General features: G+C 48.8%; 2 protein-coding genes across 4 annotated transcripts; both read left to right on the top strand.

Moving 5' to 3' along the window:
- Positions 1-172: 172 nt before the first annotated feature.
- Positions 173-27445, top strand: ETF1 (eukaryotic translation termination factor 1). Its single transcript, XM_027711292.2, has 10 exons — positions 173-432; positions 15169-15344; positions 16098-16237; positions 19552-19690; positions 20536-20726; positions 21240-21369; positions 21724-21879; positions 22436-22500; positions 23670-23817; positions 25414-27445. Exons 1-10 carry the CDS (start codon positions 347-349, stop codon positions 25494-25496), a joined length of 1314 nt encoding a protein of 437 aa, XP_027567093.1. The 5' UTR covers positions 173-346; the 3' UTR covers positions 25497-27445.
- A 14551-nt stretch (positions 27446-41996) lies between these two features.
- Positions 41997-119967, top strand: FBXW11 (F-box and WD repeat domain containing 11). Of its 3 annotated transcripts, XM_027711291.2 has the most exons (14): positions 41997-42079; positions 49833-49912; positions 81904-81966; positions 83004-83229; positions 95007-95193; positions 95966-96056; positions 107426-107563; positions 108123-108241; positions 109209-109458; positions 110910-111028; positions 111583-111693; positions 112593-112671; positions 114097-114285; positions 117560-119967. In XM_027711291.2, the coding sequence occupies exons 3-13, from the start codon at positions 81916-81918 to the stop codon at positions 114256-114258; spliced, it is 1533 nt and encodes a 510-aa protein (XP_027567092.1). In that variant the 5' UTR covers positions 41997-42079; positions 49833-49912; positions 81904-81915; the 3' UTR covers positions 114259-114285; positions 117560-119967. The 3 variants fall into 3 exon arrangements, with proteins under 3 accessions (XP_027567092.1, XP_027567091.1, XP_027567089.2); XM_027711290.2 differs by lacking the exon at positions 49833-49912 and having other exon boundaries at positions 42004-42079; XM_027711288.2 differs by lacking the exons at positions 41997-42079; positions 49833-49912 and adding an exon at positions 57404-57505.
- The last annotated feature ends 20751 nt before the right edge of the window (positions 119968-140718 follow it).

The following is a 140718-nucleotide window of genomic DNA, read 5'->3' as shown; positions in this document are numbered from 1 at the left end:
TGCCGCTCAGCTCTCGCGAGACCAGCCGCCCCTCCCCGGGACTACGCTGCCCAGGGTGCCCCGCGCGCGCGCGGAGGGGCGGTGGCCAATGGCGCTGCGCCCCGCCGGCGGCGGCCCCCCCCTCCCCGGAAGTGACGCGAGGGGCCCCATGTGAGGCGATTGCAACACATGGTGCGCGGCGCGGGGGAGCGCGAGCACCGCGTGCGACGTCAGCGCCGCGCGCCGGGGGGAGCGGGCACCGACCGCGCCCGGAGCCGCCGGGCCCGCACGGCAGCGCCCGGCACCCGCCCCGGCCCGCCCCGCCGCACCGCGCCCCGGCCCCGCCGGACCCGCCGCCGCACAGAAGATGGCGGACGACCCCAGCGCCGCCGACCGCAACGTGGAGATCTGGAAGATCAAGAAGCTCATCAAGAGCCTGGAGGCGGCGCGCGGGTGAGCGCCGGGCCCGGGGCCGCCGCCCCCGCAGCGCTGGGGGGGGCCCGGCCCGAGAGCGGGGCCGCGGCCGGGGCGCTGCCCGGGCCCGAGCGGGGACGCGGCGGGGCAGCGCCGGGCCGGGCCCTTTGTGCGGCCCTTGGGGGGGCCGTGCGGGGCCGGGGGGAGCGGGACCGCGCTCCCCGCACGGGAGGGGCCGCGGCTGCCCCGGGCGGGGCGGCCCCGCACCCGCTCCCCCGCTTCTGCCCCCGCACTCCGGTTGGGCGAGGCCCCTCCGCCCCGCGGGCCGGTCCGGTGCGTGTCCCGACCGGGACCCTGGGCCCGGTGCGGCCCCCATTCCCGGCCCGGCCGGCCGGCCGTGCCAGCTGGCACCGCGGGCGGGCGGATTCCAGCCGGAGGAGACGCTCCCGTGCCCCCCGTGCAGCCTTGGGCTGTTCCCAAGGGACCAGCTGGGCCAGGGAAGGAGCGGGGCGAGGGCAGGGAGCGGGGGCTGAGGCAGCGCTGACTCGAGTGCTTCTCTTACTGACACTCACTTGATCTGTCTCACCCCTTCCAGGGAAGGGCTCGGCTCCATTCCCCTGAAAGCAACCTTTTCCAGAGTTTGGGTAGTGTTAAATTTCAGGTCTCTAATCCCTCTTATATCCTCCTGGCACTTTGATTTCTTTTTTTCCCACCAGACGTAAAATTGCTGGTTGTTCCTGCAGCTGCCTCATGCCAAAAGTGCCTGTTTGGGTGGGTAATTCGACAGTGGTTGGTTACATTGGTCGAGGACCCACTTGGGCTCGAGGAATTGTGAGATCTCAAGGTTCTGGGGCTGTAAAATAGCAAAGAAAGTGTGTCTCGGGATATACTTTCATAAAATAAAAATGAAAGGTTACTCCTTGGCCAGCCCAGTGGCTCCAGTTTCCACAGGCTCACCTGAGCAGGTGTCTCTGTACCTGGGGCACCACTGGCAGTGCTCTGTGCCCCGCAGAAGCCTTGGACAGGCTTCTTCACAGAGGCCCAGCTGCCCTTCTGCCATTTCCTCAGTGCCGGGGCTTGTTCTGTGTGGAGCAGGGTGGGGAATCATTGACTGAAAACTAACCCAGGCAGGAGGGGAACTTGAGCCATAGGTCTCCCTAAATATATTTTACTCTGATATATGATGCAGCTGTGCAGGGCTGGGGCTGTGGGAGAAGGGAGTGGGGAGCCTGGGCTGCCCTTCCCTGTGGCAGAGTGGACTTTGGCTGCCAGAGCTGATCACTGGGCTGTGCCTTTGAACAGCACAGGTTGTGCCCACAGGGGTCCCAGCAAACACAGAGCTGCTACCTGGAAGTACAAAGGGCTTGAGAAGCCACGGGCACCCACTGCAGCCTGTGAAATAGGTGTCTGTAACAGCACTGGGGGAGGCTGGGGGGGAGTTGGGAAGTGTAGACTTGGCATTTTGGGTCTCCCTGATTAGGAATGTGCCTGCCTCTAGTATTGTTGGGGATAGGAGAAGGTTAAGGTATTGGAGAGCTCCTGGCAGAGGGGAGGCTGAAGGGCAGTGGCTGTTGGGGGTATCAGCTTCCTGGGGCCACAGCCCAGGTGCCTTCCCTAGTCCCCATCAGTGACCCCTGGCACACCTGCTTTGTGGTAAAGGTGCCATGGGCACCGTCAGATCCGTGTGGGAGGCTTAGCTGAGCCCCCTGGATCCAGCACCTCTCTTAGGTGTTGTGATCCTGCTGTTCCTTGGTTAAATATGTGCCAAACCACCACCTGAGGAAGGCGCTGATGGCAGCAGTTCTTAGGCTGCTTGTGTGGGAACGCGTGTCGTGCTTCCAGGGAGCCCTGGCTAAAATTAGTCTAGTTTGGGTCCAGTAAGGAGAAGAGATGCTGCAAGTTGTGCCAGCTGCCCTGCACAGGAGGTGTGAGCAGTGGAACAGGCTTTTCCGGCCTTTGGGAGAGTCGCTTCCTCTTCCTGTGGAGTAGGAAGACCTGTTCTGGGGTGGGTTAGGGGGCACAGCCTTTGAACAGGGTGATGTGGAGGGCCAAGGACTCCTTGGCGTCTCCACCTTCCCTTACTCATGTCCTCCTAATAGTGACCCAGCAGAGTGTCCCAGTTTCATGTGCTGGTTGTTCCTGCAGTGGATCAAAGGGACAGGAAATGGAGGAAGCTGGAGTTAGACATTCCGTTGGCATGTGGTGGTTGGGGCACCTCTGCTCTTATCCAGCTGTTTTGGGAAAATCCCAGTGAAGTCTGCAGGATGTTAACAAAATGTGAAGTGGGCAGGAGAGCAAGGAAGTGCTTTTATGGAGTGTGGGATAGATGAGGGAAGGGGCAGTGCTTGGTCAGAGCACTGAGGGGGAAGATTGGAGCTTCAGCTTTACCAGCTGGTCAGCTGGAGGCCAGCGAGGGTGGGACTGCCTCAGACTTTGAGGTAACACTCTGGCAGGAATGCCCTGGATTGTTTTCCCAGCCCTGCTAAGGGAAGCAGGCTCTTTCAGTGATGTCTATAGAAAGAATCTGTCAAGTCAAAATAATGAGAAACAATTTTTAACCCCCCAACCCCTGCTCAAAGCCCTGTCTCTTCTGGCAGGACTAGAAGGAGCTGGTATCTGTGACTTGCTTCCTAAACCAGAAGTGTGTCTTATCTGCTCCCAGCTCTTTCAAAGTTGACTTGCAAATTGTCTGACCCTGTACAAAGTTAATGAGTTGATGTTTGTGATTTGGGGAGGTGGGAGGGAAGTAGCTGGGTCCCTGCAGAGATGTGTGAGGGACAGCACTGAGATCCAAGTTCAGCACTGCAGGCAATTAACCTTCCTGGCCAGAAGAAGATGAGGTGAAAGGCTGGTCATGAGCCAGTTATGGCCTTGACAGAAGTCCAGTCCATTCATCTCTATACTTCTCCCCTACACAGGGATTCATTCTGCTTTCAGTCCATAGGCAGGTTTTGTGGAACAGATTTGGTGAAAACACTGTGCCCCCAGAAGTTGCAGCTGTGTCTTCCCAGGTGGAGGTTGCAGCAGCCCAAGTAGAAGCAGTATTAGCCACTGTTTTCCCCTTATCCTCTCTCAGGGCTTTTCTGCTGTTGCTTCATGCAGTTTTCCAGTGTCAGTGCTAAACTGACAATCCCTCTTTGTTCCTTTGGTCTCTGCAGTTCTGAATAGTTAGCTGGGCTATGGGCAGGGTTTTTTGCTAATCTAAGCTGTAAATGCTTGGCAAAATCAAGTATCAGCAACAACAAGCAGTCTCTTTGCTAGGAGAGGACCTGGGGTGTCACATCTGAATTGTGTTTGGAAAACTTCAGGTCTTAGAAACAGGGGCTTTCTTTGTGGAATCAGAAATGGTACTGACACCTTCAGAACAGGTGGGCATCCTGACCCCAGATGAGCGTGCAGGAGGTGCTGGTGCAGCGTGTGGATCTCCCTTACAGTGGTAAAACCTTCAGGAACCCGTTCCCTGGAGACATCTCCCGCACCTGAACTTGCTCAGAGCAGTAGCCCTTGATTACTTCACTGAAACCAGGAAAGAGGAGGCAAAAAGCAGGGTGTCTCTGAAGGCTCTGCCTGCAAACACAACTGAGGCTGACAAACTGTGTGTGGAAGAGTATTTTTTCCAAATTAGGTGTTTTGGAAGGTGGGGGAACAGGGCAAATGCAGAAACTAAGTCTGAACAAGTAACTTATTCTGGTTGTAACTGGAAGAAATGTTTCCAAGCAGGAGAATGGTGAAATGGCAAGAGAAAGAGAAGTTTTGGTGTCTCCAAAGCTGTGGGAAAGCAAAGTAATGCTGTTTCCTGCCTGGGTTTGGATTCTGCCAGGTTGAGACTTGCATCTACTATGTGGGAGAAACCAAATGTGAGAGATATAAAAAGTCCCCAGGAAGGACAGAGGGCTGAAAATACATGGGAATTCCTGCAAAGTGAAATGTAGTTCTGCTTGAGGGTGGACAAGCTTGTGTGTTTTTTGGACATAAAAGATTTGCCCAACTTGCTTTGCCCAGAAAGCATCATTTGCAGGTGGGTTCTCCTGCAGTCCATCTGGAGTCTTGCTGGTCCTGATGGAAAGGGCCCAACCTTGAAATTAGCCACACAGTGCTGCTGTTTCCCAGCCTTGTGCAACAGGGACAGGAGGCTGTGCTTCTGCACACCCTCCTCTGGGGTGTCCTGGGACGGTGTCGTTTTGTGACCAGGCAAGCTGGCAAGACTGAGACCTGTCTGGTGATTCTGGAGGACAAACAGGATAGTCTTGACCTGTTCCACCGATGGGCCTTTCCAAAAGCGGCCCGAGAGCCCACCTTCCTGTGAGTTAACACCACAGCACCAGCTGCTGGGCTGCATCTGGGGGGTAACTGGGGCCAGTGACAGCCATGTCCTGTGCTGGTTTGCCTTGTTCCCAGTTTCTTTTGAACAAAAGCCTGGGAAACTGCTGGTGCTGGGGTTCTCTTGTGCTGCACTGGTGAGCTGGATTTCCCCCCTGGATTAGGCAAAGCAAATTCTCAGTCACTCCTGGGAGCACCTGCAGCACTTACCTGTGGATGGATTGTCCTGCTGGTGGCAAGTGCTGTGCAGCTTCATGGTGCTGAAGGTGCAGCTGTGCTGGAATGACTTGGACTGCAGAGTAGTTGATGTTCAACTCTGATGTGGATTCTCCTCCTGCTCCATCCCAGGCACAGCACCCTGGGTGCAGGGATGTACTCTTGGTTCAGTGTAACACCACCACCGGGCCCAGGCAGGTATCAGTGCAGCTGTCTTGGCTTAAAGGGATGTCATGTACCAGGAGGAGCATTTGGTGTGGGATTTCATCCCTATGACTGGCTTCTGGCTGCACTGCCAGAGATGTGTTGATCCAGATGCTCCCTCCCCTGCTCCCAGGCTGCCAGCAGATATTTTCTTTATCAGGATGTGCTTGTTGTTGTGGCTGTGCCTCAGGTCTGGGCTCTCTTGATATAGGATCTGTTTCTGCAGAGCTGGAGATTTCACCTTAGGACAGGGAGTGTGATGGAGACCTTGCTGGGTGAGCTGGTCCATCTGGGAAGGTGCTACTTGGCTTTCCAAGTGGTGCTGTGTGGTGGTATGTTAAGCTAGTGCCAGTCATGGCATAGCCTTGAGGGTCTCTCCACTGCAAACTGGTGTCTCCAGTGGACCTCTCTTTTAGGAAAGTCTTGCTTCAGCTGGAATTTGGACTGGGCCAGTGCTGGGGTAACCTGCTGTTTGTCACACTGCTGGGAATGTGGGACAGATGTGGGGCAAGGACTGGAAGAGGAGGGTCTGCAGAGTGGCACGTGGAATTTATCTTTACTGACAGTGAGTTTTCTGCTTTGACTTTATGATCTGCCATTACAGTGTGGAATGTTTAGGGAAGAGGTTGTGATTTAAGGTCTTACCTAAGCCAGATTGCTTCCTCAAGGTGGTGCTTTCTCAGCCTGCTACTGTCAAGGGAGTTCCTGAAGGAGGTAAAGGTTATCATTAATACTGTGCCTTTTGCTTCTGGTAGTGTGAGGAGAGGGAGATGTTTGCAGAGAGGGTGGAATAGAAATAGTCCCAGGCAGAAGGGACAGCTGAGGGCTGTGGCAGCTGAGCAGGCAGGATGTGCAGCAGCTGCTTCCATGCTGTTTCCCTGCTCTGACTGGTGGAGTCTCTCCAGGCTGCCAGTCTCCATAGTGCTGGGTTGGAAGCTGAATACGCATTTCATGTGAGCAGGGCTGGTCACACCTCTCAGGACCACGGCAGTGTCTCTTGTGTTTCAGTGGTGCTGAGGGTGGGTGGTCTGAGAAAGCCACCCCGTTCCTGTGCCAGGTGAGAAGGCAGCTGGAGCCAGGGAGAGTGGCCAAGGGGTTGGTGACGTCCTGCTGGTTGCCTGTGTCTAATTGTTGTAAAACATTTCCTGGGCTCTCACCTGCCTGCTCTACCTGTTCCTTTTGAATTACAGCAGCAATTAGGAAGTGCTGTTTGGAGAGAACTTGCCAGTGAGTGGCTGAAAAGAACCCGAGCTGGGAGAGCAGCTCCACGTCAGAACTCAGGGAGTGTTTGACAGCCCTGGGTCCTTCAGCAGCCTGGTACCTCTTTACAACTGTGTGAATCATTAGTGAGCAGTGTGATTCATGCACAGATCATCATTCACATCGAGCTAATGAATGAGCCCCTGAGGAATGACGTGGTAGGAGATGGGAGCGAGCACCTCAAAAGAGGACAGACTTTTTTGGCTTGGTGGCAATGATTTCTTTTCCCCCCTGTTAGCCACCTATTCCCATGTAGATCTGAGGCATTAACATCTTAACAAGCAAATCTGGATTTGTTGTTTCAGTCCCTCAGTGTACAGCTTGTACCCAAATGGCCCATTAGCATAATGCAACAAGTCTTTTAAACTTGGAGCATTAATAATTGGAGAGGGAGGAGGGAGAGCAGGGGAGCAGTGGCAAAACTGAGCCTCCCAGTGAGTCACAAATGTCTGAAGCGCAGAAATGTCTGTTCCACTTACCAGTAATTGGGTATCCGGGCTTTCCACATGAGGTCAGACGCAGCCAATAGGGCCTATTCCAAACATGGCCCTGCAATTGTGTTTCGTGGTGTGTTTTCCTTAAATCCAAGGATTTCGGGGTGGCATTGATTCACCTTGTCAGTGGGGTGTGCAGGATCTGCTTGTGCTGATTCAGTGCTCCTCAGCAGTAGGGGATGAGGTTGGGCTCTGCTCCTGGAGCTGCACGAGTGATTTTGGGATCTGGGTGCTGGTGGTGGCCTGAGCAGCAGCCACAGTGTTGGAGCTGCTCCAGTTGGGGATGGGGGGACTGGGAACATGGAGCTGCCTCTGTTGACCTCTGGGCAGGTGGTGCATGGTGGACCAGTGGGCAAGGGCTCACTGTTACCTGCTCCTGTGCACCCTCAGACACATGATAGCTGGCCAGGCTGTGCTGTGGAGCAGTAGAAGTCCGTGACCTGATTCTTCCCTCACCTCCATGCTGTCCCCGGGGAGGGAGGCCAGTGGAGCTCAGGAGGCAGGTCCTGGCAGCAGGCCAGGCTGGGGGGAAGCACTGCCTCACCTGACCCTTGGTGAGCACCAGCCAGGCCTGCCTCTGCTCCTGCTGGAGCAGCCATTTGCTGCCTCCCTGTGGGAAGCTTTCCCTGGCTGCTGGAGCAGAGCACTGAGGGAATCAGACTTGCTTCTCTCTTGGGTTCTGGCTTGGTGCTTCTCTTCCTAGCTGGCACTCAGTAAGCTTGGTGGCATCTAGGGGTTTTTCCTCTCTGAGAAGATCAATGGGTTAGGGTACAAGGCCAGGATACCTTTCCAGGACAGTCTTAATGTTTGTCTTCAAGCTCCTCTGGCTCTTTCTATCCAGTCTGCCAGCATTAGCAGAAAATGGTGTACAAGATTTCTGTCTTGGGCTCTGCAGGGACTACAGCAGGAGAGCTTGGCATTGTATGAGCCATGGGGGAGCAGCTGCATGGTCTCATGCTGTGCAGCTAAATGGTTTTCCTTTGTCCAGGGTAGAGGTGGCATTTACAGACTGATGAAGGAATTTGGTATCTGGGGTGTTTCCTCAGTTCAGAGGAGGGGGGCTCAATTTCTCCAGTTAATGCTTGTGCTGAAAAGGATTCCTGAGGAAAGAATGGCTTGGTCTCCTGACTCTGCAGTCCCCTCCTCATACCCACCCTGCCCCCATCTTGTGCTCTTTCTTTGCTTGGGAGGCGTCACTCGATCCAGAGGGGTGAACTCTTAATTCTGCTTGGGAACTGGACTCTTCGTTATCTTCATACCCTCCCCCAAGGAGGACTTGGAAACCTTTGAGGAACAACTTGTGTTGGTGTTGCCTTTTAGTAGATGATCCAGAGTCCTGTGCAAGCTGTGGTGAAATGCAGAGCACCACTGAGGTGCGGGTTGTGAGGTTCTTGCTGAAATTGTGCTGTAGGAAGTTCTGCCAACAGTGTGGCTTTTGGCCTAACTCCACATTAAACTTGAGTGGAGCTCTGGTAGGTCCCACTCTGAGCTCACCAGTGCTGTGTGTTCTGTCTGGGTGTCTGTGCATCACTTGTCTCCTGCTGAGCTGTGCTCTGAGCCCGTTGCCTGAGCAGGGATGGGAGTTCGTGTTTCTGATGGAGACATCACAAAGCTGTTGCCTCCAAGCAGCAGTTAGGTTGAGGCATGTTGGCTGTGTTTGTTGCAGAGCAGTCAGCTGATATTTTCACAAGCAATGCATCCTTTGGCTTCCAGGTGACATTGCCTCTGAAGCACTGGGAGGGATCTCAGACTCCTGAGAGTCCCTGCTCTTTCCTAGCAGGCTGACAGGATTTCCAGGAAAAGTTGTGCAGCTTTTGCATCTGCTGTCGTCTCTCTGGATTTGGCATCTCAAGTGGACTTGAGCCACTTTCTATTTGATGAAGGCTTTGTCTTATTAAAAGACATTAAGTTTTAAAGGGCACAGCTGTGACCTGTTTATGTCTTCACAGCCATAATTCATAAGTTGTGAGAGCATGTGCTTCCCTATGGCAAGGTCAGAGCTGTTGCCTACAGGGCAGGGATGGATTGGGAGTGTCCGATGGCCTGTGTGTTGTAAGAGAACCCAAACCAGCAATTTTGTATTCTCCTATACCAAAGGACACTTACTTTTTATAGCACTCCATTCAACATCTCTGCTCAGATACAGGATCAAAAAATATTTTTTACTTACATCACTGATTCTGTGGACTGTGCCCTCGACTTTGGTGAAGCATCACGTGCCTGCAGCGCTGGGGATGTTTGTTCAGAAGCAGTTCTGCCCTTGGACCTGTGGCATGTGCCTGATGGAGTTCTGCCTTGGATTACATGGATATTGCTGGCAGCTGTCTTGCAGCTGGCTGTGGATGTGTCAGTGATGGAAGTGGTTTAGCCATCGTCTGACTTGGGTGGTCTTGGCTGTCCAGGCAGCTTGGGCTTCTGGGAATATATTGTGCCTGCCCAGTAACTCAGTCCCCTCTGGATGGAGACCAGCAGAGGTTACCTGGGGAAGGTAACATTGCTTGGAGCACCGTGTGGCAACAGTTGTTTCATGGAAAGCTTCCTAGCTGTGGAATGTGGTTAGGATCATGGTATCTGAAAGCTGTTTGCTCTGTGCTCCTGCCAGGCCTCACGCTGCCCTTGGTTCCTGGGGAAAGCAAGATGCTCATGAAGCTGTGCCCTGTAAAAATAGGCTCATTTTGAGTCCTAGAGAATGACTGGCCTCCCATGCCTCTGTATCCCCACATTACACAGTGTGCTATCACACAGTGTAAAATGTTTCATTGTGGAACAGCTACAGCTCAGCTGCTGTTTGTCAGGTCTCTGATACCACAGGGCAGGCCAGTCACTGCTATTTATATAGCATGTCTGTGAAATTACTGCTCTCCTGTGCCAGCAAATATCCCAAATTGCAGGAGACAGGTTGACTGTTCCTTCTCACACTTCTGGCTGTGGCTGCTCTTGTCTGCCAGGTTGAGGGGAGCTGTGGCTGGTGCTGCTGGTTTGGTTTGTGTGGCATGTTCAGGTCACCATTTCACTGACACAACACTGTGTAAGGTAGTGGGAGCCTATTACAATACCATTTCTAGTTTCAGCTGAAAGCCTAAGGGTCTGCTCAGCTGTTCCTTCTGATGGGCATGGGAGTAGAAACCAAACCTCTGCAGGTGAGGATGGACACCCAGAGCAGGAGGCTCCTGTGCCAGCTGTAATGGAGCACTCGTGGCAGCTCATCTCTAACATGGGGCACTGCCCACTTTGGGCACTTGCCATCTGCTGACAGAAACACAGAATATGCTGAGTTGGAAGGGACCCACAATAATCATCCAGTCCAACCCCTGGCCCTGCACAGGCCCATCCCCAAGAGTCACCCCCTGTGCCCCAGAGGATCAGCCAAACCCTCCTGGAGCTCTGGCAGCCTTGGGGCTGTGCCCACTGCCCTGGGGAGCCTGGGCAGTGCCCAACCAGCCTCTGGGGGAAGAACCTTTGCCTGAGATCCAACCTGAGCCTGCCCTGACACAGCTCCAGCCATTCCCTGGCTGCTGTCCCTGGTCCCCCCAGAGCAGAGCTCAGTCCCTGCCCCTCCTCTGCCCCTGCCCAGGCAGTTGAACTGCACTGAGGTCTCCCCTCAGTCTCCTCTGCTCCAGCTGAACACATCAAGTGCCCTCAGTGTCCTCCCACGGCTTCAAATCAAGGCCCTTCCCCATCTCCATGTCCCTCCTTTGGACACTCTCCAATGGCTCAATATCTTCCTTATATTGTGGTGCCCCAAACTGCCCTAGCATTGCGGGTGGGGCTGCCCCAGTGCAGTGGATGATCCTCTGGGGTAAGGAGGTGACTCCTGGGGATGGGCCTGTGCAGGGCCAGGAGTTGGACTGGATGATCCTTGTGGGTCCCTTCCAGCTCAGCATGTTCTGTGATTCTGTGGTTTCTCTTAGGCAGTGCAGGAGGACCTTGCAGGGAGAACAAGCTCCTTGGATGCTGTAGTACCTGCTTGCAGGCGGAGTGGCAAGACTTTTCCCTTCAGCTTTTTGGGCCTATGTCAGCAGGGATTCAGCGCTGCCCACGCTGCCACTCGCTGTGATAACTTGTTAACACTTGTCTCTCTGTCTGGGAAAGCTGTTTGTTTTGTGATACAGTTGCCTGAAATTCCTTTATTAACGTCAAAGTTTTAATGATAAGAACAGACTGTCCTATACACAAAAGAACTTACTGTCTTGGGAGAGCAAAATATGCTTGTTCTTACTTCCCCTTTTTTCCCCAAACAACTCTCTGCCAGGCTGTAGGAGAAAGTTGGAGCCTACCTGCAGTGCTTTAGGAAAAGTTGGAGGCTGGATCCTCATGTTCTATCCCAGAGATACCTAGTGCTGCTCATTCCAGGCAGTGATAAATCTGAGCTAATTGCCAGTTCCTGGCAGGGCTGGCACAGTGAGCAGTACCCACAGTGCCAGGCAGCACAGGGCTTCTGCCTTCCCAGAGCTGGCACTTAACTGCCCCCGTGGTTCTTACAGTGTGTGGGCTGGTGCCCTTGGTGCCCCTGATTGTTTTCCCCTCCCAGTCCCACGTGCAGTGGCACACGTTGTGCTGGCCTGTGTCTGGGATGCCCTTTCCTGCAGAGCAAACATCCCGGAGCATCACGTCCTTGGATTACAATGGCAGCTCTTTGGCTGCTGTGCAGGCACTCCTTAGCCCAGAATAGGGACAGCAACTGTCTGGAGCTGCTGCCATCTCCCTGGCTCAGTTCTGTCGGAAAGCATTAGCTTCCAGCTGCTCTGGCAGAGCTTGGCTGGCTGTCCTAAACCAGGGGGAAACCTTAGCGGTGCTGTGAAACTGGGATTGTGCTGAGCAGGATATAATCTGGAACTGGGTCTGTCCTCCCTTCAGGAGCACTGGGGGTGATCCAGGGAAGAAGCAGCTCATTCCATGCTGGATCCCAGGTGCCAGTGTGAGCACTGCCCTTAATCTGGATTGGATACTCAATTCACCACCGTACCGGGTGTGTGGGGCCAGGCTGGGAACATCCCCTGTGCCTCACACTCAGCAGAGCCCCCTGGGTTCGGGTCTGCTCTCTGGAAAGACCCATTTTGGGAGGCCTGAGGATGATTCAGGGGAAATACCTGACTCATTCCCAGGTAAATGCACTGCTGAACCTGGTGGCAGCTCATCTCCCAGCTGCCAGGGGGGCAGGATGGGATTTGCAGAAATACCTGTTGTCTTGTTGAGGCTGCAAAGACCCAGAGGAGACCTGGAAATTGTCTTCCTCTGCAGAATAACCTACTTTTTTCTGAATGTTTTTGAACAACAGCTTTCTTAGAAACTCGTTGCTGCGTTTTGTCTCACTGTGGTGAGTTCAGCAGATGCAACCACAGGGTTTTTTAGACCTTGCCATCCTGCAGGAAGGTCAGAAGGCACAAGCTTGCTTGGAGAGGGGAAAAATGCCCTTCCATGGTAGGATAGCAAGGTGTTAGTGGTGTGTGAGGGAGTTCTGCAGCCATCCTGATTCCTGTTGCCCATCTGCTTCAGCTGGTGTCTTGCTGGTTTCAACCATTCTGGGATGTTTAGTGTTTAGTCCTGACCTTGTGCTTGTTGGAGCAAGAGGGAGACAAGCAGGGGGTGCTGGCTGTTACCTGGCTGCCTAATGAGCCGCTGGGCTGGGTGGCTGGGCTGTGCCCAGCGGGCAGTGGCAGCAGCAGCACGTGGCAGGGGCTCCCCCCTTGGGTGTCCAGGGACACTGGTGACATGCTGGCTGGTTCCTGGTGCTCCAGGCTTCCAGCAGCCTGGGATGCCACGGTGTGCTCGGGCTGCTGCTGCTCCCGTGGCAAGCTGCACAGCAGCTGTGTCACTGGATTCTGCAGGAATTGGTTAGAGCCAAAAATAGCTTTGGCTCTGTAGTGGTGAAAGCATGCCAAAGCCGAGAAGTGCACTTGATGTTGGTAGTGGAAGGTGCTTTTGGATATAAATCCAGGCTGGAATTTGCTGAAGGGTTAGACCAAGCACAGTGCTGTGCTGTGTTGAACTAGTTTGAGATTTAAGTGAGGGGGAGGGAATGCAGCATCTGAGAGACCCTTCTGGTTTGTCTGTTTGCAGTAATAAATCACGAGGGCTTGTGAAGGTCACTGTGTCACCTTGGGCAGGGTGTTCCCAAGGGCCAGGGATGTGTCTCTGCTCTGTAGTTGAGGTGCTGTGTGTGGTACAAATAACCCCCAGTCTGATCCCACGGGTGCTCAGTGCTCAGTTCTGGGGCAGTGGAACACAGCACGGGGCTAGGGCTGGGATCTGAGGGCTACCTTGCATTTAAAAACTGAAGGTAGCTTTACAAGGCTTTTTTACTGAAGGATTGATCTTGGGAGGGCACACCCAGCCTTCCTTCTTGCTGTTCACAAAGCTGGAGAAGGGGCTGGAGCACCAGGAGCAGCTGAGGGGTCTCAGCCTGGAGAAAATGAGGTTCTGGGGGGACCTTCTGGCTCTGCAGCTCCCTGACAGGAAATGTAGGTGTGGGGGCTCTTCTCCCAGGCAGCCAGTGACATGACTCTGTCTGCTCTTTCCCCTCTGTCCTCAGTTCAGGAAAAATTGTATGAACTCTCTTCCTAGCAGGAGAGCCAGGGAGCACCCACCTGCCACACTGAGATGCCCTAAGTTAATGCAGGAGGTTGTGATAGTCTAATCTCTGGGAAGTCTGAGACTTTCTTTGTTCAGAGGAAGAGATGAGTGCTACTTTCAGGGAAGTTAGGAAGAGTTGCTTTCATTCTGATCAACCTCTTCCTCAAAGGAGCCTGCTGGGGATGATAGGCCATTATCTCTCCCCTAAGGCTGGTGCCATTCTCTGGGGTAGCCAACTGCTTTAATTGAGCAGGATCTGGAGTGTTCTTGGCTGGTGTGACCTGGAAGCCTGAGAGCTGTCAGCATGGCTCAAAGCTCCTTCTGGGAATAACACGGGCAAATGTCTCTGTGACTTTCTTGATTAGTGTGTATGGGGATCTTGGATATTAAAACCAATTAGTTGTCTTTAAGGTCGGGGACTTATTTGACCTACCAGCATCTGTTTCAACTTGGCCTGGATTGAAGATCTTTGGGAGAGGGCTGTCCAACTTCTGTAAAGAGGCTAATGAAGTGATGCTTTTTAAAGCACTTCCCTGCTGCCTCTGTAGCCCAAACACTTCAGGCAGGACATTAGTGTGTGACAGTCTGCAACAGCAGCAGGCAGGGGCTGTGTTAGTCTTCTCCTCCCCTAAGAAATGTAAAAGAGCAAAACCCCATTTTTTTCATGTCTGAAAAGCACTTTGTTGGTTCTCTGACTCAGAATCCTGAGAAGAGGTTTTTTCACAGAGCTTAGCTGGTTTGCCCTTGAGAGAGGGCTGGAGGATATGATGAGGTATTTGATTTTTTTGCCATTACTCTAATGGGAAGCATGAGGTCTGGGTTAAATATGAGACAATGCAGAAGCAGCACTTCAGACATCTGAGATACTTCAATGGCAAATGGGAGGTACCTGCTGGAAGGCAGATGGGAACTTCCCCAATTTTCCTTCTGGCTTTGGATGGATTTGAACCATGAGGCGGCTTTGGGGATTAAGACCTCTGCAGGATCCATCCCAAAGCCGTAGGAGAAATCAATATCAAACTTACTTATTTTCATGTAATTTAAGCCTTTTCTGTGATTTGTGGGGCCTTATCTCCTGACTCCATGCCTGGGGTTGGTGCTTGTGAACCAGCAGTCATGTACTTAAGCACAGTTTAGTTAAAGCAGCTGCCAGAGCTGGGGAGATGCTCTGGAGAGCAGAGTGCTAGTGGGGAGATACAAAAGGCTGACTGAGGCAAAGGGATCTTTCCAGTTTTGTTTTCTGTATTAATCTGAGGAGAACAAAGTGTTAAAACAGCACTTGGGCTGCTGGGTGCTCCAGCTGTCTGAGAACAAATGGAATGGTCCTTAAAGTATGTGGCTGCACTGTTTGAAATAATCTCTGCTGGGAGCTGCTTCCCTGCCTCCAGCTCCCAGCCCTTAGCCTGCACGGGTGTTCTTTTTTTCCCACAGTAGCATCCCAGGTTTAACAAGCAGTTTTTGGAGGACGTGCTTGGTAGTGGCAAACCTGAACACTGGGTTATGGAGTCAAATCCTCTGAAGAGCCTGTTTTATTTTCTTTACTGTCCCATTACTGTCCAGCAGAAGGGGAATTACACTGGTAGCAGTGAAGAAGCATCCTTGGCGGGGCAGGAGGGATGGGAGACAATGGCCTGTATGGAATATCGTGTGGGTACACTTGTTGCTTTGGTGGCTGGCTGCTCACAACCCCTCTCTTTTCCCTTCTCAGCAATGGTACCAGCATGATATCACTGATCATTCCCCCCAAAGACCAGATCTCGCGAGTGGCGAAAATGCTGGCGGACGAGTTTGGCACTGCCTCCAACATTAAGTCTCGAGTGAATCGCCTTTCAGTACTGGGAGCCATTACATCTGTACAGCAAAGACTGAAACTCTATAACAAAGGTAACTTCTAGCTTGTATGGATGCTGGCACACTTCCCTTTCTTGGAAGCAGCCTTAAGTTCCTGCACTATGCAGTTTTCTGCTAATCAAATCTGTTGGCCTGTGCTGCTGTTTTGCACTGATATTCCAGGTATGTTGCCCTTGGATGGCTACTACAGGGGTGGACTTTGGGACTAGAATAGTGTGGTGGTCCTTGTCTTTAATAAGCAGGCTCATGATTCTGTCCTTAGCAGTGCTGATTCTGCTAAACTTGGCCAGATTTAGGAGCTATTTATTCCACAATAGTTCATTTGCATTAAAGTGATTTTGCATCAAGCAGAAACTTCTGTGTGCCTTATGCACTGTGCAGCTGCCATCATTTGAGAGGGAACAGACCCAGACCATCTAAAATGAGCACTGAAAGAGTTCATCATTATTGCCTTTACACTGGCATGTGGCCTTCCTTGGGATGGTCAGTCTGTAAATCACTGTATGAGCACTAGGAGAGCTTCATGGGGCTCTTCAGCCTTTCTCTGGGTCCTGTGAGTTTGCAAGCTCCTGGGGTTAACAGATCATTGTAGGCATAGGTGCACTAAATGAGTTTGTTTTCCATTGTAGAGCTCTGGGAGGGAATGAGGTAGGGAAAGGGAAACTTAAAGATTTGGGAACTTTAATTTCAACTTTGCCATAAGTCTCAAGGTCTGGCAGTTAGTTTGTGATGGGTGCAACTTGCCATGTTTCTTAGTGAACTAAAACTGCATTGTGTCGTTTATAGTACCTCCAAATGGTCTGGTTGTTTACTGTGGAACAATTGTGACAGAAGAAGGAAAAGAGAAGAAGGTCAACATTGACTTTGAACCTTTCAAACCAATCAATACGTCGTTGTATTTGTGTGACAACAAATTCCACACAGAGGTAAGAATTCTCCTGTTGCAGCAGCCAAAGTCAGCCTGCTTTGCTGGGCTGCCTGGGCCCACCTGGGTGTGCTGAGCCTGTGGAACAGCAGGCTTCTGGGAGCACATGCTCTGGGGAGGGCTTGTGACTGGCCACAAATGTGTGATGTTTGCTGAAGGGAGTTGAGACACTGCCAGCTCCTGCCACACTGATGTCATGGCCCAGCCCGTGACTGCTGAGTTGGTGTCACCCACAAACATAAGCTCCTCTCTGTAACTGGAGGCAGAGAGCTTTCTTCTTAACTGTAGAGGCCCATAGATCTTATTCCAAGCCAGGCCTTAAAGTACTGCCAAGATAATTATCAGTGTTGCCAGTCTTGATATCAGATGTGTTAACTGAGACCCTTGATGGAGAACTGGCATGTGCCTCATCTGTCTGGGATAAAGTGAGATTATTTTTATCCAGCATCTAATTAAGTTAAATGAATGGTTTGAGGCATATTTAAAGTAATGTGGATTATAGCAGTCAGTTTGTTGCCTCTGTTTTGGCTCTGGCAGGTGCAGAGGTCTCAGTGTTTGCAGTACACCATTCCCCCCACGTCCAGGCTGTTCACCACAGTAGATGTGTGGGCTGAGACTTAATTGCCTGTTGTCAAACCCATGTGACATGGGCTTGAGAGACCCTTCAGTGAGGTAGTTCTGCTTGTTTGCTTGGGTTTTTGGAGATCCAATCCATTACTGGCTTTCAAAGGGTAGGATTACAGGAAGGAACAGGTGAGGTACATCCCTGATATTCTGTGTCCCCACAAAGGATGAAATCCCAACACATCTTTGGCCTACCAGCAATACAAACCTCTGCACAGGTCCAGGTTAAGAGTTCTGCTGAGTCCATGTGTCCACAGGCAAGTGAAAGCAAGAGGTAGATAAGAGAATTCAGGAGAGAGCCAGGGAGGTGTTTGTCCCTGCCATTGTTGGCAGTGGGACAGGGGTGGGTTTCCTTCTGCCTTGTCGGGAGAGGGATTAATTTGGTGTCCTCTGCTGAGTATATTGCCTCAGGGCACTGACTCAATCCAAAAGTGTCCAGCAGGCTGTTCCCAGGAGGCAGCTCCAAGTACACTGGTGCTGGTGTGTGGCAGTGACTGAGAGGACTCTGGTCGTTGCTGCTCCGGATGGTGTGATTGCTGACAGGCCCTCCCTCTGGGGCTGTGTGCTCTCCCCTTGGGAGTAGGGGATTATTTTACTTCTGCAGAATCAGATGGAGCTGTAAAGCCTGCTGTGTGATGTGAGCACCGAATTCTGGGCTTTGTCCATCTCTTTGGTTGTAGAGCAATGCCTTTAACCCCATGGTTCCCCCAGCATGTACCCTGAGCTAACAGACAGGGCAGCTGGCTCTGTGCACTCACAGATTTCCTAGGAAATCTGGAGAAGGGGATGTGAAGGAGCAGGGAAGGGAGGTGATCTTCACCTTCAGGCTAAAGCTGCAAAGAGGAAACTCAGTCCAGGCTGCAGGAACAGAACAAAAGCAATAGTCTCTTTTTGGTGCTTGATAGGTCAAACAGTGGAATTGCTGACAGAGGGGAGACTGAGGGAATCACTGAGCACTGGATACTGTATTGAAATAAGAGGGAATCAAGACCATCAGAGCCGCAGTCATCTGCTGCCTGGCAAGAGTTATCTGATAAGAATTCCTCTGGATGTTTTATTGCCTGTGTGAAACCAAAGCACCTCCCCGAGGGGATCGGAGCCCGATGGGTCTGAGGGGCAGAGCTTACAATGACTTATTTTGATACCTTGGCTGGAGCATTCATTCCAGTCACACGATTTGCTTGGCTCTGTCCCAGTTGCAATGTAATATGCCACTTCCTCCTCTCATTCATCCCACTGCTGGGGAATTAATACAGAATATTTATTTTGGCCAGGAGATTCCATTAAACCTTAGTGCCTGTTTCTTTGAAGCTCGAAAGCTGTAGCTTGGTTTGTGGATTTTGGAAGAGGATGACTGATGGTTTTTATCCTTTCAGTTCAGCCCAGTAATCAGGCAGGCAGGCTAAAGGGCCTGTGCAGTAAACCAGCACCATCACTTTCAGTATTAAACTGGGGACTTAAAGCAATCTGGAGTTTGACAAGTTCTCCATCCTGCTGATGTGGGTTTGCCAGTTAGAAAGAGGATTCTGGCTATTAGTTTTTTGGGGCATGTATAAATGAGAAGGAGTGTGTGTGCTGGATGTTTCCACCTGCTCAGGTGGCCCTTGAGGGAGCAGTTGCTGACAGATTCCCTTGAAATGGGAGTTTAGGGTGGGGTGCTTGGGATGTCCCACACCACCAGAAGCGAGGCTGGGCAGGAAGGTGGGCAAAAGTAACTCAAACCCCTTGATGCTGTGCAGTGCTTTAGTTGTTGGTCAGCTTAAATGACCTTATGGGATGAATTCAGCTGCCTCCTTTACAGGGAAGAAAATGGAAGGATAACTTCATTTTGCAGCAAATGTTATGGCTGTCTTCTCCATAAGCAGTTATGCACAGAACAACTATTGCTGCTGTGACTTGTGTTCTGTAAGGCTGAATCTGCCACAGACACTATAGATTTAATCATTCTGCCTGTGGGGCTTGAAGTCAGCAAGTGCAGCAGCCCAGTAGTTGTGGTAGAGGTGAGTTGAGAGGCTGTGTCAGTGCTTTGGAGTGCAAAAATGAACTGACAGTCAACTGAACAAGTTCTGCTTTCCTGGCTGGAGTGCTGGGAAAATGACTCTTCCAGCTGTGCCAGCCAGGGAGGTGCTGCAGCCTTGTAGGTGTGATCATTTCCCTTCTCACCTCCCTGAGCCCATCTCTGGGGCTGTGCTGTCACACCTGCCCGTGACCTCAGGTGAGGAACTGGCAAGGCTGTGAAATAGTGATCAAAATTAAACTCGAGTTTCCTTTATGCTCTTGACAGTGTTGCATGAGATTGGATTGTATATGGAAGGAATCCTTCCCTGTGAGGGTGGGGAGGCCCTGGCCCAGGTTGCCCAGAGAAGCTGTGGCTGCCCCTGGATCCCTGGAAGTGTCCAAGGCCAGGTTGGAAGGGGCTTGGAGCAGCTTGGGCTAGTGGAAGGTGTGCCTGCCCATGGCAGGGGGTGGAATGAGATGATCTTTAAAGTCCCTTCCAACCCAAACCATTTTGCAGTGGGCTGGAATAGTCACAGCTCCTGAATCTGCTGCTCTTCCTGTAGTTTATTTGTAAAACAAACAGCAATGACCACCTACAGAACTCAAACTGGTTGAGCTGTGCTGTCTGTGGTGGCCTGTCTGAGCCAGGGTCCCTCACCCCCTGTGCTCAGTGACACCTCTGCTCTGTTCCAGGCCCTCACGGCGCTGCTCTCCGACGACAGCAAGTTTGGCTTTATTGTAATAGATGGGAGTGGGGCACTCTTTGGAACCCTGCAAGGAAACACACGAGAAGTCCTGCACAAATTCACTGTGGATCTTCCAAAGAAGCATGGTAACACACTAGTCTGCCTCTAGACTGTCTGCAGCAGCATGTCCTGGGGTGGGATGTGGGAGTGGAAGCAGGGAACTTGGCCTGTAGGGGTTTAGCTCTATTCAAGTCTTTGCTTCCTTGGAATCTGACAGCAAAGCCTCTAGTCTGAACCTTCTGTCAGAATTAATGAATCATGGTACTATGCAGCTGATCCTAAAAGTGGCACTTTTTATTTCTTGGTGCATTTGACCCTTTACTTGGTTTTGGGACAGTTTTAATGAAATGTTAGTAGCACAGGTAGTAATCCCACTTGGTTTAAAGTTTGCATCCCGTGGTGTTGTGTGCAAACATCAGTGAAGAGCAGGAAGTTGTTCCCTGCAAGAAGCACAGAAGCCTCATGGAGCAAGGAGAATTTGAGTTCCACTCTATAATGCTCTGTGGTAGTCAGGCACTGACTGTTAGGTATTCCTGGCCTACTGTCCTGTGGAGAGTGGGATGAGACAAAACGAAACAGAAATGTGTCCCGCAGTAAGGTGGTGCAGCAGGGGCTGCTGGGCTCACTGCAGCAGTGCACCAAAGGAAATGCAGAATGTGCACAGATGTTCAGTTTCTATAGAGAGTTGTGAGTCTGTATAGAAAGAAAAGAAAATCACCATATTTTCCTCTATGGGATATGTGGAGAAAAATCTCTTGCTGTGAATGGACTCTCTTTGTTCACTGCCTGTGCCACGAGTGTCACGACTTGGCTTGTGGCAGACTGCCGCAGCTGCCCTTGGCTTTGGTTCTTGAGGGCCTGGTTGGGCCCGTGTTCTGACAGCCCTCCTGGAGTGCAGTGGTGCCCAGGCTGGCTCAGCCCTCTCATGCAGGTCGGGGAGGTCAGTCCGCCCTGCGCTTCGCTCGCCTGCGGATGGAGAAGCGGCACAACTACGTGCGCAAGGTGGCCGAGACGGCCGTGCAGCTCTTCATCTCCGGGGACAAGGTCAACGTGGCCGGGCTCGTCCTGGCTGGGTCAGCTGATTTCAAAACTGAACTCAGTCAGTCTGACATGTTTGATCAGGTGAGTGGCCTTTCCTGAGCAGAGCTCCCCTGTTGAAGCTGTTGGTGGTAACGTGGTGATATCGACAGTAGCCCTGAGATGCTTCTCGGGAGGGGTGTAACTTGTGTCTGAAGTGACTGGATCAGAACTAAAAGTGTGGAGTATCCAAAGAGCTAATCCTAATCCCTCCTTGCAGGAGATCTCCTTTTCTTAAAACAGTACCAGTAAGAAATCTGTCCTCCCTGGTTTGGAAATAGCATCCATGTTCTTTGTCTCCCTAAATCTAAAGTAGAAGCTTTATAGGAATTAAACTCCAATAAACCAAATCTTAGTGTTCCTGTTGCCTGAAAATTGTGGTTCAATATCGTGCATTCAGAGGTCCCTCTGACTCAGAGCTTGTGCTTGCAAGTGAAGCCCAGCAGATGAATGCAGTGACTCTTGCCAGGCCTGTACTCTTGTGGTGGGATGAAGGAATCTGATGGCCCTGCTCTGGAATAGATTTCATTTTTCCTGTCTCCTCTTTCCCATGTTTAGCGGTTGCAATCCAAAGTGCTCAAACTAGTTGACATTTCATATGGAGGAGAAAATGGGTTCAATCAAGCGATTGAATTGTCAACTGAGGTCCTCTCCAATGTGAAATTCATCCAAGAGAAAAAACTAATAGGTAAGTGCTGCACGTGCAGCCTCCTCCTGAGCCAGGCACGTGTGACTGAATATGCTGGTCATGCTTCCAACCTCCTGGAAGTGCCTTTGGGCTGCCCCAGCCCTGCCATGGTGGCTGAGAGTGTGACTTGTGATCCTTTCTGCTACCTGGGCACCTCAAATACTGGGGGGGATGTTTGTTTAATTTTTTCTCCCCATCTTCTTTAGCCTTCTCCAGCCTTTCACCAGAGATTGCCTTAGTTCCAGGCCTTCTGGTGACAGTTTCTTCTTCTTGCATTCAAATGAAGCTTGTTTCAAGCTGTGTGTGGTGGGATGAGTGCTGGTGACAGTCTCTTTCTTTGTGCCCTGGCTGCAGGACGATACTTCGATGAGATCAGTCAGGACACGGGGAAGTACTGCTTTGGTGTGGAAGATACACTAAAAGCTTTGGAAATGGGAGCAGTAGAGATACTGATAGTCTATGAAAACCTGGATATAATGAGATATGTCCTGCACTGCCAAGGCACGGAGGGTAGGTGGCGCTTTGGGAGACCGGGTCCTTGAGGGTTTGACACCTGAACTGTGTCACGGGGAGAGGTCACTCTGGAGGAGCTCCCTGAGGAGATCTGATCACAGGGAGGTTGTGTGGGCAGGTCACTGACCTGCAGCTTCCCAGCTCCGGGGGAAAATCCTGTAACAAGCAGGATTCCCCTGCAGAGAGGGAATTGCAGTGCCAGGGTGGCAGTTTGTCACAGGGCCAGCCTGGAACCTGCCTTCCAGCTGTGAAAGTGTGATGCCAGAGGGGAGGCTGATGTGACCCTTAGGGCCAGAAACAGCATTCTCATTGACTGCAGACAAACTCTGTGCCCACAGCAGGGCCTCTCCCTATTCTGGTGTTGGCACTACAGCTGTTCCCTGCTGCTGTGCCCTCCTTGGTTGCTGGGAGAGCTTCAGCTGGAAAGGGAGGCAGTGGCAGTGAGCAGACCCTCTGAGCTGTAATTGCTGGCTGTGCTCAGTCTCTTGCTGCCTTTAACCTGCATCTGGTACTTTTATGCAACCTAATACTATTTTTTTTTCTTGCTTCTCAGAGGAGAAGATCCTGTATTTGACACCAGAACAAGAGAAGGATAAATCCCACTTCACAGATAAGGAGGTATTCCAGCTTTGGGGCTTGTGGGTTTATTCTCAGTTACTGGTGCAGGGCTCTGGACATCTGGGCTTAGTTTGGCACAAGCACATGAGCGTGGTGACCTCCTGGCACTCATGTGAGACTTCAAGACCTGTGGCTCTTCTGTTCACCTCCAGTGTAACCCCTGGACTTGCTTTTCTCCAGTGTTCCCTGCTGCCAGTTCCAAGGCTGTGTAAATGGGCTGAGGCGACAGGCAGTACAGGGGCTTTGGCCACCTTCAGACCATCTGCTACAGGAGTTTGGTGGCCACCATGCAGGCCAAGGTCCCAAACCATTGCTCCCTGCTCACTGTGCACTGATTTGGTCCGTGCAGAACCACTGTGAGGTTACAGAGCATGACACAGACTGAGGTGCAGGGCAGTGTTTGCTGTGGGATGTGTTGGATGTGTGGAGCTGTCATTTGCTGCCCGTGCAGGTCAGAAAGCCCTGATGGGGTGTGGGGGGGTCTGTGTTACTTTGCAGAGTAAACTGGGCAAAAAAGTGTGTCCCTTGCCCAAAGGGTAGGCATCCCTGAGTCATCAGAGTTGTGCCAGGGAGGCCATTTCCAGCTGCTTTCCCTGCTGGAGGGAATTGCTGATTCCTTCTGTGCATGGAAGGTCTACAGTGTTACCTGCAGTGATGTGTGTCTATGTCAATAATCACTTGACCTTCTAGTTACAAAACTGTGCTTTTGGCCTCTGTATCTGCATGGATCAGTGCTCCTGACGGGAAGCAGTGCCTGTTTGAGTGGGCTGGAATCTTTGCAGGGTGTAGAACAAGTCTAAAGGAACAATGAAAACTGAGAGTGTAGCATGAGGTGACACTTGAGCAGAAGAACAAACAAGGCATTTTCTCTCTGGCTTTTGCCCCAAGTTCCAGATTAGAGAGGCCCAAAACAAGGCCTGTCAGTGTTTCATTTTATAGCACCAGGAGCCTTCTGCTTGAGCCAGCACTGCCTGACACAGTTGTGTCAGGAATGCCTTCCACCACGAAGCTTCCTGTGGAGCATTAAGGCTGCTGTCCTTCTTGGGAATGACAGAACCGTGGTGATTTTTAAGCCAAAGCCAACTTTTGGTGTGAATTTTCTCAATACCAAACAGACAGTGACCAGGACAGTTTTTATTATTCATTTCTCCCTTCCAATGTCTCCACAGACTGGGCAGGAACACGAACTGATAGAAAGTATGCCCCTCCTGGAGTGGTTTGCAAACAACTACAAGAAATTTGGAGCAACATTGGAAATTGTTACAGACAAATCACAAGAAGGATCCCAATTTGTGAAAGGATTTGGAGGAATTGGAGGTAAATTGCAAGAGAAAAATGTGGGGGTGGGGGTTTAGTGGTTGATTTGATAGTCTGGTACCAATAGTGGGATTAGTCTTAGTCCTGTCAGTCACGAAACTGGTTCAAGAAGAAATGGTGTTCACCAGGGATGTCCAGGTGAACTCATTCCATGTGCAGCAGGATGATGATGCCTGGTGGGCAGCTGTCACTGTCCAGCTGTGTTCCTCAGTCCCTCTGTCCTCCAGAGTGCTCAGAGGGGGATCTGCCCTCCTTTCCAGCTGGGCATGTCAGGAGGGCCCTGAGCTGCCTCACTGTGTCTCTGCAGTGCCCTGTGTGCTGGGGGGTGTGACAAACCCCAGCCCAGCTCCTGGGGCAGTTGGATCCCTTACTCAGACCTTCCCTGTACTTGGCTCCCTGGTCTTGTGCTTCTTGTCAAAGTAAAAGTGTTTTTAGCCCAACTTCATGGAGCAATGAGGCCCTGGAAGGCTTTAGTCCTTCTCCTGAGCTCAGTGACCAGGATCAGCAGAGGTGCAGGTGGATCCTGTGCTTCAGGCTGACAAAAATCATTGGTGGGGTAGGGCACAACCACCTGCCACGCTCCATGTTCTGCCCAGGCCAGGGATTCCAGGACAGAGCTGGGACTGCTTTGCTGCTAAGCCAGCTCTGCCTCTGGTTGTGCTTGGCTTGATGGATGTGAGCCAGGGATGAATGTGTTGGAAACAGGAATTTCTAGGCCCAGAGAACCAATCAGAAGGAAACAAGCTTGGATTCTCTGGCTACATAAGGAGCAACAGGTTTCCAAGTGTTCAGGTTTGTAATTCCAGGAGTCCTTAATTTCCTGCCAGATCCAGCCTCTTCACATGGTGGGATCCTCTTTGCTCCCAGGCCTGGTAGACTGGAAGGGAAATACTCCTTGAAAATAGCCTTCACCTCAGTAAATGGGATAAGGCTTCCCAGAACCCTGGATTGGTGTTTAGGGTGGGAAGAGTCCAGGAATACAGCCACTAAATCCTGCTTTTCCTGCACTGTAAAAGTAACCTCAGTGCCAGCTGCCCTCTGGATTTAACTGACAGGCCTCTGTCGGAGCAGTTACATTGGAACAAGTGATCTGCTACTGGTATTTTTTGGAAATACAACCCTAAAAGAAATGTTGGGAAGAAAATCCTTCCCTGTGAGGGTGGTGAGGCCCTGGCCCAGGTTGCCCAGAGAAGCTGTGGCTGCCCCTGGATCCCTGGAAGTGTCCAAGGCCAGGTTGGATGGGGCTTGGAGCAACCTGGGCTAGTGGAAGGTGCCCCTGCCCATGGCAGGGGGGGGATGAGATGAGTTTTAAGGTCCCTTCCAACCCGAACCATTTCATAATTCTGTGATACGATTCTAGAATGGGCTCAGCTCTTCCAGGAGGAATCTGGCCTGGCTGGGCAGGTGGGCATTCCTTCCTTTTGGCCGTGAGTTCCCTGTGGATTTGTCACTCCAGCTGCATGTCTGCTGGCAGGGCTCAGCAGGAGCCTGAGCTGGCTGCTGAGCGTTAATTGGGAAGCTCTGGATGTGCAGCCAGGGCTCAGGAAACTGCTCAGGTGGAATTTTGAAGAAGCTAAAGCGTGTTGTCTTTGCCAGGTATCTTGCGGTACCGAGTGGACTTCCAGGGCATGGAATACCAAGGAGGAGACGATGAATTTTTTGACCTTGATGACTACTAGGTAGTCGACCTGGGTCCGGCAAAACGTGCCTCGCCCCTCCAGCATCCAACCCAAGGAGCAAACTCATGGTGGAAAACACAACAGATCCCTGCCTTAGAATTGGAACATTTCCAGAACTTGATCCACAAGCATTGGATTTAAGAAAGCAAAACCCTACACTTTGATTTGTCATAGTGTCAGTACAGCAGCAAACTACTAAGTTCCTATATGCCACTTTGGACTAATTTAAAAAAGAATCCCAGTTTTTACTTTTACTCAATGGTGAAATTGGTTGCTCTTGTATTTTATGGAAATGATTTTTTTAACCTTCATGATACATTAACTGCTGTAAACCTCTTCCTTCAAAAATTAATAGAAGTAAGATCCTACTGGTTTGTTTCTTTATACTTTGATTGGAGAAATCAATTGCTGCATTTGGCAGCGCCGTGACCCATTTACATGGCATTCTCAGCTTAGACTGCAGAAGAAATGTAACGAGGTTGGAGCCATTCTCTTCAAAAGCTTGAAGAGGCACTGACCTGAGTGCTAGTTCATAACGTGTGGCTTGCAAATTCCAATGGTTTGGGGAGGCTCACCAGCCAAACGTGCTTTAATCTGTTTGCAGAAACACTGCTCTTGTAAACTAGGAAATGCACTTCATGGATTGCAATGGAAATGCTGCTGAAGTCTCGGGCTTAATTTGGATTTGAGCAGTGCAGCCTTCAGGAATTCTATTTTTTTTTTTTCAGTCTTGACAAAAATAAACATGAGATTTCAGTGAAGTAAGGTACACTTGGCTTTTTGTTCCTCAGTAAGTTTTTCTTTTTGCTTTAGGACTGCGTAAGGTTTCCTTGATTATGTGAATTTGAACCCACAGTTCTTTAAGGGAAGTGGGTATTTTACAGGAATACTGAGTCAGTGAAGGCTGAAACTTTAGTGCTGGGGGTGTGGAACGTTGGATACCAGCCCTTGGAGCGCTGGCACAGGCCCTGGGGACACCATCTCCCAGCACTAAGGCAGTGTCTGTCCGGGAGGGGATGTGCCCTTCATGGGTTAAAGCCCCTGGGTGCCCCAGACCCCCAAGGCTCTGTGTCCTGCCCGTTCCACAGAGCACAGCCCGACCTGCTCCGGGTGTTGGGGGGTCCTGCAGGCCAGGGGAGCACTGGCACAGATCATGCACATGCACATGCACATGTCCTGCTTCTTCCCAGGGCTCTGGTCCTGCCTCTTCCCGGGGTGTGAGTTCCTGGCACTCCCGGGGGAGCCGGGCCTGTCCTGCCCTCCTGGTGCGTCGCCGGCTGCAAACCTGCCTCTTGTCCCATGATCCTGGTTCACTTGAACGGAGGGGGAGCTTGTCTTAAAATCTCTGCCACGCTGTTCTTTGAGGTCCAAAATTCCTGTGAGCAATACAATTTGTAACCCTGGTCTCTAACCTGGCAGGTGGCTTTGCTGTCGCTCTCACATCCAAGCTGGAATTCTCACGGAAGGTGGGACTGGGTGTGCCGTGGCTGTGCCCAGAGCCAGGTCTGAGCACCCCCGGGGCCCTCACAGCGGTATGTTCTGGATTCTGCCATTGTAAATGGGTCTAATGTGACATGACAAGACCACAAAAATTGGATGTAAATTTACATTTTTGAATATACTGCTTGTTGTTTCACATGATACATTAGGGTATGCAGCTCCTTTTTGTAGTTTTTATTTTTACTATTTAAGTTTGGAAATGATGCCAAATTTTTGTATTTCTTTAATCAATGTGTTCTCTTCAGTGATATATATTGCATTATATATTGATGTGTATATCAATATATACTGATATGTATTACACTTACACATGCAAACACGTTCAACAGGGGTGGAAATTCCTAGCCTTCGCTACTATATAGCCTCTGCAGAGAGATCCCAAGCAGTGATATCTTGGTGTTGTGATGTACAGAAATGGAGAAGAGTATTAAACCATATTTAAGAATATAGTATGGACTCCTGATTTATTTTCTTCAGGAAACTCCTGCTTTTTACTCTCAGCTTGGTCCCAGCTTCAGGTCAGTGCTGGAGTGTGGAGGCAGCTCTTTCAGCTGGGCTTATGTTTCTCTCTGGACCAGTTTTTTCCCCTGTGCTGGCCCTGCTGAGGCCCCTCCAGGGCTGTGTCCGGTTCTGGGCCCTCATGGAAGAGAGACACTGAGGGGCTGGAGCGTGTGCAGGGAAGGGAACGGAGCTGGGGAAGGGGCTGGAGCAGCAGGAGCAGCTGAGGGAGCTGGGGGGGCTCAGCCTGGAGAAAAGGAGGCTCAGGGGGGACCTTCTGGCTCTGCAACCCCCTGACAGGAGGGGGGAGCCGGGGGGGGTCGGGCTCTGCTCCCAGGGAACAAGGGACAGGAGGAGAGGGAACGGCCTCCAGCTGTGCCAGGGGAGGGTCAGGTTGGACATGAGGAGGAATTTCTCCCTGGAAAGCGTGTTCAGGCACTGGCAGGGGCTGCCCAGGGAGGTGTTGGAGTCCCCATCCCTGGAGGTGTCCAAGGAAGGCCTGGCCGTGGCACTGAGTGCTCTGGGCTGGGGGACAAGGTGGGGATGGGGCACAGGGTGGGCTCGATGATCCTGGAGGGCTTTTCCAGCCTCAGGGATCCTGTGTTTCTCCAGCACATTCACTTGCTTGTTTAAGCTGTAGCTTAAAACCTCGACTTCAGAATCACAGAATCAATGAGGTTGGAAAAGACCTCTGAGGCCAAGTCCAGCCCATGAGTGATCACCACCCTGTCAACTAGACCAGAGCACTGAGTGCCACGTCCAGTCTTCATTTAAGGATGGGAGGAAGAAATCCAACACCCCAAGTCCAAAGGCTGTTGTGCCATGAGTGTTACCTGTGGTGATCTCCTGAACACCTGAGGCAGGTGAAGGGCAGCCTGCAGGTGCAGAAACCTGCCCTTAACCTTCCAGTCACAGAACACCTGAGCATTTTTTTTCAGGGGCCTTTCCTGCCCTCGCTCCTGGCGCCGGACCCGCTCAGGCTCCGTGGGCCTGAACTGCCACCTCTGGTCTCTGCAGCCAAGCTCAGTGTAACCAGGGCTGTCCAGAGAGCACCTGCCTCCTGCCCCAGCTGGGAAGGCAATACGGGAAAGACATCATTAGTATCAGGAATTTTAAGGGATGTGTGAAATCATCTCCTGGCTGGTGTTGCTCAGCTGAGATGCTCTGGCTGAGGCTGAGCATCCACCTTCACAGCAGAGCAGCAGGATCTGGGTGGGAGGCTCTTTGCCTGTTGCTGTCACATGCAGGTTGGTGCAGCAAGAGTTGTTCTTGAGGCCTGAGGCTTCCTGTTTTGTAGTCCCTGCCTCCCCCAGTGTTTGATCTGCAGCTGGAGCAGACGGGAGGGTCTGGGCTTGCTGTCCTTGGGTCTCCGGATACCAGAGTTTCGGAGATGTGCCATTTCTGCTGGAGCAGAAATAACAATGATGCGCAAATCTTACGCTGTCTGTGACCTAAGTACAGAAAAGGGATCACCATTCATCTTGTGGTACAGGTCAAAGCATTGAGCTGAGGTCAGCACCAAATAAAAAATATAAAAATGATCCCCTCAGTCAGAGCAGGCACAGGAGAAGCTGCTGCTTGCAGAAAACTGCCCACCCGTCTCCCCACTTGGTGTAACCAGGCATGTGGATGTGTATTGTTAAAAAACCCCAAATATTTCTCATTTCACCCTTTATGGCAGCACCAGCAAGCCTGGTTTCTGCTTTCCAGTTTTGCATTCCCGGGGAAAGGAGGAGCAGCGAGGCCTGGCTGCTGTGGAGGGTTGCCCAGAGCTGTCTCCTCCAGTGTCACAGCTGCTCCACGCCAGACCTGCTTGGAAGCTGCTGTTTCCTCACTGATCTTGGCTGGTTCTCCTGTCTCTCCCCCTTCACGTTTCAGTGAGAAAACACAAGTGGGTCTCATTGGCCACGTGCACTGGGCTGCCCTGAGGCATGTCTGGGACCCTCCAGCTGCCCCTGGAACACTTCCAAAGGCACCTCACCCTGACAGAAGGATGAGGCCACTGGAGAGAGAGGTGGTGAAACTCTTTTCTTCCTTCCAGCTGCCGAGATCCAGTCGCTGGGTCCCTTTCACCCTTCAGAAAGCAGTTCTGTTGCAGCCTGGCTTTTGTTCCAGTTGCACTCAGGTTGTTTCCTGGCTAAAAGTGCTGATTTCCAGCCTTTTTTCACACCAAATATTGCAGCGGATCAGGTGGGTTTTCCTGCTGTGTAAAGGTGAGCATCACCCTTGCAGTGCTCCCATCCAGGAGCCTCGACTACCTTCAGCACATGGAATTGATACAGCTTGGACCTGGGAAGGGGGTTTGGGAGGGGGCAAGTGTGGCCACTTCCAGCCACAAGCGGTCGAGGGCTGCAGGTTTGGGTTTGGGAGCCAGGCAGGATGGCTGGATTGGATGGAAGGATGGATGGATTGGATGGATGGAGGGATAGCTGGATTGGATGGAAGGATGGATGGATTGGATGGATGGAGGGATAGCTGGATTGGATGGAAGGATGGATGGAGGGATGGATGGATTGGATGGATGGAGGGATGGATTGGATGGATGGAGGGATAGCTGGATTGGATGGAAGGATGGATGGATGGATTGGATGGATGGAGGGATAGCTGGATTGGATGGAAGGATGGATGGAGGGATGGATGGAGATGGATGGATGGATTGGATGGATGGAGGGATAGCGGATGGATGGAGGATGGATGGATGGATGGATGGATGGAGGGATGGATGGATGGATGGAGGGATAGCTGGATTGGATGGAAGGATGGATGGAGGGATGGATGGATGGATGGATTGGATGGATGGAGGGATAGCTGGATTGGATGGAAGGATGGATGGAGGGATGGAAGGATGGATGGATGGATGGATGGATTGGATGGATGGAGGGATAGCTGGATTGGATGGAAGGATGGATGGAGGGATGGATGGATTGGATGGATGGAGGGATGGATTGGATGGATGGAGGGATAGCTGGATTGGATGGAAGGATGGATGGATGGATTGGATGGATGGAGGGATAGCTGGATTGGATGGAAGGATGGATGGAGGGATGGATGGATTGGATGGATGGAGGGATAGCTGGATTGGATGGAAGGATGGATGGAGGGATGGATGGATGGAGGGAGGGAGGGATGGATTGGATGGATGGAGGGATAGCTGGATTGGATGGAGGGATGGATGGATGGATGGATGGAGGGATGGATGGAGGGATGGATGGATGGATGGATGGATGGATGGATTTCCACCCACCTGCCTGCTGGACCATGGGCTGGGAAATCCCTGGAAGGGATCTGGCCTTGATCAGCTGGAATTGAGAGAATAAATGAAGTGCCACTTCCAGGCTGTCCCGTGGAGCTGGTGCTGGGCATCTCAGAGTGGCTCAGAGCACACCCAGGGTCCCATCCCCGTGTCCAGCCGAGCTTGGCCGGGCACTGCCAGGGAGGGCTGGGGGGAGGCTCTGCTGCAGCGCCTGCAGAGGATCATCAGCTCCTGCTGCCTGCCTGCTTCTGTTTCCTCACACTGAAGGGCTTCAGCTCTTCCAAACGTTCCAGCTGCCCATGCCCCAACCCTCAGTGTTACCTGCTCCTTTTCATGTCATGGGTAGTGAGCCCGCCCTGCCCTCCCTGCCTGCCCTGTTTGCTGTGAAGCTGCTCAGATATTCTGATAATGCACTTTTTAAACACCATTTTTTTGTCTTGCCGTAATTAAAGCCAGAATTTGCCCTTTCTAAGCTGTTATTTCGGGAGCTGGAGCCCGGCCTGTGCTGTTGTTGCTCACGGGCTGCAAATGCCATTGTCCTGGGCAGCCGAGCCCGGCCCGCGGCGCTGGGAGGCAGCTCTGGAATTCCACTCGGCTATTTTTAGTCGGTGGTGAAAAACTGCACTTCCAACACTTCTGAGTCGTTGTCAGGGCTTAAATAAATCAAAGAGCAAATCCTGGCTTCTTGCTAATGAGTGAGACAAGGGGGTGACCTCGAGCTGCTGCGGAGGCTGAGCTGGGGAAAGGGTGGAATTGGGGGTGGGGAGAGTCTGGCTGGGAAGGGGCTGGGACATCCCAGCTCTGCCACAGCCACTGCTCTGTCCTGCTCGGTGCAGGTATTCCATGGCCACTGCTGGGGGCTGACTCCTGGCTCCTTGCTCTTCTCCCAGTGCCCCTCTCAGGGCTGGTCCCAATCCCCTCTGCCTCCCCGGGTTCCCCCTTGGCTCTGTCGTGGCTGTGGCTCCCTGGCTGTGCTGTGTGTGCAGGTCTGCTCCCCCCAGAGCCACCTCAGTGCCCACCCTGGATGTGGCAGCTCTTGGACAGCCAGGACTGGGAGGCAGGAGCTCCTGAAGGAATCTGTGTGTAAGTCCAGCTGTCTGAATGTCCAAGTGTTGGACTCTTCCCTACAACCCCAACCACTTCTAGAGCTCTTAAGGCACAGCCAGTTTCTAACCCAGGTTCTTCTTTTTAATGCCAGGGCAGGACTTTCCTGAGGAGCAGCTTCACCTGTTTGGCCACCAAGCTTCCACGCTGGCACAAACCCCTCCTCTGGCAATGCTCTCTCATGAGCACCACCTGTGAGGTGCAGCCATGCTGTGTCTCCTCTCCAGCTTTTCTTCTCCAGACTAAACAAACCAGCTCCTTGGTGCTTCCCCAGGGATCAGGGTTGTGGCCACACTCCTGCAGCCCCTGCCAAGGCACAGCTCGTGCTGCTCAGCCATGGGGGGGTTGGGATGGTTTGGGGGGCACAGGAGGGCACTGACTGGGTGTGCAGGAAGGATGTCAGAGGACAGACCTTACCCCCAGTGGGGAGGTTCTGCACTGTCATGTCTCAATTTACCCCAGATGGCAGAGAGGTTTGTATTATCTGAGGACAGAGGGGATGGAGGCGGGAGACTTGCCTGGAAGGTAAAAGTGAACGAAAAAGCCGTTTTCCAGTGAGGAAAATGGAAACTGTAGAGGAACTGGGAGGCAGAAGAGAAGAGGGAGGGCTTCCTGGTCTCCCCTGGGCACTGCTGGAGCTGGATGCCATCCTTCAGGAACACTTTGCCTGGCCACAGATGTCCCCAGTGTGGGGACACTCCTGCTGCTGGGCCTGGCTGAGGTGGAGGTGTCTCCCCTTGCTTTGTCCTGCTGCCGTGGTGCCTCCCCCCAGGTGTGGGGGTGGGACACCCCAGTCCCTGTCACTGGGTATTTTGGGGGTCTCAGCCTTCCAGCACAGCACGTGGCTCCCACAGCTCCCAGGATCTCCCTCTGGGCCGAGTCTGGGTGGTTCTCAGAGAGATTGGAGCTGTTCAGAGGCCTGGAAACATCCGTGGGTGTGAAGGTCACCCCCATCGGGGTCCTGATTGTGGCCTTCCAGTGCCTGAAGGAGCAACCAAAAGGATGGAGAGAGACTATTTCCAAGGGCCTGGAGTGACAGAAAAAGAGGGAATGGCTTCAACTGCCAGAGGGCAGGGTTAGATGGGATATTGGGATGGAATTCCTGGCTGTGGGGTGGGGAGGCCCTGGCACAGGTTGCCCAGAGAAGCTGTGGCTGCCCCTGGATCCCTGGAAGTGTCCAAGGCCAGGTTGGACAGGGCTTGGAGCAACCTGGGCTGGTGGAAGGTGTCCCTGCCCATGGCAGGGCGGGGAGGGGTTGGAATGAGATGACCTTTTAGGTCCCTCCCAGTCCAGGCCATTCTTGCTGGGCTGGACATCCCCCCCCATGGGCACAGACCCCGGGTGCTGTTTGGGAGGTGCCCCTGTGCCACATCACCCACTGTCTCACCTCCTGGGGTTCAGGCTACCAGAGGAATCAAAGAGCTGCTGTAAATATGTCAAAATATCAGAATACACCTGAGGCTCAGGAAGAACTGCTGTTCCTAAGCCTCTCTCCTCAAAAAACTGCCTTTCCTTTGGTGTCTGGCCAGACAGGAGGTGTTGGGAGCTCCTGCAGCTCAGGCTGCACTGCACAGGACAGGAAACCTGGGGCTGCTGGGGGCCAGCAGGGATGGCAGGACCCAGGGGGACCCTCAGGGCATTAATCCTTCCCAAAGTCCACACAGCTGCAATTTGTGGTAAAAAAATAACCTGGAAGTAAATTCCAATGAAGACCAACAAAAGGGCTGGTGCTTTTCCCTTTCACTTGCAAACCCAGCAGGAGGTTTCATCCCTTACTGCCCAGTGCTGGGATAAAGCCCCTGTGTGAGACTTGCTTTTGTTCTCAGTTCTTATGATGGGATAAGTGGGCTGTTCTCGGTCCTCCTGTTTGTTGGGATAGATGGATGTGCCCGAAGGGCTCTGCAGAGTGAAGCAAGTCTTTTGTAGCTTTATTGTCATCCTCCAATCAATTACTGGCTTCAGGAGGTTGTCTTACCACTGGCAGGACACCAGCTGCCCCAATGTCACCTCCTGGAGCAGGCTGGAGAGCCAGCACTGCCCTCTGCCACACGTAGGAGCTCCTGTGCTGCTCCTGCAGCCAGTGCCGTGTCCTGGGTGGATCTGCCCCGAGCAGTCCCTGGGGGCTCTTCTGTCTTCTGGTCTGTACATCTAATTCAATGCTGAGGGCTGAGCTTTGCAGCATTTTCACCACATTTGATCCAATTCTTGAGGGCACCCACTGTAATTGCAGCAACCAAAGCAAAGCTCAGTGAGTTGCTGTCACTCGACAGGGACAATCCCTGGCTGTGGTGGGAACATGGTCCAGTTCCAGCTGAGGTCAAGTGGAGTCCTTGGGGCTTGTGGTTGGCTCAGAGCGATGGCAGCACCACATCCTCTGCACTGGGGCACCTGCAACATTGGGGCAGTTTGGGGGGACACAATGTAGGGAAGGTATTGAGCCATTGGAGAGTGTCCAAAGGAGGGACACGGAGATGGGGAAGGGCCTTGATTTGAAGGCGTGTGAGGACACTGAGGGCACTTGGTGTGTTCAGCTGGAGCAGAGGAGACTGAGGGGAGAGCTCAGTGCAGTTCCAATTCCTGGGCAGGGGCAGAGGAGGGGCAGGGACTGAGCTCTGCTCTGGGGGGACCAGGGACAGCAGCCAGGGAATGGCTGGAGCTGTGTCAGGGCAGGCTCAGGTTGGATCTCAGCCAAAGGTTCTTCCCCCAGAGGCTGGTTGGGCACTGCCCAGGCTCCCCAGGGCAGTGGGCACAGCCCCAAGGCTGCCAGAGCTCCAGGAGGGTTTGGCTGATCCTCTGGGGCACAGGGGGTGACTCTTGGGGATGGGCCTGTGCAGGGCCAGGGGTTGGACTGGATGACCCTTGTGGGTCCCTTCCAACTCAGCACATTCTGTGATTCTGTGATTCCATGATTTACTTTGCTCCAACCCTTTTAGGAGCGACACCCCCAGCCTCAGCTTCAGGGAAGAAGGTTTGGATCTGGTTTCGACTCCTGCAGCAAAAGGGATGCTGAAGTTCCAGGCAAGGGATGCAGAAATCCTTTTTGTTATTGTCCCTCCTTAAAATCCAGGTGAGAGCCCTGGAAAAGCTGCAGAGCAAGGCTGGCTCCGAGGATAAAACAGGGATTTTGTGACTCTTTTTTGTTCTCTTCATCCAGTACAAGGTGAAAAAATTTTTTAATTTCTTAAGTGTCCAAAACATGCTGAAGGCATCCAGAGAAAATAAAGACATTGCTGGAATAACCTGACTGTGTGTCTACAGAGAGCATTTGCCAGGGACAAATCAACAGGACAAGAGGACACAGCTTCAAGCTGTGCCAGGGGAGGGTCAGGTTGGACATGAGGAGGAATTTCTCCCTGGAAAGGGTGTTCAGGCACTGGCAGGGGCTGCCCAGGGAGGTGTTGGAGTCCCCACCCCTGGAGGTGTCCAAGGAAGGCCTGGCCGTGGCACTGAGTGCTCTGGGCTGGGGACAAGGTGGGGATGGGGCACAGGGGGGACTCCATGGTCTGGGAGGCCTTTTCCAGCCTCAGTGATTCTGGGATTCTGTGAGTACAGAATCAATGCAGTGTAAACATGAAATAAATAAACAGAAAGGTGCATGGGGTCTGGGTTGGGGCTGGCTTTGGTTTTGATGTTGGGGTACCAGTGCTGTGAAACAGCATTTCAGTGCCCCCAGCGTTTGAACATTGTGGGTGATGTGGGGAGGAGCTGGCCCGGGGCTGGGGGTGGCTCAGGGCTGTGTCTGTGCAGAGGTGCCCCCCCGGCAGGGCAGGGGGTGTGGGGGGGCTGGGCATGCCAAGCCAGGCTCAGGTGGGGCTGGGGATGCTGAGTCAGGCTCAGGGGAGAGGCTGCATGTGACTCCAGCCCCAGAGGTGCCATCCAGGACAGAGCAGTTCCCACCCCAAAAGTCCCCACAATCATTTTGCACCAAGTGGAACGGTGTCCAACAGCTCAGTGTGAGGGGTGTGAGGGCTGGGCAGCTCTGGGGACTCAGCCAGTTTCAAATATGGTTTATTACAAACTGAAGGGTTTTTTCATAGTACTCTAAAGCTGACACTGTATGAACTCTTCCCACCTTGTAAACACCTTTCTGAATTGTATGAGCTGATGGGTTTTTGTAGTTTTCATATGACTGGCAGTTTGAGTCCATATTCAAGACCAAATCTCATCATACCAGGGAGTATTTTTTTACTGACTTCACCTGCCTGTGTGAAGTGCAAAGAGCAACTACTGCTGTTTTCCTACACCTGGGAGAGGGTTTCTGGGCCTGGGGGAGATTTGAGGAGCAGTGGGCTGTGAGCAGAGGACAAGAGGCTTAATCCATACTTTGGAACGTGATTTTCTGCCTCTCTCATCTTTGGACCACAAGCCCATGTCCTGCTCATCCCGTGGGCTGTGTGAGCTGTGTGAGAGCTGCACCCCTGAGTCACCAACACAGGTACTGCAGCTGCAGCCTCCTGCTGCCCACACTTGCCTCTCCCCCCCTTCCTTATATCCCAATCTTTATCCAGGGAACAAAGCCACAGGAAAGAAGAATTGCTGGACCCCATGCCTGGGAGTGTGGGTGAAGATCAGTGGGTGCCCTGTGCCCCAACACCCAAGGCAGCAGTGCCAGCAGCCCTGTGCCCACACCCTCATGAGAAGCAGCCCTGGTACCACCCTGGGACTCCACGAATCTGCTCATGAATCTTTTCCAGATCTTTAAAAAACCCATTGAACCCAGTATCAGCTCATTTTGGCTACAAATACTTCTTTGAAGGAAGAATAAATGTTTTCACGCTCCAAGTGCAGCCATCCCTGCCCTCACAAGAATGTTTATTTATATCTCACTCCTACCAGCTGGAAGTTCAATAATTATTCTTCCAGCAGGAGAATTTGGAATGGTTCTGCCCCTGCTTTTCTAGTGCTCTCACTGTTACTGGCCATTGAGTAACCCTTGATCCCTATCCAAACAGCCAAATAAACACTGCAAGATCCAAGATGAGGGTTTTAGTGAGTAGACTCTGTTAGGCTGGGGATTTCAGGAAGGCATCTGAAATTTGGAAACGGATACCCACAGAGCTGCTGGAGGATTTGAGCAGCTGCCTCCCACCAGCCCCAGAGCAAATCCCAGAGATTGTGTCATTTTGTCACTGCCTGGCTCTTACTTTAACTTTTTTCCCTGCCTCAGTCTGGATCAGCAGTGGCACTGGGGGCAGTGGGTGGGTTCAGAGCAGCCTGTGTCCAGTTGCTCTTATGCTCATCTTGTGGGTGTTTAACACCCAAAGGCAGCCTTGGAATAAAGGTCCAAGCTGCCAGGATGATTCCCATCTGCCTGGGTTATCCAAGGCCTAAAAAAAATGCAGGAAATGGGCACAGGCTTAGAAATAGTTCACTTTATTATCCAGAAAAATGTGGTGAGACAAACTCAAGTGGTGTCTCTTCCAGTACCCCAGCCCAGGTGTGCTGTGGGGCTGGTCCATGGCAGTGTGAGCCACAGCCAGACCATCCTGCGTGGGAATAGAGGTTGGGGTGGATCAGGGAGCAAATCCTCCTGTGACAAATGAAGGTATCAAAAACAGGGACTCGAAATGATGGCCAAGGCTCAGCAGGGTCAGCCCAAGGTGGTGGTTTGGGCCGGGGCCGTGTCCTGGTGCACGCCCAGACAGGGTGACCTGGAGCTCTCAGGGCAGTGCTGGGCCTGAGACCGCAACACAAGTTGTCCAGGGTTTTTTTAAACACCTGATTCCTTTTGCTTTGATGCAGTGAGGGTGACATCACCCTCAGTGGATTCTGTTGCACAATGTGGAGATATCTCCGGGTTCCTTGGCACCGGGACTTTCCCTCTTCCACTTCCCCTCATCCTCATCCTCACAGGAGAACAGGCAGAGCGAGTTCTCTTGGGCTGAAACTGCCCCACCGTCCGGGTGTGCTTCCACCAGAGCAAGGTCCTCATTAGCACTAATTACCAGCCCTGTCCCTGCGTGGCTGCTGTGCTGATGTGACACAGATCTGTCACACACCGGGGAGGAGCTCCTGATACGGCCTTGTCTCAGCAGAGCACACGCCCAGAGACTGCTCCCCAAATTGCTGCAGCCTGGGGGTCAGGTACTCATGGGAATATCGTGCTTCAATCATAGACTGATGGAATCACTGGGGTTGAAAAAGCCCTCCAAGAGCATCAAGCCCACCCTGTGCCCCATCCCCACCTTGTCCCCAGCCCAGAGCACTCAGTGCCACGGCCAGGCCTTCCTTGGACACCTCCAGGGGTGGAGACTCCAACACCTCCCTGGGCAGCCCCTGCCAGTGCCTGAACACCCTTTCCAGGCAGAAATTCCTCCTCATGTCCAACCTGACCCTCCCCTGGCACAGCTGGAGGCCGTTCCCTCTCCTCCTGTCCCTTGTTCCCTGGGAGCAGAGCCCGACCCCCCCCGGCTCCCCCCTCCTGTCAGGGGGTTGCAGAGCCAGAAGGTCCCCCCTGAACCTCCTTTTCTCCAGGCTGAGCCCCCCTGGCTCCCTCGCATGACTGACTCTCTCTCAGTGAGTTCGTATCTCAGAAAAAATTTATCAAAAACCTGGTTTTTCATCCATCTTATTAGGTCTTGGACATGTTACTCACGAGGTCTTACTTTGGGAGCTGCTCAGAAACAATTTGAATTTACAGATGCAGGGATCAATATCCCCTCTCTTGCTTTTCCTGGTGTTCCCTGCTAAAGTCGAAATGTTTGATTTTTTTTATAATGCTTTCCTTAATTAATTTCAACGTTTTTCTCTTTCTCTCATATCATAGGAATTGTTTTTGTACTATTACAAGCAGATTACAGGAACTCGAGTTCCAGCTGACATCTCCTGCCACAGAGTGGAGTGAGACCCACGGCCACTGCTGCACCATCCATTGGTGCAATGCATCAACTGCCAGAATGAGACATGGATTTACTCTTTCTACAAATAAATGGAAGGTTTTTCCCCCCCTTTTTTATCCTTTTTTTCTTTTTTTTTCATGTTTTCCTCATTTCCTGTGTCCTGGCTATGTCCTTTCCACAGTCAGGACACCAGCCTGGCTGTACAGCAGTACTTTGGAAAGCCCCAAGAGCATTGTGCTGGTCAGCAAATCTCTATTCTGTGTATATTTAGACTGAGACGTGCTGATTTTTTACTTTGGTGTCACAAACAAATCTCTGCTGCCTTGGGTGATGTCCAGAGCAAACGTCTGATTACAGGGAGAGCAGAAGAGGCTGGATTTTGTCCCATCTCAGTCTCGGTGACACCTCTGTGAGCTGGCTGAGGGGGAGTTACACAACGGGTGTGATTTGACCTGCAAGTCCTTTGTTACAGGTCATGATGTGAAGGTGGAAGGAATTCAGCTCAGGTGCCCAGGGCTGACAGGAAAAGCCCTCGGATGTTTTTTCACCTGGAAATGGAGTGTTGTCCGTTGAGGGTCAGCAGTGCTCACACAGCCCAGGCTGACATGGGCACGTGTGTGACTTTGGGCCTTATGGCCCCACTTAGAGGGACTTTGGGGCAATGGCGTGTTTGGTGTTGGCTTTGTCCAGAAGAATGTAAATGGGGCAGCTTTTGAGGTACATCAAAGTTTCACCCCCAGACTTGGAGCAGTAGCAGTTGTTTGCTGGGGAGGGAGACTTGCAGCTCCTGCTTTACCTTTTAAGTGCTACAAAAAGGGTTTAGAGCTCACGACAAGCATTGTCCTAAGCAATTTTGAATGGATTAAAGACATTTCTGCTGACACCAATGTCCTGGGAGGCAGGTGTGCTGTCAATAAGAAAGGACTTTGCACCATTCCCATTTGTCCATACTCCATCTCTCTACCATTTGGCGGAAATTCAAACAGGTAACGGAAAAAAATGCTTAGCAGGAAGCTCTGGGTCCGTCTCCATGGCAAGCCCCAGTGCTGTGCTGTCACACCATGCTGCTGTTAGGACAGTTTGGATTTCGAATTCCAATGCCTGCTGCTGCATTTGGTCCCTGCTGTGTCATCTGCTGGCAGCCTGTGTGTCCTTGGTCCCCGAAGCACCTGAGTGTCTCCCATCCTGCCCTGGCTCCTGGGTGCTCCTGCCCCTCTGCAATGGGGGCACTGCAGTTTGCCTGTGGAGTACAGACCCTGAAGGCTGAAAAAGCTGCTCCTTGCCAAAGGCTGAGGTTAAGTAGATGGAAATGCCATCACCTGAGCCAGGTGTTTCCACGTCCCCTTGCAAATACGGCACATCTCCTTTACAGGCTTTTGTATCCCACCCTGTCTCCCTCTCACCTGCACGAGAGGTTTCTCTGGCAAGGCCCACTGGTTATTTCTGGATGCTGTGCCTGCTGTCAGTGGGATTGTGGTAAATAATCCCATGTCAGTGCATCCATGACAGGGATCCCTCTCCTCCAAGGCTGGCCCTCTGAGCAGCTGGAGGAGCAAAGCTGGCAGGAACAGGCACCCTGCTCGAAGGGACAGACAGGACAACCTGAGCCAGCAATGCCAGCAAGGTCAGGCCCGAGGCTGGGGCTTCTTAAATAAAACTGGTTATTAAATAAACAGCACAGTGTGCAGAACCAGCTCGTGATTCGGGGTATCACAGAATCCCAGACTGGTCTGGATTGGAAGGGACCTCAAAGCTCATCTTGTTCCACCCCCTGCCATGGGCAGGGACACCTTCCACCAGCCCAGGTTGCTCCAAGCCCCGTCCAACCTGGCCTTGGACACTCGCAAGGACAGCCACAGCTTCTCTGGGCAACCTGTGCCAGGGCCTCCCCACCCTCACAGGGAAGAATTCCTTCTCCATATTTTCACCCCTGAGTCCCAGGTGGTGGCACCTCCTCCCGTGACACTGTGGGCCGTGCAGGAGCTCGGAGGGGCAGGTGTCTCCTTTCCCAAGGTACCATCCTGTGTTGCAGCTCTTGGGTTTGTAACAGGCATTCTGGGCCGAGCGAGTCACTCCCAGCTCTGCTGAAAGCAGAACTGGGTCAGAGCTGCTGGGACACCTTACAGGGACAGCTACAACCCTGCCCAAGGTCTCATTCTTCATGAAAACACGACCCGTCACACAGCCCGGTACCGGTACCCGGTGACGCTGACGAGGCTCCCTCACCCCCTGAAGCTCCGTTCTCCTCCCCCCCAGGGCTTTCTCAGCGTTATTCAGGTGGATAGAGCCCTCAGGTTGGCATCAAGAGGGCGATTCCCTCTCTGGGTGAGCCAGAAGGATCCCAGAGCCACTTCCCTGGGCACAGTCCAGAGCGAGGGAGGGATTCTCCCAGGACTGGCTGCTGGAAGATTTCAGTCTTCCTGTGTTGGTCTGGGTGCAGAGCAGGAAAAAGAAATTCAGCCAAGTCTGCTTCAGTAGTGGGATATTCAAACTGCCTGGGATAGAATTAATTTATTGAGAACAGGAAAGCGTCATCTATTTAAATCTGTTAATTTGCCACGGCAGGTGGGAGGGCAGTGGAGCAGGACAGGGTGGAGCAGAGGGAGAATTACGGAATCCCAGATTGGTTTGGGTTGGAAGGGACCTTACATCCATTCCCACCCCCTGCCATGGGCAGGGACACCTTCCACTAGCCCAGGTTGCTCCAAGCCCTGTCCAACCTGGCCCTGGACACTTCCAGGGATGGGAAAGCCACAGCTTCTCTGGCAGCCTGTGCCAAGAGCTCGCGGCGAGCACACGCGGGTTCCCAAAGGCGTTTTTCCAGCCCTTTCGATTCCCCGTTTCCAGCACAAACCGCAGCGCGGCCCCTCCCACACACATACACGGACCGGCCCCACAGCGCCGCAGGGCCGCCCGTCCGCGGGAGCGGGGACACGGCAGGGGGGCTGCGGGCGCTCCCAGGGAGCCGGGACAGCCCCGCCTGTGTCGGTCCCCCCGCTTCCCGAGGGCTCCGAGGGAGCGGGACAGCACCGCCGCCGTCGGTCCCTGCGCCCCCTGAGGGAGCCGGGACGGCCCCTCGGCTGTCGCTCCCTGAGGGCTCTGCGGGGCCCTTCCCGTCACCCCCCGCGCGCGCGCGCCCCGCCCTCCTCCCCGCTCCGCGCGCGCCGTGACGTCACGGCTCGCCCCGGCGCGCGTGCGCGATCGCGTGCGCGTGCGCGCGGCGGGGGCGGGCGGGCCGAGCGGGGCCTGGCGGGCGCGGGGCGGCGGCGGCGGCGGGGCCGGGCCGGGCTGGGCCGAGCGGGGCTGGGCTGGGCTGGGCAGGGCTGGGCAGCGCCGCCGCCGCGATGGAGCCCGACTCGGTCATCGAGGACAAGACCATCGAGCTCATGGTGAGTCACCCCCCCCGCGCCCCGCTCGCCCCAGGCCCCGCGGGTCCCGCCCCGCCGCTCTGAGGGGGCCGAGCCGGGGCCGCGCCCCCCGCGAGGCCCCGCCGGGGCTCCCCGCGGGTAAATCACTAACAACAATTAACCCCGCGGGGGCCGCGCCGGGCCGGGGGCGCCGCACGGCCCCGCAGCGGAACGCCCCGGGGAGGGGGGTCCGGTCGCGCCTCCCCCGCACCCCCGGGCCGGGCCGGAGCTCCCGCCGAGCGGGGCCGGGGCCGCGCCGGGCCGGCACACACGGAATCACCTAACTGTGTATTGGTTGTACTCCTAATTAACGCTCACGCCGCTAAATTCACCGTAGCGGAGAGGCGGTCTGATGGGAGCAGTAGGAAGAGATGTTTTTTCTTTAATATAAGGAAATTAGGTCTCTTCAGTCAAATATGAGGGGCCCTTCGTTTTGCTGCCTTTAGGCATGAATTAAATTCAGTTAGGAGCTGGGAGAGAATAATAATCAGTAAATATCTTCTAATTTATTTGTCGTGAGCGTAACTGCTTTTTGTGCTAGGCATAATTTGGTCTCACATACGAGTTTTCATGCAGTTCTTCAGAATTGAGGGGCAGAATGCAAATAATTTGCTGTTAAGGCACTCTGAAGGTGAGCTGGGTTCAGTGGAGACATTAAATGGGTTTTTTGGCCAGTGGAGTTCTTGCTAAATTACCTGATCTGGAAAATATGAACTTTCTTTAAATGTATCACCTGGCCTCAAAAAGCAGAAATAAAATAGAAAAAGGGGAAACCTAAAAACCCTTTATGTTTCTTTCATTATTTTTACTGGTCGCTGAGGCCAAGGGCTTAAAAGCTGTTCCTGGGGAGCCCCCTACCCTGGCCCCTGTGGATCCCTGGGGGACATCAAAGCCATCAGTGCCCTGCAGCAGCGAGGGGAAGGCTGGGGCCGCTCTGTGGGGTCCCTCACAGGGTCCCTCTGGCTCCTCCAGAAAGATGCCTGTGAAATTCCCGAGGGGAAAAGTGAGTTCTGGTGGCTTTTTCCCTCCCTGGAGCTGTGGTTCACTGACACCCCTCTGCTGGGGGTTGTGTGAGGTGCTCAAATAGCGTTTGGGGCTGCAAGGTTTGGCTCCCTCAACTTTCTTTCTTGTTGTTTTCTAAGTGCTCTCCTGTTTTAGTCTCTCCTATTTGGGGCCAGGCTGTAGCAGGAGGAAGCAAATGGAACTTTTGCTGGTAATTGTTGTACCCTCCATTTACAGCTGGAGCTGGGAAATATGCTGATCCATGCAAATATCTGTGGGGTTAGTAAGAGTTTCATTATGTAGGAGGAGGTTTAAGAAACAAATTTTTCTCTCTTTCACAAGAAATGAATATTTGTAAAAATTTTAATAAGATGAACAGTTCTGTAGTTTCTAGCAGAAAATGTTACTCTGCAAAATGTAGATGGTAGCTGAATTTAATGTTAACCTAAGTGAGGGCTTGCACAGAAACACTTGTGTTTGAGTGGAAATGTTTCACTAAAATCGTTGAAAATCATTCCTAAATGAAGACGTGGAGGTTTTGCCTTCTTGTGTGGTGTGGAAGGTGAGATTCTCCAGGAGATTTGTTTAAATCCACAGAGCAGAATCTGTTTGGGCTGAGTTTCCCATCAGGGATTTCTGTGTGAAATGAAAACTCGGGTGTTAGTGCTGGTGGGAAACATCCCAAAGCCTGGGGCTTAGGGCTCATCCCAGCCTGGCAGACTTAGGGGGGTGCTGTTCCTTTTGAGGGTGCTCTTGGTTACTAAAAGCAGGATGTTTTATGCCTCTCTGATACAGGAGATGCCATTGGTGCTCTCTGGGTGCTCCATTACTTCCCTGCAGTGCCAGGATGAATCTGTAGTAAGTAGAGGAGCAAATGTGTGATGTGAAAGTTCTGAGGAGCAAACACAACCGGGTTCTGAGGGGCTGATAAACAAGAGATGATGTGTCAACACAGTAATTGCACGGAAGTTTCAGAACACGCTGTTCTAGCCCTCGACTTCCCTGGATAAATCATTTGCATTTATTTAAAGGAAAATCAGTCATGGAAATAACACTCTTCTATTTTTAAAGCTGGAATCTAAGAGAAATATTTTAAGGTTTCAAAGTGACAACTTTGATTTGCCGTATGAAGTTTTAGTGAGTGTTCCCAAGTCACTGTATCTCTTAGGACAGCTGAGGGCTTCCCGTACCTGGTGCCAGTTCTGTATCCTGTCATCAGTCATTCCCAGGGATGAGCAGTGATTGAGTGATGCCATTCCATGGCTTCATTTGCCTGTGCAGCTGAGCTCCTGGTGCCTGCAGAGGTGGCTGTGGGAGGCTCGAGGCCTCACGGGTTTCCTGGGGCTGACTGGGGTGTGCAGAGTCAGGCTCACGGTGTGTGCAGGGGGACAGGCTCAGGGAAGGGCTGTGTGAGAGTGGGTGGGAAGTGAGGGGTGAGGAAGTAATCCAGAACAGATGGGGGGCCAGCTACAGTGATTGAAAGGGCTCTTTCTTCCTGGGCTTGGTTTTCTCAGTGAAATTAGATAACTGTGACCTTTCTGCTCTTTTAAAGAACCAACCTTTTTTCTTTCTTAAGGTGAAGTACTAACAATGCTTTGTGAAATAGGTTTTGTTACCTCCGGAGTCTGAGTTGTGTATAAAATCTATGGTGTTCAGTCACATCAACCCTGTGACTTGCCTTTGACACCTGCTAAAAGCCTTGTGTTCTTCATTTTCTCAGGAAGCTTCCCTGCACCATACTTCAGTTTTACCAGCAGCTTTCAAAGCAGGGGGTAGTTAGCTGCTTAGTTTATATTAAAGTGGTCGTAAAAGAGTACATAAATATGACAAAGAAGGTTTTTTTAATACAGGTTAAAAAGTTAAGCGTTTATGGGGTAAACTGTGTCCAGCATAAGATGTCGATAGTACAAGAAAATAAATCTGTTGCTCCCAGGCTGTGGTACCCACCAGACCCCTCCGGGCCGTGGCTCCTGTGTGTAAATTCTCACATCTGTGTTTCACTGTGCCCCTGGTGCCTGTGCTGTTCTCCAGACACAGATCCCCGTGCTGGCAGTTCAAATCCAGCAAGGCACTGCTCCGTGGCAGGAGCAGGAAAGGGTTATGGAAAGGCCATGCCTAGGAATAAAAGGGACAAGCACTTGTTCACACTGTGTTATCATTTGCATCTTGAAGTTCCATATGTGGAAAATAATCTTCCTAACACACTGCCTTCAGTGTCTAGAATGTCTCTGGCTCTCCTAAAAGCGTCCAGTGTTTAAGTACCTCTGTAAATAATAAATGAAGAACTCTGATTGAGTATCTTGCCAGAAATCTTTCCGGTTCTCATGGCAGGGCTTTGATGGGAGTTGAAGGTCTTCAAATCCGAAGGTACCAATTTCAGAAGGATGTGTTTCACACAGGCCTACCTTGCCAGCAGCAGCTCCTGCTGTAAATCAGTTCCTTGGGTTACTGCAACTGGAGATGGTTGTGCCCCCAAACTATTTAAAGCTTTACAGTGCAAAATAAATCTCAGCATTCTGTTTGGAAACTAAAATACAGCTGCTGTGTGTATCTCAGGAGGGCTATAGTAGTCTGGCTTTTTTCTTCCTTGTCTCAGTCTTTGCAAGCCAAACAGGCAAAGCTGTATTTGTGGGAATTTTTTTCCACATATTCTTGGAGGAATCCTTCAAAGAGCGGACTTCTGTAGTGATGGAGATACAGGCAATGATCATCTTTGCAGCTGAAACAAAGGAGGTGCTGTTCTGGCTGAAACGTCACTGGTTCTTAATCGAAGCCTGGGAGTAGATTGAGAGTTAGTAAGGCTTTTGTAAACCTGTGTGTAACCTAGTTGTGCTTTCTTCAGCAGGGTAACAATCTCTTGGCTCTGCAGTTATCATTTTTTTGATCTTCAGTAGCCAAACGAACAGAGCTGGGAGCTGTGTGTTGGACATTAAAGCACGCAGGGGTTCATACATGGAGTAAAGGCAGTGGCTGGAGCAGACAGCTGAAGAGGTGGTGCTTGGATGGGTGTTAGGAAGGCCCAGCCTTAGGATGAGCCTGCGGGGCAGGGGATGTGAGGTCTGTGCTGCTGCCAGGCTCCAAGTGACAGTCCCATTTCAGAGAGTGCCTCCGAGAGGAAGGATGCAAAGCTAAAGAGAAGAAATTGCTGTGACTTTGGCAGCCATGCAGAAAATGGGAAGGAAGAGCTTAAGAACATGAATTAGAGCACAGCAGAGTGGGGAGGAAATGAGGGAAGTAGACAAAGAAGTGTGGAAAGCTGCACCTTTTGGGAAGGGTTAGGTGAAGGAATGGTCTGACTGGGGAAATGGGATGGCAGAGGGAAGAAGGAGACTACAAAGATGCAGAAGTGTGAGGTTTGTGATGAGGGTGGCAGCAGCCGTCAGTTTATTCAGGTGAAGGAAAGCTGCAGATGTGCCAGTTGTAGGGAAAATTCTGAAAGTAAATTGCTTTTGGTTCTTAATAGAAAAGTTACAGTATCTTGAGGAGAGTCTGGTGTTTGACCAAAGTTTCACTTTTTCAGTCTCTTTCGAGGTTTGGAGGCTTTTTACCTCCCAGTGCAGTTCCATTTTGTACCATCAGTGCATTTTCCAGCTCTGCCCCACGTGAGCAGGGGAGGTGCAGCAGAGAGAGTTCCCTTGAGCTGGAACGCTGCTCGGCTTCCTGTGCGAGAGCAGAGCAGGTCCGGGGCTGCTGCCCGAGCCCTGCCCCGCGCCTGGGGATCCACATCCCGGTGTCCATGAGGAACGAGATCCCCTCCCCGCGGGCAGGCTGGGCTGTGCACAGCTGCCCTCTCTGAAGTGCTCTTGGGTTGCTCCTTTCCAAAGCACGTGGAGCATGTGGAGCACGTGTCTGCCGTGGCTGTGTCACACGGTGCTCGCTGTATCCCTTGGGATACGGGGCTCGGAGCGCTGTGGAAAATTTGGGTTGCTGAGGAGCGTCGTGAGCAGCATGTCAGCAAAACAACCTGCCTTGTTACGAGCTGTGCCCTCAGAGAGGCTGGGAACGTGCTTTGAAGGACGGCTGTACCTTTTCATTTCCCCTGTGTTTTCTCAACCACCTTCTCTCCTTACACCACCGTGCTGTGTGTCTCTGCTGGGGGGTGTTGCTGTGCACTTGGAGGTCTCGTTTCTTTGGCATTTCCACATCCCTGTCCCTGGGCAGCTGCGGTGCTTGTGCAGCAGCATGTGAAGGGAGATTGCTGATGGCCCTACAATGAAATGGATGTTGCAGCAAACGTGCCAATGTGAGAGGGATGATGTGTGGGAGAGAGTAAGAGGCCATGGTTATGAGAGGGCTGCTCCGTGACAAGGGGTTTTTTTGTTGCAAGGGAGAAAATAAATTGAAGGGAAATGAGAATATTTACTGAGTTGTTTAAACTAATGCTGATTAGTAACAATCCTTTCCTTCCAGCTTTTTTCTTGGGTGATGTCTTCTTTATACGAGTGCCACTGTTTATGTTGTTACATAATCTGATTTCTTGGTTTGATTTTTATGGCATCATTATTCACAGAAAATCCATTTTTTCTGGAAAATCCCTTCCTTCCCACCTTTATTGATGTATTTATGAGCTCAGTGGTGTGACATCTGACAGCCTACTCTGCTTTCCTGTACCACTTCCACACATTTTCCAATATGAGCAATGCATGACCGAGACCAGATAATGCAAAAGTAACATAATGCTGTTTGTGTTTTGATAACCAAAAAGCACTGACTCTTTTTGAAAACTTAATTTGCTTCTCATGCAGGCTAAATTAACAACGGGAACGTTTGAAGGCATGTTGTTTCTTCGGTGCTTTGTTAATCCAGGTCCCCGCAGGACTTGCATCCTTGTATTTGCACCCCAGGAAATTACCAGTTTTATTTGGGATCAAAGAGTAGTTCAGCTTCCCGGGCCTGTTTCTCATATGAATACAGCTGGAAATTTGTAAGATGTAGTAGGGACCTGCTTGATAGGAATAGGGACTGATGTGGTTTCTGAGAAAAACAGTGAAAAAAAAGCTTTTGTGGGTCAACTTCTGGCTGTGGCAACACTACAATATTTTGTTTTGCTCATTGACTTGGAGGAGAATCACAGCTATATATATGTGTATGTTCAGTGTACAAGTTGCAGGGCTGCACTCTGAGTTTCGTTCTGTTGAGGAGTTTGTGAATGTGGAGTTCTGGTACAGAAGTTGTGACACGTGCACTGTTTGCCTTTTTGAGAGGTGTGTGGTTGTATTTCAGGGTGGTTTGCAGGATGGGACTGTGTTCAAATCTCCCAGCCTTTTCAGTGAAGCCAATTTCAAGTTTTCAGGCAAAAATACCTACAGCTGTTTGAAAATCTACACTTAGAATTTGCAAAATTTAGTAATCTGCAACTTGGATTTGATAGAGAATCTCTTGGGGCATGGAAGGACTGGCCAGGGAAACTTGTTATTCAGGCTGTCTCCATCACACCAGTCCTTCTCCAGACCAAAATCAGACCTGTGCTGTGACAATTGCAAATAATTTTGAGGTTTGCCTTCATGGAGGAATGCCTCTCCTTCCAACACCCTGCTGGCTCTGCAATGACTTAGCAAATCAGTACATTTATGTAATTTTGATAGATGACTTCTTGCTGAGCTGTATTGTACTCTTAAAATTCTGACTCATATGCCTTAACATCTTAGTACTTTTCTTGGCAGCCTTAAAAAATCATACATTGGACATGGTACTGGGCCTACAGTGCTGCTTTGTCCTTGAAATGCTGCCCTGTAATTACTATGGCCTTACCAGTGGTAGAAAAGCAAGAAATTGGCCCAGGATAAAGATGCTCCTTTCTTTGGGAAGCTGTGGGCAATCAAGGGCACTCATGTCCTCATGGAGCAGTTTCTTGACACAGCTGGGAACAGTGGCAGTTTCTCCTACCCTTCTGAGTTGCTGGTGCCTGGAGATGTGGAGCACAGGCTGAGGAACAGTCGATTCAGCTCCCTGGAGGGGCTGGAGAGCAGGGCAGAGGGTGAGAGACGACTGTACCGTGTTCATCTGGGGATGTGGCAGCATTTGGTTCTAGAAAACCTTGCTCTTGCTTCTGGCTGCTGGCAGGGGAAGTTTTATAGGCCACGGCCCAGGCTTTTTGAAGATCTTTTTGAAAGGCTCACAGTTTGTTCTCTGTCGGATGTGCTTTCTGTGACACGTGTAGTGTGAGTTTTCTGCAGACTCCATCTTCTTTTAGGGGTTACTGTTCCAGCTGCTTTAAATGAGTCACCTAAAGTGTGCTGCTGACAGTACTGGCTGGAGGCCTTTTATCTCTTTGCTTAGCAGGAGGTGACATTTTCTCGTTTCAGGAGTAGCGGACTGTGTCTTCCTCTCTCCTGGTTCTGGATCAGGAGAAGCACGTGGGGCTGTTTGCCCTGTGCATGGCCCTTGGGGCAGCTCCTGGAGCGGCCCTGCGAGGTGTGAGCTGGTGCTTGGAGCTTTAGTATTTGTTTTGTTGTTTGCACTGTAGTTTCTTCTCATCTTCTTTAATCTTTGCAAAGTGAGCTGTAGCCCCAAAACACTTGTTCCTTGGGTGATTCAGGGTAGGGGAAGGAGCAATTGTTGTCAGTAAATCCGTTTCTCTGTCTTAGATCCACCAATCCGCCGCCCCACTAACGCAGTCGGTGCCGGGCTGGTCAGTGCCTTGTCTCTAACAGCTTTAGCAGTAATTGGGCTTTCGTTCAAGAAAGAAGTAGATACACCAAGCTGAAGATGATTGGCTGCTCTCTTTTAACAGACAAGTCTGAGAAGGAAAACCCATTCGAATCCCCTTTCATTCTGGATTGGTGGATCTGAAGCCCAGAAACAAAGTTTCAGGTAAGATGTCACCCTGTACTATATCTTGCTGCTTCTGCTTAGATGAGTTTGTCCGCACATTCAGTCTCTTGCTTTAACTGCTTCATGTCCCCGAAGTGTTTGGACACAGGGAGTCAGCTGCTGAGCTCGCAGTCAGAAAGGGCATATCCAGGAGTTACAGTAGTTCTGTAGGGAATTGCTGGTCTGCTGTGAAGGACAGGCCTAGGAACATGAGGCAAACTTCTGTGGAGCTGGCAAGCCGTGTGTGCAGGGGCACGGAGTGAGTGGCTGCCACATCCTGCCTCTGGAAGGGCAGAGCAGCCTTGCCAGGGACTGCATTGAGCTTCTCGGCGGAGTTCAGGGAGCTCCCAGAGCTCACCTGCTCTGAGTTCTGATGGCTTCAGCAGAAATGGAGAGTTTCTCTAGCTGTTCCTAGTACAAACTCCTGTAGCTTTTCCTGCCGAAATGCCATTTGAAATTCTGTTGTGGGCAGTGTCCTAAACCCTTTGTGGGATTTCAGCGGGAAGATCTGTCCCCAGCTGCTTTTGGAGGTATCTAAGCCAGGTGTAAGGCAGGGCCTTAGGGAGGAGCCTTGAAGTGATAACGGGTTTATTTCAGAGCAGGGGAGAGTGGCTGTATTTTGAGATTTTGAGATGACTGTAAAAGGCTACAAGATGTTGTCTCAGAGATGGGTTTGGAGGGTACTTTTGTGCCTCAGGAAGGAAAGCTGTGTCCCTAACTGGTAGGAAAATAAAGTTCTGCCAGTTCAGTATATATGGTGTGAACAGGAGAGCTGCAGCTCTCCGAGTGCCCAGCTCTATTGTCAGTTAGTGCTTTGATGAACTTGGCAGCTTATTTCCAAAGTCACTCCAAAGCAATGCCCCTCAATTCCTTTGGACAGTAGTAGCAATAACACTAAGCCACTCGTGTGTTCTCTCTGGCAGGGAGTTGCTACAGCAGTTGGTAAGGCCTCAGTATTTAACCTCCTGTACCAGAGACTCTCGTAGGTGCCATTGGTTGTTTTAGCTCTGCGTTTGTCTTGCTGGCGTGGTATTTTGTGCAAAAGTTATATTTGAATTTAATTGATAAATACATGTGTAATGAATTATTTGTGCACAGGGTGCTGTTGGTTTTTGATTTGGTTTTTTGAGTAGTAGAATTTTATTTGGTTAGGGTGGAGAGGTGTTGGACATGCTGTTTTAGTGTAATTCTTTAAAATAAACCTGGGGGAAAATCTAAGGGAAGTACTTACTAACCTTAGTCTGGCACATTTCTTGCAGTCTTGTCTAATATCAAATTGAATTTGTCCCATGCACCTATCAGACTCACTTTGGAGTTAAAACTGTAAAATAACATCTTCCTGTGGAATATTTACTGTTCAGGGTGTGCCTTTTTCTAAAAAGAGAAAATAAGGAGGCAGAAGTGAACTTGGCATCTTTTATGATGAAACCTGAAAAGAGGAAATAATTCAAAATACACTGAGGGGGGAAAAAAGAGGAAGCATAAATGTGTGCTCCTGCTGATCAAGATCCCCAGTGTTATGATATTTAATATTGCTTAACTTTTGGAAACATGAAACAGCCCTACAAAGGCAGCAGTAGAGCTGAGCAGGTTGATGGCTTTGTTCTTGCCCGTGTTTTGAATCTTACATTTCAGAAAGTACAACATAAGGCAGCTCTCAGAGCTGTGTCAGTATTTCTGCACAGCCTCTGGTGTACAAACCCTGCCTGTGAATCCCAAATTTTGTTATGTGAGAGCCCAGGCTTGGACCTCAGGAGTGTGTGTAGTCGGGGGTTAATATTATTGTTAGTTATGTTAGGCCTCACCCTTAAAAACTTAATACAGAAGAGAGTCTGAGACAACTTTTAACATGTTAGACAAGTTTCAGCCACATTTTTGTACGTGTTTAACTCACTCAAAGTGTCTCCTGTCCGAGTTGGCAGCGCTGGGTCTCTTTTCCCCAGCTGTTATGTGCTCAGAGCAGGGGTGCTGCTGTCTGGGGGTGTCTGACCCCTCTGTTCCTGCTGCAGGAGAACCCTTTGCTGTGGAAATGGCCTTTTGAATGTAACACAGGGTGTGTTAATGCAGAAGGGAGTTTTGGAACTGGGGGAGTTGGGGTGTATGTGCATGAAGGAAGGAGGGTTAATCTAAATACTGTGTATTTTGGAAAATTTAGATGATTTCAGTTCATGTTCAGAGTGATTTACACAAACGAATTAGGATTTTCTCCCTAGTCCTTTGTGTCTTCCTGAAAATGAGCTGCTGCATCTGACGAGTCTTATCCTGATGAATAAATTATAATGGAGTAAGATGGTTATTATATTCAAGGAAAGCATTTTATCTTCTCTCCACTGAACCCATATTCCTTTTGTAGCATTCATTTGGTGTAGCACACGTGTACTTTGATCTCCAGGAGCAGAGTGGGACAGCGTTATCCATCACCCTCCTGTGAATTCAGTGTCCTATCTAGAGCAACGGTGTGGTAATGAGGAGAATTTATCTGATCAATTATTTTCCCTTTGTCTTGCTTTAAATTTCCTGATTCCTCACTTAGTGCTTTTCCCCAAATGCAAGAGCTCACGTGCAGATCTTGAATGGCTGTTGGAAAGTTGTTGCATTGAGCCACTTTTATTGGGAATGGCAAATCATTTGTCTAAATTGGTTTTCCTAATGGCACCATGACTCAGTTATTGATTACCTATTTTTTTAGAATGATCTGATAATAAAGGAATAACCAAAAACATTTCACAAGTTAAAAAGAGTTTGCTACTGTGTGGATAATTATTTTTGAGAAAATCACTTTTGCATTTGTAGTTCATCAAAGGACAGAAATGCAAGAGTAAATTATATCTAAGACAGTTTTCTTGACCTGAAAATATAGTCCTGCTTAGATTGAAGCAGGTCACTGGAACACGTGTAAAACTCCCTGGAGTTTGGAAACACCTTGTAGGGATGGTGCTCCAACAGCCTTCGGTCCGGACACTGTGAGGCTGCGTTTGGCCCTGGGAAAGGCAGTGCTGGATGGCACCAACTCCAGCAGACTGGTGCAGAGCATGTGGACACCCTGCACCTCCAGGGGGCTGGGAGGAGCACGGAGTGCTGCCCTGGGCTGGGGGCAGCGTGTCACTGTCCCAGTCCCTCTGCAGCCCTGCCCTGCCGGAGCAGAGGTGCAGAGCAGGGCTGGGCTGTCACTGGGGACACTGTGGGTGCTCCCTGCATGTCCCACACGAGTATTCACACACACCACACTGACATTCCTGCTTTCCCACCCCTCACATCCTCAGAGCACTCCTTCCTGTGCCCAGTGATTCACCACTGCTCTGCCTGGCACTCTGAATAAATCACTTACAGTAAAAGCTCCAGGTAAGATCTGGATGATATCCCAGCCTGCAAACCAGGATGGACTTCCAGCTGGCAACTGTGCCCTGCCGAGTGTAAAATAATACTGAAGGCCTTGAAACAGTGCTACTGCTTTATGGTTTTCATGTCTTATGGTGGTTAATGCTGATTTTTGAGAAACTGAGATCTGAGCTTGATATTAAATTTGAGTTGGGAGCATAAGGCTTTCCCAGGTGGTCAGACTGCCCTCAAATCCAAGTTTGCTTTTCATAAACACCCCTTTGTGCAGCACTAAACTGAGCCCCCAGCTGTGGAGAGGGGATTAAGTAGCAGCAGTTACCCTATAAATTTATCAATATTAATTGTTAGTAATTGGAAATAAAGAAGTGTCAGTTCTATTGGTCCAGGCCTAAATCAAAGTAAACTAAGCAGTAAATCACCAACGGTGAGTAGCATGTGAGTTTCTTACAGCTAAAAACCTGTACCTTTTTTTGCCAGTTCAAATATCAATTTATAGCCCTATGGACATCCAGAGCACAACCTAACCTTGCTGAGGAACTGATCTGCTGTCCCAGGAAAGCTGGGAAAAGCATGCCAGACTTTAGGATTTATAAACTGAGAAGATTTGCTGGGTTCTGATGTTCAATTTCTGTGTAAGAAAAAAGTTACTGCAGGAGGAGTGAATTAATATAGTTAGCCATGCTTCCTGGAAAAAAATGAAGTAAATTAGCTCCTTCATTTGTTTTACTGCATTTTCCTTTGGAATTCCAAAATACCTCCCCTTGTCAATCTTTTTTGGATTCTGTCTAGAAACTGTTTGTAAAAAAACAAGGATATTTTTGCCTTATGACCCGAATTTCCCAAGCTGTAAATTTGGATTCCAGTAAATTTGGTTCCAGTAAGTGTGGGTTCCTTAAATTATCTTGTATAAATAAAATGAATGCATGAAAACTTGCGAGGTCATAATTCTAATACTTTCTAAGAGCTGCAGCACAAGGCTTGGTTATGGAAATGCTGTAATTCTTGATTCTAACACTGCAGTGTTGCCATCCCTGGGCAGCAAAGGGATGCTGGTTCCATCAGGAATACCCACTGTAGTCCAGAGGCATTTCTTGAGCAATTTAATGGGCTTTATAGGATAAATGAGGGATTTTTCTTTTTAAGGGATACAAAAGTGTGAGGATTTCTGTGGGACATCACTCTTTAATGATGCACTGAACCAAATGGTTTCTGGACATTTTACAGTGCTTTAATAAGACAGCAGTGCTGTAACCTGGAAGAAGTCCAGGAGGAATGAAAACTTTGGATGGTTCAGGGCCTGAGATGTTCAGGGCCTTTTTTGATACCTTCATCCTAAAATGTTGGTTTGTTGGGTGAACACTGCTTTGTACTTTGCTATTAATATAAGAAGTTCTTAGCATCTAAGATTTAAAGGCATTGAAGCATGTTCCTTTTTTACTGACACTACTGAGAATTTCCAGGTTTGAATGCAAACGCAGCATTTGCATAGGCTGCTTAAATTTGGGATTTAAGGTTGAAACCTAAATCTTGCAATGTAATTCCTGGAGCTTTGTGTATAGAAGTAAAATCAATCATCTAATAATAAAATTAGGGTATGAATTCCTTCCAAGTGTAAGGCATGGCAAAGGTCAGTGGGAGTTGCTGTGTTCTTGCCCTAGAGCTCAGAGCCCCTCTGTGCCCTGCAGACAGGGCCTTCAGGTGATCCCACAGCTCTCCAAACCTCCTGAAATCGTGCTGCATCTCCCTGGGATCCTGAGGAAAGACAAGTGGAGAGTGAAGGCACGAGTTCAGGCTTCTGCTGGGCAAGGTTAAGTCTGTAGTAACCATTAAACTTCTATTCCTGACAGTCCCTACGCAAGCAGGTCAAGCAATGACATGTCGGTGAACACACAAATATTTGCACGTTCCTGTTTGGTGTGAAGTGGGAGGCAATATTTAATTTGTAGTGTTGTGCAATATGGTTTTATAAATCCTTTCAGTCAGGGTTTCGTAATCCTGTGAAAAGGCTTTTGTGGGGCTTCAACTTGGCGTGGAAACAGCCTCGCTGTCTAATGTATTTTAAATTAAATTTAGAAAAATGTTCTTGAGCGACCCATCTTTCTTTTAAGTATTTAAAATTCAGCTTATTTAGGTATAAAGTAGTTCATAAAAGAAAAAGCAGTCTAACAACCTAAACTAGTGAAAAATAGTAAAACTATTTAGTTTATAATTTATGGGCACCTACAGGTTTAGATTCATTAAAAACATTATACTCGGCTTTGTGCACCTGATCTGAACATCTTAGGAGACAAGTTTGCTGTGTTTTTTGATCAGTGATTTTTATTAAGTCATGTGAGCAGAATGAAATTTTTTTTACCGGACCTATAGGTTTAAAAATGCAACATTTTCATTGGGCTTTAATAAATACCTGCAATGATTCCCTGAATTTTAATGGTTCAGTGTTGCAGAAACACCATGCAGGAGAGAATTCCAGTGATGTTGGGAGTGGCATTCTTGTCCTGTTCTTGCTTTAATTTCTCTCCTTAGCATGGAGATGAAAATATTACACTTTCTTTTGTTTTATTCATAAGACATGAAATGAAAACAATTAGTTTTTAACCCCTTCAGGTGCTCTGAGCTCTCTCCCCCTCCTCACTCCTGGCACAAACTGCTCTCCCGGAGGCTTCACCTCCCGTTATTCCACTGTCAGCTTTGGCCTGTGTGGGGTTTCTCTTTTAAAGATCTGGTCTTTGTTATAACTAAATTGAAAGCCAGTGTGAAAAATACTGGAAGCTCAGTCTGTGCCAAGGGCTCGAGCTGGGTTTGTGCACTGCTTGATGCTGAGGAATTGAAGCCTTTTCCCCAACTTTATCTGGTGTATGAGCTACTCTGCCCTTAAAAGGAGCTGTGAAATAATACCCTGGAGCTATAAAAGGTTTGGGGAGTCTCTGCAGAACACTTCTTCAGCTTCAGAAAAAACCCAGAAAGGATTTCCAAACTTTTCCTGACTTCTCCTGTCAGCAATGGGGAGTCTGGTAGTTAGGCTTGGTTCTTTATGGCTTGGGCGGTGCTGTGAGTAATAACTGTAGTCAGGGTATAATTTGGCTTTAGGATATCTTCAACTGATAATTCCAAAGTTTTCCCCCAGTTTCTCAGGATACCATGTATCTTGACTAACCAGAACTTGGTCATGCAGTTTGAACTTAGAAGTTGTTCCTGTCTAAAATATACCCCAATTTTTTGGTTGTCAGTGTCCCAGAAGAGAGACTGGAACCTCAGACACTAACGTTGGTTTTGCTGTTGGAATAAAGCACCACAAATAGTTTGGGAAAGCTGAGACAGTGGGGAGGACCAAACCTTAGTTCCCAAAGCTCCTCCACTTCCACTCAAGATTTGCCACCCTAATGGGAACCTCCTGCCCTCGTGTCTCGGGGGGGACTATGAAGGGAACACGTGGTGCTGTTCCCTTTTTGGGGTGCACTCTGGGGACAGGATCCTTAAAAAATCCAGAGAGAGGAAAATAAGGCAGCAGCAACACTGTATTAAGATAGAGAACGACACATGTTTTTATGAAATAACAGTAAAGAACCAAAAAACCTGAGGATTTTTTACATGTGATGGTGTTTGTGGTTCTCTTGTCTAGTTGCTGCATTCTCTGCAAAGAGCATTTGGCAATGGGTATATAGCTTTGATCCAGAGCTATTAATCTGGGTTAAGCAACAAAGATGCTCAGTAACCTAAAAAAAAGCAGCTGAAGTTGCTGTTGCTGAAGGACAGATCCCCAGTTGCTCCACTGAGTGTCCCAGCGTTTCCCTCTGCTGAGTGAGGCCCCAGAACCTCTGTCAGCAGCAATGTGGGACCCAAACTGTGACAACTCCCAGACTACTGGTACTACGTTAAAACCTTGAGCTGGGCACTAAACCCAAGAGGTTACAAATGAGGCAGATGAGCTCAGGACAGAGGGGTGGCTTGTCCTGGACGGGACAGAGGGATGACTCCTTTGCTGCACAGGATCTTCAGTGGTTATTTTACCCTTGGCCGCCAACCTGGTGACTGATGTAGAAATAACATAGATAAGTACCCACGTTATCTTACTAATGAGTTGCCTGCCTTGAGTGATTTGTTGTGGCATCTAACTGCTTCTTCTCTTCCTTCCTTTTTGTCACCCTGCAGTGTTCTGTGCCAAGGTCTTTGTGGCTAGGCTGCTCCAACCTGGTAGAGAGCATGTGCGCACTGAGATGCCTGCAGAGCATGCCCAGTGTCAGATGTCTCCAGGTGCCTTTCTTCTTTCTTGTTGTAAATGTTATGCCTATGCTTTGAACTTGTGTTAAACTCGCAGGACTCTGTTTAATCCAATTGTTAAGTCTGCTAAATGTTTGTTGTGCATCCTTTTCTGAAATCTTCTACTTAACTGCATTGGAGGAGTGACTCTTAAAGGGCTGTCTGTGCCGGAGGTGCTGGGGGGTGGTGAGGTTGTGTTTGATTGCCTGTTTACTGAAGTTGTGATATAAGTAGCACATAGTTCTGCATGTTGCCTGCTACGTTTTGCTTTCTCGTTTAATTTAAAAAAATAACATAATGAGCTTTGCCATTTCTCTTAAATTGCAATGAACTGACTAGCCTGTGATATTTGTGTGATTTCATTTAGAAAGGATAAGCTTTTTGTTTGCTGCTGAGCGCGGTCCTGGGTGTAGCCTTACATTGGTCTTTGCACGTGTTTGAATGCAGAACAGTGAGCATGGAGTCCTGGGGTCTTTGGGTTGCCCTGTTCACTTAGTGTTTTAATTTAAAGAAGTGAAGGGATGGGGGGTTATTCTGCATAGAAAACCACTAAACCTTAAGTTCTCTGTTGTTTTTTTCTAGTAAACTGTTGGAGCTGAGCCTGCATAATTTATAGATGGGGAATTGCTGCTGTTTCTTCACTGGTTTGGGAGGGATTGAAAATGATAAAAAATGAGCTTTTGGTACCAGTTAACAATATTAAACTCCCAGGGGATTTACCTTGGAAAGAAAATACCCAATTTGTGTAGTAACTGTGTGCCACTTCCTCAGGTGTTTCTGAATGTATCATTTTTTAGCAGAGCACAGTGATTATTTAACATTTGTATATTTTATAACATAATAACATTATTCAGTGGTTCAGTCTTTCATGTGTACAAAGTGAGTACTTAAAAGAAATTGCTTTTGTGAATGAAAACGAACAATTGAGTTTTGTTTGTCACTCCATTTGAGTTCAGCCACAGTCTTACCTTAGAGAGCAACCAGTTATTTCAAAGCCTCTCCTCCCACTTGCAAAATGTGGCCACTTGAGTTCCAGCAAATTTCAGTTTCAGAATTAGAAATTCCTTCAAAATTTCTGTTAAAATAGAAATGTTTTTCTGTTTCAATGCTTTATATTTCCCATTTTGAAATAGTATTCAAAGCAAGGAAAAAACACCCTGAGATAAACACATAGAAGGATAATTCAAATGTATAGAAATTGTCACTGTCTCATGGCCAAATAATGGTTATAGAAGGTGCCTATAGTTGGCCAGGGCAGTCACTGAGGTTTGGTGTCTGTCTTGGAAATATTTTGCAAGCTTGTTCTTATGTAAAATCTTCCTACTCCCTTTTCCTGATCCTCAGCATTGACGCCCTCTTGGAAAAGTAAAATAAAACTTTGTTTCACTGGGAATTCTGAATTTCTTTTTCTCCCTAGATCTTATCTGTGAGTGGCCAAAGGATGTCTCAGAATATTTTAGCAAGTGATCATGGTTGGTTTGAAGCTGGACAGTTGGGAGTGTGGTGGGATGGGCAGGGATGGTTCCTGAGCCCTGCTGAGGGCTGCTGCTGCTCTGCTGCCACAGCAGACCCAGGGCTTAATGGAAGTTGTGGCTTCAGCCTAACTGTGTTCACCAGCTTGAGAACTGTTTCAGGACTTCTTAGTGCTGAGTCTGAGAACTCTGACTGTCCCTAGTTCCTTATAAATCAACTCCACTGGGTACATAAACTGTAAATTAAACAGGGGCAAAGCTGTACTCAGGCTGGGAGTTGATTAACTGGTGCAGAATGTGTTGTATTACAAACTTCTGTTGATAATATTGATTACAGGGTAAAATACAATCCAGTTTGTTCATGAACGTGCCGCTTTATACACGAGGTTTTTGGAAACTTGTTATCACACAGATGTGGTGCCATATAATTAAAACCCAGAGCTAAGGCAGGTGTTTTGTCAGAATGTGTCACTTGGAAAGATTTCTCAAACCTGTCTTGTTTTCAGGAATTATTACAGATCTGTCAGCTTTTATGAGAACCATGTCGAAGTGCCAGTTCATTTGTGTAAGGCTTTCCTGCTCCATATGCCTGTGGGAATTGCACAATCCCAGAACATTTTTAGCCATATAATAGCAACAGTTATTAGGGTGAAGGAATTTCAGTGATTAAGTACATGCTGCAAGGGCAGCTCCTCTGTTCAGGCAGGTGGGGTTGCTCTGGGGCTGTGGGAGCTCAGTGTGTGCAGAGAAACAACTGTGTGTGTCCAGCCTATTGTACTGGTTAGATATTAGAAAGGAATTCTTTACAGAGAGGGTGCTCAGCCATTGGAATGGGCTGCCCAGGGAAGTGGTGGATTCTCCGTCCCTGGAGGTTTTCAAGATGAGGCTGGACGTGGCATCAGTGCCATGGTCTAGCAGCTGTGGTGGTGGTGGATCAAGGGCTGGACTTGATGATCTCGGATCTGACTTGATGATCTCCCGTCTGATTCTATGATTCTATGAGGAGGGACTGAGGAGGATTTCACCGGGATTTTGTTCCCCCTGCCTGTTGCAGGGCTCGTGCTTTGTTCTGGCTGCAGCCTCCTGATGGGTTGTCCAGGCAATAAGAGGGATGAATGTCCTAAGCAGGCAGATCCCTGGGGGATTTGCCACTCAGTGGGGTGTGCAGGGTGCTTGGCTGGTTTGAGTCCAGTGGCTGAGGGCGCTTGGTGTGTTCAGCTGGAGAGGAGGAGGCTGAGGTCAGACCTCACTGGGATCTGCAGCTCCTCCTGAGGGGCAGCTCCATCTCTGCTCTGTGTGAGCAGGGACAGGATCCAGGGAATGGCTGGAGCTGTGTCAGGGAGGGTCAGGTTGGATCTCAGCCAAAGGTTCTTCCCCCAGAGGCTGGTTGGGCACTGACCAGGCTCCCCAGGGCAGTGGGCACAGCCCCAAGGCTGCCAGAGCTCCAGGAGGGTTTGGCTGATCCTCTGGGGCACAGGGGGTGACTCTTGGGGCTGGGCCTGTGCAGGGCCAGGGGTTGGACTGGATGATCCTTGTAGGTCCCTTCCAACTTGGGATATTCCATGAGTCTATGAAGTATTGCTCCAAAATGAAGGCTTTTTTCTTTTCATTAAGGTCTAATTTATTTTGTAGAACTGCAACCAGAAGAGGTTTTGAATCTTTTGGAAGTATCTGTGGAGATTCTTTTTTTAAAGTTCTCCTTTTGGGTGTGTGAGCTGGTGACAGCTGAAGGGGAACTTGGAAGTGAAAGTGGCACCAGCTGCTTTTCCCCATTTTTTATTTTTGGCACCATGGCTTGCTCTTCATTGTTTCCTGAGCTGTAAACCCACATACATATCAGGTGGGGCATAGATAGATCTTGGTTCTGTAGCACACAATCATTTAGGGTAATGGTGATTAATGGGAAGTGCAAGGAGGGAGATACAGAAGCTCTTGAGTGATTCACAGACCTTATCTGGGAGATATATCTGTTATCTGTGTGGTGTCTGTGTGCAGCACGTGGTGAACAAGCCAGAAAGAGGCAAGAAAAGTCTTAAATCTGGATCCTTGTAGAATCTCTTCAGGAAGCTTTTATTCAGTCTTGGTGCTTTTTCAAACATTTAGGCTTCAGGAGTCATTTGGAACCCATCTGAAAGGAGAAGGCAGAGATTAGGTTTGTTCTTGCAAACCATCTTGCTCTCCATGATGTTGTTAATCATGAAACCTAACAAGGCTCTTCTAAAATGAGGGTGTAACATTAAGCAAATACCTCTGATGCCCATGGATTGGAGGTGGTGTTCCAGTTGTCCACAAATAGTCTTTGTGTTCTGTGCTTTTTTCTCATGCAGTCAAATACCTTCATAATTCCTGTAGTTTACTGGAAAATTATTTACTTTCTGCAGTCTGTGAGCTGTTAGTGAATGGAGAGGAGAGACAGATAATTTATTAAAAAGTATTTATTCCTGTTTGTGGTACTTGGAGTTTGCTCTGATCTATTCTGACTTGCAATGTAATTGCTGTTATTTGGAAACAAAATCCTCGGTCCTTATCACTTGTTACTGTTGCATTGAGAAGCATATATTAAATGCCAGTTCCTAATACTTGAAACTGTTATAGATTCCTAGGCCTTATTTTTAACTCCTTAATTATCTTTAATAATGCTGTTGTACCAAGGAGCTCACCATTATGAATGCACAGGGATTCCAATGGCTCCTGTTTTCATCTGCTCCAATATGGATCTGACTGCAACATTAAAACCATACTGGTCTCTTATTTAGGTCTCTAGAGGAACTGGTTCTATTACCAGTTGTGTAATGCAACCCTGTGGGTACAGCACCTTCCATGGCTTCATCCTTGTGGAGCATTGCAGGGTTTGAAGCATATTTGTCACACTGATTTGGGAAATAGCTCCAAGAGCTCCGTCAGGCATCAGCCAGGGCTCTGTAAGCAACGTCTACAGTGTGAACTGGAGACTAATCATTCAGCAGCAGGAGATAAGAGCCCAGACATCACTTTGAATTATTGCATAATGTAGGATGTGATGAAATAGTCCTTGGGAAATGAATTATTAGATAGATGTAATGAACTTAACCTAGTAACCAAAAATTGCCCCACCAACTTTCTTCTCTGTTTCAGTTACACTTTTCCTTCACTTTTTTTAAAAAAGATTATTTTATCTCTCTTCTAAAACCCTGCTTAGGTTTTTTCATGCTTATTTAGACCCTCACAGGGTCTTTGGGGATCTTAGAAAAGGTTCTTTTCTACACCTTTCTTTCTATTTATTGTTCTTAAAATTCTCAGCATAATTGCATGTAGTGCCCTGCTCTGGCCCTCCTCTCCTGTTCACACATGGGCTGTGGAGCTGGGAAGCTCTAACAGAGAACAAGAAACTTCTCTCTTCTCGAGCATCCAGTGGGAGATATCGACCTGTTCCTCCACAGGCCACGTCTTAAAATTCCTGCGGTGGCTTTGTCAGACTTGACTCTCCTGACTCCTCCCAGCCCGTTCTCCCAGTGCTCCATAGGCTCGTGATGGTGCTCTTGGCTTTACCTGTCCCATATCCTGGTTCTGCCCAATGCCATGTCCAGCTCCATGGGCTCTCCTTCATCATTTTTGTTTTCATGGAGTCCCCACCCCTGGAGGTGTCCAAGGAATGACTGGATGTGGCACTGAGTGCTCTGGGCTGGGGGACAAGGTGGGGATGGGGCGCAGGGGGGACTCCATGGGCTGGGAGGGCTTTTCCAACCGAAGTGACTGTGATTCTTCCTCCATGTGTCCTGGTGATGGATGAGCAGTAGGAACAGGATGTTGACTTAGTTCTTGGTGCTCTCATTCCTGCTTACAGGTTGACAGGAGTGGATTAGTTTATAACTGGAAGCTGTCTTCACAGAAATCGTAGTCTTAATTTGAATTGGCCAATTTGTAATTTATTGCTGTTCAGAAGAACCTATTTGCCCAGGGGCAAGTGGAGTTCTGGAGCATTAGGGTGTATATATGTGTATTCATTCCTTACACCAGCATTCCCTGCAAAGGCAGTTATTTATTAGTGCTGTCACAGCTGAACTGAAGCACAAAGAATCTCAGAATCCCAGAATGGTTTGGGCTGGAAGGGACCTTAAAACTCATGTTGTTCCACCCCCTGCCATGGGCAGGGACACCTTCCACTAGCCCAGGTTGCTCCAAGCCCTGTCCAACCTGGCCTTGGACACTTCCAGGGATCCAGGGGCAGCCACAGCTTCTCTGGGCAACCTGTGCCAGGGCCTCACCACCCTCACAGGGAGGAATTTCTTCCCAATATCCAACATAAATTTCCCTTCTTTCAGTTTAAACACAGAAACTTCCAGAAGGAAGTTTATCTTTCTATTTACTGATGATACAATTTAGGATTAACTTGCTTAAGCTTCTGTTTGTTATTCTTTACTAATTTTGAGCTTCTTTTGGTTGATGTTTCTATTCCGACACCAGAAGGAAACACAACAACGGAAATTGGAGTTGGAAAAGTTTGTACTTGAAAGCCACGAATTTAACATCATAACTTCATCATCCCTTTTTCATGGTACAAATTCAGGCACAGACATGATGCAGTGTTCTTAAAATGCCAGCAAGTGCAGGAGATGCCTTTCTGCTCAAGCCTTTTCCTCTGGAGCATGAAATCCCAGATGGGAGGTGAGGCCTGACCTGTCACTCTGGAGCCTGCATCCTTTTGGAAATGTTCTTCTCTGCAGCTGTTAAAATGAGTTGTCAGAACCAGGCAACTGCTTTGCTGCCTCTATTAGGTTGGAAGGAATTTACCAATACCTCTTTGGCATGTCTTTTGGTATTTTGCCTCAAGACAGTGGGACTGTTACTATTTCTTTTTGGAAACAGTCCAACAGATCCATTAAAAAGAAATACATATTTGATTCCTTTTCTTTAAAGGAACAGAGCGTTCTCTCCAATATCTGAAATATTTGTGCTTGTCCCTTTGTTTTAAATGGGCTTTTTTCAGAGACACGAAGCTTTCAGCCTGAGCCCCTCAGTGTAGAAGCAATGAAAGCTCTGCCCATGGTCAACCTGGTGCTGGTTGGGGCAGGGGGATGGCCTGGCATCCCCAGTCCTTAAATCTGAGGTAAAAATGGCCAGTTTTCCCTCTGGTGACCAACAGCAGTGCTTCCCAGTATTGTTGACTCTTCTGGCTGAAGCTGGAGTCTGCTCTCAGTTAAAGTTAACAGGACTTTGGGGTTTGTTTTCAGCAGTTTCTTGTAACATCTTTTTTTTTTTTTTTTTTGAGTTCTTTGTGTGGGTGTTACAGATTTTGAGTGCTGATGTGACAGCCCAATTTGGTGGTACTGCAAGTATTTTGCAAAGGGTAACATTGCATTTTATTCCCCCTCATGCTCCAGTGCTTGGCCATCCTGCTTGTCTCCACCAGGACTGTATCCCAGCCATTTCCTGTGGAGTGCCCCAACTGGGACGGGCACTAGGATGGGTCTCAGAGCCAGGCACAGCTCTGCTGCAGCCCCGTAGGGGGACAGCAGCTTGTGGAGCTTCTGCTGGTGTGGCCATGGCTTGGTGCTGGCTCCGGACACTGGCTGGCTCAGGAGCTGTGGAATGCAGGGATTGCTTTTTCCAGGTGTGATTTGTTCTCCGAAGGAAGGATTGTGATAAGCACTTCGTCGTCCTTTGTGTGTGTGAGTGCTTTCAGCTTTATGGCTTCAGTTATTAACTCGGCCTGTTCATTCTTAGGGCAGAAGAGAGAGCTGCTCTTTAGGGGGTCGATTCCTAGTGTTTCTTTTGCAGTAGAAGTGAGTGGTTACTCACTGGCTTAACTGCAGCCCCTGAGCGAGGACTGAGCTGTGAACCAGAGCTCTGCTCAGTGCTTTCCTCAGCTGAGGAGAAGTGTGTCCCTGATATCTAAAGACCAGCAAATGGAGTAAATATCTGTGAGTTTTGGTTCCTGATTTTCCTCAGACGTGACGTACACTGGTCCCTTGGCCTCTGCCACACCAGTCCAGCTGTATTCCCTGTGGTCTGTGGCCAGCACGTGGTGAGAGTGGCCTGTGGAACCACGTGACAGGTTGGGGTCACCTGTGGTGGCCTCCCCAGCGTGGGACTGTTTGAGAGCTGCCAACCCCTGAGCTTTCTGCTCATGGGGAAAAGGCTTTGCTGGTACAAACAACTTCATACACATGAGTGCTTTTTTTGGGCTTGATGGTTCTCAGTGGTTTTTAGAGAGCACTAAAGATCATACACCTCATCCCTGAGCTGCACATGGGCTTGAACAGAGGAGTGACCCCTTTCAGGAGCCCTGCTCTCTTTCTGAAGAGCTTTTCAAATCATTTCAGCCATGGCTGTTGGCTGGTGGGCAGTTCTCTCATCTTTGTCTTTTCCTCAGAAGTTGCAGCTAATCAAAAGTTAGTAATTTACTTAATCACTAATCTTGATGATCGAGATTAGGAGGAAGTGGTGATATGACTCCCTCCTGAGATACGTCACTGAGCTGCTGCAGAAGGGACTTCTGAACACAGAAAAAGTGGTGTGAGCTTAGAGACCTGGTTCCTATTCCTCTAGGTGACCTGCTGGCCTGCCTTTTGCTGGTGTTTCTCTTGTTCCACATAAAGATCTCAATCTATCCTCTCTCAGACTGGAAGGATCTGTCCCTGTGGAGACAAGTACATTTCTCTGTGATGCATTCATGTAACCCCACAAAGTACTAGACCTTGTCTCAGCAAATCCAGAGCCCGTTGCTCAGAGCTGCAACAGGGAGTGTAATTTTGACATAAATCTGTGTCCCTTAAAGCTTAACACAGTCCCACTAAGCTTGAGAGATTTCACAGGGAGTGGGCAGGAGCTGTTATTGCTGATGCCTCTTAGGAAGCATCTGCAGCAGGCTGTGTGTGAGTGCAGGGCTGTTGTCAGCCACAGCCTCATGTTCGTGCTTTCTCAGCCTCCTTTGGAAAAGAGGATTTTGTTTTTTGCTCTCTGATCCTGTTACGGTGGAAAGCAATGTGCTAGGAAGTGTGCCCTGCTGTGTGCCTGCCTCCTGGCAGTGCCGTGCTCCTGCTGGGAGGGGAGGAGGGAAACCTGGAGAGAGGAGATGCCAGGCAGCGTCTTCTGGGTGGGTGTGACATTGTCCTCTTCCTTGCAGGTCTCTGGTCTCTCTTCCACAGGAGAATTTTCAAGGAAACAGGACCATGTAGTCATATATTCCCAGCTCAGGTTGAAATGACGTTTGTTCGTGTCTTTGCACTGCCGGACTCCTCCTGGGACAGAGCCCTGCAGGAGGGGCTGGCCCTGGCCTGGAGGGAATTCAGCAGCTGTGGTGATGTCAGGGTTAGGAATGGTCCCACTCGCCCTTCCCTGTGCCAGGCTCCTGGGGGTTTAGCAGGTTGGCCATTCCCAGGTATCCCTGGGCCTCCATCATTTGCATCCCACAGGTTATTCTGCAGGCCTTCAAGGCCATGACACAGAAGAGTCTTCACATGGGTGGTTTGGTTCTTGTGATCCTTGGAAGTGATGAGAGAATCCACATAAATCAGAGGAGGCCTCAGAGGGAAGGGTAGGACAGGACAGGTGGCTCCAACCACAGCAGCAGGACCGAGCAAACTTCACCAATGCCCATCTGCCCAGTCTGGGGGAAGTGGCACAGAGAAAGAAGGAACTATGGCCAAAGCTTTTTACGACTTTGCATAATATTTCTGTGGTAAAATATTCATGTTTGCAAAGTCCCCCTAGGGAAGGGCATTACTTGGTGGTGCAGAATGTTCTCCCAGTGCTTCCAAGTGGATTTTACTGATACTTGAGAAGTTTGAGTTGACTTTGTTGCCCCAGAGAAATAATAGAGGCTGTCTCCATCCCAGCCTTTTCACTTTGTAAGCACTGAGGTCTGTTCGGTGCCGTTGCACTGGTGCGATCAGGAACTCTCAGCTGTTGAAGATCAGCTCTTTGCTTTTTTAATTCTTACGTGGTTTTTGCATTCCTCAAGTTCACATGCAGTTTTTGATGCAATTATTAAGCCAGGCTTTAGGGATGATCCAAACTATGTTTCTAATCTGTGTTTTCCTGAATCTTTTTAATATTATTTTTTAATAAATAGACTGCTAAATATTTAAGGTGTGCAAATGCAAGCATATTGACATGTCTTTCATGCTGTGACTGATAAATGATGAATATCATTGTGCTAAATGGATTAGGGCTGTTAGAATCTAGAATCGACCATAAAGTTCTCTCTGAGTTCCTCAGTAGCTGATGATTAAATGTCCTACTTGAAAAATGACTTAAACAAGGATCAGGTGAAGTTGTCTTTAAAGTTTTATACATGATGGCAGAATTCGAATGCATACTTGAGCTCTAAAAAACTGGAATGCTTTTGTTTGCTTTTGAAGATTCTTGAACTAGAGAATTTATTAAAGGCATATAATACTGAAAAAATATTTGCTGTACTGTTACAGGAACCCACCTACAGTCCTGTACACTTAAGCCTGGGTTGTTAAAGCAAATAGAGTCTGAAAGTCTCAAACTTATACATGGGAACCTGAGACCTGGGCCAGGTGTTCCTCCTGTTCTCAAACCCTTTCTGTGGAGTCTTACACTGATGTGCTTTTTGTGTCCATCAACTGGATCTTGAAGCTGGAGAGGGAGAAGTGGTGCTGACCGTGCAGGTCGGGAGCATTTCCCATCCATTATATAAACCATGTGAAGTCTCAATTATGCAATTGCACATGCCTTTGAATACCCAGATAAAATCAGCACTCAGTGCAGAGTGTCTGGCTCACCCCAGGCAAGGCTCAGTGGGGGCTGGAAAAAAGGATTTGGGCGTTTTTTCCATTTTGTATTACCAAAGGGATTGTTCTTTGGCTGGTTAGTCTGCAACCCTTACAGAGATAAGGTTCTCTGCAGGTTTTGGGTTGCTTGGATGTCAGCAGTTCCAAAAACACACTGAAACTGTGTATAAACAAAAGCTTGTGTTTCAGACAATTAGTGAGTGATTAGAATTTCCTGAATAATTATGAAGGATTGATCCAGTTTCCTGAGTTGCCAAATCTGGAATACACTGCCATACATCTTTGGAGTTAAAGACTGAACTTGGAACAGCATGGGATTCTTCCTTGGAGTAGCTCACTGGTTCTAGGCTTTAGTTGTATTCAATATTTCATTGCAGTGCTACTTCTATATTTCTTTTGCGTGCAAACACCTTCTGTTTTGCAAAAGATAAATAATTAAGGGTCACTGCAGTTTTAGTATTTCAGATTCCTCAGTGGTTTTGAGTAACCTTTTTGTAACTTTTACACTAAAAGTCTGTATAGAAGGCTCTTCAAAATACGCTTAAAATTTTACTGATCCTTGGGGAAGAGCAAAACCCAATGAATGTGAATAAATTCTGATGTGGTCCTGGTGCCCAGGCAAAACAGGAAGGGTTGTAGAGGAAGAAGTGCCAGAATCTGGTTTAGAAAAATGAGAGAAAATATAGAACCACGCTGGAGGAAATTACTGAACATTTAATTGAAGCTTATGTCTTCTTTTGGTTCTCCATTCCTGGTGCCGTAGTATTTAATGCCAATAAATTTGTGGCTGTGGGCTTGTAGTTGTTTGGAGTTGCTTATTTTTCAGTTATTCCTCATTTATGTGTGCTTTGCTGTGTGGTGTTTGTTGCTCAGCCACTTTTCTCAGGCTGGAAGTCATGTCCACTCCTCTTCTCAGTGTTGTTCTGCTTGAGGGTTAAAGGGCTGCAGGGCTTCTCATGGAATGGTTTGGGTTGGAAGGGACCTTAAAACTCATCTCATCCCACCCCCTGCCATGGGCAGGGACACCTTCCACTAGCCCAGGTTGCTCCGTGTCCCATCCAGCCTGGCCTTGGACACTTCCAGGGATTTCCTAGACCTTAGGGAAAGACAGAGGTATTAAGCAGTAGTGGATCTGAGAAAACAATGGCTCAGTGTGTGTGAGGATCCCGCCTGTCCCTGGCCGTGGTGCCGGTGTGTCCATGGTCTGTTCCATGGTGTGTCCATGGTGTGTTCCATGGTGTGTCCATGGTGTGTCCATGCTGTGTCCATGGTCTGTTCCATGGTGTGTCCATGGTGTGTTCCATGGTGTGTCCATGGTGTGTCCATGGTCTGTTCCATGGTGTGTCCATGGTGTGTCCCGTGGTGTGTCCATAGTGTGTCCCTGGTGTGTCCCTGGTGTGTCCCATGGTGTGTCCATGGTGTGTTCCATGGTGTGTCCCTGGTGTGTCCTTGGTGTGTCCCTGGTGTGTCCCGTGGTGTGTCCATGGTGTGTCCCTGGTGTGTCCCTGGTGTGTCCCTGGTGTGTCCATGGTGTGTCCCGTGGTGTGTTCCATGGTGTGTCCTTGTGTGTCACTGGGTGTCCCTGGTGTGGTGTGTCCCTGGTGTGTCCCTGGTGTGTCCATGGTGTGTCTGGTGTGTGTGTCATGGTGTGTCCGTGGTGTGGTTCCCATGTGTGTGTGTCCATGGTGTGTAAATGGTGTGTCCCTGGTGTGTCCATGGTGTGTCCATGGTGTGTCCATGGTGTGTCCTTGGTGTGTCCATGGTGTGTCCTTGGTGTGTTCCATGGTGTGTCCCTGGTGTGTTCCATGGTGTGTCCCTGGTGTGTTCCATGGTGTGTCCTTGGTGTGTTCCATGGTGTGTCCCTGGTGTGTTCCATGGTGTGTTCATGGTGTGTCCATGGTGTGTTCATGGTGTGTTCCATGGTGTGTCCTTGGTGTGTTCCATGGTGTGTCCCTGGTGTGTCCCTGGTGTGTCCCTGGTGTGTTCCATGGTGTGTCCATGGTGTGTCCCGTGGTGTGTCCATGGTGTGTGTCCATGGTGTGTCCATGGTGTGTTCCATGGTGTGTCCCGTGGTGTGTCCCTGGTGTGTCCATGGTGTGTCCCTGGTGTGTCCTTGGTGTGTCCCTGGTGTGTCCCTGGTGTGTCCATGGTGTGTCCATGGTGTGTCCATGGTGTGTTCATGGTGTGTCCTTGGTGTGTCCCTGGTGTGTCCCTGGTGTGTCCCATGGTGTGTCCCTGGTGTGTCCCTGGTGTGTCCATGGTGTGTGTCCATGGTGTGTCCCGTGGTGTGTCCATGGTGTGTCCCGTGGTGTGTCCATGGTGTGTCCCTGGTGTGTCCTTGGTGTGTCCTTGGTGTGTCCTTGGTGTGTCCCTGGTGTGTCCCTGGTGTGTCCATGCTGTGTTCCATGGTGTGTCCCTGGTGTGTCCCTGGTGTGTCCTTGGTTTTTCCTTGTGTTCCCTGGTGTTGTCCAGGTGTTGTCCCTGTGTGTCCCGGTGTGTCCCTGGTGTGTGTCCATGGTGTGTCCCTGGTGTGTCCATGGTGTGTCCCGTGGTGTGTTCCATGGTGTGTCCATGGTGTGTCCATGGTGTGTCCCTGGTGTGTCCATAGTGTGTCCCTGGTGTGTCCCTGGTGTGTCCCATGGTGTGTCCCGTGGTGTGTCCATGGTGTGTCCCTGCTGTGTCCCGTGGTGTGTCCCTGGTGTGTCCCTGGTGTGTTCCATGGTGTGTCCATGGTTGCTGTCCATGCGTGTGTGTCCTGGTCGTGTCCTTGGTGTGTCCATGTTGGTTCCCTGGTGGTCCATGGGTGTCCCTGGGTGTCCCTGTGTGGTCCCTGGTGGTTCCCTTGGTGTGTCCCTGGTGTGTCCCTGGTGTGTCCCTGGTGTGTTCATGGTGTGTTCCATGGTGTGTCCATGGTGTGTCCCTGGTGTGTCCATGGTGTGTCCATGGTGTGTCCCTGGTGTGTCCGTGGTGTGTCCCTGGTGTGTCCATGGTGTGTCCCATGCCCAGCAGTTCTGTCCCTGTCCCAGCCCCTCAGCCCCTCCATGTACAGGGCTGTTCTCCGGGCTGGCTCAGCGAGGGAGCTCCGCTGGGACAGAGCTGCTGTCACACGGAACCAGCAGCAGAGACCTGAACCTCAGTTCCCTGGGGGAATCTAGGAATAACCCTTGAAATATTTGAACCAGGCAGCTGACTTGCACATGTGTAGTTAACCTTAACCGAGCCCAATTTATTTTTGATGAATCTGAAGTCATCTAATTACCACCTTACCTTGAAATTTGCTTCTGAGAAGTTCCTTATCCTGCCTTTAATCTGGAATACTGTTAACACATATTATTGGGTGGGGTAGGAGGGTGTGTTGTCTTGTTTACCCATGAATGTGATGTAAAGAAAAATGTCCAACTTGGAGCTTTTGGAATTTGAATTCTGCCTTGCCCCTGACTCGGGGTGTCTACACAGCACCCCCACTTTTGGAAAGGATGCTCCAGGGGAACTGCTGGGCTTTTGGGAGGTGCATGGAGCAGGTTCAGGGCTGTGGAACATGTGTTGATGGAGCAGTTATGTGTTGTAGGGATGCATCGATGGGCTCTGAAATGCCTTGGCTGCTCCTGGAGCCCTGGCAGTTGCGTATGGTGCTCGTGTGCTGAAGGCCCTCAGTTTGTGCTAATTGGAGAAGGCAGCAATGAAATGCAACTGTTTAAATAGTTTGTTTTCCTTTTACAACTCCTATAATTGATGAGTGGATCTGAAGAAGCTTCTTTACACCTGCTCTAAAAAGAAGAAAGGTGGCAATAATCTTGAGTCAGTATTTTCCCCTCGAATTTTCATTTGTGGATTTTTTTAACACAGGAAATAAAAGCTAAAGGGGTTCTTTACTAGACATTGAGACAGTTTCTAAGGTAGTAAATACTACTTAATGCTTCCATTATACCAACCCCCCCGCAAAAGCTTCCCATATCTAATCCTACCTAACAAACTCCAGTTTTTTAGGGTGGCTTTTGGTATAGTTGTAGGTGCAAATGTTCTGAATAAGTATGTAGCACGAGACAAATGTCCATGGTGTAGTCAGAGCTCTAAAAACTTAAGCTCTGCATTTACTTCAGAAGTTTTAATGAGTTCACTGAGTAACATGGTTTGAAGTTCCCCTTGAGTCCTAAAAGTACAGAGGAAAAACTATTTTACTTTGGGATGGATTAAGATTGGAAGTGCAGATAGGTTCTACCTAAATAGGTTTACGTGGAAAATAGATGAACCATTGGTGCAAAACCAATAGTAATAATTGCAGCTGAGAACTTGAGGTAACTTCTCTTAATTTAAAAGAAAAACAAAATACAAAAGCAAAGCACTACCTTGCTCCTAATGTCTGTGTACCTTCCTACTCCCAGTTTGTGAGGGCCGTATTTCTGATTGAAACATTTTGCTGTTAAAATCGTTGTTTACAGGGAGAAAGGATTTCTCTTTTGAGGTATTTGTCCTCTGGAGTTGTGGAAGTTAATTGAGAAATGTTCTAGGAAAGTGACTGCAACTGTTTTCATTGATATCAATGATAAGCTTGATTGCTTTGATAAACAGTTTGAGTTCTGCTCTGGGCAAGAAGTGGAACCAAGACAGCTGAAGAACAAGCACCACTTGTAAGCTGCAGGCACAATGAAAGCTCCTCCAGGCTGGGAAAAGGGGCTGCAGAGCAGCTGCTTGGAAAAAGAAGCTGGTTTTCAGTTGAGGTAAAACATGACCACTGAGCCTCAGGTGAAGCTTTGCAGGAAGCCTTGTTGGATGCTGTGTCACGAGCTAAGAGAGTATTGCGATTATGTCATTGATGCAGAACGTTGCCGTGCCAGCTGGCGCCGAGCCCGTGGGCGCTGCGGGGATGGCAGAGCAAGGCTTGACTTGGCCCCCAGGCCTGGCCCGGCTGAACTGCAAACTGCTTTTGCCATTTCTCCCAGTGAGCTGATCTGCATCAAAGTGGTGCTTTCTGCTTTGAGGGGCAGGTGTAGAGGAGTGATTTCTGTCTCTATTTGGGGCTCAATGTATTTATATTCAGCAGAAGAGTTTGCGTGATGTGCAAGTTCTGCAAGCCCTGCTTTGGTACCCGGAGTGGTGCAGGGATGAGTCATCACACTGCTACAATTACACAATTCAGTGCTCATTGTCCTTGGAAATGCAACATATTTTTATAGGATGGATACAGGCAGGTTTTCATTACTGACTCTTTACTCCGGACACTCCAAAAATGAAATGAGAGTTTAAGGTGTCTTTGAAGCAGTTGCACAAGGGCTGTGTTGTGAGGTGCACTCCTACAGTACCTGTTGAGGGAAGCCTGCCTTTAGGAACTAATAAGCTATTGCATATTTAAAAACTAAAACCAGCAAAACCAAACAAAAGCCACCCCTGAGTGTCTCTTGGGATTGCAGTAATTACATTTTTTTTCTAGTGACATCAGCTTGCTCAGTGGAGATTGAGACATGCTGGAAAATAGCTGCTAGCTTGATCAGAAGTAGAATTTTTTTGTTTCTTATTACAACCTAAATTGACTGCTAGTTTAGTCAGGTTTTTTATGTAAATCTTGATGAGAATATGCATTACACTGTTTCAGAAGCTCTGAAACCCAGGAGAGTGATTCTACTGTTACAGTTCTCCATCAGCTGTTGTGCTTCACAGGTTGGGGTATGAATTAAATCCCTGCTCTGCCAGGCAGGCTCAGGCTGCAGTTTGGGCACAACACTGCCCATGGAAAGGATGTGCCATCACCAAAAGCTCAGTGGTGGAGTTGGAGTCCTTTATGTTTCATGGATCAGGAAAGTTATCCTGAAGTGCTTGGCATTTTCATGTATAATTTCATTTTAAGAACAAGTTATGTAGTGTAACTCTGGACACAACCACAGTGACCTGACTGCTGAGGGCCACCAAGATGATCAGAGGGATGGAGCAGCTCTGCTGGGAGGAAAGGCTGGGAGAGTTGGGATTGTTCAGCCTGGAGAAAAGAAGCTTCAAGGAGACCTAATTGTGGCCTTGCAGTGCCTGAAGGAGCCAACAGGAAAGATGGAGAGAGACTTTGGACAAGGGTGCCAGGATGAGGGGGAATGGCTTCACTCTGCCAGAGGACAGGGTTAGATAGGATGTTGGGAAGGAATTGTTGGCTGTGAGGGTGGTGAGGCCCTGGCACAGGTTGCCCAGAGAAGCTGTGGCTGCCCCTGGATCCCTGGAAGTGTCCAAGGCCAGGTTGGACGGGGCTTGGAGCAACCTGGGCTGGTGGAAGGTGTCCCTGCCCATGGCAGGGGTGGAATCAATGATCTCTAAGGTCCCTTCCAACCCAAACCATTCTGGGATCAGCTCTACCTGGAGTCACATGTACTGAAGATACACAGTTATGGATATACAGAGGATCAGCAGGTTAGTTTTGGGATGAGTTCAAGGCAGCTCTGATACTTCAGAACCAAAGTTCTCGCAGTGGTACTAATTGCTGGTTATCAAGGCATTGGTGATTCAGCAGGATGACCTGTTTAGTAACTGTTTGTAGTGTTTGGAACCTGAAAAAATAACTGGCCTGGAACATTTAGGTGAAGAACGGCCTGAGATTTTCTTTGTCTGAGCAGAGGCAGGAGCAGGCAGCTCTTGGTTTTGGGGAATTCACTGCTCTGGCCAAAACTTCATAAAAAATAGACCCTTGAGAGGTGTCAAACTGGGTATGTAAAGGCATTAGGTATCTTTTAAAAACTTCCCATCTACAACTTGTGGTCAAACTACACCAAATACTGTTTGTTTGTAGCAGCTTGAAGCACAAACTGGGTAACTGTGCTGGTGCTGAATTCTCCCTGTTTTCCTCTCAACTTTTTGGTGGTTACTCAGAGGCCGAATAAAAATTGATGCCTTATTTTCAGTGTGAGGGTTTTTTTCTAATTTTGCCTTCAGCTGTTGGCTCTTGGTAGACTCTTTTAGTATTTGAAGTGTATTTTTGTTTGAACTTCCAGCAATAGCTGCACTAAAATAAAACCTGGCAACTGGGAGAGCAGCGAGCTAGGTAAGAAATGGAGCGTGTTCAGCCGAATTTGTGCAGATCTCTAGTGCTTACATAAATAGTTTGGTTTAAGCTGAAACAAGCACTTACTAATACAGATGTCAAATATAGACATGTCTGTGGTCAGCAGAGTTAACTTTTATGTTTGGTGGACAACCAGCTGTCCCTGCCCAGCCGTGTGTCCTGGGGGCCAAGGAGGCCAATGGGATCCTGGGGGCATCAGGAAGAGCCTTGGAGCAGGGCAGGGAGGGGATCCTGCCCCTCTGGCCAGCCCTGGGCAGGCACATCTGCAGGGCTGGGCCCAGCTGGGGCTCCTCAGCACAGCAGGGCCAGGGAGCTCCTGCAGCGGGGCCAGCGCAGGCTGCGGAGATGCCCAAGGGCTGGAGCAGCTCTGGGAGCAGCAAAGGCTGAGGGAGCTGGGGCTGTTCAGCCTCCAGAGCAGAGCCTGAGAGGGGCCCTCCCCAGGCTGTGTCAGGGGCTGCAGGGAGGGGGCAGAGGCTGGAGCAGGCTCTGCTCGGGGGGCCCAGCAATGGCCCAAGAGGAACGGGCAGGAACTGATGCCCGGGAAGTTGCAGCTGGACAGGAGGAAGAACTTCTTTGCTGGGCAGTGACCCAGCCCTGGAGAGAGAGCAGAGAGGGTGTGGAGTCTCCTGACTGGAGCTCTTGCAGAGCTGTGTGGACACAATCCTGTGCCATGTGCTGTGGGATGGCCCTGCTGGGCAGGGAGGTGGGACCGGATGAGGCACTGTGGGCCCTTCCAGCCTGACCCACTCTGTGACTCCTGTGGTGTCTCAGGTTGGAAGGGATCCATAAGGATCATTGAGTCCAGATCCCTGCTTGTCACAGGACTGCTGAAAACTAAATCAAATTTAATTTGATGAACCCAAGAGCTTTTTTTTCCAACTGCTTTGTAGTGACTGTGGACAGTGGAGTTAGTTTATCTACCATTGGGTGTTTTCAGAAGCTCTGTATTTGGAAAATCCTTTGGCTATGGGCTCTATTTTCTACTTTTCTCAGGGGAATTATTCTTTTTGTTTTTTTTTTTTTTTTGCATAAAGCCACAACATGATTATCTCACTATATTAAAAATACAAGTTACATAATCAATGGAGAAATATTGGAAAGAACCATTTTCCACAGGGAACCTGAGTGAGGTTAAACCTGTAGCTGAAGGTGTGTTATTGCTCTGTGAAACCCAGTGTCTTTATTGACCAGATTTTAATAACTATCCATACCTTTTTATGCTTATACATGAATCTTTGATATCATTGCTCCGTATACAGCCCATGGCTGTGCTTCCAAAGATATTTCTTGTGGGGATGAATCTTTTCAGTGTTTAGGAGAAGCACAGTTGGATCTCATATTCCTGACCTGGCATTTGGAAGCACTGTAATATTTTTGTCTTTCCTTGCTGACAGATAAGTAGGGATTTGGTCCTTGCTGGGAGATGGGTTGATTCACATCTAGTGCAGTTTAAGTTCTCCAATTTAATTTAATGTTTGTGCTACAGTATATTTTTATTAAGAGTCTCTCAGTAGTTAAAAGAGGAAAATCCTTGATCAATAACCATTGTTTACCAGGCTCCTGGTTTAGCAAATGTTGTCCATTGCACCCAAAGGAGAGGCTCACCCTCATTTAGAAATGCTCTAAAGCATTTGGGGTTTCTGGCTGTATTGTAGCAGGAAGCCATGAGGACAGATGCTCCTCACTCTTGGATGGTACAGATGGATGCCCAGCTTTCTCCCTTCCTGCTGTGCCCCAGCTGTCCCATGGGATGGTGACTCCTCTCCTCCTCTGGGAATGTGTAATTGGTGCCTCTGGCAGTCCCTGTGCGGGCAGAGCTGGGTTCGGGAGGTGGTTCAAGCTCGAGCTCAATCTGCTGTGTTTGACTTCAAAGTATCCAAGTATGTATTAGTTATTCTTTCTTGTTTCTTCAACTTCTTCAAAGTCAGATATGGACATGATTTCTTAAAGGAGATCAGAGCCTGTTTAGCTGAACTGTTATGATTAGTTTTGCTTATTTTGTAATTTTAACTGAAATTCCCTAGTGCTTTCTCCAGAGAGCGGGAATCTTGTGAAGAGTTAAGGTTTTTGAAGACTTAGCTTGATCTTTAACTGAGATCAGAATTGCTGGTGTAATCTCAAGGGCAGTGGGAAATACAAGTGATTGTTTTCTATCACTTTCTCTTTCATTATAGCCAAAATATAAGACTGTTATTCTTTTTTTCAAGGTAACAAAGCTATTGTCTGGTTTTGTCCATCCATCCTTTGAATGCTTGAATGCTTCTTTGTTAGGGCAAAGTTTATCATCAGAGATGCTCAGTGATGTTGTCTGCCCTGCTGGGTGCCCTCCTGCACCTCATGTTTCTGTCCCAGTTCCCAGGATCACCTGCTATCACTTCTGTAATTGCTCTCCCGATACTGGAACTAGAACTGGGTTAGAGAACAAAGCTGCACCGGGGCTGTTCCTCTTCCCAGTCAATTAAGTGACTCAAGGCACTCCCTGGGTGCAAACCCGGGTGTTCCCTGCCTGGAGCCAAGAACAGTCTGGTGGAAATCTGGATTAGCCTGTGCAGGTTTGATAGATTTCTGCTAGAAAAGGTGCAGCTTTTGCTGCCCCTGCTGAGGGAGGTGAGCCCTGCAGGCCCTGAGCCCTTCAGCTGCAGGAAAACATCGCTGCTTCTGCACCTCGTGTTGTACAAACACATAACGGGAAACTACTAAACTTTGAGATATTGGTTGCTACCAGGTATCCAGGGATCTTAATGGAAACTGTGGTTTATAGAGTTTTACAATACTGACAAATCTTTTGCCTCTGGGGATCATTGCTAGTTGTTTCTATCTCGGAAGCTTTTCATGATCTCCAAAGGGAATGAGCCTGTTGTAATTAGGCTTGTCAGTACCTCTTTCTCCCTAAGTAATTCTTGAACCTGTTTGCCGTGTTCATCTGCATCTCGTAGAAATCCCAAAGACTTGAGTTGTTGTGGAGCAGAAAGACTAAGGAAAGCCTGAAGTTACTGTGGGACTGAGCAAGGAATATGGGATGCAAAAGTTCAGGAAACCAGCTTTTTAAGCTTGCAGAGCAATGTGTCAGCTTTACTGCCATTGCTGGGCCTTTCTCGGGCTAACTGGGCTCAGTGGGGTTTGAACAACTGTAAGGCACCAGCAGAACATCCCTGCTCGGACCCAGTGTTATCTCTTGCTGTTGCTGCCATTCCCAGTAGGGATGGAGAGCACTTACTCCAGGCTGACTAATTAAGGAATGACAGCTGGTTGGAAATAACCATTCTACTTTTGCAAGAGCTGTGAGCAACTTCACAAGAATCTCTGGAAAAAATGAACATATAAACAAGATGAATTGACAGTCTTTAGAAGCTCTGCTTCCCCTCTGAGGAGCTGCAAGACCCTCGTGGGGGTCCAAAATCACGCCTGGGCAATGTCTGCGAGGGCAGGTCAGTATTGCAGGGGCTCATGGCCTTGCTGGGTCACTGCAGGGAGATGGCATTGATGGCATCGGGTCTTGGTGCTGTTCAGCTACAGGGGAATAGGTTGAATTCTGTGTTGATGCCACTTTAAAGCCACCTGGGAAACAGGCAGAGGTGGCTTTATGTAGAGAGTGGGTGGGGTGAACAAGGAGGTGCAGGGTGAGGGAAGAGTTGAACTTGTAGATGCCTATCTTTGTTCTTGCACAAGAGCTGGAGGCCTTACAGAGCAGGGACTGGTGACACCAGCTGTTAGGAATTCTGAAATTCTTTTGCCAAGTGCCGGGAATGGACAGGACAGGTTAGAGTTGTCTAATTGCTCCTTCCAGACAACAGGGCGGGATCCACTCTGTCATCTTCTGGTCTTAAGTTAGGTTTAAGTGCTGGAGAGAGAGACTGTAGTCGGAGCTAGGATGTATGTGACCTGGAGAATGACCTCAAAATTAAATGTTTAGGACAGAAGGAGAGTGAATTTATTAGGAAGAGAATATATAATAGTGAAAACAAACAATGTATTTGCGAGTGGAAAGGGAAAGGATGAAGGATTTAAAAGCTCTAAAGTATACTAATAGAACATGGAGTGAGGACAGGAAAAGAGAGAAAACACAAGAAACTGTAGCAATAGATACCATTATATTAACACAGCTGCTGCTTCCTGGTGAAATATCTACGTAAACTGTTAAATTTCCACCCTAAAAATCAATCTATGTCATGTGCCCTCACATTCACGGCTCAGATGTTGAGAGCTGGAAAGTGCCTGTTGGGAAAGGCCCTGGGGGTGCTGGTGCCAGGGGCTGGACATGAGCCCAGGGGAGCCCAGGGGGGCAAGAGGCCAATGGCCCCTGGGCTGTGCCAGCCATGGTGTGGCAGCAGGACCAGGGCAGTGACTGTCCCTGTGCTGGCCCTGCTGAGGCCCCTCCAGGGCTGTGTCCAGTTCTGGGCCCTCATGGAAGAGAGACATTGAGGGCCTGGAGCGTGTGCAGGGAAGGGAACGGAGCTGGGAAGGGGCTGGAGCAGCAGGAGCAGCTGAGGGAGCTGGGGGGGCTCAGCCTGGAGAAAAGGAGGCTCAGGGGGGACCTTCTGGCTCTGCAACTCCCTGACAGGAGGGGGGAGCTGGGGGGGGGTCGGGCTCTGCTCCCAGGGAACAAGGGACAGGAGGAGAGGGAACGGCCTCCAGCTGTGCCAGGGGAGGCTCAGGTTGGACATGAGAAGGAATTTCTCCCTGGAAAGGGTGTTCAGGCACTGGCAGGGGCTGCCCAGGGAGGTGTTGGAGTCCCCACCCCTGGAGGTGTCCAAGGAAGGCCTGGCCGTGGCACTGAGTGCTCTGGGCTGGGGACAAGGTGGGGATGGGGCACAGGGGGGACTTGATGATCTTGGAAGTCTTTTCCAACCTAAATGATTCTGTGATTCAGTGACATACCAAGGATGTAACATCTCCCCAAATCCTGCTGCCCAGTTTTCTTTCCCTGGGCAGCATCAGAGGCACAGAAGAATTGAGTGGGTGACAGAACAGAGGGAACCTGGCTCTGCAGTCTGCCGGGGGTGGAATTCCCATCTGAGTGTGTGACCTTACACACTGTTACAAGGCTGCTCTGCTGCAGGTTTATTGTATGTGCCTGAAAAGAAAAGACACCATGTTTAGGAGGCAGTTCTTGGCCTCCATCCCAGGGAAAGCTGGCAGTGAACTGAGGTGTTTCCTGATAAAGGGAGAAGTGCAATGGCAGAGTCTGCTGTGACCTGCTGAAGGAAAGTTAGGCGGGGGCTAAGTTGATAAAATGTGGGATTTCTGCTGAATATGCTGACCCAAGCCACCTGTGTTTGGTATTCCCTGTGTTCCTTGCTTGTGGCTTACAGGATTGATGCATTTCTTTAGCCTTCAGCTGCTAAAGGAGATGAGATGTCCCTCAGCATTTAAGGACATACTAATTGGAAACACCATTAACATACATAACATACCATTAACAACATACAGTCACTGTAATGAAATTTCTACACATTCATATTGAAATAAAATCAAATCAAAGAAACCCTGCAGAATTCCCTGGTGGCGTGCTTGCTTTCCAGAATGGTTTAACTGGCGTCGGCTGGTTGGGTCCCAGTAGGTGTGTGGCTGATGTGTGTCCTGGGCACCGTGTGGGGGACATGGGTTGTACCCCATGAGAGGGTTGGGTGGGAGCAGGGAGTAGTTTGGGATAACTGGGGTGGCCCTGAAGAGTCTGTCACTTTAAAAACTGGGCAAAATGTGATTTACTTTCAGTGTTACTGTTCTATGTATGTCCAGGAACACTTCAATATATGTATCTGTGGAGTCACCCAAACCCTTTCCTGCCTTTAGCCCTTTCTGGATTCCCCTCTAGCCATCTCCTAGGCTCGTGTTTGTCATTGTCCTGTGTGTCAGAACTGGGTAGACTTGAGTCTTTCCATCACCCTGTGGCCACAGTTTTTATAATGTCATCTGAAGTCCATGTGACACATGTTTTTCCATACCTGGCTGCAAAGCAGAAGAGGGTTCAAGGTAAATGTGAGCCCATGGTGGGGTGGGGGAGGAAGGCTTTACTGTAGAGCTCATAGTGTTAACTTCTCCACGTTTTCTGGGTTTGATGCAGTCCATCCTTATGGCAGAAAAAGGAGGAGATGAATGCTTTTGAGGTGGAACTGTGTTTTGAGTGGGAGTGGATGTGGTTGTTAAGGGGTTAATCCATAATCCATAGTGATGAGAGTGAAGGAATTGTGTGACTTATTCCATCATGTGTTTTACTTGAGGGTGTTGTTCCTCTTTCTGCTGAGGCAGCTGATGGAGGGGAAGGAGGCTGAAATAAATGCAGACAGTGTTTGAGGGCACTGAGTTTATGGTGCTGACCCCTGTGCCGGTCAGCTGGTGTGTCCTGGGCAGAGGGATGGGCACAGGGCTGGGGCTGAGGGACCGGGGTGGGCAGCAGGAGGTGGGGGCTGTGCCTGCACAGCACGAGGGAGCGGGCGATGAACGAGGCACGGAAGGAGGGAGAGCTTTTGGGAAACCAAGGTGAGCTCAAAGAAACACTTGCAGCTGAATGTTCATAGAAATTCTTACATCTTCTGTTGGTGAAGAAAACAGAAGGGAGGAGCAGTTCTGATGTGGGGAGAGCACTGCAATTAAGGCAGGGGGAGAAAGATGGGGACTGCCAAGGGGTAGAGACACAGAGTGGCAGTGCAGTGCAGAGTTGTTCTGCAGAGAGCAATCCCTATTCCTTGTGGTAGCTAGAGCTGGGAAAAACCCCCGTTCTGTTGCATGTAAGTAGTGTATAGTGATTTTTAATTTTTTTTCTACGAGCTGTATGCAATTTAAGTTTGGCAGAAAGTGCTGGTTGAATACTTTGACAGGTTTAATTGCTTTGGCTTGAGTAGGATGAAAGTGAATTTATTTCCCAGTGAGAAAAGCGTTGAAAGGCTGCATGAAAACCTGTCAAAGGAAATTGAAGTGGGGTTGGGGAGTTATCTTTACAGTAAATGGAATTGATAAACATGTCAGTTAAAAGGGGAATTTATTTATAATATTCAGGTTTTGTGACCAGAAGTCTTTGATAGTTCTGTTCACTACAAAAATGAATTTTATAAGTTCAATTGATTTGCTTCTTCATAGTGCTTGTAGAGAGAGAAATTATCACAGAGTAAAAAAATTGAAGTGATGTTTCTTCTTTTTTTCTAGAACACGTCAGTAATGGAGGATCAGAATGAAGATGAGTCTCCAAAGAAAAATACCCTGTGGCAGGTAGGACTAACATTCTTGTAGAAAGAGAGTTGACATGATTTTGTGTGTTCCTGCTTTTGAGAAATATCCAAATCTTGTGTCTGTATAATCATCCTTGGACGTAGTTCACTGTATCATCCTAAAATTAGCCCAGCCTTGGAGTGAAGGATGACACCATTGCATAATCCTTGAGAAATTACTTGTTCTTCTCAAATTTTGTGGTTGGTGCTGACCTTGGAAGGACAATTGGGAATAAAGTTCAGCTGTGTTTCTGAGCATGTCACTGTTGTTTGAAAGGAGAAATTCAACATGGCAAGGACATGCAACCAATTTGCTTTGAAGGAGTTTGGGAATATTTCAGAGAGCTGACAATTGGTCCCCAGCAGCGTGGTGGCCTCCTGAAAGGCTCAGAGGAGCCTGGCATCAGTCTTATGTTCTACTCAGTAATTAGCAGTAACTCCTGGGGTGGTGTTCTTGTAGCATCCTCATTTGTGGCTCCAACTCCCAGGATTTTAATGAGGTATTTATGTCGATGTCCCAAACACTGACAGGAGCTGGTTTTCAAAAACAAACCAAACCCTGGATGTCATGTCATTCTCAGTTTTCACTTAGGGACAGGAAGTTCAACACTGACATGAGGATCTCGAATTCTTGTGTTAATTAGAGTATTAATATCCAGCTTTGGTGTGTTGTTAATTTAACTGCTGAAACCTGAGTGAAACATTTGTGGAGGCAACTGCAAAGTTCTGCAGAAACCACTGGGTTAATCTGGGGAAGTCATGGCTAAAAAGAACTAAATTCCTTGCTGTTGAAATGTTAAGAGGTGTGAGGGAATTCAAGACTTTCAGTGGAAGAAGTAACTTAGAAGCAAAGTCCTTTAACTGATCTTTGTCTATGAAAGATGAAATTTATCTGGTGTAACTCATATCATGAAGGATGTGTTTTGAAATTTAGTTTTGATTATTTCTTTGCATCTTCCATGTTTTTCCTTCAGAGAGTTCTTACAAAGCTGTTCCTGGTATTTATATTTAACACTGCTGTTCTTTTTCTAACACCAGATAAGTAATGGAACTTCATCCGTGATTGTCTCAAGAAAAAGACCATCGGAAGGAAACTACGAAAAGGAAAAAGACTTGTGTATAAAATATTTTGACCAGTGGTCTGAATCAGATCAAGTGGAATTTGTGGAACACCTTATTTCCCGAATGTGTCACTATCAGCATGGACATATTAACTCTTACTTGAAGCCCATGTTACAGCGGGACTTCATCACTGCGCTGCCAGGTGAGCAGGGGCTGGTCACAGCAGGGATGGAGGGAGGGGTCGGTCAACACTCTGGAGGTGTGCAAACTTTTAGGAGCAGCCTCCAGAAATACGTGGTCTCTTCTAATGGTGTTTCCTGGGCCAAAGAAGGGCAGGAGGGTAGTGAAGTCATTCCGTTCTGTGATTAATTGAGTTGGCCACTGGATGCCAGTGTTGTTCCATGTGAAAATAGTTGGACTCGCGGATCCCGAGGAACACGAGTTGGAACTGAGTTGTTGCAAAGGTTGTACCTCTGCAAGCTCTGCTCTAAATCCCTTTTTCATGCAAACCCCATAAGTGCAGAAAGTACTGCTACAGATGTTTATTAATTGATGAAGTCTTAAGTTCTGAGTTTCTTAACTAGAAATTTGACTGCTTAGATGGGTGGATCTGGTTTGTCTGGTCTTGTTGCTGACTTCAGAGCAAAAGCACTCGTGGATTTATATTGTATTGTACAGCCATGATTCCTCCCTTCAGTTCCTCAGAACTTCTTCTGTCACCCATCAGTGCCAACCTGTGTCACTAGTTCAGATGTGAAATCTGTCCTTACACTTGCTCTGTGCATTTCCTAAAAAAACCACGGAGCAGCAACAGCGAGGCATAGAATCTCTAGGTTGTGGTTTCCTGGTAAGGTGTGTGTATTTTTTCCATTAATTTGTGGAAGAAATTGTATCTCTGGATTTTTGCTGCTGGGAAGAGTGATTCATTTATTCCTTGAAAGGTAAATGTGTGGACATTGTTTCCAGAGTGGGAAATAAGCCAGAAATAAGGGTCAGAATGTTTGGAGTGCCACTTGCAGTACCAACAGCGAGAGTCACCCCTGCAGTGTGTGAGCAGCCTGGGATGTTATCCCGGGAATGCCAGGACACAACAGGGAACACTGAGGGTGGAAGAGGAGGTGATACAAATCATAAAAGGAATTGGAAACTGGTGGTTTTTCTGCACAGGGACATGGAGTAAACTCTCTCTAAAGAAGCTCTGAGGCTCTTGGAGGCATCGGTGTGCTCAGGTGGTGTGTGTGGGGCCTTCCTGGTCCGGGGGACAGGATCCTGCTCGGATGTCAGGAGTTCCTGACAGTGCTGCTGTATTTTCACAATACCTGGAGGAATTTGGCTCCGGGAGCTGATGGGGAGGATTTGGGCTCAGCTGTCCAACATGGGTGAAATGAACTTCTGAGTCCTTAGATGGGAATGAAGAACACAGAGTAGGGCAGTGATGTGGAATTTTATATGTGCTCTATTTTCTTAAAAAAACAAGCTGAGAAAAGGTGCAGGAGGGCTCTAAAAGGGAGGAGGTGTCCTTTCCCCCCACCTCAGTTTCACAGGAGTTATTTTATAAAACAGTGAGTTTGTCTGGAAAATGTGCTCCTCGGTTCCTGTGCAGAGCTGTCTCCTTTGGGGAGTGTGGATGCTGCTTTTCAAAATACTCAGTGTTGATTTCTCTAGGGAGTATCTGGGATTAACTGAAAATAAAGTGATGTAGAAAGTCATGGTGGTCACAGAATCACTGAGGCTGGAAAAGCCCTCCCAGCCCACTGAGCCCACCCTGTGCCCCATCCCCACCTTGTCCCCAGCCCAGAGCACTCAGTGCCACAGCCAGGCCTTCCTTGGGCACCTCCAGGGATGGGGACTCCAACACCTCCCTGGGCAGCCCCTGCCAGTGCCTGAACACCCTTTCCAGGCAGAAATTCCTTCTCATGTCCAACCTGAGCCTCCCCTGGCACAGCTGGAGGCCGTTCCCTCTCCTCCTGTCCCTTGTTCCCTGGGAGCAGAGCCCGACCCCCCCCAGCTCCCCCCTCCTGTCAGGGGGTTGCAGAGCCAGAAGGTCCCCCCTGAGCCTCCTTTTCTCCAGGCTGAGCCCCCCCAGCTCCCTCAGCTGCTCCTTGTAAAACTGACTCTCCAGACCCACCATGTGCAAGTATGAGCTTCAATTATAGTTGTATTTTGTTTGCTTTTACCTCTCAGAGCTGATATAGAGTTATACAGTTCTTTCATATTATATATTTCTGCCTAAGAAATTTTTGGAAGCTTCATAAGATGACACTTGTTTACATCATGTTTATATAAATCAAGATATATCTTTACAACTTCTGTTGCTTTTTTACAATGTAAATACTGTGAATTGTTTCCATGTTCAGCCTTCCTTGAAGGTGATGTGGTGTGCTAAGAACATCTGTCTAAATTTACCCAGGAACTTAATCTGAGGTGATTGAAATCAATCCCATGTTGGGCTGCAATCACATTAAAGGATCACAGAGAAGTACCACTTGCAGGCACTTGGTGGGATTATTGGGGTCATCCTGTGCAGGGCCAGGAGTTGGACTCGGTGATCCTTGTCCAGTTGAACTTAGTCATCTCTGTGATTTTGGTTATTTGGATCTTTAGGATGTTAATATTACTTGTATGGTCTCATCCCACCTGTGCCTTTTCCTCAGAGGAATTACATCTGTGATCCCTGAGCACTGACTGCCTTGTCACCCTTGGTTAGGAGAGTCCCTTCCATCCCTGTCCTGTGTGCTGAACCTGTGAGAGCTGTACTCTGTGTCAGGCGAGTAAAATCCTCCCAGGTTTCCTTTGAAATTTGTTTCTAAACTAATAAAAGCCTGAGCAGTTACTTCATCTGAGTGACTGTTTTGTGTCTAAAGTTGGGCAGTTTTATTGCATTGACATCCCATGTTTGAGTTTTGTTTTCATACAAAGTGATATTTACACATTGACCTTTGAAAACCCTGTGAATTTTAATTGTTTTAATTTAATATTGAAATTCAACCAACGCTTCAGCTGGTCCCTCTAATCAACAATAGCTCTAACTTTTTCACCATTTTCTATAAAACTGCAAAAACTCTTGGAGAGGCATAAGAGATGGGTGTCATGTTTTCTTTTGAAAAGTCTATCCATGGATGCTACATACATTTTACTTAAGAAAATTGATAGGTTTTAGTACCTATTTCAGAAACTCTTTCTAATAAACACTTACTGTCTTCTAATGTGAAATAGGGATATGCAGCTATTTCAGGCCTTGATGTGTCTTAAACTTAGTCCTGCATGTTGTCTGACACAATTGGAGTGGGCCTGTCCTAAGTATCTGTGCTTTGGACCTGTTCCTACTTTGTTAATTTGGGTAAATATTTTACTCGACATCTTCTTTTTAATGTAGCAGTTTAAAGGAGCACTTCTGCAAGCAGTGAAAGTCTTAGGAATAGACTTGATGGCAGAGCAAAGCATTTGTGTGTTTGTGCTCAGTGTGGGACTTTGAAGGCTCTGTGTATTCAGAGAAGATGAGATTGTCAGATTTTAACATCAGAAAACACTGCAGTTTCTGGCTCGTTAAAAATATGCTTTTAATTGTGACCGGTGTTATACAGAATTGTGAAAATTGGGCATCTTGATAAAGAAGGGCTTTTGCCTAATAATTCCCAGTTGATCCTTAAAACTCAGTGAAATCCTGGCTTCCTGATGGGCAGGGTGCCCCTGGGGAAGGTGCCCAGCCCCAGGCTGACGTGCACGTGTGTGAGAGCTGTTGTGGGGGTGTGGGAGCTGCTTGCAGTGGGCTTTGATTGAAAACCTTGGCTCAGCTCAGTTAAACATTAACAAGACTTTGGTACCAGGATTATGCTGGAAGGAAGAGGCAGAAAAAGCCTTGGGTTGAAGTGAGTTGAGTCAGCAGTGCCCTGGCAGCCCTGGGGGCATCAGGGAGGGGATTGTCCCGCCTGCTCTGACCTGGGGTGGCCTCACCTCAATATTGGGGCAGTTTCAGGTGTCACAATATCAGAAAGGTCTAAGACTCTTGGAGAGTGTCCAAAGGACGGACATGAGGATGATGAAGGGCCTGGAGGGGCCACATGAGGAGCAGTTGAGGACACTTGGTGTGTTCAGGTGGAGAAGAGGAAACTCAGGTCAGACCTCACTGGGATCTGCAGCTCCTCCCGAGGGGCAGCTCCATCTCTGCTCTGTGTGAGCAGGGACAGCACCCAGGGAATGGCTGGAGCTGTGTCAGGGCAGGGTTAGGTTGGATATTAGGAGAAGGTTCTTCCCCCAGAGGCTGGTTGGGCACTGCCCAGGCTCCCCAGGGCAGTGGGCACAGCCCCAAGGCTGCCAGAGCTCCAGGAGGGTTTGGACAACGCTCTCAGGGACAGGGTGGGATTGTTGGGGTGTCTGGGCAGGACCAGGAGTTGGATTTGGTGATCCTTGTGGGTCCCTTACAACTGAGGATATTCCATGGTTCTAAGTGAATAAAAATTAGCTGCACACTTGTCACTTGGGGTTTGACTCTCCAAGCACTTGGCCTTATAGTTCCATAAAACATCCTTCTGTAGACAAACAGTCAAGCTGAAATCTTCTGTAGAACTTTCCTAACCTGTGGGAAACAGAAGGCACCTTAAGAAGAAAGATTTTTTCCTTGTACTTTAGTGTATTTGCTCTCCCTGGGAACTGTGGGAACTGTCCTCTAAACTCTTGGTATGTAGGTTATAGTGACAGGATTTTTTTAAAATGGAATCTTGAGAAAGACCCGAGTCTTAGCTCAGTCCTTCCAAGTTCTGCACCTGCCACAGAAAGGCACCAAACACTGTAGTGCCCAGTCCCATGGGCTCTCTGGAGCAGAGGAGAGGCTTTGGTTCAAGACACTGGGCCAGCTCTCCAGTGGCACAGCGAGGTTTGTCCCTCTCTGAGGACATGGCATTCATTTCTGCTTCAAATTGTCCTGTCAACAGCCAGAAATGGGAACATTACCCCCTCCAAGGAAGGCTTAGCTTGGGGATGGACTGCTGGTGGTGCCTTGGTCATTCTGGTTGCACTTCCAGACTTTGAGCATGAAGGGTGTCTCTGGATCCAGATTTTCACAATGTTTTTCAGAGGATTGTCATTACCCTTTCCAATGCAGTTGTGTGAAAGACTGAACAACTGTAACATGTTCCTGCTTTGTCATCTATAATTTTTTTTAATCAGTTCTGGGCAACTGCATTTAATCTGGAGAAGTATGGAAAAATCTTTGTGAAAAATATGTTTCACAAGAAAGCAAACTAAAGTTGAACATAAGTGACTGAAGACCACATTCATTTCTAAATAGGAAATCATAAACCCATGGACTTTAACAATCCTGTGTTTGCCTTGTGCTGAAAAGTGTCAGGATGGAAGGCAAGCCCTGCTGTGTCCTGTCTGCCATTGGGACTGACTTCAAGTGCTTTTTTTATGGTGTTAAGGCTGTGACTCAGTCAAATTCTTCTGACACTGCTCAAATGACGTGTACATTCTTACTCACGTGAAGGATTTCAAATACAACATGGATTTCTAATACCAGAATACGCTGATATGAAACCTGTGAAGTGTTTGTGCTTGATTCAAACCCACTTGCCAGCTCTGGAAACACAAGTGATGCAGTAGTGCTGACTCTGAAAGGCTTGTCAAGGGTGATTCTCAAACTGAACTGGTGGTGTCTTCTGGAAGATAATCGGAGTGTGTGAGAGTAGGGGGGAAAACCCAAACCCAACAGCAGCAAAAAACCACAGAACCAGGCACATGTTTGGTTGAAAGGATGCTCTGCAGTGTGACCTTGGGTTGGTTGTGGGTAACTTTACAGCTCCTTGGAGTTCTCATCCATCTCTCCTTCGGGGCAGGAGGATTGTTTAGTTTGTTGCCAGGAGATGGCAGTAACAGATAAACTCTTACAATATTTTTTTATCCATGAATGTCATGGAATCACAGAATGGCTGGGTTGGAAGGGACCCTAAAGACCATCCAGTCCCACCCCCTGCCATGGCAGGGACACCTTCCACCAGCCCAGGTTGCTCCAAGCCCCATCCAACCTGGCCTTGGACACTTCCAGGGATCCAGGGGCAGCCACAGCTTCTCTGGGCAACCTGTGCCAGGGCCTCCCCACCCTCACAGGGAACAATTTCTTCCCAATATCCCATCTAACCCTGTCCTCTGGCAGAGTGAAGCCATTCCCCCTTGTCCTGTCCCTCCAGGTCCTTGTCAGTAGTCTCTCTCCATCCTCCTGTTGGCTCCTTTGGGTACTGGAAGGCCAGAATTAGCTCACCCTGAAGCTGCCTCCATGTCATTTGAGCATCTTCTATTTATCCATCACTTTCTCCTTTAGGAATTGTTGATTTCACATCTGACATGTTCATGATCTCTACATTTCAGAAGTTGCTCAGAACTATAAGTGAGGTGTGAGCACCACATTGCTGTGCCAGCGTGGCTGCCCTGTCTCTCCCACAGCCCCTCCTCAGTCCATGGCTGAAAGAAGGGCAGAGTTAGGGCTTGCTCAGTGCTCTTTTCAGTTTCTCTCACCTAAGGAGTTCAGTACACATGTTATTTTTGGTTTATAAATTATGCTAATTGGGCAAAATTACACTTCTCACCTTGGGCATGACAACAGCATCCAGCAGCTGGGTCCCTGTTCAGCACTGATTCTGCTGTCCAGCCTTCACTAGGGATCACTGTGTCCTCCACTTCCACAGTCAGTTTGTTTGCCATTATGATGTCTGAGGATTCATGATTTTAAACTGACTCTTCAAAGTGACCTTGCAATAATTATATTTTCTGGAAAAACCTTGAGAATTGTTTCAAAACATGGGTAGTGTTTTGACCCCCATGTGCCAAGGACAACTGTTCCTTTGGCTCTCCAGACATTTATGTGATGAACTTTGCATCATTCCTTTGCTCAGTCTCCTGCAATCTTAGGGATGCAGGAATAGAGAATTTGCCACCTGAAGAGTGCAGACATTGGCAGATTTGTCTGTCGTGTGCTCCTGGCTGTTTTGGAACCCAGCCATAGCTGGGCTGTGTTTTTCTTCTAACAAAGGGGAGTTCAGGACATCTGAAGAGGTTGGTTTGATGTGTGTGCTCTCCTGCCACACCACTGCTGGTTCTAAATGCCTGTCACAGGGAAGGGACCAGACAGCATCCTGGGATCTCCAGGAGAGATGGAAGCTGAAAGTCCGTGTACTTGTCACTCTGCCCCATATTGCAGAAATCCTGTTGGCATCATGGTGTTCTCACTTTTCAGTAATTGCTGGGTCTGCTGAAATTATCTGTAACTCTTTGGTGTTTACCTCTGGTTTCTTCGAACTTGTTCCAAGTTTTGCTGTCATTATTTTTTCTGTTTAATTAGTACCCATGAAATGTAGCAACCTGATGGAACCGAGTGATCAATTCTGACAGTTCTCAGCACCGTAGTCTCTTTATTACCCAATGACTTGACTAAATGTTCCTGTGGGAGGTAAATAATACACCTTTAGTACACGTGCAGGACAGTGAGTGCACTAACAGCCTCTGCAGAGGGAGGGGGAGGTGAGCTCAGGTCAGATGGTGTATATTGGCTGTTGGAAGAAAAATGCTGCAGTGAAATGGGAGCCTGAAACACCTTTTGTACAGGAACCTCGGTGTAGTGCTCTGCTCACACGGGGTTTGCAGTTACAGGGGATAATTGCCGTGTCCTTTGCACTGTTTGCTCTGGGAACTGCTGTGCTTTGTGTAGAAAATCCTGCCCCTTCACAATGTCCTGAACGGGGAGAGCTCTGTTGTGAGTGCAGGGTTAGAGATGGACGGGCTCTGCCCAACCGTGTGTCCTGGGGGCCAAGGAGGCCAATGGGATCCTGGGGGCATCAGGAAGAGCCTTGGAGCAGGGCAGGGAGGGGATCCTGCCCCTCTGGCCAGCCCTGGGCAGGCACATCTGCAGGGCTGGGCCCAGCTGGGGCTCCTCAGCACAGCAGGGCCAGGGAGCTCCTGCAGCGGGGCCAGCGCAGGCTGCGGAGATGCCCAAGGGCTGGAGCAGCTCTGGGAGCAGCAAAGGCTGAGGGAGCTGGGGCTGTTCAGCCTCCAGAGCAGAGCCTGAGAGGGGCCCTCCCCAGGGTGTGTCAGGGGCTGCAGGGAGGGGGCAGAGGCTGGAGCAGGCTCTGCTGGGGGGGCCCAGCAATGGCCCAAGAGGAACGGGCAGGAACTGATGCCCGGGAAGTTGCAGCTGGACAGGAGGAAGAACTTCTTTGCTGGGCAGTGACCCAGCCCTGGAGAGAGAGCAGAGAGGGTGTGGAGTCTCCTGACTGGAGCTCTTGCAGAGCTGTGTGGACACAATCCTGTGCCATGTGCTGTGGGATGGCCCTGCTGGAGCAGGGAGGTGGGACCAGATGAGCCACTGTGGTCCCTTCCAGCCTGACCCAGTCTGTGATCCTGTGATAGGTTGTTCTTGTGTTTTTGAACACGACTCTTTGGTACTAAATTCTAAAATAACTGTTAGATGAGTTCCTGTTAGAATGTGGTGTGTGCCCTGTTCACATCTGGAACCTTCACAATCAGAAGTGCTTTACTCAGCAGACGTGTTTGTTCATTTTAACCATCCATGTCCTCCACTTTCATAAGGAATTAATTTGTTGTCTTGGTACCTAAGGCTTCATAATTTTAGACTGACTCTTGAAAGGGACCTTACAATGATTACATTTTCTGGAAAAACCTTGAGAATTATTTCAGATCACATGGCATCCCAGTAAGATAAATACATCCCAAGTGAACAGCATCTAGAATCTCGGAGCTGTTTTGACTAGCAAGACTGGGATGTGGCAGTCTGGCAGGCCACTGTTCCAGTGGATTTAAAATGCCCTGGTATTTTCCTCAGACTGCTGATGTAGGAGGTGGGGCAGCTTAAAGCTGCTCTGAGACACAGTGGTGTTAAGAGAGAATTTGCTTTTTTGGAAGTGGTGAGATTTGAGACCCACCAGTTATTTGGACATTGTTACATTTCAGTTATTTGAATCTGTTATTATGACTGGTGTTGAAAAATTTGTATAAACCCAGTTTACATTGTAGGAGCTTTCACCATCCTTTAAAGCCTTTTTTTAGTTCTCTAAATTATGTAGAAGAAATGAATAAATGAATAAAACTACATGTATTGGCTTCTCCTTTCTGTTGCTGTTCATTTTTACAGAGGCCGTGCCAAGTTTAGCATGCAGTGGAGGACTGTATGAACACACTTTCTTAATTCCTTCAGAAATTAACAGGAGTTCCTTTGGTTTTCCAGGACTATTTGAAGCCTAAAGTAGGCTGTCATGAGATAAAGTGGAAAATTAAAAAGGTCGTCATCTCCTGCTTTGACAGATTCTTTTCATGCTTGGCCAACTGGTGTATGTTACTCATGAAAATGGAGTTATTCAAGATCTCAGATTCAGGGGAGTTTTGGGGAAAGCAAAATTGCAGGTCCTTTGAAATAAATAACAGACTTACGAGTGACTTTTTGTGGGACCCATGACGCTGTAGTTAGAACATGGACAAGAAAAGTTTGATTGCTGTTTAAATTTAGTGCAAGCACATTATTGGAGTGGTTTCTGTGTATGGACCTTTGCTCATCTGCAATCCTGTGTTTAAACCAGGCACCCGCAGCAGGAGAGGTCTGGGCAGAGGCAAACGCGTGCAGTGATCACCTGGTTGGTGTCCTCATTGGTCTGTGCTGGCAGCTCACTGCAATAATCCTATTTATTGTCGTGTTTATTTCTTGTGCCAGTTCCAGTTGAAGTGCCCAGTGCTCCTGGAGAAGTATTAACTGAGAGCTGTGAAATAATCTCTTGTAGCACGTTGCCTTATGTAGTCCTGGATCAACAGGCCAGGCCCCCCTTCTGGCAGTCTGGAATGTGCTGGGGTGCTGAGAGCACTTCAGACCTAAATGTGACCCCACTGTGGTATGAAAGGATCACAGGGGTTACCAGGCTGCTTCTGGGATCTTCAAAGGGAATGTTGGTGTGTCCCTAGTCCCCAGACAGTGGGACCTGGAGCAGCCTGGCCTAGTGGAAGGTGTCCCTGCCCATGGAATGAGATGAGCTTTGAGATCCCTTCCATCCCAAACTGTTCTGGGGTTCTGTGGTAGCTCTTGGTTGTTGACCAACATCCTGATGCTGCAGGTGGAATCACAGCGTTGGAGCTCCCAGGTGGATGTTCCTGGGATGAGTACTGGCCAAAGGCTTTTGCTTGGAGTCATGTCCTGTTACCTGGGAGTTCTGTGGTTCCCTGCTGAGCTCACTCTGATGGGCAGTGCCCAAACTCACACCTCTGTGCCCTGAGAGTGGGAGAGCAGCAGCTGCAGGAAAGATGCCAAGATAATATCCATTTGTATGGCTGTTGTAAATACATTGGGAAATCTTTGGGAAGCTAACCTAAGTCTATTTTGCACTGGAATTTAGGATGCAGAAGCTGCACTGTTGCCCCTCATGATTTGAGAGTTACTCAACTGCTGCTGATCCTGAGGGTTCTTAACTGGTTCTCATACTAGAACCAGTTGCATCCATTGACTCCTCAATAAATCCTTTATGGAATGTTACAATCTGAGTTGCTCAACTTGAAGTTGTTTAAAAAAAATTACTGCTTTTGATTTTTTTTTCCCTCTTGCTGAGGCAAAGCCTCAACCCCCCCAGCCTCTGGTGTAAGTAGTTCAGGAATAATTTCACTAAGTATGGATCTAGGAACAGTAATCCCTGAATTGGGATAAGAACCTTGGGTGTTAGAGCACCATTTGCAGTTAACAAATAACTGTCCAACTCATTATTTCCCCTCCCTACATCAGGCTGCAGGGCATGGTGCCTTTGGCATATGCTCTGCCACTTGAATCCTGAGGAAAATTAAGGAGTGGATTTGGCACCAGCAGATTCTTAAAAGGGCTTAAATAGAAAAGATGTCCTTGTGTTTGGTGCAAGAAAGTGTCTGCAGAATCTGTGCTCACACTTTCAGTGCTCTGTGTCTGTTTCTGTGGTGCCCTGTATCGTTTGAGCCGAATTACCTGGTGTTACATGTGAGGGAATGGTCAAAGAATCAATAGTTTAATTTGTTACTGCTGCTGCTCAGTAAAGTGTGTGCTGGAAGATGACCGTGTGCTGGGAGATTGTGTGCTCAAAGTGTCCCAGATTCTGTGCCCAGAAGTAGCAAAATGCATTCTGCTGCTTGTGCACTCTGCTGAATTTTGGGTTCACAGAACCACATAGAATGGTTTGAGTTGGAAGGGACCTTAAAGGTCATCCAGTTCCACCCCCTGCCATGGGCAGGGACACCTTCCACTAGCCCAGGTTGCTCCAAGCCCCGTCCAACCTGGCCTTGGACACTTCCAGGGACGGAGCAGCCACAGCTTCTCTGGGCAACCTGTGCCAGGGCCTCACCACCCTCACAGGGAGGAATTTCTTTCTAATACCCAATCTAAACCTACTTTCTGTGAGTGTGAAACCATTCCCCTTGTCCTGTCTCTACAGTTCCTCATGCAAAGTCCCTCTCCAGCATTCCTGTAGCCCTTTAGACCCTGGCAGGTGCTGGGATGTCTCCACACAACCTTCTTCCCTCCAGGCTGAGCAGCCCCAGCTCTCCCAGCCTGTCTCCACAGAGGAGGTGCTCCAGTCCCCTCAGCAACACCATGGCCTCTGCTCCAGCAGTTCCATGTGCTCCTTATGTTGGGGGCACCAGAACTGTGCCCAGTGCTCCAGGTGGGGTCTCAGGAGAGCAGAGTGGATGGGGACAGTCCCCTCCCTGGCCCTGCTGCCCTTTGGATGCCTTGTTGTGCTCATTCTCCCTGCAGGGCAGAGGGACAGTCCCACAGGCAGAGCAGGGGAGGTTCAAACGTTGGAGATGCTGTGGTGTGTGTTTGCAGTCGTTTGTAGCTGGTGCTTGCCCGTGTGACACGGTGACTCTGCTGTCCCTGCAGTGCCCCAGAGCTCTGCATTTCTGGGCTGTTTGCAAAGCTCGTTCAGTTGTTCTCTGTGCACCAACTGACTGGTTGCCTTTATTCCTTTGCAGAGCAAGGCTTAGATCACATAGCAGAGAACATCCTTTCCTATCTCGATGCCAGATCCCTCTGTGCAGCAGAGCTGGTGTGTAAGGAGTGGCAGAGGGTCATCTCGGAGGGAATGCTCTGGAAGAAGCTCATCGAGAGGATGGTACGCACGGACCCGCTGTGGAAGGGGCTGTCAGAGAGGAGGGGTTGGTAAGTACCTTCACAACTAAACTCTCCCTTGCAATGCTCTAATAATGAGCTTTGCCAAAAAGGAAATCTATACTAAATGGGTATTGCTGAGCTCCAGGGACTGGGGGGTAGCTGTGGTCAAAGCTGTCAGCTCCCCTTCCTGCCCTGCCTCGTCCTTTTGTGCTCCCGTGTCTGTCACACTTGCTTTCTTGCTTAAGTCTTTCTGCAAATTTGGAATTTCTGTTTTGCAGGGAGAACTAACAATTCCATCAGCTCACAAAAACTAGTGACAGCATGTTTGCAGGGCTTTTTCTCAAATGAAGTATTTCCAATTCAACTTTTTTGCTTACAGTGTAAAATAGCTGCTTGGGCTGCAGAAGCCTCTCGAAGAGAAACCATTTCTGTTTGTGGCAGTGGACTTCTTCTGTCCTTTCCAAGTATCTGAAGAGATGTTCTGCTTCAGAAACCTGTTTCCCTGTGCTCTCTAGTGGTGTGCCTGAGCAAAGCAAGGCATGTTGTACAGAGCAAGGGACACCTGCTGCCTGGAAACCTTGTGGAGCAGTGAATCCTAATTGGAAAACCATAAGGAAAATACCTGTTATCTTTTTAATCTTGGACATTTTAAATACTTGTCAAATTGCACAGTCACAGGGGTCGTAACAGCAATACTAAAAATTCTCCCAGGTATCCTGTGAGAATATGTTGTAATGGTTTGTTCTGGGCAGGCTTTGCATCCCTTTGAAGTTTGGATTCTTGGTGATATAATGAAAACTGTGTTTCTGTTTCTTTCTAGGGATCAGTACCTGTTTAAAAACAGACCAACAGATGGGCCCCCCAACTCATTTTACAGGTCCTTATACCCAAAGATAATCCAGGATATAGAGGTAGGTGTTCTGATGTAGGTAGGTGTCTGCAGGACAGACAATGGTGCACGATGGGGGGGGCTTTCAGAGTGGGTGCATGTTGGAGCAATGGATCTGTGTCACTACTGCTCTCAGCAACTCACTGCCACAGCACAGGCATTAACGTGGTGTTAACACCATCCTTTTTGCACTTAAAGATTTTTGGAACTCTTCTGGGACTATGGATTTTAATAAAATAGCTGATATAGAGCACACGACTGCCAAACATTTCCATGTACTGCTGAATGTTCAGTGTACTGGTCACACTCCCTTAGGAAGTGATCTGAGGGTTAATGCCTTAAAACTCCAGTCATTTAAAATGTAACTTAGTACTTCTAGAGCAGTGACTGACTTTTGCAAATCCAGCTTTGCTCACCATGTGGGATTTTTCCCCTCTCCAGTGGTTTGATGGGAACAATAACCAGGCCTATGATGATAAACCCACAGGGGCATCAGTGGCAAACTTTGGATATAAAATTTTGCTCGTCTTGGTTTAAGATTTCCAGAGTTAGGCTTGCTTGGTCATTTAAAAGTATTTCTGATAAATCAGGGTAATCCCAATATTCTGCCTGCAGGCAGCAAATGTGTCTTGCTCTGTTTGCTGTGTACCCACCACAACACTCTGGAGTTACACCACAGACTGTCATGGATTCATTTCAGGATGTGAAATTATTGGTCTGAAATTCATTAGTGGGGAAACACGTGTTTTGGTGTTGAAGACAGATGTGAACTAATGGAATCACTGAGCAATGGCAAATGGCAATTTGTGTTCCTTGGCACTCAGGAAACAAAATTATCCAGAGCTCTTAACTTGGCTGTGAAATGGATCTGCTGGAAGGCATAATATACTTCTCAAATATCTTTTTATAAACCTTGCTGCATAATTTATTAACCTTCAGAGATAAAGAACTAAGCATGAAATGCAGCCTAGGCAAGATATGGCCAAACTTGATATTTACCTGTGAGCTGAATGATACACTTTGTTATTTGATGTCTTCTCCCTGTAAGGAATGAGAGTGATACTGCAATCAGCAGAAACCCATGGGATTTAGAGGAACTCTCACTGTGATATTTTCTTGCTTTCTGCACAATTCTGGCCTAGTTCTGTAAAGAAAATGGGCAAAAAGCAGCATGAAAACTTTTGCACAGACCACTGAAAGAGTTCGGTGTTAGTGTAACTCACACTTTTAAGGATGGTCTTCTGAAACTCATATATATATTTGTGTAAGTGGAACATTTGTGTAGGGATTGTTACTGTTAAAGATGGGAGAATTCCTTGAAGGTGTTCTGAGGACTTTCTGAGGCCCTTTGAACTGTCCCAATCTGCTCTTTAATGCTGTGATTCTTCAGTTGCTGTAGATTTGCTGGTGCAGTGCACAGAAACAAAGCTCCTGAATTGGACAGCTCTTGCTAGAATGAAATAAGTAGGAAAAAAACAAACCCTCCATGCTTTTCTCATCCCCAATATCAATAATAAATCTAGAAAAATGGTCAGTCTGAGAGTGGGGAAAGGGTGTACCATTAAAAACATACAGTCACGAGCATGTTTCCTAAAAAAACCTCTGAATTGCATTAAATTAACAATAAATATATTAAACCCTCAAATTAGGAGAAAAAATTGCACTACACAGCTGGTAAATAAGAGCTCACCTGTTCAAAATGGAGAGAAAACACCCCGGTGTTTGGAAGTCAAGAGACAGAGTTGTGTTCTCTGCACTGCACAGAGCAAACTGGGAGCTGTTGCTGCAGTTTCTGCCCTTTCCAAGCTGCCTGGTGATCCAACTGCTTCTTCCTATGGTTCTTCTGTCCAATGCTTCTATTCATAAGGAAGTGAAATATTCCTGGGGCACGCAGGGAACTCCTGTGTGGCTCAAGTGGAGGAAGACAGGAATAGAGAAGCAGAATCAAGACTGTTCAGGGAAAACTTCCTGTAGTTCTGTGCTTTCCCTTTCTATAAACCCACGAAAAAACTTCAGTTGTTGGTGGTTGTCATCACTTGGCATTTAAGGAATTTAAGGTGTTGGCAGTAACCTCAACACCATCCATGGCCCGGGGGCACTTGGGAAGTGGAGTAAAGCAGGGACCTGTCAGCTCTGGGCTCCTGCCTCTGACCTTAAGTGAGCAAGAGGAACTGAAGCCTCTCTTTGCCTGAACTAGGAAATAAATCACAGAATCACAGAATGTGCTGAGCTGGAAGGGACACAAGGATCATCCAGTCCAATCCTTGGCCCTGCACAGGCCCATCCCCAAGAGTCACCCCCTGTGCCCCAGAGTTGGGCAGTGCCCAACCAGCCTCTGGGGGAAGAACCTTTGGCTGAGATCCACCCTGAGCCTGCCCTGACACAGCTCCAGCCATTCCCTGGCTGCTGTCCCTGGTCCCCCCAGAGCAGAGCTCAGTCCCTGCCCCTCCTCTGCCCCTGCCCAGGCAGTTGAACTGCACTGAGGTCTCCCCTCAGTCTCCTCTGCTCCAGCTGAACACACCAAGTGCCCTCAGTGTCCTCCCACGCCTTCAAATCAAGGCCCTTCCCCATCTCTGTTGCCTCCTTTTTTGACACACTGATGGCTCAGTATCTGTCCTATATTGCTGTGTCCAGTGTTCTAGAGGGGAGAAGTCTGAAAACCAGTGGCCACTTCCAGAATCGCCAAGGCTCCATTTACACAGGGAGTGTGTTTCCCATTCCTGGTTCTTGAGCACAGCTGAGCTGGAGGGAAGGCAGGGGCTTTGTGCCACAGCAGAGTTTTCCCTGCTTACATATTTCCTTCAAGCCCTCTGAAATATTGCTGTTTGCCAGGTTTCCAACCTGCAGTGGGCTGAGTGTTTCTGCTGATAGTCAAGGGGCCAATAATTCTTCCACTTGCAAAGGTCTATTATAATTTTTCAAATAAATCTCCCTTTAAAGTACTTTTCACAAATTACTTCCCTAAAGGACTGTCAAAAGAAGCTTTTAACACTTTTTAAAAATGTAGAGGGTGAGTACCATAACAACCAAATTTAGCTTTAAGATTAGGAGCAGTTCTTAACTTCTTCCTCCTCTCATTGTTTTTAAGCCTAAAGTTGTGCTCTCCCACAGTTTCTTACTTTTCCCATTCTTTCATGTTTCCCAGCCATGTGCAGAAGCTCTTAAATAAGACTCTCAACTGTGATGAAGAATTTTGTATCTCTGAATACCAAAATGTTTTTTCTTCAAATATTTTCCTGGGCCTTTAATAAGATCTTGTTTCTGTCAGAGGGTCAGAGCTTGGGGAGCGAGTGATGAGCCAAAGCATTTATAGAATTATATATCTGTTGTTAAAAGACTTGATTTTTTAATTCAGTAAAACACCCTTGGAGCACAAAGATTAACCAAATTCTGCTGGACTGTTTCTAATGGTGAGAGTTTGGAATTCACTGCAGCTGATACTAAATTGGGTTGTGGGCAGAGATAAGCTCAAAGGAGAAGGTGCTCTCTGACTGTCAGAATTTGAAAAATAATCCCAAATCTGAATTAACAATTGGAGAGAAAAATGACGAGTGAGAAACAGCAAATTGGAATTCTTTCCCTTGGGCTCTGTTTGTATTTTGGCCAGCACGATGTGGTGATATCTCCAAGGTAATACAGGCAGTGAGTGACTTGGCAAAGGGGACTTCCCTTGCCTCTGAAAATTTAGTGATGCCAGTATCTGTTTATTTTGTGCCAAACACATTTTAGGAACATCATGTCCCTTCTGAAATCATTGGATTTGAAAATAAGAGGACATTTAGAGATCTGAAACCAAATTCTTGGAAAGAGGTGGTAAATCTCCACCTCTGCTGTGAAGCCAAAGATTTAATTGGGTTTCATTTCACGAGAGGTGGCCCATCATTTTGACCATCTCCAAGTCACATGTTGAGTTGCCAGACTTCTTTAAGAGCTTTTTTAAAGGGAAAATTTGATTTGGGGGTTGTCCTAGGAAACTGAACTTGGTTTGCAAGGCCTTATTTCTGGAGAGCACCTGGTTGGTGCAGGGTGTCCTTCCCACGGGATTGTGTCCATCCCACGGTGCCAGGCTGGGGAGTTCAGTGATGCTGATTCCAGAACCCCAAATCCCTGGAATTTTTCCATCTGATTTCTGAAGCTTGGCCAACTATTCTGTTTTCCCCTCAGGATTAGCACAAGTATCTATTTCTGGTGGTGAATTGAGAAGACTTATTTCATAAATGTTCCTCTTATCTTTAGGCACATGATGGATGCCCTCATCTGGTTTCCATGGAGACTTAGGTCCACTTAATTAAGACAAGAATTAAAATGTGTTTTTTCCGAAGACCTTAGGAAAATGTGGTGCCAGACCATCAGATAAACATCATGTGTTCTTCTGAATTCTGAATAAGTTCAGATTTTAGGACTGGAACTGAAATTTTAAAGCCTTGGGACAATTGGAAAAGGGGAAGAAATCAGCTCCCACCCTTAGTCCCTGCCAGCACGAGGAGATGGTTGTTTATGAAAGTTACAGTGTAGAATTTCTGAGAGAAATGGGTTTGTTTAGTACTGCTCTCATTATGATCTGAAGAAACTTTATGTGCATGTGTGGGGAGAATCTGGTCAGCATTATTTGCCTAGAAATTTTTTCAGCCAGCCTTTGAAATCTCTGTTCCACAGGCACTTTCCAAAAGGCATTTCTTAAAAATGAAGCTGGCCAAGGAAAGGAGAGGCTTTGGAGCAGCAGGGACACAGTTATTGTGGTGCATGACACAGATCTCTACTGTCTCCTCTGAACAGGGCAAACACCCCTTTCAGATGCCCCAGCATGGGGTGGGCCCTGTCTTGGATTTTTTGGCTCACTTTGCCTGTGTCACACCTGCTGGGGAGCAGCTCTAGGGGAAGGGGCCTGGGGGTCCAGCTGGATGCCCAGTTGGCCCTGAGTCAGCAGTGCCCTGGCAGCCAGGAGGGCCAACCCTGTCCTGGGGCATCAGGCAGGGGATTGTCCCGCTCTGCTCTGCCCTGGGGCGGCCTCACCTTGAGTCCTGGGGGCAGTTTTGGGTGCCACAATATCAGAAAGATCTAAAGCTGTTGGAGAGTGTCCAGAGGAGGGACATGAGGATGGGGCAGGGTCTGGAGGGGCCACATGAGGAGCAGCTGAGGGCACTTGGTGTGTTCAGCTGGAGAAGAGGAGACTGAGGTCAGACCTCACCAGGGTCTGCAGCTCCATCTCTTCACCCTTGTGAGCAGGGACAGCACCCAGGGAACGGCTGGAGCTGTGTCAGGCAGGGCAGGGTCAGGGTGGATCTCAGCAAAAGGTTCTTCCCCCAGAGGCTGTTTGGGCACTGCCCAGGCTCCCCAGGGCAGTGGGCACAGCCCCAAGGCTGCCAGAGCTCCAGGAGGGTTTGGACAACGCTCTCAGGGACAGGGTGGGATTGTTGGGGTGTCCTGGGCAGGACCAGGAGTTGGATTTGGGTGATCCTTGTGGGTCCCTTCCAACTCAGGATATTCTGTGTTTCTAAGAACTTTGTGTTTTTATGATGTTGTGCTTGAACTTAATTGTTGTCTCTAATGGAACCTAAAAGGTGAAATAATTTTATTTTTCAGCAGCATGTTTTTTGTCAGGTGTTGTGTATAGTCAGAGGCACATGTCACTGAAGTGCCTCAGAGGATCTCTCTTTTTGTTGCTGTTTGGCTTGATTTCCTCTCCAGATCTGGCACTTACAGCAGTACTTCTCCTCCCTCCATCACTTTGGTGTTACCAGGAATCCATTTAAAGTCAGTATATATTGATGTTGCACTCTAACATAAAAGCTGGACATTTTAATCTTAGGTTTGTTAGTTGGTGGAAATTGGTGGAAATGAGGATCCTTTAAGAGAAAAGGAGCCAGATCCATCAGTGTGTGTTACTGTGATCATGGCACTGCAGGCATGAGAAAGGTTTCCTTCAGCAGGTGCTGCCCTTGAATCCCTTTTGGGCTCCTGTGCTTCGTGGCTGTGTGTGCAGAGGTGGAGAGGACAGACCACGGTCTGGGAACCACGGCGGGGGTGGATCAAGGGTTGGACTTGATGATCTCAGAGGTTTTTACGGTTCTGTGATTCAGGGAGAGCATCTGCTTTGTCCATCTGCATCCTCCTGTTGTAGGGGCTGCTGAGGAGGAGCTGAGTGGATTCTTTACTCCTTCCCTGGGGAGACAGAACAACTGGTGTCCCATCAAAGGCTGGCCAGCACAGCATCCAGGAACGGGACCGTGGGGACAGGATGAGCTGCAGTTCATTTCCTTGGCAGTAATCAGTGTCTCTGTGCCCACTGTCAGCCAGCAGGTGTGGCCCTCCCACCACCCTGGGCAGTGAGACAGTCCTAATGCTGAGTGACTGTTGTTCAGGGCTGAAAGGGCAGGTTCTGTTGCCTTATTTTACCTGTTTTGCCTCAGCTGGTCTAACACTGTTTTTACACTTGGAGATCACAGTGTCTTTTCCTCAGGCTCGATTCAGTGGTCGGGACTACACTGTGAGCTTTCTCCCAAAGTGATTTCTAGATTCCTTGGGTGTCAGTAGTCTTTAATGCAGATTCTCCAAGTCTTCTCCTCTTCCTCTGTCAGACATAAACATGTTCCACTGCCCAGATTGATCTCACTCGGCATCAGGAAGTCGATTTGTTCTTTTAAAATGTGGCTTTAAAAAGGGTTCAGTGAAGCTGCAGTGAGGTTGGAATGGTTGCACTTGTGGACCTTGGAGCAGCTCCATCCTTATGGGATCAGTCTCATGCAGAAAGGGACCACACTCCCATCAGTTTGTGTTGTCACATCTGGATCTTAGGCCTCAAATTCTGCCAAGACACTTGCTGAGGAAAGCTTCAGTTTCCTTTTGCTCTGGAGTTGTTTAGATTTCTGGACTGTTTACAGCTTTTCCTCTGGTCTTGGGAGTCTGTCCTGGAAGGGCTCTTTTCCCCCAGACTGAGCTGAAAGCCCAGATAGTGTTCAAGTGTGAGTAGCTCTCAGTAATACACTCCTGTTTTTTTGACCTCACTTTAGTTTGGGACTGTTCTTAAAAACACAACCTGAGTATCCTGGGATTTTTCTGAATCATACCAGAAACCCACTTATCAATTCCTGGAAATCTCCCCCCTTCTGTATGTGTGTGTGTGAAAGTGGGCACTTCTGCTTGTATTAAACAATGCATGCTGAACTTGAAATATCTGCATACATATGTATAAAATTAACATTCCTTATATGTTAGTGGGGTATAGTGAATCCCTGTTTCTCTGTTTGACTTGCTACAGTTATTATTCATGAAGGTGGTTTTTATTCTTACTTGACTCTTCTGTTTGCATAAAATGATGTAAATACCAAAACCCAGTTAATCACTTTTATGAATTAACTTTTGTTTGCATTTATTTCCATGTATTTGTTTCCTTTGTTACTCTTTACTGCCTCTTCCCGTGTAACATGGCAGCAGTTTCTTCCATGTAACTTTTTGTTTTTTCCAGGGTTTAGCTTTAATGTGGATAATCTAGGGTAGGGCTGCTCTCGTTCTCCCAAGTAACAAGGGACAGAACCAGAGGAAACAGCCTCGTGTTGCACCAGGGGATGTTTAGGATATTAGGAAGGTTTCTTCGTCAAGCACTGGCACAGCTGCCCAGGACAGGGCTGGAGTCCCCATCCCTGGAGGGATTTAAAAGCCATGTGGATGTGGCACCTGGGGACATGGGTTGTGACCTTGGCAGTGCTGTGGAATGGTTGGACTGGATGATCTCAGAGGGCTTTTCCAAGTAAATGATTCTTTGATCAGGTTGGTTCAGGCTTTTTGTGGGATAGGACGAGAGAATTAATAGCACAAGGCAGAATCCTTAATGGTAAAATCCTAGAAGTAAGATTGGAGAAGACCTCCTAGACCATCAAGTCCGTCCTGTGCCCCATCCCCACCTTACTTCTGCCTTTCCTCTGCCGTGGTCAGGGGGGGTATTCTCTTTTCTCTTTGAAGAAGGCACGTGAAGAGCTAATGTGTCAGAGAAATCCCTGTGTACGTAACAAATGTGTACGTTCCTTCTTCTTTTTCCTGCCCCATTTGTCTGCAGGAGAATTGTGTATTCAGAGGGAACAGAAACTCCTTGGTTTATGGGATAAGATAAACCCACTTACTCTACAATAACATTCACAAGGATAAAAATGCAATTGTTAGCCAAGGAGCTGAACACAGTGTACATTATCTAATGGGAAAAAACCCTGTTTGTAGTAGATTATCCTTAACACTTCTAATGTATAGTTCCAGCTGTTAATGCAGATGAATTGCATCATTTTGCACTGTGCATCTTTGTACCAGTGAATATATTCTGGCCTGGTCAAGGCTTGACTTTACCTCTAAGTCTTGGACTGCTTTTTCTATGTGGACTTCTCTCATTAAATGCCTTTTTTCCATATCCGTTTATGCACCACTTCAGCTGCCAAATGGCTCTCCTGCTGTGGCAAATACTCTGGCTTGGTCTTTATCCCTTCCTTATATGCCCGAATTTTGTTGGTTGTACAGCATTCGTCAGCTACTTGCTGCTGTTGCTCTGGTGAGCATTTAGCAAAGGGTGAGAACTAAGTGTGAACTCAGGAGACTGTTCTGCAACATCTTGCTTTTAATTGTGAAAGCCAAGAAGAGAGGCAGTTGGAGACTTTTGAGGGGATCTGTAGAAAATACAGTAGTGGGTGTTGAATATATTGGTGTTAGGTTTGGAACCATAAACACGCAAATAAACAGTGGGACTCTTCCCTGACTCCCTGGTGTTTGTGAGAGTCCATGAGCACAGTGATCTCCTCCCTGCCCACCTGCTCAGTGTATCCATGGTCAGTCAGATATCTCCTGGAAGGAGGTTGCAGATGAAGACTTTTACGAACTGCACAATTGAGTAACAACCAGAAATTTCCCAGAGCAAAAAGCTTTCATGTGGTTTCCAGTATTGTACTAACCATGTTCCTTCTCGGAGGGTCCTCCAGGTTGCCCACCCACTCAGCCCTATTCAGTCATCTAAAATAATGTTATTTCTCTATACATCCACATCTGGTTTCACTCTGCTGCCCATTGCAATGCTGCTGTGTACTGTGTGTATGGTGGCTGCCTTCCCAGCACACCGAGAATTTACGCAGTGTAAGGGGATTTTACAAGTTCTCAACAAACATGCAGTATTTTCCCACAGTAGCCACCCCGTGTAATGTCTACATGAAATGACCTCTATTCACAGAATTAAAATGTGCACCTGCATGTGACTTACTGCTTTACAGTGCCTTCACAGGGATATACGTGGGACTGCAGTTTCCTTTATTTGAAGCCAGAATTTCCTTACAGGGAGTGTGTTAAGTAGCTTCCTATAGTGAATTTGTAAGAATTAAGGCACCCTGTGTCCCCTGTGTCTGCTGAGTGAACTTTCACCGCTGTTGTGGCTGGGGACTGTGAGCAGCAGCAGCTGGGATTTGTGGTGTTCCCGGTGTGTTCTGAGCCGTTGGGAGTGGCTGTCACAGGAGCTGGAGTGTGAAAGTGCTCACAGACTGTTGGAGCTCTCACAGCTCATCTGGCACGTGCTTTGTGCAACTGCTCCTTGCAGAGCTTTCCAAGAACAGTGCTTTAGGGAAGCTCTCCCCTAAGGCTTCTTAGAGTTGAGTATCTGAACATAGATAGTTTGTAAAGCTGTTTAAATTGGCTAACTCAGATCTCTGATGCTTTGTCTCCTGTCTCTTCAGTGTTTTTAAATCTACCTTCAGATCTATAATTGCATTGGTTCATGCTGTTATTGCTTGCAGTCCTCTCCTGTTTCTGAGGGTCACCTCTGGAGCAGCAAAGGAGTTAATGAGCTGCAGTCCTGCCCACTTAGTACAGATGAAAAATCTTCAGATAAAGCCTGAAAATTGCCTGTCCTTCCCCCTCCGTCCCATGCTGAGCAAGGAGCATAATGAGGAGCTGCTCCCTCCAAGGCTGAAGCAGAGCAGTGTCAGATTGGAGCCCAGTTCCCAGTCTGACAGTCAGCAGTGCACTGCTTGGCCAGGGAAGCTGATCCCAAACTGACAGCCACCTCATTATCCTAATTTCATCAGCTTCCCCACCAAATTGGAAGAGAATGAGAGAGGATGAGTGGCTTGTCAGCTGCTCCTCTGGAAGCATCTCTTGGTATTTATGATCTAGACAAATTCCTGGGGCACATCAGGTTTGTATTATGACTGTGTATAATTCTCTCCAAATTGCATAATGGGAGACAATTGAAGGAGCAGATGCATGAAAAACAAAGTGGAAAGTTAGTTTTCCCCTGAAGCAGAGATACTTTCCTAGAATTGGGATGTCGTAGTCACACTGCACTTCTGTCTTTGCTAAGTGTTGGTTTTGAGTCTTGGAGGAGCTGCAGAGGTGCCTGCTATTGCTTTGAAAGTTGGGATTATAGGATTATATGGGTTATAAATATGCTTTTCCAAACAAACTGAGTCAATCAACTTCTGCCCAGGATTCCTTGCAGTATTTGGGGAGAATCCCTGAGAAATTGCTAAATAAGTGGCCTGTTCTGGTGCCTCTGCTGGAAGGTGAAAACATTCCAGCCTGTCCAGGTGCTGCAGGTGTTGGCCTGGAGTTCTGTGCACACATTCCCTTATGGTTGTTGTTACGAGCTTCCTGTCCAAAATCCCACATGGCTTTGAAACCAGCAGTGGTTGTCTAACAAGTAATAAAGCTGATTAAAACACAAAAATTATCCTGGTTCTACTGTAAAATAGTTTGCAGCTTTTTAAGGCATGTCAGGTCTCTTTCTGTAAAAATATCTCTCAGAATGCAAACGTGCAGAACTACCCTTCCACAGGAGCAGGAGGAAAGCAACTTTGGATTGTTTGAAACTTTATAAAGTCCCTGTTCAGTTTTATTTTTATCAGGTTTCAAGGGGCTTAGAGGAGGCTTTCATATCTCAAAATCCCTTTTTAAAGTGTGTAACTACAATTAATAGGTGATATGGCTGGGTAGGGGAAGGAAAGGTCCAAGAACTCACATAACCCAGCTGTTGGACTCAGCAGTTTTGTAATGTTGGTCACTCAGGGGAGACTAAACATGGCACTGTACGAGCTCCTGGTTTCATCTTTGCTGCTTCTGTCAGATGGTCACATAAATATGGGGGGGGAGGAAGAACTGAATGTATCTCTGTAGTGGCTCCTTGGGAAACTGTCATTAAGGTTGCCTGACCATAATTTTCCCCACTGAACACAGCTTTAGTCATGGCAAATTACAGAAGTGCTAGTTCTAATTCATTGTGGTTTGTGTGTTTTTATTGAGGGGGGAGAAAAGATTCATTGAAGTTTTACATAGCTGAGATTTAAGGATGGCATGTTTAAAAGTCTGTGTGTGTTGGAGCATTCCTGCTCTAATGTTGGGACTAACTGCTGGTTCTCCCCCTGCCCCCAGACCATAGAATCCAACTGGCGGTGTGGGCGACACAACCTGCAGAGGATCCAGTGCCGCTCCGAGAACAGCAAAGGGGTCTACTGTTTACAGTATGATGATGAGAAGATCATCAGTGGCCTACGAGACAACTCCATCAAGGTGAACACTGCTGTCAGTGGAGCTCTGCCAGGCACAGCTGGCTGCCTGTGCTTCCTTGGCTCCCCTGTCTCCTCATGGGACAGTGTCTGTGCAGGGTTCAGCAGGGTAAGATGTCTGCTGGAGCCTGGCAAAGTCACCTGCACTTTGCCCTGGAAACGTTGGGCACTGCCAGCCAGGGGTTGGTTCTGTTGGCCACAAAGACATTCTTGTGAGATCAGTGTTCCCACAAGAGGGGTGCAGTGTGTGTGTGCCCCGCTGTCCTTTGCTGGGATTGTTGGCATTGCCAGGGGTTTGCTGTCATCCTACCAGGTTGCTTCCATGCTCATTGTCCATGGCTTTTCCTTTTACCAGACAGGATTTGATCTTTCCATGATGGTGGGTCATTTCAAACCACACTTGCATCAAGACTTGCCTTAAGCTGAAAGGAAGGACAAGACTCACTGATGGGACAGACTCACTCCTCATGGGGCTCTAGTTTTCCTCCTTCCTTTGCAGTTTTCAAGTCTTGGATCCATGTTCTTGGTCTTGATAAGCCACTTATCCTTCTTGTTTTTAATAGATTTGGGACAAAACAAGCTTGGAATGTTTAAAAGTATTAACGGGACATACTGGCTCAGTTCTTTGTCTGCAATATGATGAAAGAGTCATTGTAACTGGATCTTCAGATTCTACAGTGAGGTGAGTGTTGAGTTTTTCCACAAAGATAATTTGAGTATCAGGGCTGGGTATATTTACAATTAATCTCTAAATATCAGAAGACATCTCTAATACAAATGTGATACTATTTTTCCAGAAGCAAGATATTCATAGTTGGCAGAGCATCTCATTAAATAATTTTTTTTCAAAATCTGTCTCGTGTTTTTACCTTTAAGAATTTTGAAGGAATATGACCTGAGTGATTCAAGGCATATCCTGAAGTTTTAGAGTGGCTGATGGCCAACTGTACAATAATTTCTTGTTTTAGGGTTTATGGTACTGCCTTCTGACATCTCTCAGTTGTGACTGTTATTGAAAGGGCATTTAGTACATATGGAGCATTTGTCTGACTGCAGTTTTGCTGATAATGAGTTAAAATTCTTCTATGATCTCAATGGTCAGTAGATGTCCCAATATGAAGACACTCAGGTGCAGTTCAGTGGAAGGGCCTTGTCTCCTCTAGTGCCTTGCATTGGTCTGCCAATGGCAATCTCTCAAATAAAGTAAATTAAGTAATGATTTTACACTTCATGTAAGCTGCTGGGTAGCTCTGGAGGGTGCTGCATCCCAGTTGCTACTGGTGGGGATGAAATCTGAATGAATAGTGTAAAACTGGAAAAACCCCATATGGATAGTGTTTGTTTTGGTCTGTTCCATCATACAAACTTTAGTCATCCTGGAAAAGTTTGTAGAGTTGTTAAGTAGCTTATTCTCTTAGCAGTGGTCCCAGGTTAGGCATTTCCTGCCTAAGTGTTTGCTGCCATTAGTTGTTATTTGTGGGTGTGAGGTGTGACAAGAATACTTCCCAGCACTCATCTCCCTGCTTTCCCCAGGCCCTGGCAGGGGTTAAACAGCCAGAGAGCTCTGGTAGAGGTCAGACAGGCCTGTGCCCCTTCACGCCCTGCAGAGCCATCATCCTTCATGTGGGATACGCTCTTTTCTCTCGCAGGGTTTGGGATGTCAATACAGGTGAAGTTCTGAACACGCTGATCCATCACAACGAGGCAGTGCTTCATCTGAGGTTCAGTAACGGCCTGATGGTGACGTGCTCCAAGGACAGATCCATCGCCGTGTGGGACATGGCCTCACCCACCGACATCACCCTGCGCCGGGTCCTGGTCGGCCACCGCGCTGCCGTCAACGTGGTGGACTTCGATGACAAGTACATTGTGTCAGCGTCAGGGGACAGGACCATCAAAGTGAGTGGGCACAGCTCTGGTCCAGCTCTGCGTGGCCACCAAGCCAGGGAAGCCTCAGAGCGTCCTCAGCTCGGAGCAGCCATGAGCAGTTCTGGGCCTTTGCCTTTCTTGTTCCCCCTTGGCTTCCTCTTGCTGGCAGTTGGTGTTTGTGCAGATAACTGTGCTTGAATACTCTCGTGGCTTCTGTGGTGCAATTGCAGAAGAGCAAAGCACATTTGCTGTTTGAGCTCTACTCTCAAGATGGGTTGGTTTGTTGAATGTGGAACATCTTGTGCCTATTCCAGTGGGTATTTTTAATTTCACTTGGCAATCCTGTCCGGTTGTGAAGTTTATCAACAGTGCCTTTCACAGAATCCCAAGATGTGCTGAGCTGGAAGGGACTGACAAGGACCATCCAGTCCAATCCTTGGCCCTGCACAGGCCCATCCCCAAGAGTCACCCCCTGTGCCCCAGAGGATCAGCCAAACCCTCCTGGAGCTCTGGCAGCCTTGGGGCTGTGCCCACTGCCCTGGGGAGCCTGGGCAGTGCCAACCAGCCTCTGGGGGAAGAACCTTTGGCTGAGATCCACCCTGAGCCTGCCCTGACACAGCTCCAGCCATTCCCTGGCTGCTGTCCCTGGTCCCCCCAGAGCAGAGCTCAGTCCCTGCCCCTCCTCTGCCCCTGCCCAGGCAGCTGGAACTGCACTGAGGTCTCCCCTCAGTCTCCTCACTGTGCCTTCCCAGCAGCTCAGCCAGGCCGTGCCATGTTTGAAGGCTGAAGAGGCCGTATTTGAAGGCTGTTATATACCAGAAGATTTGAGTTACCCAGAGTCTACAGTATAACAAAGGCATTTCCACTCTGCCCTCTCTGAACCAGAGCTACCTTAGCCTGGGCCAAGAAGTTCTTGGCAGTTTCCTGTCCAAATCTCTGCCAGAGATCCTGCTGTGCTGTGTTGAAAAATGAACCACTTGATACTCTGCATTACAACTTCAATTACAGTTCATTAAAAATAGGCAAAGTTGTTTGAATCCTTTAATGTTAAGAAAGAAGCAGCCACCAAACTTTTAAAGACCACAGTTTGGACCTTCTCTTTACTAGTAGCTTGCTAGTAAATTCTTTGGTAAAAAAATGTGGGTTTTTTGTGTGTTATAACTTCCACTTTTAAAAATGATTTTTAACTTACCAAGATTCAAGTGTAATCAAATTTATGATATCATTTGGGGCAGTCTCTAACACCTGAAAACATTCTATATGCAACCCTCCTGCTCTTCTCAGTGACTCTGTGTGCAATGGCAGTGCTCAATGTCACTGCTGGGTCCCCAGAGCACCCTCTTGGCCTGGAAAGATACACTGGGGGTTTGCAAAAGCTGAGCCTCAGGGCTCTCTGGTTTGTGAATTCATAGTGGTGTCTATTGAACTCCATAAACCTTGTGTGGTGTAGTCCTCAGAGGAGTTTCTGCTGTGTTCCCCAGGTCTGGAGCACGAGCACGTGTGAGTTTGTGCGGACCCTGAACGGGCACAAGCGCGGCATCGCCTGCCTGCAGTACCGGGACCGGCTGGTGGTCAGTGGGTCCTCAGACAACACCATCAGGTGGGTGCCCAGGGCTGCTGCTCCTGTGTAAGTGTCCATTTGACCAGGGAAAACAGGATTTCCCCCTTTTTTGATTCCTGCACATCCTTGGCATGGCTTCCAGTGGAGCAGATGATTTATGAATGGAACTTAATGCAATGTGAGAGTAAACATATCACAGCCCCGTGAAAAAGTGGGCCACAGGTTTATTTCAAACTAAACAAAACTTCTTGCCTACTGCTGTATCACCTTGTCTTCTGCTTGGAGAAGTGAGGAAGACATTGGTCACTGGTTTTCTAATTGCCTGAACCTCTAATCAACTGTTTATGCAGATGGAAAAAAGTATGTTAAAATTTCCCAGAATAACACGGATCTAAGCTTTACTTCCATGTAATTTTGAATGACTACACCAATTTTGATAAGCTGCAGCTGCTCTGAGTGGCATGCATGGTTCTCATGCCTTTTTGAGCAAATTACACAGTATTTTGCCCAGGAAACCAGTCGGTAGCACATTTAAATCCCTGGATGTGAGGCTGAAGCTGCAGTGCTCAGCCTCCCTGCTCTGTTCTCTGCAGGCTCTGGGACATCGAATGTGGTGCCTGTTTAAGAGTATTAGAAGGCCACGAAGAGCTGGTTCGATGCATCAGGTTCGACAACAAGAGGATTGTTAGTGGAGCCTACGATGGGTATGTTGGAAAGCAGCTGCCAAAAATTTTGCCTTCAGTGAACCGTCTTCTGAAAGCCCCTGAACCTCGTGTTCCCTGGGCCAGGGTCTCTCCTGGTTTGGTGAATGGATCACTTGAGCATTTCAGCACAGTTCTAAGTGGCCAAGAAGCTGCTTGTCTGCTGCCCTTTAGCACACTCCTAAGTTGTGTTATCACTTGAGTTTGATTTTCCATCGTAAGTAAACTTTTGTTTGGCTAAAGTGACATTGCTTTGTTTCTTCCATCAGGAATCACTCCTTGCCAGGTCCTGTGTGCTTAGAGTAGTTCAAACTTTCTATTTTTCTAAGGCAGCACACTAAAAATGTTTATTATGAGCATTAATGTATCTTGTGGGGCTCTCAGAAGTCTTCAGGGACGGTTTCTGTGGGGCTGAGGGCAGGAGTCCCACCAGGGCACCTCTGTCTTGCTCAGTGTTTTCAGTGTTTAATGGATTTGTGGCATTTTACATCCATGGCCAAACCCTCCATTTCTTTCTCTGCCTGAACAGCAGAGTTACTGAAAACAATTCTGGAACCGTGTCTGTCTGTAGCCTTTTATTTGAGGTCAGTGTCTCCTTGGGGTTGGCCAGCCCACTTCATTCCCATGTTCCAAAGGGGTTTGTGTGTGCACAGTCCACTTGTCTGTCATACAACCATCACAAAGCCACCACTGCATTTACTGCTGAAAAGAAACCCAAAACTACCTGTGTTTTACAAGATTGAGTTTTAGTATTTTAATGACAACAGATTCTCACAATTTGCTTAATCCTGAGGAATTAGCTGTAGGGAAAACATGGCAAACTTTCCAGGGCTTTGGATGTTGTTTTCTGTGCTTATACTTGAAATGATGTTTTCATAATGACCTTCTTCTCTTCCTTTTAGCAAAATTAAAGTTTGGGACTTGCAAGCTGCTCTTGACCCTCGTGCCCCAGCAAGTACATTATGCCTGCGTACATTAGTGGTACGTAAAAACTCATTAATTTGGGGTTATCTGAAATATTCTCTTGGTGAGGGGTGTTTTATTGCATTATGGTGGGATAGGTGGGAATGTCAGGATGTTTTATGAAGTCTAGAGTGCTTAAGAGTAAAGAAAAATTTATTGTCATATCCTGAATGATTTGCATCTGAACTTAAATGAAAGACCAAGTTTTTCTAGTTTGGGATTCTCAGGTGCTCTTACAGGAAAAAAATCATCATGAACTGTGTATATCCTTCTAGTTATTGGTGTGTTTCCCTGATATCACTGTGGGGCTGGCTTTAAATTTCCTCTTTATTAAAAAGAGAGGAGGAATCTTGGGAGCCTGTCCCAAACTTTTCTCCTAACCCTTCACTTTGCAAGGAAGAGTTGGGAAGGGGGGTTGAGTTGCACATTGCCACAGGAACTCTTGTCCCTTCGAAAGATTGTCACATTTAAGGCTGTTGCTTAAGTTACATTTTTTTTTATAATTAGGGTTTTGGCTTATGACAACTAACTTGATTAAAAATAGATTGGGGAAATGAATTAATTGTTCTTTTAATCGAAATGTGGGTGGAATTTTCCTTCAGGAGTCAGTTTGACAAGCTGATAGCAACCCGAAGTCATTGGCTGTAGGTGTGCATGTGGTTGGCCTTGCCAGCACCTAGAGAAGGGCTTATATGGCCAGAGGGGCTTCTTGTTTTTCTTTCCCTTCAGTGGTCTTCGCACAGAGATAAGATTTAACTATTCTTTAATTTAGTTTTAATGAAAAAGTTGATTGTTTTCCTTCTGTGGGTATCCCGTAGCTCAGGTTAGAGTTTGGGGATCATTCTGCCAGCTGGGATTAGTTCTCCAATAAAGGCAGTGTCCTCATTTTGAAGTGAATAAAAATGGATAAGCAGGACTAAGAGGAGACCCTTTTCTGGGCTTCTTGGTGCCATTTTGAGGTTTCTTGGAAGAGCTGCTGGAGCATGTGTTCCACCCCCCTTCTTATGGCAGTGTTTGAACTCATGGGTGAGCCCTGAGGATCCTCCAGCGGCATCTCTAGGTGAAGCTGGGATGTGATGTTTTGGGGCTGCACAGAAACAGAGTCAGCAGAGAATTCTACAAGAGAAGGAGCCCTGGGAGAGCACTGGTGCCAACCAGTCTCCGAAATTGCTGCTTTGGTCTGGGATACTCTCAGCCTATGGCTGGCCCTGCTGAGGGAGGCTCAGGGTGTACAGGCACTGAATGTGGAAGCAGTGAGTTTTGCTGTAAAAAACTTACATACAAAAGCAGCTTTTCTTGAATTTGTGTGTAATGTTAACGAAGGGTTTCTGAGCCAGCACAGCAGAGTTTGGACACACTGTCCCATGTCCAGATACACGTGTGATGCCAATGTACTGAAGTGTTCCCCTCTTACCTTGCTAACTTCTTGCCTATTGCTCACAGGAACATTCAGGACGTGTCTTTAGGCTCCAGTTTGATGAATTTCAGATCATTAGTAGTTCCCATGACGATACAATTCTGATTTGGGATTTCTTAAACGTGCCACCGAGTGCCCAGAACGAGACCCGCTCTCCATCTAGAACATACACTTACATCTCCAGATAACAGTCTGCACTTTACTGCCCTCAGAAGGTAAGAAAGGCTCCCTCCTTTTATTGGATGTGTTATAAATATCTGAAATGTTCCCTCTGCCTGCAGGTTGACTTAGTCAAAACACAAGATGAAGTTTTCCTTAAGCAAATAAAACCTGTTTATGCCACTTCTTTCACCATCTAGTCTTGGTGCAGTCACGCTTCAGCATGTCCTGTTATCTCCCCCTCCTGTTTGGAATTGGGTACTTCAGGCATTTTGTAGAAAGCTATTATGTGTTCACAACAGCCTTGGGCAAGTGCTCACCAGGAAAGAGCAGCTCTGTGAGCACCACGAGGAGCAGAGGAAGCTCTCAGAGCTCAACATCACGTCGTGTTGGGCACCACGACAGCTCAGAGCTGTCCAAAATGGACAGAAACTTGGCCTGTTTTGGTTCCCTTTTCCTGCCAGTCAGCTCCAGTTAGTGCTCAAAGGCTCTGCTGTAGATTCCTTTGTTGGGACAGTGGATTCTTTTCCCTAGGTCATCTATGCCAACAGTCGAGCTTCCAGCTAAGCACAGCTGTGAGTGCTGGGATGTGGAAACACAGGCACTGCCTTTCCAAAGCCACTGCCAGACTGGATGCTTCCCAGGCACGGGAGGCATCACGACAGGAAGATTAGGAGTGACATTGCCCCAACAGGAAGGATTTGTTTTATTTGAAGTAGATAATGCTTTGCTTAAATGTGATGTGAAAAGCTTTCCCTATCTTCACATAAGAATGGATTTTCATTATCTATCTGGATACATTTGTCCCTGCTGTGGCAATGTGTTCCTCAGGTTTGCTGCTCCTGTGGGATCTCTGCTTCTGGCTAGGAAATAGCTTCCCTTGTGAAGACATACTTTGAGATGCTCCTGCTTCAAACTGAGTTTGCTTTCACCTGGAAGCATTCCTGGGAAAGTGTTGGCTGCCTTCCCTGCTGCTGAACTCTGCTTATTCTAGAAAAAGCCAAGGCAGCTGCCTCTGTAATTATTCCACCTAATCAGGCTCATGATTAAGGAAGAAGGCTAATGATGTGATGATGAGCCATGTGCAGAATCCCACTTAAACTTTCCCTTAAGGCCACGTTTTAGGAACATTGCTGTAGGGTAGTTTAGTGAAACTCATGGACTTGCTCATCCTGCTGCAGAGGGACAACAGACACCTGCAAAGGCCCAACTGCTGAGCTGAACGTTTGTACATGGTGGGGACTGGCTAAAGACACAACTCCATGGGAGGGAGCTCCTGAACCTCCCCACAGAGCCAGGCTTTCCAGTGCTGCCTCCCTCGTTCCGGTTGATCCCAGAGGACACACCTGCATCCCTGTGGAAAGCTCGGTGCTGTCACTGATGTGTCCCTAGGGACTCCGTCCTGCCCCTGCCACTGGCTTTGTGCCACTGGGTCCAGACCTAAGTGAGCAGCTGCTGTGGGAACCCCAAGGCTTCTTGCAGCTAAATAGTTTTCCCTCTGAATAGAACTTTACCTCCTTTCTGAGTAATTCTGTTATTTATTTTTCTTGCTTTCTCAGACAGAACAGGTTGCATTTCAGGAACAGTCTGTCTTTTAGTCCCTGCACCACTGCTTGCTTCTGTTAACCTGAAGATCATTTGAGATAGACCAGTTCTTTTCTTACAGAAGTACATTGGGCTTCTTTTATTAGCTTTGATTCGTGGAAGAGCTACACATAGTGTGTCTTAAGCACGAAGGAATCACAGAATGTCCTCAGTGGGGAGGAACCAACAAGGATCATCCAGTCCCACTCCTGGCCCTGTGCAGGACACCTCAACAATCCCACCCTGTCCCTGAGAGCGTTGTCCAAACACTCCTGGAGCTCTGGGGTTGTGCCCACTGCCCTGAGGAGCCTGTTCAGTGCCCAGCCACCCTCTGGGGGAAGAACCTTTCCCTGAGATCCAACCTGACCCTGCCCTGACACAGCTCCAGCCATTCCCTTGGGTCAAGAAATTAGGAGTTGAATAAAATTTATATTGATTCACTTGGACCAGCAGCGTGCTGGTGTGGGACTTCCTTGCCACATGGCCCAGATGACTCCCTGTCATTGGGATTTGCCAGTGGAATATGAAATGCCTTTGGCAGGGTGTTCTGCAGTTCAGATTCTGCACAGTTGACAGTTCTGCACAGTTCAGTCTGGCTTGTCCCATGACACACAGCTGGAACCACACAGCCCCCGTGTCCTGGGACTTCTTGTGTTGGTAATGACAGTCCCTTAATAGCTATTTCCTCTCCTGGAGAGATGCTGTGATGTCACTTTTTGACAGGTTTGTCTGACTTCAGAATCCAAAAACCATAGATCTACATAAAATTATGGTCAAACAGCTAATATTTCATTATGACATTTAATGAAACAGTTTTATATGCTTTCAAACATTACAGTCTTCTGAATTTTGAAGCAGCCCTGTACACGTTTTTACAGGCTTTGCAATGTGAGGCCTCTTCAAAGTGGATCATTTTTGACAGTCCTGGCAATTGGCTGTGAGAGTTTTATTGCTTTCTGTTGAATTCCTGTTGTTTATTGTAACATGATAAAAATTGTTACCATATGATAGTCTAATATTCTTATATTAGGCACTAGGCCTTGGGTTGGGGGAAGGGAAGTCAGCGGGAAGTGCCTACGGATGTTTTAACCTTTCATGGGAATTTTGTATCAGAAGAGGGAAGTTCTCCCTAGTCCATAAAAATGTCAGGGAAGTGGCAGGTACAATCAAAGTTCAAATTTAATTACACACTCAGAGCTTGCACAGCCTCCAAGCGGATAAGGGAGTCATCGGGATGGAAAAGGTCAATGAAATATCAAAGTACTTGAGTGTTGTGTCTGTTTTCTTAAAAACTCCTCATGTATTAAAGCAACTGAACTTGCCTCCTGTGCAAAACTCCTCCTCTGCAGGATGAGGAGGAAAGGACAGTTTTCTGGCAGCTGTGGATCACTGTTTGAGTAAACAGTGTTTGGGGTTCAGTGACCTGGCAGTGCCCAGGGCAGGTTTGACTCTGACACGTCTAAGAACACTGCCAGCCTTGGGTGACCCCCCAAGGAGCAGTGCCCTGCAGAGCCTGGCTCTTGCTCCAGGGAATTCAGAGCACATCCCACAGCACAGAGTCCCTGGGGTGCTGTCCCTGGAGGAAGGGCTGTTAGCAGTGAGCAGCCCTCCGTGTGCTGCACAGTGTCACGTCCTCCAGCCGTTCTGCCCTTCTCCTCCCAGCAGAGGATGGTGAGGGCCTGCCCAGCTCTGGATGCTGTTTGATTTGTGCCTTTTCTCAGTTCACTTGTCTTTTGTCTTTTGCAGGGTTCCACAGTCTTGAACTACTGGATTTTTGGCTACTACATGCCTGAAGATGTTGATTGACAACTAAAGTCAGAATTGGTTCTAGATGCTGTGTAGTTGCAAAGCAGCACAATTCTATATCTAAATTTCTTAATCTTCCCTGCTCTCAGTGGTCGTCTTTGAATTTGCTACAAATTCACTGACTTGGAGTAGATGAATTTCAGAAGCCTATCCTTCCCTGCCGTGAGAAATCCAAAGCTTCACATGTAAATTGTCCGTAGAAACTGAACTCTGATGGCTTGTTTTTCAGAAATAAATCAGAAGTCAAGAAAGGACTTGGCCTAATTTATATTGCTTTGCACTTTTGTCTGACTTAAAAGAAAAAAAAACATTCTCCAACGAAATTTGGGTGCCAAACACATGCCCAGAATGTACAGAGCTTTGCTTTCCAGTCACCACTGTCCTTTAGGCGTTACTCATGCCACTTTCAGAGCCCGTTCTGTTCATAGGAGTGTACGTTGGACTCTTACAAATATTTCTGATTCGCTCAGTAATATTTTTGGATGACAGTTTACTTGTTTCTGCACCAATAATTTCTTTTAAATTAAAGATTCCCTGTAATTCAGGCTAGGTTATCTGAACTAATTGTATAGCACTGTCTTTTCCTTTTCCCTGTGCTCTGTACTCCAGCCATCCTGCACTCCCCAATGTTTGCTCTAGTAAACCCTCCCCATGTGTGCTTGCCTCATTTCAGATACTGTGTAAGCGTGTAGATATGATGTACATACAGAAACCTCTGGTGCCAGAGTCAGGATTTCCTGACAGTACACACTAACACAGAACGTGGTAGCACTTGGCAGCAGGATGTCCTGAGTGTGGCACTGGTGGGGACATGAATTACTTAGACATTTTCTCTGCAAAATGAGGTTTTCAGTATTCATTAGTTGTTTTTGGTTTCTTTTTTTTTTTTGTTTTGTTTTGTTTTTGTTTTTGTTTTTTTAATGGGAACTACATATTTTAAAATGTAATTTCTAAACTTTTTAAAAATTAAAAACTGTTTAATTTATGTTCTGTATCTTATATTTTTGTGCCGCGGTATTTACAGATGTCTGTCTTTAACACCAGCGGGTCCTCACAGACACCTGCTGATGTCCTTCGGTAGCATTAGTTTGGCTGCTCAGTGGAGAAGATACCATGGGCCAAAGTTACATTTATTTATGTTTGGTTTGTAACACTTCCTTACGGTGGAGTGGAGCTCCCTTCCGGTCTGATTTCCGTGCTCGTTCCCGTGCTGGTTTTCCATAACGATCTGCTGTGACCACGTTGCAATGTCCTGGTTCCTCCTCATTAGCATGGTTCTGTTAGAAACCCCACAGTTTCTTAAGTTCTCATAGTCTCCCCTCTGATTTATGTGGTTGTACAACTGCATTTTCCTGAGGTCAGGATGAGCCCTGGATAAGTCAGGCGTGGATGTTCATCGGCCTCAGCCGTGTGGCTCCTCTGTCCCCCCGTGAGCCCACCCGCTGTCCGGGGCAGTTGTGCTGGCACAGAAGTGTCCTGTCGTTCCTCTGGCCGTGTGTACGTCCTGTGTCTCTGTTGTCCTCTGGCAGCGTTTGTTGGTTTGCATTCACCCCGTTCCAGTCCCAGGTCAGGCCCAGGCGGTGCTGAGGCCGCTCCGGGGGGACCCTCCATGAGACCCTCCGGAGCACACGGATGGCGAGGTGGTACAAGACCCCCCGGGAGTGCGGCTGGAGGTGTTCCCTCCCCCCTGCACGGGGAGAGTCAAACTCCCATTTCCATGTTCCTCCAGTGCCGCTTCCTTCATCGCCGTGACCGAATGTGCTGGAGTGCGGAAGATCCAACGCTCTGAGTGTCCATAAGACCATTTTTGGTAAGCTTGGCAGTAGTTCGTGCAAGTGTCTTACTTTCCCCTTCTCATCTAACAGCTTTAATATTAAACTGGCTAAAAAGAGAAATCCGTCGCAGCCCTGAAGAAAAAGGTATTTGTTTCCGAAGAGCGGAGTCCTTTTGTTAAAATGCATGTGTAAGATTTAAATTCCTGTTTTTCCTTGGGAGATAATGGTATTTGAACATGCAGTCTAAACTTCTTTGTGCTTTGTGTAACATAGCAGTGGACTTTTGTGATTGGCACCCAAGGAATTCGACTCCTGGGATTCATGGTAGTGATCCTGGCTGCACTCTGGACTTTGTTTTGCTAACCATAATTGAGCAACTGTACATTACTGCGATATTAATGTTTCAAAGCACTGGGATAGTCTAATTCTAACTTGTAATTATGTTTGCCAATTATCTGTTTGGAAAGTTGGTGTATGAACAGCTTCTTGAAACTGTTAAATTGTACAGATATTGTTCATGATCTAAAGCTTTGTACTGTGGAATGTGCTTAATAAAAAAAAGTTTGAACTTAATTTTGTCAAATGAATGGATGAGTGACATCGTCTCCACAGCCCTCAGTCCTGTGCTGAGTTAAGGCCAGGTTGGACCGGGCTTGGAGCAACCTGGTCTAGTGGAAGGTGTCCCTGCCCATGATCTTTAAGGTCCCTCCCAACCCAGACCATTCCACGATACAAACTCGTGTGCAACTGCACAGCTCGGAGCCGTGGGTGAGGGTGTAGTGCTGGTGCAGTGCCCAGTGGAGGGCACAGGCTGCCAGGCCAAAGCATTTGGAGTCAGACCATGTGTGCTGTGGCCCAGCTGTGCTCTGGCATGGGTGGTGTGAGCTGGTGTGTCACCCTTCCCTTTGCTGGGTGCAGACTGGGAGGACACAGTGGCTGAGGGAGCTGAGCTCGTTCCCCCGTGGCAGAGGTGCTGAACCCCCCTGGCTGCAGCACTTCTGCCTCCACAGGAACATCAGATGAATTTTTTCTTACGTTATCAAGAATGCAGATAGAATTTTTAAAATATTACTCATCTGCTTGCTTGTTAAAACAACCTGTCCATGCCCTGAGCCCTGTGTCTTCCAGTGCTCGCTCTGACTCAGGAAAAGCCTTGTTTTGGGTTGTCTTTAATGTGCAGTGACTGGGGAGAAAAAGGATTCCAAGTTCTCGGCTGTGCCCCCTTCCCTTGCTCTCTCTCAGTAGTTTCATTCATGAGTTCAGTTCACTTCAAATCAGTTTGAGCAGTTGCTGCCTGTGTGTGGTTAATGAGCTGCTCCAGTTCATTCCTGACCAGAGATGGTCCATGGTGCAGATCCTCTGCCTCAGGGGGACTGGCCAGGACTGTGCTGGTTTGTCCCAGGTCAGGTCCAAGGACAATGAGGGGTGACAATCTCTGGTTACACCCTCATGCTGTGGTGCTTGGGCTGGCTTTGTGTGCCAGCCATGGGGGTCACAGGGGTGAAGCCTTGGGTTTGGTGAGGTGTCTGTTGGAGCCACTGACCTGAAATGCTTTTAAAGGTGCTGTAAACCCTGTGGTAAGAATATGAACTTGGTTCTGGCTCAGTGTTGGCAAATACAGTCCTCAGAATACCTCTAACACAGAGCACTTTTTATTCTTCTTGACCCACTCTAGCACTGGGTAATAGTTTCTAAGTGGGGTTGCTGCTGCTCAGGTTGAGGCTGCTCTCAATGAGAGCAGAGGATCCAAATCTCATCTGTTTTCTGTCAGAAATGCACTGTAAAAGTGCAGCCTTGCTGGGCTCCTGAGAGGGGTTGGGAAGGTCTTGCTGGGTATTGTTATCCCAATAAGCAGCAAAAGCCCTGTGGTAGACCTGCATTATAAACCTTGAGGTCAAACTTCAACATTCCACCTTACCTGGGTGGCCTTTGATTTTGGTTGTTTTGTTGGAGTTTCCCTTGCAGTTATAGCCTTTTTAACAGTTGTCTCTTAATTCCCACCAGAACAGTGAAGCTGTGGAGGCACCTCTCTGCTGGGTGTTCCCACCCATCCTGGTGTGATTTGGGGCCCCTTTGGACCCTCCCCTCCCACCAAAGGTTAGGAGCATGTGGGCAAGGAGAGCAGGTCTGGGGTCCATTGGCCCTCACAGGCACTGGGGGCTCTCGCTCGGGCCCAGCATCTGCTGCCAACCCTGCCCACCCTGCTGGGCTGCCTTGGGTGGTGTTGGGACCCATCCCTGCCCTGCTGCTGGAAAGGGTGGTCAGGCCTTGGCAGGGGCTGCCCAGGGAGGTGTTGGAGTCCCCATCCCTGGAGGTGTCCAAGGAAGGCCTGGCCGTGGCACTGAGTGCTCTGGGCTGGGGACAAGATGGGGCTGGGGCACAGGGTGGACTTGAAGATCCTGGAGGTCTTTTCCAACCTCAGTGATCCTGTGATTCCGAGAGCACTGAGCACCTTGGGTGAGCCTGTGCCTGCCCCCCTGGGGGCTGTGGGGAGGAGGGGTCAGGCTGTGGGGCTCCACATGGGGATGCTGCTGTGCTGCCCTGGCTCTGCCCCTCCAAACCCACCCACGGGTGCAGAGGCCGTGTCCGTGGGGTGCTCTGGTCTCCGTTTAGAGGTGAGAACACAGCAGATGACAGCTGGAAAGAGAACAGTAAAGCAGGCCCTGTGGAACAGGGTGAGTGCTGAGCAGGGCTGTTGGCCCCTCTGCAGAGGATGGGGTGTAGTGTGGAAACCCCAGCGAGTGGCACGGAGGAATTTTGGGGAACAGAGGGGATGGGGGGGTGTCCTCCTAAAGGTGTCTCAATGTGACCCAGCTCCTAGAAGGAAATCTCAGATCTGTTACTTGTACAGGCTGTATGAGGAAAGCTTTAGAAACCATTCTTGGAATCAGGTGGAAGCAGCCACCTCTGAGCCAGGGCAGCTCAGGGCCGGCAGTGCTGAGTGGGAACATGTTGATTTACCCTCCACCCCCTCTGGACTGGGGCAGTGAGCAGCTGCTGGGGAGCACTGGGGACCTGAAAGGGGCTCACGGCACAGCAAGGCTGGTGCTGAGTGCTTGCACACTTGTGACCTGCTCTGATGGCTCAGGAGGACACACCTGAAGAACGAGATGCCATCCAGAGGGGCCTGGACAAGCTGGAGAGGAGGCCCATGGGAATCCCATGGGGTTTAATAAGACCAAGGGCTGGTGCTGCACCTGGGTGGGCCAAGCCCCGGGATCAATCCAGGCTGGGAATGAGCAGATGGAGCAGCCCTGGGGAGAAAGACTTGGGGGGCTGGTGGGGGACAGGCTGGACATGACCCAGCCCATGACCCGTGCCCTGGGCTGATCCCACAGCGTGGGCAGCAGGGCAGGGGGGATTCTGCCCCTCTGCCCCCTCAGCTGAGACCTCCCTGCAGAGCTGCCTCCAGCCCTGGGGAACAGCACAGGGAGGACATGGAGCTGCTGGAACTGTGTCAGGGCAGGGTCAGGTTGGATCTCAGCAAAAGGTTCTTCCCCCAGAGGCTGGTTGGGCACTGCCCAGGCTCCCCAGGGCAGTGGGCACAGCCCCAAGGCTGCCAGAGCTCCAGGAGGGTTTGGACAATGCTCTGAGGGACAGGGTGGGATTGTTGGGGTGTCTGTGCAGGGCCCAGAGTTGGACTGGATGATCCTTGTGGGTCCTTCCAACTCGGGATATTCTGGGTGCCAACAGCAGGAGAAGTCCATTGGGGTGAGTGCCCACTCTGTGAGATGTTTCCCTCTGGTCATGGAGAAAAAGGAGTGAAACATTCCCTGCATGTTTATGGACTGGGGGCTCCTGTGGGCTCAGCTCTGGCACTCCCTGTGAGGTGTGTCCATGTGGGAATGGCCCCATCACTCCCTGTGAGGTGTATCCATGTGGGAACAACCCCCTTGCTCCCTGTGAGGTGTGTCCATGTGGGAACAGCCCCCTCGCTCCCTTTGAGGTGTGTCCATGTGGGAATGACCCCATCACTCCCTGTGAGGTGTGTCCATGTGGGAACAGCCCCCTCGCTCCCTGTGAGGTGTGTCCATGTGGGAACAGCCCCCTCGCTCCCAGCAGCTCCAACAGGGCTGCTCCAGGCTCTGCTGTCCAGGGTGGGGAGGCAGCCCTGGCTGGGTGGCCCCTCTTTTATCTGGAGACAGGGCTCAGGCTGAAGGAGAAACAGCTTTCCTTGTCGGGACAATTTAGGGAATGGCATTTCCATCTTTTCCTTGGCACAGGTCAGTGCAAATGAAGTGAGATGCGTTTGTATCTCGACTATTTTTTTTTTCCGCAGTTGAAAATTTTGTATTTTCTTTTCCTCCTTTTTTTTCCCTTTGAAGGTTTAATTTTTAATTTCCAAGCACATCATGCTTCTTTTTTCTGTGAGGCTCCCACTAGGACGGGCTGGCCCTTCCATGTCAGGGGGCGGTGGGATGACTCTGCTGGATGAGCCTCTGGACAGCAGGAGCTGAGCTGGGGAATGCACAGTGCTCAGCCACATGCCCTGGGTTTTTCCCAGGGTGGGGTTGGGTCCTGGGTCTGATGGAGCCTCCTCAGACTCAAGGTTTCGCTCTGCTCTGGGCAGTAGCTCTTCCCAGCAGGTCTCAAACAGGGCTCTCTGTGGCAGGGTGTGCCTGCCCTGATTTGGGAATGGGTGAGCACTCTGTGGGGCCAGCTCATTAAATCTTGCAAATGGGAATGGTTCTGAAGGGTGAGTGTGTTCATGGTTAACAAATAAATCCCAGAACACAAAGGCTGCAGTCATTCAGTCCCTCGGGGTTTCAGGAGCCCTGTGTGGGTGTCTTCTGAAGGAGCCAGCTGGTGTTCCCAAGAGTTGGGAAAGCTGTGTACACTCAGGTTTTGTTTTTTAATGGCAGAACAATCTGCTTAAGAAGTCCCACGTGGTGTTAGTTCTGTGATGGGAGAGGGCTGTGCTGAGCAGCCCCAAGGCTCCATGTCCTCCCCAGCTCTGGTGAATCCCAGCACATGCTGGGGCTGGACTGGGAGCTGTGAAGGGATTTACCTTCTCTGAGCAAGAGCCCTGTGCCCATCCCCTGCCTCTCAGCTGGAGAACCCAACCTGTTGGCCTGGGCTGTTTCCCTCTATGTGTGGGAAGATGCTCCTCAAGCTACCACTGGATCTTCCCTGTGCTCCCCACAGTGCTCACTTTTTTGCTGCAGGTAAAGACTAACAGAGTCAAAAGGTCACAAAGGATTAAAAATGGTACCTTCTGGGGGGGTTCTCATAGTTTTTAATACCTTTAGCGAATTAATCTGTTGCTAAGGGAGTTAACTTGAGAGAAATGTGTTTCTCTAATGTGGTTGGTTGAATTCTCATGTATTTTGTAAAGAAAAAAACCCCAAGCAAACACAAACCAGACAAAAGCTGTGGAGAGATTACAGAATTTGAATCTTTCAGCTGGAAGGAAATGCTGGGACTAGTGGAGCCATTGCCTTCATGCAACTGCTTATGCTGCACCTTTCAGCCCCATCCTGGGACAGGCCCAGATTCCCATGGGAGCCACCTGATCACCATGGAAAGCACATTCCAGGACTGAGTTCTCAGTGCTTTTCCAGGAGAGTGAGTCCAGGTTTGTGCCTTCAGTGTCTGTATTTTTACAGCACCAACCACAATATCCCATGGTATCAAGATCAAGGCTTTAGCCCTTGTTTCCAAGGTGTGTTGGTATGTAACACCCTGGGCTATGGATTTCTGAGAGCCAAAAGCTTCCAGCCTGAATTAACCAACACAGCATTGCTGGCAGTGGGGATGGGCAGAGCTCCTGGACCTTCCTCTGCTGTGACAAGAGCCTGGGGAATGCCCAGGAGCAGAGTCAGGGACACATCCCCCCTTTCTGAGTCCCACGGGGAGCCTTCATGGGACCCACTTCTGAAGAAAAATCATGGAATCGTGGAATGGTTTGTGTTGGAAGGGATCTCAAAATCACCTTGTTCCACCCCCTGCCATGGGCAGGGACACCTTCCACTAGCCCGGGTTGCTCCAAGCCCCGTCCAACCTGGCCTTGGACACTTCCAGGGATCCAGGAAGTGGATCCCTGTGGCTTCCCAGGGCCTCCTGACCCTCACAGGGAACAATTTCTTCCCAATATCCCATCCAACCCTGCCCTCTGGCAGTTTGAAGCCATTCCCCCTGTCCTATCACTCCAGGCCCTTGTCAATAGTCTCTCTCCATCTTTCCTGTCGGCTCCTTCAGGCACTGGAAGGCCACAATCAGGTCACCCCAAAGCTTCTCTTCTCCAGGCTGAACAATCCCAACTCTCCCAGCCTTTCCTCCCAGCAGAGCTGCTCCATCCCTCTGACCATCTTGGTGCCTCCTCTGGACTCTCTCCAGCAGCTCCATGTCCTCCCTGTGCTGTTCCCCAGGGCTGGAGCAGCTCTGCAGGGGGGTCTCACCTGAGGGGCAGAATCCCCCCATCCCGTGCTGGCCATGCTGTGAGGATGCAGGGATAAAAGTGTAGGAATAATGTGTTCAGAAAAGACCCTCTTCTCCACCCCATCCCATCCCACCAGAGATTTCCCTAAAATTCCCAGGGCAGACCCAGCCTTCAGGAACACCCTCTCTTGGCTGTGCTGCCACAGGGCTCAGAGCACCCTTGAAAGGGTCTGTGACCATCCCTGCAGTGCAGACCCAGCCCTGGGACGCTGCAGTGGCACCTTGGTTGCTCTGTGCTGGTTTGTTGGTTGTCCCTGTACCCCAGCCCAGGGTGCTGAGCACACACCGTGTCCTGTCCCCGCAGGTTTTATGGTGCCCCCCATGTTCCTGCTGCCATGGGGGTGGGCTGGAGCACTCACCAGCTTTTCCAAGGTCCAGCTTCTCCCTGGTTCCTTCAAAAGCAGTTGTGCTGTGCTCTGTGGTGCCGAAACAGGACTCAGTCACTTGTCAGTCACTCACACACCAGAAGAAAATACCCCTCTGGGAGGTGGTGTCTTCATGGGAGCGCTCCCTGCCTTCTGCAGGAATACTTGTTATTTTCCTGTATAACAGGAATTCAGGGCATAAGATGACAAAAGTCAGCAGTGATTCCCCATGTCTGTAGCTGACATCCTCTTTGAATACCTCGTGGATGCTGAGTCCAGGTGCTGTAGCAGGATGAGGGACTGAACTGAGTCGAGACCTCTCTGCTTTCAGCTGGTTGAGCTCCCTCAGTTTCCCGGGTTGTTTCTCTCATCAGTAAACACGTGGCAGGTGCCCACTAAAATCTGTTAGCACCGACTGAAACATTTTAATCCTTAGGAGATTTTCGTTTAATTTTAGCATTGAGATTATTTTTTTTGAATATTCAAAACAGTACTTTAACAAGTGAAAATTCCAACTGAACCAAAGAGACTCCCCAGAATTTTCAAGGTGGTTTGTACATCTCCACACAAGGTAACTGTGTGTAATCAGGCTTTAGGCACAGGTGACTCAGTGCAGTTCCCCTGCCTTCCCTGAGCTCTTGGAGCAGTGATTAGTTCTGGCTGCATCTGGAAGGGTTTGGAATCTGACCACCCTCTCTCCTGTATCATCTTTCCCGCTGTCTGCTCATGGCTGTGAACCCGGGGCAGCCTCATGTCCCAGGAATGCAGGTCCTTGTGCCTGTGGCATTTCTGGGATCAGCACAACGAGGCTCCTCACCCGCAGCTGAACCCGAGGATCCTGCAGGTCTTTGCCATCTAAACACGAGTCTCTGATGAGCTGTTCAAGGTCTGCACCCTCCACCCTGCTCTGTGCTTGGCTGCACCGTGACAGCTCCTCAGGGGTGGTGTGGGGGGATCCATCGGGAAAAGGTACTTGGAGCACTCAGCACACCCGTCACTGACTCCAATCCCCGGCTGGTTTGGCACAGACACCGTGCCAGCCCCTCGTGGGCACTGCTGGACCTCGGCACGTGCTCCTGGCTGGCCCCAAGCCCCTGTCACAGGTTGCAGCAGATGCCACAGGACTTGAGCTGTGAAAGGAAAAGTCCAAACCCCCAGCACTTGGTTTGGAACACAAACATCACCCTCCCGAATGGGGTTGCTCTGAGTGAGGAAGAGGCATGAGGAAGTGGCCAGGAGAGTGTGGCCCCAAACCTTTGCTTGTCCTTGGATGGGAGAGAAAATGACTCCTGGTTTTGCTTGTGGAGCCTTGGTTTTAGGGAGAGAGGCTTAGCTGGATCACAGTATCACAGCACATGCCAAGTTGTGAGGCACCCACAAGGATCATCGAGTCCAACTCCTGACCCCCCACAGGACCCTCCCCAAGGGTCACACCCTGTGCCCAAGGTGGGCAGCTGAGTGGTCTGCCTGACTGTGACCTGCCAAGGACCCTTTGTACTCCCCCGTCCTCACCCTGCTGCCCCTTGGCAGGGCCCCCATCCCACTGTGCAGCCCCTCTCCCTTTGATCCTGACCTGCACAGAGAGGGGTGTGGGGGGATGTGGGGATGGGAAGAGCAGCACAGTGGGAGCTGCCACAGGTAATGGGGTAGGGAAGGTCTCCTTCACAGAGGTGCCTCCTCTGTCGTGATTGCACCCATTTCTTACAGCAATCAACATGGATCCTGCTCAGCACCTCCGGGATGAAGCAGGAGATGGGCAGCCACAGTGCCCGGGGGTGTCTGGCACCGTGGGCAGCAGCTCGTGCAGGGTCCTGCCTCTCCCTGACAGAGTCTGGGGTGTGCTCCCAGAAGGCTGAGCCATCACCCCAACACTGCTTGGCTGGGATGGTGGGAAGCTGCTGAGCACCAAACCCTGCTCCAGGATGAGCTGCACGTGGTGTGAGGGAGGCTCTGCAGCACCTCGGGCCCACCAGGAGCCTCATTCCAGGGACATCCCATGGGAAGGAGGTGGGTGAACACCCAGCACTGTGAGGAGACAACCTTCTCCTCTGCCTCTGGGCCTCCTGGACGTGGCTCAGAAGTGAAGCTCAACCCAAAAGCCAAGTGTCCTGGGAGCCACCTGAGCGCAGCCACTGCTGCTCCAGAGGGACCCTGCCCAGGACAGACGATGCTTTGCTCACTAATCACATTTCAGGACATATAATCCTGACTTCACACTTTTTCCCAGACAATATCTTTCCATATAATCTTAATGATTCCTGCTGCAATAACAAATAGGCAGCCCTGAGAATAACTTCACATTTAATTGCTCGTGCCAAGAATCTCACCACTTGGCCCTTCTTTGGGTGTTTTCCCTCCAATCCATCTGCACAAACAGAAGTGGGCCAGTTCTGTGCCTCAGGAATGAGGAGATAAAAAGGCAATAATTTATTTTTCCACCAAAGCTAGAAGTATTTTATAGAATTTGCTAAAGTTTTTGTTTCAGGAAATTTCATCATGTCTCCAGGAAAAAAAAAAAAAGGGCCTAATTGGCCTCAGATTTTCTAACTCCCTTTTCATTTTTGTAATATGAGGAGGTCTAGGTCATCGCAAGGTCACTGCAGTTAGTGTTGCTTTAGTGCACCTCTGTGGATACCTTGTTTCTGCAGCAGTTTTTCCTTGAAAAACAGCCCCAGTCTGCTGCTGTAACAGCCCCTTTCCTTGGCAACCATTTGCATTCCTTTAGCATATGGAAATATTTTTTAAAACACATAACATATAGGGCTGCTTGTAGGTGAAATTCTCCAACAGAAATGGAGCAAATGCTTCTAAGCTTTTTGAATGGTGCTGTAAAAAAAAAGCTTTTCTCAGAAAGCTGCCATTTCCCATTATCTTGACTGGAATCTTAATGTCAAAATACAATGCTGGTGGTTATCAAATTAATAAAAATGTTTTGCTTGGGAAAAATTTAAATTTACCACCCTCCCAAGGCTTCCTTCTGTCTTACCATGTTGGTTTACATGGCTTGGGGTGGTGAGGTCATTCCAACCTTGTTTTAACTTGATCTTTCTGGTCTATCTCAGTAAAGCTGTGGATTCCAAATCTTTCTTAGGCACAAGGTTTGACTCTTGGGAGTGGGCCTGTGCTGGGCCAGGAGCTGGACTCAATGATCCTTGTGGGTGCCTTCCAACTCAGCACATTCTGTGATTTTGTGATGCTTCCCATGTGTACCCCCACGCTGCCTCCATCTCATTTTGTCTCTTTCTGCCACTGGTGTCAAAACCTGGCAAAATTTTGCAAATTCACCAATGAAAAGCCCAAATGCAAATGAAAACTGCAGAGAAAGCCTGGGCAGGAGTGTTGGGGAGGGAAAGATGCTGCCACAAAGCCGTGGTTCTTGATCCCATACACAATGGGATGTTTTAAATTTGCTGGTGATGCCAAGGAAGGACAAACTGCTCAGTTCTGGGGGAAGAGATAAATGGAGAGGATAGGGCAGGGGGCTCCTCAGGGATCTACCACAGCTAAGGTGCATGTTCTCAAGCACTGGAAAGGTTTTAGGGAAATACAGATCAGCCCAAAGAGCTGGGCAGAGCTGCCAAACAGCTGGAGAGCTGCTGCCTTCACAGAGTCACAGAACGTGCTGGGTTGAAGGGACCCACAAGGATCATCCAGTCCAACCCCTGGCCCTGCACAGGCCCAGCCCCAAGAGTCACCCCCTGTGCCCCATAGGATCAGCCAAACCCTCCTGGAGCTCTGGCAGCCTTGGGGCTGTGCCCACTGCCCTGGGGAGCCTGGGCAGTGCCCAACCAGCCTCTGGGGGAAGAACCTTTGGCTGAGATCCAACCTGACCCTGCCCTGACACAGCTCCAGCCATTCCCTGGGTGCTGTCCCTGCTCACACAGAGCAGAGATGGAGCTGCCCCTCGGGAGGAGCTGCAGACCCTGGTGAGGTCTGACCTCAGTCTCCTCCTCTCCAGCTGAACACACCAAGTGTCCTCAGCTACTCCTTGTGTGACCCCTCCAGACTCTTCCCCATCTTTGTGCCCCTCCTTTGGACACTTTCCAACCTTTAGACCCTTCTTCCATTGTGTCCCCCCAAACTGCCCCAATGTTGAGGTGAGGCCACCCCAGGGCAGAGCAGAGCAGGACAATCCCCTCCCTGATGCCCCAGGACAGGGATGTCCCTCCTGGCTGCCAGGGCACTGCTGACTCAGGGCCAACTGGCCACTGATCAGGACCCCCAGGGCCTTTTCCCAGCACTGCTTTCCAGCCTCTCATTCCCAGTCTGTCCATCCATCCAGGGTTGCCCCATCCCAGGGGCAGAATCCAGCACTTCCCCTTGCTGAACTTCATCTTCCAAATTTATGGTGGCAGTTACTGAACTCCAAGGCTCATAAAGGACCTCAGGAGATGCTGATGTCATGTCCTGGAAATTAGCTACAAACAGGACTTGGAAAAGGATTGATGTGGAAGTGACTGTGCCCCCATAGGAGAATTTGTTTTTTTCAGGCAAGCAGGTGGTTTATCAGAGTACCAGGCTGGATCCTGGGCCTGAGGTACCTCTGTATTTATCTGTGTTTCCCCTGAAAAAAAGGGAGAGCCTGCACTGTAGTTTGAATCTCTTGCTGGGGATGCCCTGGTCTGCACTGCTCCCCAGCTCTGACTTTTGGGTAGGACCTCACAGCCCCTCTAGCACAGGGGTGTGTGTGAATGTGCATTGTTCATTTTGAAAAAAATATTGTTTTTTCTCTGGCACCACTCTTACTGCTGTGGGAAAACCCCGTGTATACCCAGTGCCAGGGATGCCTCAGGAGAAAGCTGTGCTGGCCTGAAGGCAGGGGAGGTCAAACTCTGCTTTGCTGAAGATCACATTTCACCCAACAGAAAGGCCATAAATGCCTGCACCAGTTACCTTGACAGGGGTTGGAAAGAAAATTGGAATGGAGGGAGAAAAATCATGAAGAATCATATATTCATGGCAAGAGCAGCAATGAAAGCAGTACCAAAATCAGCCCTGTGTGACCAGCAAGGCACAGAGTGATGCTGAAGAACAAATGAACTTTCCCTTCCAAGCCCAGCTGGCAGGGCCTGGTTCAGCAGTAGGTGTGGGGTTGGCAGATGCCTGAGCTGATTCAGACACCCTGAGGAGATAATGCTGCCCCTGCAGGAGTGTGCTCCCTCCTGTGCCCTCCTCACAGCACCCTGTGCTTTGGAGCTGCTCTGGAACATCTTAGTAGAAGATCGTGGCCCTTCCAGCAAAGAAGGAGCAGGGGAAACACACTTCTTGTTTTATTTCTGTAGGAGAAATAGTCTTGGTCCTGTTACTGGACAAGAAAATAGACAAGAAGTGTCCCTCTGGGTTTGCTGGGATGCACACACTCCCTAAATGTGGGTATGTGCAGTTTTCAGCCTGCACAGACCAACTGGTTTTTTGCTTGTGTTTGTCTCTTCTGTCCTACCCCTCCTGCATATTTACATATCTCAGGAGGTTTTCTGACTCTGCATAATCCTTGGGGATATTATGAAGCCTGCAGGCATTTGCACTAGAGATGTTGGATTTAAGATGTTCTGGGGCCCTGTTTAACCCCATGTCAGGATGGGAAGGTGTGGGCAAAATGCCCTGAACTGCTGAGTGATGTTGTTGCAGTGCCATCAAACTAAAAAGAGGAGTTCAGACTGAAAGAGGGGAAGCTTATGTCAGATATATGGGAGAAATCCTTCTCTGTGAGGGTGGGGAGGCCCTGGCACAGGTTACCCAGAGAAGCTGTGGCTGCCCCTGGATCCCTGGAAGTGTCCAAGGCCAGGTTGGACAGGGCTTGGAGCAACCTGGGCTAGTGGAAGGTGTTCCTGCCCATGGCAGGGCGTGGGATGAGATGGATTTAAGATCCTTTCCAATAGAAACCATTCTGGGATTCTGTGATTCAAACAGGTACTTACGAGATCCTGTGGTCTTTATTTCCCTGTGGTTCTTTCAGGGTGCATGGATGCAAAAGAGAAAGTAGAGATGCTGTAGTTGGGTAATTCACTTCAGAGCAGTCTAATTTATTGGGAACAATGCCTCAGAGCAGGACTTCCTTGTGCATTGCATTTGGCTCCTTTTCCAGTTTCTCTCTGCCTGAGCTGTATCCGTGTCAGTGACAGTGGGTTTGGGTTCTCCTTGGGCTTTGGCAGCTTTCTACAGGTGAAGTTTTGGTAGCTTTTCCACAGCCTGGTTTTGTCAGACTCTTTCCTTGGTCTAAACTCTGCCATGGCACTGTCTCAGATGGCAGACAAGTGGTGGGGTGAAGATCCCAGCCATGGGAAGGAGCTGGAGTTGGATGAGCTTTGGAGGGTGAGTGGTGGGCAGCCCCCCCAAGTCAGAGGTGGGGCTCTGATTCCATTCACAGAATCACAGAATCACTGAACAGTTTGGGTTGGGAGGGGCCTTAAAGATCATCTTGTCCCACCCCTCTGCCATGAGCAGGGACACTTTCCATGTGGATCTTTTCATTTGGCCACACCAGAGCCTTGATCTCACTTAGGGGCCCTCGTTCCATATCTATGTACAAAGGAAAATTTTGTAGCTTTTATTCCAGGTCTTAAGTTGTCTCTCTCACAGGCAGACACATGGCCTAATCTCTGTTGGCAAGCTGAGAATACAAAATGAAACACCATTCTCTGTGGTCTATTTACAGCTGTGTGTTGTGTGCTGGTCCTGATCCATCCCGGTGCCACTCGGGGCACAGTGGGAGGGGAGCCCATGGAGAAAAGGAGTTTGCAGAGCAAGGCATTTCTGCTTGGATGACCTTGGATAAGATCTGTTGCCCTCAAGGTTTCCTTTTTCTGGTGCACCTGATGGCCACTGTGAGACAATAGCAAGCCTGCAGTGAGGTTCTCAGCTCGGAAGGGTTAAATCCAGGAGGGTCCAGCCCTTGTTTAGGGACCATGTTGGATGGCTGGGTTTTCCCAAGGGCTCTGAGCATCTGGCAGCACATGCTTTTGAAAACCTGTGTGTGGGACTGAATTTTAGGAAAGTTTTTGGAAGTCGTGCCCCACTTGTGGCAGCTGAGAGATCTGAATCCTTCCTGGAAATTAAGTCAGGTGTCCTTCCAGGTGGGATGGAATCATAGAATCACAGAATGACCTGGGTTGAAAGGGACTTGAAGATCATCTCGTTCCACCCCCTGCCATGGGCAGGGACACCTTCCACTAGCCCAGGTTGCTCCAAGCCCCGTCCAACCTGGCCTTGGACACTTCCAGGGATCCAGGGGCAGCCACAGTTTCTCTGGGCAACCTGTGCCAGGGCCTCCCCACCCTCACAGGGAAGAGTTTCTTCCCCATATCCCATCTAAATCTACCCTCTGTCAGTGTGAAGCCATTCCCCCTTGTCCTGTCCCTCCAGTTCCTGGTGAAGTGTCCCTATCCCCACAGGCCCCTTCAGTACTGGGAGGCTGCTATGAGGTCTCCACTCCACACCCTCTCCTCCAGCCCTCCTGCCCAGCTGGTTTCCTGGTGAGCACAGCATGGTTTGTTTGCACCTTCTGCTTCATCCTGACCATGTTTTGCCATATTAGGCAAATAATAGAACTGGAAAAGATGCCAGTAACAAATATCATATTTTGTCTGTTGATGAGTTTCCTGCAAACACACATTTCTAGGAGTCTGCTGGTCAGAGCTGGCTGAGCCCCCAGCCCAGTGTGTGTCAGCAGAGCACTGGGGAATGATTTGCTGTGACTTTGCCTTTGGCCATTAATGGGAGTGATTAATCACGTACCTTGGGTGCTCTTCTTTTGTTTTGCTTTTTCACTCCATGACCGGATAACTGAAACAAGAGGAGTGAAATGAGGAAATTCAAGTTGCCACATAGGCTTCCAGCAGGAATTCTGGAGCCAGCACACATTCATGTGAGAGCTGGCCAGACTTTCGCTTCTTCCACTACCTCTGTGACATTTTGGCAATTCCTGAGCCCATTGCTGAGTGTTTAACTTGTCCCATGTGACACAATCCAAATATGCTGGGCCATGCTCCTTCTCAGCTCCTGCAGCAGGAGAACAGGCACCTGGATGATATCCCTTTTTAAGGAAAATCAACATTGTTTTTTCAGGAACATCATGGACTGGACATGTGTCCTTTTTCTCAGCCAGTGCCATGATATGGTGTGGGAAGAGCATCAGAATTCCTGTGAACCACAGGGCCATCAGAGGTCAAGGGCAATGGGGACACAAACTTGAGGCAAGCTTTATTTTAGCTTATTCTGAGACAGTTCAAGGTCACCTGTGCCAAACCAGGGGCTTTACTTCTCCATCTTTGAGGAGAGTTCAGCACAAATCCAGCCTGGTTCCCACTAACACAGTCCCCAGTGGGAGCAGGGTCACAGGAAGGGTCTGGGCTGGCAGTGTGAGGACCCTCCTCACACAGGGCTGGTCCTGCTCTGCTCAGGCTGAGCTCGGGCAAGGCAGGGCCTGGGCAGACAGGAGGGTTTGGGCACCAGCTGGGACTGGTTTGAACTGAAATGTTACTTGTGCATGAGACATGAGACCATTGGTTTTAAGCAAGTGGTGCAGTGACCTCAAGCCCACAGCTGGGTAAACCAGCAGACAGAGACAGCTGAAGCTGCCATTGCTCGTTTTGCATTTATAATCCCTGTATATTTGGATTTTATTACTGTGCATATCCTTGTTCATTATCCAGCTCCTTCTTAGCAACACCAGAACGTATTTCTTGTAAATAGTTTGTAATCACCTTCAAAAACAACTTCCTCCAATGCATACCCTCCAACTTTGCCTGGGAATAAACATTCTCTGCCTCTTGGAATGGATGGGGCTTTTTGTCCTCACTTTAAATTCATGGGTAAAGATTTTGAAAAATGTCATATGATTTTGGAAATCACAGTGGTTGAAGATTAATTTAGAGGCATTGTTGAACTACTTCACAACCCAAATATTGAATTTCAAGCAGTTCAAGCCATAAACCAGAATAAAAATGTTTTAAATGATTAGTTGGTTTTGAAATTTTTCCTTATGCCATCTTTTACTACCTTCTCATACTTTTATTCACAGAATAAACACCACATTCAGTTGCAACTGTGACCCTGGGCAGCAGGTACAAACCAGGAGACAGAAAGGGACAGTCAGTGCACTGACAAGTTTGGAACCCACATGCAAGGCAAAGAGGGAGCAGGACAAGGGGCAGAGAAGCTGGAAGCTGGCACGTGCAGGATCATTTCATTACCCTGGGAGTTCTTCAGGTGCTTTCAAGTCAATTTATACCTGGATCTTTGACAGAATTTCTTAATTCAGGTGAGTCTGTTGCTCACTTCCATTGCACAGTTGTCAGCTGGGGTTGTCTTTCTAACCCTTGTTATGTGCTGTCTCAACTTTTGAATGGTCAGAAAGATTTGGACTCCTTGTCTGGGTTGTTTCCTTGATGGGGAGGATGAGTGGAGTCTATTTTCAAAATCTCTCTTGTTCATGAGTTATTTACACCCTTGGACAGGGTTTTGATGGCAGAGCTGATGTTAATAGCAGGTGCAGATCTATTTTCAGAGCTACAGCAGGATCAGAGCTGTCTCTCAGCACCTCCAGCCAACAGCAGTGGATTCTCTGCCCAGAGCATCCCATGACACTGCGATTCACAGTCCCAGCTCTTCCCCAGCACAAAGTGGGGCCCCACTGCAGAGAACATGAGCTTGGCACGCAACTTGGAAATGATTCCTCTCCCATATATTCAGCCACCTGGCTCAGCTGAGGATTAAGTAGTGATTTCTGGTGCCAGTCCAGCTGGGGTTGTCCGACTGCCGGAGGGGGCCAAGGGGGCTGTGTTTGCCTGGGGCACATGAAAGGAACAGTGAATGTTTGGGCAGAGCAGGCACATCCCCCCCCAGCAGAGCCACTCCCTGCACTGTGGGGAGCACGTGAGTGCAGGTGTGTCACACGAGTGTCCTGCCCTGCATCACATCCCCAGGAGGTGGCAAATAAAGTTGTTTCAAACTTCTACAGGGAAAGAAAAAATTGTGTGAAATTCCAAAGGAAGTAAATAGCATTAGATTATTCTTCAAAATGAAATAGAACCTCAGGTCATATTTGGGCTAGAGCTGCTGCTGTTGGGATGCCAGTTCCAAAGGATCAGGGAGACAAGACTGTCTTTTGGAAAATGAGCTTTCTTTGTTAACTTCACAGTCACAGAATGTGACCCTTGGCCTGCACAGGCCCATCCCCAAGAGTCACCCCCTGTGCCCCAGAGGATCAGCCAAACCCTCCTGGAGCTCTGGCAACCTTGGGGCTGTGCCCACTGCCCTGGGGAGCCTGGGCAGTGCCCAACCAGCCTCTGGGGGAAGAACCTTTGCCTGAGATCCAACCTGAGCCTGCCCTGACACAGCTCCAGCCATTCCCTGTCTGCTGTCCCTGGTCCCCCCAGAGCAGAGCTCAGTCCCTGCCCCTCCTCTGCCCCTCAGGAAACTGTAGACTGCCACTTGCCTTCTGTGTTTTTGCTTGGTGGTGAAATCATGTCTTAAAATCACACACATGCTAACAAGGTCTTTTACAATTTCAGTTGTTGCCCAAGAGAAGGAGTTCAGTGGGATTGCTGATGAAATGGAAGGGGCAGATGGCTGTAAAAACATACTGAGATTATTTCAGGTAGCCGGTGAAATGCGAATATTTACCAGGTTGAGCCATTTGATAGTGCTTTAGATTCTACAATTTGGGCCCAAAGACAACCAGAAATGGAGCAAAATATTAAATAATAAATGCATTCTTAAGGTAAGTATAAAGAATTAAACTGGTAAGATGAAATCTGGCACCTCCAAGGAGTATATCTTCTCTTTTGTCTAATTCCAGTGACCTGTGTGAGGCAAAGTTCCTTATGTCGGGGATTGCACAACTTCTGTGGTGTTACATAGAATCAGAGAGTCAGCTGGGTTGGAAAAGACCTCTGAGATGCTCAAGTCCAACCCTTGATCCAACCCCGCTGTGGTTCCCAGACCATGGCACTGATGTCACATCCAGTCTCACTTTAAACACCTCCAGGGATGGTGAATCCATCCCCTCCCTGGGCAGCCCATTCCAAGGCCTGATTACTCTCTCTGTAAAATATTTCTTCCTAATACCCAACCTAAACCTCCCCTGGCACAGCTGAAGACCCAGCCCTCTTGTCCTACTGCTGGTTCCTGGCAGAAGAGCCCGACCCCCCCCTGGCTCCCCCCTCCTGTCAGGGAGTTGCAGAGAGTGAGGAGGTCTCCCCTGAGCCTCCTCTTCTCCAGCCTCAACACCCCCAGCTCCCTCAGCCTCTCCTCACAGCACTTGTGCTCCAGTCCCTTCCCCAGCCTCGCTGCTCTTCTCTGCACCTGCTCCAGCCCCTCCAGGACCTTCCTGAGCTGAAGGGCCCATGCAATTACCTGTTACTGCCTGGACAAACTGCCAGGGCATTAAACTGAGGTTTTCCATGTGATGTTCCAGTCGCATGTCTCCCTTGGAAAGGCCTAAAATGCAGCTGAATGAAAAACAGTGCCTTCAAAAAGAGGTCAGAGTTGAGAGGCATTGGCTGCCACAGCACTCTAAAGTCTGGTTCTCAGCAGGTTACAGGGCTGGAGAGAGGCCACAATAGGATATTGAAACGTTTTCTTTTTTCAGGCCTGGTAAAATGTCCTTAACATCCCCTTACAATTTTAGGAGCTGGTTGGGATTGTGGTGTTGCAGTAGCTCCTGTCAAACCTCCACACAGGACAGAATGAGCCTGTGGCTGCTGTTCACACATGTGCCATGCAGGAGGTGAGTTCTTGACTCATCAACCTACAAAAATGGCATTTTAGTGCCACAAAAGACTGTCACAGATCCTTTGAAAAACCTGGTCTGAATCTCGAATGCCAGTGCCAGGTTACACATGGAAACAGGGGTGTGGAAGCCAAAACCAAAGGAAGCAGGAGCTCACTGTCCAGGCTACTTCAGCTGTCCCACGTGTAGACTGACATCACATGGTGCTGCAGCCCGAGGTGACCTGCAAACAGACCCACTGCAGCATCTCACCTGTATGAATTGATTTTGCATCCGTTTGGTTGAAAAACATCACCAGTCCTGTGCCTTCTCGAAGCGTTTTATGTGCTGCTTCCCTTCGTGCAAAACAAACACATAAATGGACTGAAGAGAATTTTCTGGGTGCAGTTCTATACATAACAAAAATGCACATACAACCTGTCATCTGTTTCTTTTCCCAGTGAACTGCAAAACCAACACACACAAATATGTTTATATGAACAGGCCAGAAAAACAGCTGGTTCATCAAATAAAAAGGGGCATGCTTGGCTCTGCCAGGCCAAGTGTTCAACGGGATCCCGTGTATTTATAAAGTGAGAAAGTAGAGCATATTTGCAAATGCAGGTGGATAAATATTTCTGCCAGACCTGCTGGAGCATTTGAAGTCTGCCTGAAGCCGCTGCTCTGACTCACCCTTTCCCAGCACGCAGGGAGTGCTGCCCTGGGGCACGGCAGTGTCCTGTGCTGGAGACCATCACCCACAGCCCCAGGGCTGTCCCACGGGCTGCACTGGAGGACACCCCCGGCTCCGACCCCAAGGGGGGTGGGTGTGGGGCAGCTCCACCCGGGCTGGAAGCAGTGGGGTGACCCCACGGAGCTGCTCCAGGCAGATGTGCTGCTGAGCATTTGTTTCCTTGGCCTGCCAGCCGTGGAAGGAGGCTGCAGCTTAACTGCCAACGTGGAAAAACTGCCTCAGTTGTGAAGTCTAAACTTCAAAGACAGTAATTATATTTAATGTTTCAAACCCCCTAATAATCCCGAGGAGGGAGAGCAGAGCAACAACATTGGCACGGGGACACAAAGTGCAGGCGCAGCACAAATATTGGATCAGATCCTTCCCAGCTCTGCCTTCCTCTGGGGGCTGTCACTGCTGCACAGGGAGAACTAAATCCCTTCCTAATAAAACACATGCACACATGGATCCACCCCCATGCCAGGCACTTACCTGCACAGCCAGAACCCAGCACAGGCTTTCCCACAAAGCTCCTGGAAGATTTCTGTCCACTGTGGAGCAACCCTGGGGTTTATCTAAGATCAACCAGCCAACACAGGCTAATGTACTTCTACAAAAGAAGCTTCCCAAAATTTAGTCTCCTTTTCTGTATGTAGTTGGACTGACCACAGCTAAATAAAACAAGCATTAATATCTTTTTCTCAGTTAGAGACTTTTTTTGTCAAACAGGCCTTCTATGTGGAAAGTTTAGAACAGAATCACAAAATGGTTTGGGTTGGAAGGGACCTTAAAGAACATCCAGTTCCACCCCCTGCCATGGGCAGGGACACCTTCCACCAGCCCAGGTTGCTCCAAGCCCCGTCCAACCTGGCCTTGGACACTTCCAGGGACGGAGCAGCCACAGCTTCTCTGGGCACCCTGTGCCAGGGCCTCCCCACCCTCACAGGGAAGAATTTTTTCTTATATCTAATCTAAATCTACTCTCTATCAGTTTGTACCCTTTCCCCCTTGTCCTGTCACTCCAGTTCCTGATGCAAATCCCTCTCCTGCATCCCTGTAGCCCCTTCAGACACTGGCAGGTGCTGGGAGGTCTCCACACAACCCTCTCCCCTCCAGGCTGAGCAGCCCCAGCTCTCAGCCCGCTGTTGCAGGGGAGGTGCTCCAGTCCCCTCAGCAATTCCATGGCCCTGATCTGGACTGGCTCCAGCAGTTCCATGTGCTCCTTACGGTGGGGGCACCAGAACAGTGGATAGCACTCCAGGTGGGGTCTCAGGAGAGCAGAGTGGAGGGGGACAATCCTTTCCCTTGACCTGCTGCCCACCCTGCTTTTGATGCAGTTTGACCAAGCAACGAAGGACTTCCTGAGCCAAAGGGACAGAATGAAGTGTAAGATCCGTGGCAGAGTTTGAAATCCCAGGAAGCTTTGCTGGCCTGAAACTCCAAAACCAGTCGAGCAGAACCAACTTTGTCTTCAAACAACAGCTGGCAACTTTTGTACCCAGCTAAGTTTTTGCAGGCAAGCCCAGAGAGAAAGCCAGGTTGGTTGTAATATCAATGCACAGTTGACAAAAAATATTTTCAGCTCCAAAGCTGATGATAAATGGCCATTCCAGCACCAAAAGTGTTACATTTGCCAAACTCTGGTGTCGGTTTTCCTTCAGGAGCCCTGTGAGCAGCCCCTGCCTCTGACAGTGATGGCACTGCCATAGTCCTGTTCCCAACAGGCCAATCCTGAACCCACTGGTACTCCTGAGTGCAAATGTGTCCTGGCTGAAGGCCTGAGGAGGGGCTTCAGCTGGGAAAAACAGGTAACATTGAAGACATAATCTTATTTTATGGAAAACTGGGTCACAAGACCTGTGTTTTTTCCAGAGGAACTGGGCTGTGCCCATGGCATTTAGGTGACGTGGTCTGTAAATTGCCTTAGACTGAGCTTTGATTTAGAAAGTTGAGAATATTGTCTCTCTAGTTCCTGGTGAAGGAGCTCCACAGTGTGAGGGATGAAGAAAGTCAGGAATTTTACCTTACTTGTTACAAATGTGAGCTAAAGAAATCACCTATGGGTGTCATACGATTAG

The sequence above is a fragment of the Pipra filicauda genome, unplaced genomic scaffold, assembly GCF_003945595.2.
Source record: "Pipra filicauda isolate LSUMZ 115617 unplaced genomic scaffold, ASM394559v2 scaffold373_size706493_pilon, whole genome shotgun sequence".
NCBI lineage: Eukaryota > Metazoa > Chordata > Aves > Passeriformes > Pipridae > Pipra > Pipra filicauda.
The sequence above is the reverse complement of the archived record's forward strand: the minus strand, read 5'-3'. Positions and strand labels throughout refer to the sequence as shown.

Excerpts from the sequence above, each read along its gene's own strand:
- FBXW11 (XM_027711288.2), top strand. The coding sequence starts at position 57,455 with ATGTGCGCACTGAGATGCCTGCAGAGCATGCCCAGTGTCAGATGTCTC. Across the intron at positions 83,230-95,006 it reads CTTCATCACTGCGCTGCCAG|AGCAAGGCTTAGATCACATA; the intron begins GTGAGCAGGGGC and ends ATTCCTTTGCAG. Across the intron at positions 111,694-112,592 it reads GTTAGTGGAGCCTACGATGG|CAAAATTAAAGTTTGGGACT; the intron begins GTATGTTGGAAA and ends TCTTCCTTTTAG.
- ETF1 (XM_027711292.2), top strand. The coding sequence starts at position 347 with ATGGCGGACGACCCCAGCGCCGCCGACCGCAACGTGGAGATCTGGAAG. Across the intron at positions 433-15,168 it reads AGCCTGGAGGCGGCGCGCGG|CAATGGTACCAGCATGATAT; the intron begins GTGAGCGCCGGG and ends TTCCCTTCTCAG. Across the intron at positions 20,727-21,239 it reads AGTCTGACATGTTTGATCAG|CGGTTGCAATCCAAAGTGCT; the intron begins GTGAGTGGCCTT and ends TCCCATGTTTAG.